The sequence below is a fragment of the Antechinus flavipes genome, chromosome 1 (genome assembly GCF_016432865.1).
Source record: "Antechinus flavipes isolate AdamAnt ecotype Samford, QLD, Australia chromosome 1, AdamAnt_v2, whole genome shotgun sequence".
Taxonomy (NCBI): Eukaryota; Metazoa; Chordata; class Mammalia; order Dasyuromorphia; family Dasyuridae; genus Antechinus; species Antechinus flavipes.
In genome coordinates this window covers 706,900,884-707,044,611 of record NC_067398.1, presented here as the reverse complement: position 1 = coordinate 707,044,611, position 143,728 = coordinate 706,900,884, and the positions used below count along the sequence as shown (strand labels likewise).

Here is a 143,728-nt window from a genome sequence, read left to right as displayed (position 1 = left end):
GGTGACTCATATTCCAAACAATGAAAAATCTACACCTATAAAATATCCTGGGGAGCTTGGAGCTTTAGGGAGTCTTGGATAAAGTGAGAAACCCTTTTACAAAAATGAATTACCCATGCCCTTCACCTCAGACTTGTCTGTTGGCTAGATATGAATTATGAGGGGAAGATTTCTTTCCTCTGACTTCTAATTTTGTCTGTACTTGTCAGCTAATAATTAATAATCCATTGACTCGTGACATCCTTTCTATTTCAGTCTTTTGGTTCCAATTTCTTTTCTAACTTTTACAATTCTCTCTTGACACCCCTCCCCCTTTCTCCTACCCTAGGTTCTGAGAGCAGGAACTTATAATTAATTATAATTATGCATTGTATAATGTATAATATTTCATTCTGATATTACTCTATGTATTTATTATACATTATAATTATTATAGTATTATTTTCAGGGCTGCTCATCCACCATTTGGTATCCACCTTCTTCCAATTCTCCCCTGTGGCCCCAAAAAGCTGTAATATGCACAGTTTGCCACACCCCGGCAAACATCTCAGCAGATGGGTTAAACCAGATTGAGAGTCATTGATAAGTGAATTAGGGAGGTGTCCCCAAGCACATGAAGACTTCTTCCAGCAATGGGAATGGATGCAGGAAAACAATTTAGTCCAATGGCCATGAAGATGGTGGAAGCTGTTATGGAGTGCTTAAAGTTTGGTCATATATCAAAGACGATATATTAGGTGATTCTGGGCAATAACCTTGTTCTGGTCACCGGATTTCAATGACTAGAAGAGAGAGAGAGGCTGATTTTGCATAACCTCACTGAAATCTTGGTTATCTGTGATATTATTGGTCCTCTTTGAAAATGGGTGAGCACCACTCCCATGATGCATTATAATTTCATGTATCCCTTATTGCATTTTACATATAACTGTTCAAAAGAAATCTCATTTAATTTAATTTATTTTCATTTAACTATGGTTATTATTGTTGTTGGTGTTTAGAATTGATAGTTCATCTACATAGAGAACTCCCAATGTGAAAGTGCCCCCTGTACCCATGAAGACTAAACATCCAGGCATCCAGACCCTTAACAGAGTCCACAGGGAGCTGAAAGCGGACATTGTCTAAATCAGTTAAACCAAAATGAAAGAGGGCTGACATCAATATTCCTAGAGACCTTCAAAGCCCAGCTCCTTCTATTTTTTGGCTCATAGGGACTCACCAGATTGGGAACACTTCCACAAAGGTAAAATGTTGGAATTTCCCCAGGGCTGGCTATCCTCTTGTTTGTGATTAGGGATGGGGCTGCTGGGAAGGTGGCAAACACAAAGTTATAGACTTGGAGTTATAAAAACCTGAGTTCCTGTCTTATTGGGTAAGTCACCTAATCTCTGTGTGCCTCGGTTTCCTCATCTGCAAAGTGGAAAAAATAATGGCACCCACTTCCAAAGTTATGATGAAAAGTTCTATAAGATAACATTGTATAACAAAGTACTTTACATACTTTAAAACAGTAATATAAATGCTCATTATTATTATAGTTAGCATTTATATAACTCTTACTACGTACCAGACACTGTGCTAAGCATCTCATTTGCTCCTCATAACAAATTCAGGAGGGAGATGCTATAATTATACCCCTTTCACAAATGAGGAAATTAAGGCAGGCATAGGTCAAGTGACCCACCTGGTATCACATCGCAAGTCTGAGGCTGGATTTGAAATCAGACTTTTTTTTTTTACTCTAAGCCAGACCCAGCATCCACAATGGATCTTAACTGCCTGCGGCCTAAAGCTATTTTATTTTTTATTTTATTTTATATTATTATTATTATATTAATAATATTATTATTATATTTATTTTATATTATTATTATTTTATTATTGTGAAGTCCCTAATGTAACTTGGGAGGCTTGACTCTAGTCACCAAATAAGGTAGTACATCAGAGAAATAGCCATAACTAGGAATTTGTTTTTTACTTTTTCAAATACATTTTTATTGATGTCTTCTGTTTTGTATATCACTATAGTAACTCATATGTCCCTCCCTCTCTCCTCCCTTATATGACAAATAATACTTTTTTTTAGAGAGGAAATAAAGTCAGCACAATTAATCAACACATTGAAAAACTCTGAAAACATATGCACTTTGTCACCAGCTCTATGAAGGGCTAGGCTTTAGGCATTTTCTCATATTTCTTCAATCAGTTCCCTCTTGATAATATTCTGTATTCATTCATTCATACATACATTCAGAAAATTAAATGTAATAGAAAATTATTACATTCATGTACTACAATTTATTTAACCATCCCCAATTGAGGGGGCACATGGTTCTCAATTCTTCCCTATCACCAAAAAAAGTGTTTCTATAAATATTTTGATGTATATAGGGATTGTATTCTTATTGATGGCTTCCTAAATATAAACTCATATATATATATACACTATATACTATCTATATAAACCTAGTAATGGGATCTCTAGTTCAAAGAATATAGACACTTTAGTCATTTTATTTGCAATTTCGAATTCCTTTTCAAAATGGTTACATCATTTTCTACCAACAATGTATTAGTCTGTCTATCTTTCCACAATCTCTCCAACATTGACAATTACCATTTTTGTCATTTCTGTCCATTTTCAAAAGGACAAGATTTTGAGATGACCTCAGGGTTATTTTGACTTGCATTTTCTTTGTTATTAGTGATTTGGAGCATCTTTTTCCATGTGTGATTTTGTATTTTTTTCTTTTGAGAAATGTGGGTTTATATCCTTTGGTCACATATCTGTTGGGAAATAGTTATTAGTCTTGTTTATTAATTATTTACATATCTTGAATACCAATTTTTATCAAAGAAATTTGATACAAACATTTTTTTCCCATTCCATCATTTCCCTTCTTATGTTAGGTGAATTAATTTTGTCTATGCAGACTCTTTTCAGTTTCAAGTAATCAAAGTTTTTTTTTTTTTTTTTTGTGATTACCTCTACCTCTTATTTGATTAAGAATACATTTCTAGCTAAAATTGTGAGAGGGATATGATTTATTTCTCCTTTAATACTTTTAGTGTGACCTTTAATATTAAAGTCATTTATATAACTAAGGATTTTTTTTCACTTGGGTCAAGTGGCATAAAATAGGCCCTGTACTCACCATGAGATGGCTGCTATCTGGCTTGGGGAAGGACCAGTCTAGGCTGATGGACCACTGTATATGAAAAGGAAGACTGTATTTGTTTGAAGGGATTGAGGATGTTTAGCCTGGAAAAGTGAAAACTCAGCTGACTTGAAATACCTGAAATCATAGGTGTCATATGCCTTCTGTTCTGATTGATCCCAGTGGAAAGAACCAGGACTGCTCCTGAAAGAACCTCTGCTGGTTGGCTGCAAAATTAGCAAAGCAGAAGCAAAAAAGGCAATTTAGGTTTATGTAAGGAAAATAAGGGTTTCCCCTTAAGTATTTAGGTGGTACAGTGGATAAATCGTTCATCCTAGAGTCAAGAAGACCAGAGTTCAAATCCAATCTTAGATACTTACTAACTATGTGATCCTGGGCAAATTATTTCATTTGGCTTGCCTCAATTTGCTCATCTGTAAAATGAGCTGGAGAAAAAAATGGCAAACCACTCCAGTATCTCTGCCAAGAAACCCCAAATAGGGTCACAAAGAGACTGAGGGGACTGAACAAAGAAAAAAAAATACTTCTAACAATGAGATCAGTCTCCAAGTAGAATGAGCTTCCTATCCACTTTGGTAGGCTCACCATCATCGCAGGTCTTGAAACAGAGAGTAGATGATCATTTGCCAGGTAAATCATAGTGGAAATTCTTTCTGGAATTGAGGACCCTTCCAACTGTCCAATTAATTAAAGTAGACTTTTATTTTAATTAAGTGTTCTTGCTAATGAGGAGCTAAGTCAGTAGTTTCTACATTGCTGAAGGATTATGGCTCTTTAGTTAGAGGGGTCTTAGGAACCATTTAGTCCAGCTACCATGTTTTGCAGATGAAGAAACTGAGACCTAGAAATACATAAGATGTAAACACCAGAGGGGAATATTTGAATCCAGAACCCCCTGGGCTCTTTCCACTATACCTCCAAGGATTTTCAAGGACTAGACATTGGATCAACACTCTCTAAATTTCTATATCCTGGGATAAAGCCCCAATTGCCCCATCCTGGTTACATCTTTGCAGAGTTGTTTTCATCCATGCTTTCTATCACTGCTCACTCTTGGGTGAGGAGGTAGAGTTCAGTCAGGGAGCAGTATGTGACAGCTGAAAAAGAGAAGAGCAAGCTGATCAGTTAATTCCTTTGTGGAGGCAGGAATACAGATACAAACATGAGCTCCCTTGCTTTCCCTGATAAGGTTCTCTGCTGGAGGAAAAAAAGAAACCATCACCTGATGGAAACAACCCTTTGTCCTCAGAAAAAATATTTCCAGGTGATGTCTATCAGACCCGAAATGAAGCTTTAACAGGTTCTCTTTTTTCCTCCCTGACATGAGAGATTGGCATTGATTTTTTTTTCCCTTTCCCCGTTCTGTTCATAGTCTCTTTTCTGTGAGTCTGACAGTGGAAGGAATATCTCTCTAAAGAGCAGCAAAAAGCAAAAAGCTAGTCCGGGGACTATTTCTTAGCCCTTTGTTCAGATCCCCAAGTGGGAAAAATGACTCATTGATGGACAGGCCAGAAATCACAGGATGGTAGATCTAGAAAGAGCAGCAACCTCAGAGGCCCATCGCTTAGCCTTCTTATTTTATAGAAGAGCAAAGGGGTTTCTGGGGAGATTAAGTGTCCAAGATCACCCAGACGGCAAATAGCAGAAGTAAGATTTGAATTCAGGACCACAAACCCAACCAATCAACCAATCAATCAGTTAATGAGCATTTTTTCAAGCACCTATTCTGTATCAAACAGGACATGTTTTTTTTAATAACGTTTTATTGACAGAACCCATGCCAGGATAATTTTTTACAGCATTATCCCTTGCACTCACTTCTGTTCCGATTTTTCCCCTCCCTTCCTCCACCCCCTCCCCCAGATGGCAAGCAATCCTATACATGTTAAATAGGTTACAGTATATCCTAGATACAATATATGTGTGCAGAAACGAACAGTTCTCTTATCAAACAGGACATATAAAGACAAATGAAGCAGCCCCTTCTCTCAAGGATTAGATGTGTAGGATTCAGAGGAAGTGGGGAGACAAGGATGTCACCAAGATTGTGAACTCGGAAGACTAGAAAAATGGCTAAATTTTTTCCATTAAAATAAGAAAGTCTGGAATAAGATGGGTTTTAGGAAAATAATCAGTTCTATTTGACCATGCTCAGTTTGAAAGGCTCCCTGTCTGAAATGTCTTATAAACAGTTGGTGATTTGGGACAGAGGCTTAAGGAAGACATTAAATCTGGATCTCTGAGTCTCAAAGTCATCTTCATAGAGATGATAATTAGGTGATAATCTGGAGATTATCGCCTCTGGACTTCCTTTGCTTCCTTCAAATCCCAACAGCAATCCCATCTTTTACAGAAGCCTTTCCCAATCTCCTTTAATTCTAATGCCTTCCCTCTGTTGTTGGGGTTTTTTTTTCAATTTCTCCTGTCTTTCTCTATCTTGTTTGTACATAGTTGTTTGCATGTCTCACTATATTGAAATTATTCAAGGACAAAGACTATCTTTTACCATGTTTTATATCTCCAGCACTTAGCCCAGTGCTTAGCAAATAGCAGGTGCTTAATAAATGCTTATTACCTGCCTTAGTGATTACCAGTGATATCATTGGTTCTCTTCAAGAAAAAAGGACAACCAACAACAATCAAATACATTAGCAAACAACATCATAGGTCATCACTTATTTGGTAGGCAATTTTTAGATGGGTTTTTTTTTTCAATTTTAATTTTCTCTCTCTTCCCCCACGGGGAAAAAAATTGAAATCTTTTAAACAAACTTCTTAGTAGCTCTAAAGGGCTCATCCCACCCAAATTTCTGAAATGTAATCTCTTGGGCTCTGAAGTTAGGAGGGACTTCAAAGATCATCTACTATATGGAGCCATATTCCAAAAGGGAAAACTGAGACCCAGGGAGAGCTCTTAGAGTTCAGTGGGAAAAGTTACTGGTACAAAGTCCTATATCTTGTCCAACCTGCACAGCTTACAGAAGAAAGAACTGAGACCCAAAAGGGGATCTCAGAATCCAGAACTAGCTGAGACTTTAGACTTCATCTAATCCATCCTTGTCATTTTTCAAATGAAGAACCTGAAGCTCAGAAAAGGGTCTTAGACTCCTCTGGTTCTGGGCCCCTGTGGACCCACAACTTCTCTAGTTGAGAATTTGACCTGTCTATGCTTAATAAAGAAATAAGCTTCACATCAGATCATTCAAGTTTTAACCCCAGAAGGCAAATCTGAGGAATCACCATCTAGATGCAAGTTCCCAGCTATCTATGCAGGATGCAGAATTGGTTAGAGGGAGCAAGGTGACATGGCTCCTTAGAATCAACCCCTCTGGTCAGTTAGCATGGACCCTGTTTCTATGGTAAGAAACCACTAGTAAGGAAGGCAGAGAGGATAATTGTGCAAGTGGGCCCGAGCTGGCTCCCAGCTCTGTCCCCTGGGTCAGAGGGTCCAAAGGGGAAATGGAATGTGCAAGAAAAGTAGAAAGGGAGGGGCAATGGTGGAGCTTCTGATTCAGAGATAGGAAATTAAAAAAAAAAAAAAAACAGAGAAATGGAAAGGAGATCAGGAGAAGGGTACTATTCCTCACTCTCTATGAGAAGCCTCATCATCATTATCAGGAGACGCCTTCTCAGAAGAAAGGTACTAGTGTTCTTTTTCCAGTTTTATCTCCACACTAACAACAGCCTTCTTATTCTTAAAATGCCTCTACTCTGTGATTGCTGAGTCCCTGGCCTTCACTGTGTTTTCATAAGGAAGCCCAATCATACTCAATTTTCTCCTCTCTCCATTTTTCAGTCTCTGGTGTTTGTATCCCCTCTACTTAGCACAGTACATGACACATAAAAAGTACTTCATAAATGCTCTATTTATCCATCTACCTTTCCAGCTATCCATCTATCATCTATCCATCCATCTAAATATCCCTCTACCCAATGATATTATCTAGCTATCCATTACTATCTAGCTATCTAGATCTAGCATCTATCCATTCAGCCAGCCAGCTAGCCATCTCTCCCTATATCTCCACCTATCTAGCTATCTAACTATCCATCCATTCAAATTTATCCATTCAACCATCCAGTAATCCATCTAACCATTCATCAATTCATCTAACCATTCAGCCATCCAGCCATATTCCTCTAAGTATCTGTCAATAATAGAAAAGAGAAAAAGTTGGAGCAGAAGGGCAAGGGGTGATAGCTATTATCACGTTTTTAAAGGACTAAAGAGGAATTGGACTTATTCTGCTTAGCCTAGACAACAGATCTAAGACATTAGATGAGTCAAGCAGTCAATAAAACATTTATTAAATGCATACTGTGCTTCAATCACTGTGCTAAATGCTGACTATACAAAGAAAGGCAGAAGACAGTTCTTACCTTTGAAGAGTTCACAGTCTAATGGGGAAGACAATTGTCAAATAATTATGAACAAATAAGTTACATGCAAGAAATCTGGAAATGAGCAATAGGGGGAAAAAACACTAACATTAAGGATTTATCTCTCTAACCATCCATCTATTCATCAATCTTTTTATCTACTCATTCATTCATCTACCCATCTATCCATCTATCTCTTTATCCATCCATCCATTCATCCCTATAGAGGAAACTTTCTACAGCAAACTTCCTTTTAAAGGTGAAATAGTCTTGAAGGAAGCCAGGAAGCAAAAATGGGCAGGGTAAGCATTCCAAGAATGGTTGACAGTCACAGAAAACACACAGGGCTTTAATCAGATTTAAGCTTAATTTCAGGAAAACACCCAGAGCTTAAAGCAGATTTTAGTTTTATTTCAGAAAAAAACTCCCTGATGACTGGAACTGTCTAAAAGAAGAATGGACTACCTCAGGTTCTTCAAGCCTTAGATAACCATCTGTTGACTATTTTCTCAAAGAGATTCTTGTTCAGGTATGGATCAGAAATTGCCTCTGAGGTAACTACCCTTTCTGCCATTTGAGATTCTGCAGTTCTGTTATCCAATAAATCAGTGATTCTGGGGTTCAGATTTTTCTCAACTGGATAGATAACAGACACTATTCACTGATATTCATAAAAACAAATATGAAAGGGTAAGTAGGGAGGGAGAACGGCCTAACAGAGAGAACGCTAGACAACTGGTACCGGATCTGGTTTAGAATTCTGGCTTAATCAGTACTGAGTTGTGTGACATTTGGATTTCTCCATCACTTCTCCAGCCTGAGCCTCATGTACTCTTTGGCAAAGCAAAGGGATTGGACTAAGTAATCTGGAACACCACTCCAGTTCTAACACTTAGTCTTTCTATGAAATGTGAGAAGGGAGCGTGGAGATCATAGAAGGGCCTCATTGTCCTTCTAGGATTCAACAAAGACTCCAATGGGAAGAGGAATCAGTCAGCAAGTACCTCACCTGGAATAACAACTCCAACATCAACCCAAAATTCTCCAGATGGCTTTTATCAGGACTCCAACTCTCAAGTTAGACAATACACTAATGGGATTCCCAGGTGGGAAAATCCTCCCTACACCCTTCCCACACTTCACTCCCATCTACTTCCTCAAGCTGAAGTTCTTTGAACAAGATACAAAGCAATTGGAATTAGAGACAAAGGGGATTGATTGTATTCAACTAACATGGAAATGACAGCCCTAAAAGCAAATTTCTGAAAAAAGGAAGGAGAAAGAACAAGATCAGTGAGCTCTTCCCAGAGAGGAGGAGGGAGAAATCTGGGAAGGACAAAGGAAAAAGTGGAGATAGATTTATTGATTTCAAGATAGTTAGTCACTTATTATTTGTCACTTTGAACAGGTAACGTTCTCTCCAGGTTATTCCCTAGTCTAAGGGTTTTATGTGATCTCTAAGGGCCCTCCCGGATCTGACATCCCTTGTTCTATTGGAATAAGAGTCTGTTTGCTCAGTTGCTTAGAGTGTGATGCTAATAAGGCTAATGTCATAGATTGGATCTCCAGAAGGGTCACAATTCTGTCGGGCAGCTAGGTGGTATGATGCATCATGCACTGGGCTTGGAATCAGGAAAGTCCATCTTCATAAGTTTAAGTCCATCTCAGACATGTGTCTGACCCTGGACAAGTGACTTCACCTTTTCTGCCCTCAGCTCCTCATCTCTAAAAAACAAGGTGGAGAAGGAAATGGCAAACCAGTCAGTACCTCTGCCAAGAAAACTACAAACAGAGCCAGAAAGAGTCAGATGCAAATGGAACAACTGAATGTGAACACTGGAACAGCCCTTCCCAGCTCTGACATTCTGCACTCTAAGCATCTCTTCCACTCTCAGGCCTATGAATTTTACCTAGTGCACAAAAGCCCAGAATTCCCCTGTTCCTGCTGCACATCTGGTCCCCAACATCCAGTTGTTTGCAACAAGAGCCAATATTTCGTCAGTCCTCTGCTACCATCTTCTGGGCATTGTGGTATATTTCCATCCTCCTTCCCTTCCCACTTGTCTTTTAAGTGAGCTGAGAATTTCCCAAGTTTCCAGCCTGTCCGAACCCTCCATCTCATCCCAAGATGAGTTAGTCTCCTAAAGATTCTGTCAGTGAAATAATGCTGTAAAAATTCAGGCTAATGAGACTGGGGTGGAGGGAAGGTGAATCTAGAGGTGGGGCCCCTAGATAAAACTTGGGAGAGAGGCATCGTAAAAATATTCTGTAGTACCCTTTTAGGGAAGTCCCCTTGGACACCAAATACCAACTAAAATGTTACCTCTTCCAAAAGCCTTCTATAATCCTGATCAATACCTGCCTTCTTCCTCAGATCCCACTTAGGTCTCTATTGCACTTAAAAATATATACATTAAGGACAGTTAGGTGGTGCAATGGATAGAGCACCAGGAGTTAGGAGGACCTGAGTTCAAATCTCAAAACTTAATACTTCCTTGCTGTGTGACCCTAGGCAAGTCACTTACTCCCAATTGCCTCAGCAAAAAAAAAAATTACATATATATATTATATATTAGATATTATAGTTATCCATCCCCTCCTTCTGCTGAACTAAAATGCCTTACTTGACTAAAATTGTCAAATTGTCAATACAAAGTTCTGTCCAGAGTAGGCTCTTGACAATTTTTTGCTGAAATTGAGTAGACTTAAAGGGAAGCCAAGGAAAGATATGCTTGTCCTGAAATTCCAAGCCCAGGATGATTCCAGCATCGAGTTCTAGAAGGACTCTGAGGGAAATGTCCTAGAAGGAGCAATGAAGTCTGAAGTGGCTGGAACTGTCCCTTAGGGAGTAGCTGCAGACTCAGTGGAGAAGACACGGAGATCCTACTCTTGTTTAAGATTCCTCAAAGAAGAGGGACATGAGAAAGTGTGGGGTTTGATCCTACTCATGCTCATTAAAGCAGGATAGGAGAAAGGAAAGGGAAAGGGAGAAAGGAAGGAAGGGAAGAAGGGGAGGGAAGGAAAGAGAAAGTAAAGGGAAGAAAAAGGGAAAGGAAGGAGGTAGAGAGAAGAAGTAAAAGAGAGAAGGAGGTATGAGAGGAGCAGACACACCCAGGGTAGTGAAGCTTGATTCTGCAGATGCACAGTAAGACAGGGAAGAAGAAGGGAAAGAGAAAGGTAGAGGGGAGAGAAAGAGAAAGAAGAATGGAAAGGTAAGGGAGAGGGGAAAAGAAGGGGAAGGAGAAAAGAGGAAAGGGAAAGAAGAATGGAAAAGTAAGAAAGAGGGAAAAGGAGTAGGAGAGAGGGAGGAGATGGAAAGGAAAAAAGAAAGGAATGAAAATGAATGGGATAGGAAAGGGAAAGGGGAAAGAAAATTGGAAGAGGAGGGGAAGAGAAAAGAAATTAGAAAGGAAAAGAGGAGGGGAGAGGAGAGAGAAAAGGAAGAGGGAAAAGTGAAAGGGTAAGGAAATGAGAAAGAGAAGAAGGGAAGAAAATGGGAAAGAAAAGGGAAGAAGAGGAAAGGAAGAAGGAAGGGGGAAAAGAGCTGGAGAAAGAAAAGGGAAAGGGGAAGAAAAGAGAAAGAAAAAGAGAGGGGGAGAAGATGGGAAGAAGCAAGTGAGAGAACACTTGGGGCAGGTTCTAAAAGCAGAACTTCAGAATTGGAAGAGCCCTTGGCAACCACCTTATCCATTTTATGCCCTGACCCCCAAAGAATCCCCATTGTAACACAAGTGCCAAGTGATTTCGGGCTTTTCTTGAAGCCCTAAAATGAATAACTTCCTTGGGAAACCACTGCCTCCAGAAATGGATCATTCTACTATGGGGCAGCTTTAATTTTTATGAGGTTTTGCTTTGGTTTGGTTTGGGTTTTTTGCCTAGTCTCCATATTGCACCTAATTCTGACCTGTGGAACCAAATAGAATCAGTCGGAGCCTTCTTTCCCACGATGGGCCTTTTGATTCTTGAAGTCGTCTTTCATCTTCCAAGCCTTCTCTTCTGTAGGCTAAACACCCCAATTCTTTCAGCCTATCTTCATGTGACATAGTCCCACAGCCATCGGCTTCCTTCTCAGAATGTTTTCCAAATTAGCAGCGTTCTACTTAAACCATGGGGTCCAGAACCGAACACAGGATCTCCAGCTATAGTTTGACTAGAACAGAACACCGTTAAGATTCTCACTTCCTTATTTCTGAAATTTATGTCACTCAATGAAACCAAAGATTAACCTCTTTGGGGGGTGGGGTGGGGGGAAGGTGGGGCTGTCAACGTCATCCATTGACTCACATGAGCTTGTGATCCACTAAACTCCCCAGATCTTTTTCTTATTTTTTATTTTAATTTTTAAATTTTCATTTTTCAGTTTGTTTTTTTTTTTACATATTTCCCTATGAGTCATGTCGAGAGAGAAAAATCAGAACAAAAGGGGAAAATCCCTTCCTTTTTTCTTTCCTTTCACCCTCTACGTCTCCACTTGGGACCACATTTTTTTTTTTGAGGGGGGGGAGGGAAGCAAAAAACAAAACAAAATAAAACACCACTTTCCATGAATTTCAAAGAGAAAGTTCAGGACTCTGGAGTCCCCATGGGGATAGTGATTGGTCAAACAGTGACCCCTAGTGTTCCACAATATAGGAAGAATGAGGAAAGTTTCCGTTTCTTCAAAAGGAAGAGAAATGAAACTTACTGAGATGAGAATACAAGAAGAGCTTAGCATTAGTTTCATTTCTTTTTTCTAATCAGATTGTTAAGGTGGCTCAGAAATAGAGAGGTTCTCTGTGGTCCCCTGGAATCCCTGGGACTCCCCTTGACTCAGAACAGGAAAGTGACAGCTAGGTAAAGCTAGCTGGACTTCCCCATCCTCCTACCTCTTGTGTCCTGACCGTGTCCCCCTCACTGGATGAAGATGGGCTCCCTTAAGGAGGCGGGCTGGCCACTGGGCAGGATCCCGCCCCATTCCTGGAGTAGTTCTAAAACTTCTCACCAAATCAATACTTTGGTGATGGTTATTTTCTCAATTCTTCCCTAGCCCTGAGTCACTGAATGGGTGTTGCCGCAAACAAACGGAGTCTTGACGAAACTTCAGTGATTCTGGAAGAGATATTAAGGCTGATGACATCACCCTTGTGATGTGTAGCCACTGGTCCGGATGGCGTCCTATTCTGATTTGTACCGGACCCCAGCCAAAAGGCTCGATGCCTTTGTGGCTCAGAAGCTCCAGCCAGATGTGGAGTGGAAGAAGGAGATCAAGGATGTCTTTAAGAGGGTGCAGCAGTTCCTGAGGGAACAGTGCTTCCACACACCGATTTTCCTGGATCGGGAGGTCGAGGTGAAGAAGGTGTTCAAGGTGAGAAAAACAGGGAAGTTCTGGGGAATGGGCATGCACCTGGTCTCCACCCCGGGTGGTGGAAGTCAGGGAATGGATAGCCAGCTGGACTGCCTGAGGACCCCGGGAAGCAGTAATGCCCGGGAGATATGGGCAGCTCACAGGCTGCCCTTGGTGGGAGGGGAGGGCGCCCTGGAGCAGAAGCTATTCTAAGTCAAGGGATAAAGATTCCAATACTGTGTCTCTCCGGGGCTGACTCTGGGTAAGAGATCTCACCTCCCTGTCCTCACCTCTCCCATTGTAACAGATCTCACCCCACCCCTATTCTCACTTTCTCCCATTGTAACAGATCTCACTTCTCTGATCTCACTTTCTCCCATTGTACCAGATCTCATCTCCCTATTCTCACCTCCCCTATTGTAAAAGATCTCACTTCCCTGTCTTCTTCTCCCATTGTTACAGATCTCACTTCTCTGATCTCACTTTCTCCCATTGTACCAGATCTCACCTCCCTGTTCTCACCTCCCCCATTGTAAAAGATCTCACTTCCCTGTCTTCTTCTCCCACTGTAACAGATCTCACTTTCCTGTCCTCACTTTCTCCCATTGTAAGAAATCTCACTTCTCTGATCTTACTTTCTCCCATTGTAATAGATCTCACCTCCCTGTTCTCACTTCCCCTATTATAAAAGATCTCACTTCCCTGTCTTCTTCTCCCACTGTAACAGATCTCACTTTCCTGTCCTCACTTTCTCCCATTGTAAGAAATCTCACTTTCTCCCATTGTACCAGATCTCATCTCCCTGTTCTCACCTCCCCTATTGTAAAAGATCTCACTCCCCTGTCTTCTTCTCCCATTGTTACAGATCTCACTTTCCTGTCCTCACTTTCTCCCATTGTAAGAAATCTCACTTTTCTGATCTCACTTTCTCCCATTATAACAGATCTCTCCTCCTTGTCCTCACCTCTCCTTTGTAAGAGATCTCACCTTCCTATTCTCACTTTCTTCCCATTGTGAGAAATCTCACCACCACCCCATTCTTATTTTCTCCCATTGAAAGAAATCTCACCTCCGGATTGGACTGTTTGGTGGATGAGGTCCTTTGCAGCTCAAAATCTAATATCATATAAAAAGAGAAAATGGTCTAGGGTTCCCAGATCTCCAAATGAAATATCTGTAAACTGCCTGGCACATAGTGGATACTTAATAAATGCTAGTTCTCTCCCTTCTTCCATTTTCTCTAATGGGATATATCCAAGTCACTAGTTTTCACTGATGTCCCTATGACTATCCTGAGCCCCTCCCTGACTTGGAGTCTTTCATTCCTGGGGGGAGGGGGGGGGACAATAGAAGGGAGGAGTTGTACAAGTTTCCTCTGGAAGCAGTTATAGGCAAAATACAGAAAGCTAAAGAGAAGCCAGGTGGCCCAGTGGATAAAGTACTGAGCCTGGCACCAGAAAACCTGAGTTCAAATCCAGCCTTTGACAATGTTACCACCTGTGTGATGCTGGGCAGGTCTACCTGTCTGTTTCCTTAACTTTAAATTGGGGATAACCACAGCATCTACTTCCCAAAGTTTTTGTGAGGATGACAGGAGGTCAGATTTGTCAGGTGCTTAGCACAGTGACGTAGTTTGTGCTCAAGGATGGAGTCTTGACTTGGGAGTGAGCTGGATTGAAGTAAGGGAGGACTGTGCAAAGTCCTCAGTCTCCCTCTCCTACGGAGCCATCAAAGTTCAATGGCAAGACATATCAAGATGACCTGTGATGGCCCTGATGCAGTGGATGACCATGGCCTTTCTAAATTAAGGTCTTCCTCAGGCCCTCAGTTTATCTCAGGGCTAGATAAAAATGAAGACCAAAAATGGCCAAATTTGTCCTCAATTTACCTGGTATATAGAAGCAAGAAAAAATGCAGCTGGGAGGGCTGGCTAGGTGACAATATAAGGAGAGCCCCAGGCTGCCCTGGCCAAAGCTGGGGTCAGCAGTGTGAGAAGACCCTCAAGTATTGTGGTCAGAGTTAGGAGATGGCACTTTGAGGAGAGCTCTGTAGTGCTGGGCCGGGTCAATTCCCAGGCTCACCCTGGAAGTGAAAGTAGGGCTTAATGCGAGGGTAGCCTGAAATCAGGAAGTAATTTGAAGAACTCCAGTGAGGGAGAATTTCCTCCCAGTCAGGGATAACCCATTCCACTTTGGAATCATAGGACTTATGAGCAGAGTTAGAAATGACCTCTGATTCTATAGCTAATAAATTGGGGTTCAGAAAGCCATACAGCTTGAAAGTTTTAAATATTAAGAAGTTTAGGAGTGATTTGAAGTCAAAGGCTCCCAAATTGGGGGTAGGAGCTTTGGATTTCTCTTAATTGGGAGCACTTGCTCAGCATGAGGATTACCTTTACCTAGCCCCCCAACTTCTCTTAGTAAGACAAGGTATTCAAAAAGCATCTTGCATAGTTCATTCATTCAACAAACACTTATTAAGCACCAACTGCGATGAGGTGCGAAAATTGAGAGCAAGAGATGCCCTAACATTAATGGGATCCCCTTGGCCGGTTGTGCAGGTTTTGTGAAAGAATTCACAAACCCCCATAAATACGGGCCCAGGTTTGTGGCAAAGAAAGGATTTATTTATGCTAAGAAAGCAGTACCCTAAGAAGATAGCTTTCTTAGTGGGCAAGGTCCTGTTAGGACTATTGCAAAGAAGGGTTGACACTGAGAAGAAAATCTTCATTAGTGGGCAGGCAGAAGGGCACGCAAGGTCCTGTTAGGATTATTACAAAGAAGGGTTGACACTGAGAAGAAAATCTCTTCACTAGTGGGCAGGCAGAAGGGCAGGCAAGGTCCTGTTAGGACTATTACAAAGAAGGGTTGACATTGAGAAGAAAATCTCTTCCTCGGTGGGCTAAGTCCAGAAGGACAGGCCTTCCTGACTAGGAATTAGCAAAAATGGGTTAACAAACCCTTGATTACATCCCATTTAGTCTTGACCTGGGGATGGAGAGCAGTTTGAGCCAGTCCATAGAGGACATGGCCCAGTCCGAGATTTCCAATTGAATGAGATTACTTATCTGGGAGCTGTCTAGGAAAAGTGTGCCCCCCCCCAGGGTTTGAGAGTCAGATGCACCCTTCTCCCCAAAGGGAACACAGTTTACATCAGGCCTCCCCCCAAAGGTTAAAGGGACACAATTTACATCAATTGTATATCAGGCATTGTGCTAGGTATTAAGGATACAAAAAAAAAAAAAAAAAAGAAGCAATCTCTGCCCTCAAGTTTTAATTCTATTGAAGGGAAACCAAAATTTTAAACATAAGTAAACCAAAAACTAACTGTATGTATGTATAAACTAGATGGTAGAGTCTCAAGGAGTGTGTCCGCAAACGCTCCACCTCTGGTCTCTCAGGGATTTTACTCATGGATCAAAGGCAGCTTAAGATCAATGCTGCTTCGGTGGATAATAAAGCTGGTCTGTCCTTGGCAGGGAGGCTCCGTTGGGAAGGGAACAATCCTAAACCATGGCTCTGATGTGGACCTGGTCATTTTCCTGAGCTGCTTCTCCAGCTTCCAAGAGCAGAAGAAGCTCCGAGGTCACATCATCACCCACATAGAGGAGAGGCTCACCAGGTGTCGGAAGAGCCTGGCCTTTGACGTTCAGGCCATCACTACGGCACAGACATGGCGTTGGGGCGCGGGTCCTCGATCTCTGTCCTTCTACATCCAGGCGAGGAAGAGTAGTAAGCGTATTAAAGTGAATGTGCTTCCAGCCTTTGATGCCATAGGTAAGAGAAGAGGAGGGTCTCCCCCTGGGCACAAGTGCCAGGCTAGAGAGAAGTCTAGAGGGTAGGGTCCAAAAGCCTCTTATGCAAAGTCAAAAAATAAGCCCTTTATCAGCCAGGCAGTGGGTAAGTATTGGAGGCACAAAGGAAGTTCCTGCCTTCAAGGAACTCACAGTCTAATGAAAGAGTCAATATATAAAGTCATCAGATTCAGCCTCAGACATGAACTGTGTGACTCTGTGCAAGTCACTTCACCCTGTCTGTCTCAGTTTCCTCATCTGTAAAATTATCTGGAGAAGGAAATGGTGAGCCACTCCAGCAGGTCTACCAAGAAAACCCCAAAATAGGATCACAAAAAACTGGACCCAACTGAACAACTGAAAAAATGATTGGGAAAATGGCACTGTCCTGGATGGAATAATAATAATAACAACAACAATACATAGTCCTTACATATCACTTCAAATATACATGTGTTATTTCATTTGGACACATATAAGGAAATTAGGGAGACAGATGAGTTTGGAGAATGGAAGAGTAGATGATGAGTTGTTTTACAAAAGGTGAATGACCAGGTGGACGTCTTGTAGAGAGACAGCTTGTTCAGGTATGGGTGGAACTCAAGGGTAAACTAGAGCCAGCTAGAATCCACTCTGGAGAATCAATTGTTAAATTTTCAGCATGAGGGTTTATGCCTTGGAAATCACTAGCTCCAAAATCAAAGTTTGATTTGTAGTTTTGTATCTATCTTGTTTGAGATTTAAGAATATGATGGAAAAAATGTTAATGGTAACATTTTTATGTTATTAAAATGAAATTATTTACATGGATCAGCATGATAATAACATAATAACAATACATTATAAGGAAAATGTTGAAAGCAAGCCAGGAATTTTTTTTTTCAGAGAACCAGTTGTTAAACATTTAGCAGCTCACGCCCAGTAGAGCTAGGCAACTTTTGGAGTCACTTCCACCTCTAAGATTGTGATTCTGGGGGATTGGGTATCAATGAGTCCAAACCCCCCAGATAATGTCAGCCCCACATCCCAAGAGAAGGAATCCTCCAATCTTTGTCCTGAGAGAGCTTCATATCCCCAAATTTCCTCTCCCTATAGGAAATCTTGCCCGCAATGAGAAGCCATCCCCAGAGGTCTATGAAAATCTAATAAAGAGCCAAAGCAAGCCTGGCGAGTTCTCTTCCTCCCTCTCTGAATTACAGAGGAATTTTTTTAAGCCTTTACCAGTCAAGCTGAAGAACCTACTTCGGCTGGTGAAACACTGGTACCTTAAGGTAAGCACCATGGTGGAAGGAGGGTGGGCAAAGGGGCTATCGCTGGCAGGGGTCAGGAAGGTTGAGTAAAAAACAGTCTAAAAAAAGCAAGGGACACTTCTACAGTATTCCTTTGGAAACACTGGAGTCAGAGGACCTAATCTTGTCCCTGCTACTAACTACCTGTGTGATCTTGGACAAGTACATTTTTGCACCTCAGTTTCCTTTAGTTCTCTACAAAATATGGAGGTAAGACGAGATCATCTCTAAGGTCCCTTCCAGATCTAAATATCAGCTTCTATGAAGTGTACATGCAGTTAAGCAGAATTCTGCATGGGGCTGTTACATCACCACTGCTTGTAAGAGGTTTCTGGGAGGGCAACCCCTATCTCCCACAAGAGGTCTGGATAGCTGTTCTTGACCTGTATGTCAGGACCCTCTTTGGTCTCAGCAGGGTCCCCTGCTTGACCCCTGCTAGATTGTCTGATGACCTAAGAGATTATTCTACGCTCTTAGAGCACAACCCATGATAAGGCAGGGGCCTCCCAATGGGAGGGCAACCAGGAAGAGCAGAATAGATACCGTCACTAGGGCTACTTACTCTAGTTTGTAGAGTAACTACTAACTCTAGTTAGTAACAAAAGTTAGTAGTTATTAGATTAGTAACCTGAAACTCCCAGAGACTAAGTGACAAAAAAGAACCTTAACTGGTCTTCCTGATTCAGAGGCCCGAGCTCCACCCACCAGACCATGCTGACTTTGGGACTCAAATCCATATGCCTAAGAAAAATGCAATGTAAGTATATGATAAGTCACCATCTCTCAGCCACATTTTTAGAAAGTCAACAAGGGAAACTTTAGCGCCTGCTTTTCTTGGCTTGAGAAAGATTCACATTTAATTCTAATCCTTATGAGCTGTGTGACCCTGGAGAAATCCTCATAAGAGTGACAAAAACAGAGTTTGTGTTAATGTTTCATAATATCAGTTGTTTGTTTTGTTAGCGAGAGAAGGGACCTTAGACGTCATCTAGTCCAGCACTAGCACCTCCCTCATTTTAGAGGTGAAGGAAATATCCAGAGGAAAAGGGATTGATCCAGAGGGATCCCCATTAAATAAGGACCAAGAAAGCAAAATGTCCTGAACAGAGAGATGATGACAGACAGCCAGGTGGACAGATTGACAGAAACAGACACACAGAATAGATAGATAGATGGATAGATGGATGGATCAATGGATAGATAGATGATAGATGGATAGGTGATAAATAGATGGGTGGATGAATGGATTGATAGATAGATGATGGATAGACACTGTAGATAGATATATAGACAAACAGGATACATAGAGTTTAGATACATAGGATGGATGGAAGGATAGAAAAACAGATTAGGTAGATAGACAGACTAGATAGGTAGACAGAATAGATGTATAGATAGATCAATAGATAGATAGATAGACATGATATATAGATGGATAGATAGATATAAGTAGATGATGGATGGATAGATACTATAAATATATAAGCAGTCAGGATATGTAATTAGTATAGAAGGATAGATGTATGGAAAAATGGATAAACAGATAGATTATATAGATAGGCAGACAGACAGAATAGATGGATGAATAGATAGAAAGATAGACATGATATGTAGATGGATAAATAGATGGGTGGATGGATAGATAGATAGATAGATAGATAGATGGATGGATGGATGGATAGATGGATAGATGGATGGATGGATGGATGGATGGATAGATAAATACTATCGATACACAGACAGAGGCCTGATTCAGGCCTCTGAATCAGGAAGACCAGTTAAGGTTCTTTTTTGTCACTTAGTCTGCCAAACAGACAAACAGATGATAAACAAATATAATTATCTGTATATGTATGTATGGATTATACATATCTCCACTTTTTAATAGGTGTGTGGTACATGGGATAGAGGACAGGGCCTGGAGTCAGGAAGACCTGTATTCAAATCCAGCCTCAGACACTTTCCAACTATATGTTCTAAGACAAACTGCTTTACCTCTCTCAGCCTCCATTTCCTCATTGGCAAAAAAGGAACAAAAATAGTACCTACCTTTCAGAGTTGTTATAAGGATCAGAGATGATAGTAGCAATGTGTCTAGCATACACTAGGTGCTTCATTAATATCTGTTCCCTTCCCTCTATTTATATATTTAAAAAGAGACAGATAAAAATATTTGTTAAATGCCTAAAATGTGCTGGATACTATGCTAAGCAGAACAAGGGATGATGATGGGCTAATTCCCGATAAGTCTTCATCTCTGACATCTCCTTGGATTTGGCTTCCAGAGCCAAATGGATGATCCATGGATTTGACACACTCAGGTCTTGAGATTCTTTCTTGACATAGGAATCTACAAGAAGAACCTTTACCATCTAAGAGTGCTATCTAGACCTTAGAAAGGTTAATGGGGATCACAAAAGAACAAATCAGACTTAATCAGGACCAGATCATTCTAGACTCATCACACTTATTTTTTGGACAGTTATTGTACTGATAAATCAAAGGAATAATAATAGCTAGCTAGCACTTTACAAATATTATGACAACAAGTCTGGGTTGTAGGTATTATAATTATTCCCACTTTACAATTGTGAAAAGATGCTAAATATTTTAACCCTCAAACTGAAGCTGTTAAAGATCAGACAGTCAATAAAACTTTATTAAGCACCTTCTATGTGCCAGGCACTATATACTAAGCCCTGTAGACATAAAGACAGATATAAAGAAAGGTTAGACAGTCCATGTTTTTAAGGAGCTCCATTTAGTGGAGAATGCACTATATAAACAATTATGTACAAAGAAGCTATGTATAGGATAAATTAGAAATAATCAACAGAGAGACTGCAACAGGGAAAGACTTCCTCAAGAAGTGGAATTTTAGCTGGGATTCAAAGGAAGCCAGAAGGCAGAGATGAGGAAGAAGAGCATTCTAAGCATGGGGGACAGCCAGAGAAAATGACCAAAGTCTGGAGATGAAGGGTCCTGTTTGAGGAACAGCTGGAAGGTCAGTGTCACAGAATCTTAGAGGATCTTGGTAATAGATAGGAGTAGGGAGGCAGAGGAGGAAAGAAATTGAAAAAGGGAAGACAGATAAAGTGAAAAGAGAAATAAAAAGATGGGAGGAGCAAATTAAGAAGGGCTTTGAATGACAAGTAAAGGACTTTATATTTGCTCCTACAGGTCCTGGTTGGGGATTAAAATTCCCAACCTACAATAACTCTGAGCCAATGGCCCTTTATCAAAGGATCCATGGGTTTTTCTTCTTCCTCTTCTCCTCAGATCTTCCAAGATGCCCCTGACCTACAGGACCTTGTTTTTATAGGGTTTGATACCCAATTTTGCAGAAGAAACATGGCAGAATACAGAATCTAATTGTTTGATAGACTTTGCTCTTGAAAGTCAAAAAGGACATATGGGGGAGAGGGGAAGCGGGGAGGGTCACAGATTGGCTGAAACATGAGGCTCCACTGACTAAGTGGTCATAAGATGGTCCCATGCTCGTGTTGGACAAGAGATCAAGGTCCAGAGGTACAAAAAGAAGTTGGAGGATTTTCCATGTAATTCGGTCACAGCGAATTTACAATCTCAGGTCCAAGGTTTAATATACAGAACTTAGAATGAAATCAAACTGATTAATACTGATTGGAATGGAGTAAGGGTCCAACTTCTGCCATGGGCATCCCTGGTCCAGTCACAATTGGAGCACAATACCAAACATGACATTGTTGGAAAGTCAAGTTATAGTTTGCCCAAAAGAGATTTCCCAAGACTGTGAGAAGACCAGATTCCATGCTACATGGGCCCTGGTTGAAAGAAGGAAGGATGGTTAGCCTAAAGAGGGAAGAAGTTTCAGTGAGAAACTTCCCAGAGCTATGTTCAAGTACCTGAAAGACTACTCTGTAGAAGAGCCTTCTTCAGAACCAAGAGCAATACAAGGGGGGAAGGTATAAAAATGCCATCTTGATATCAGGGGAAGCTTCTTATCAATGAGAATTATCCCAAAATGGAATACACTGCCTGAGCAGGGGGCAAGCCCCTCAAGGGAGATCTTCAAGCAGAGACTGGGTGACCTTTGTTAAGGATACCAGGGAAGATATCTTGACCAGATATAGATTGAATTCAGTCGATGGCCCCTGGATTCCTCCTAACTCTTAGTTCTTGGGTGCTGGCTCTATAGAACAATCCCCGTGAGTAGAATACCTCAATTAGTGACTAACTAGACCCAAAATTTTCTTTTTTAATGGAAATTTTTACACACCCACCCAGAATGAAGGTGGTTTTCCCTAAGCCCAGTCTCACTTCCTGCTGGCCAAATCTTTGGGCCTGTACTAAACAATTAATTGCACTATCCATTACGGAGAGCAGATGTTAGAATGCCGGACCTGGAATCAGGAAGACTTGACTTCAAATGCTGCCTCAAACACACACCAGCCAAAGTTACCAATGATCTCTTAATTGCCAAATCCAACAGCCTTTTCTCAGTCCTTATTCTCTCCTTGATCTCTCCACAGCCTTTAACAGTATATTGATCATTCTATTCTCTCTTCCTCAATATTCTCTTCTTTCTAGATTGTCAAGAATATTCCTTTCTCCTGGTTCTCCTTCTGTCTGCTTTGCTAGATCTTTCTCTAGATCACAGCTTTATATATGTCCCTCTTCTCTTCTCCCAAGTCAACTCAACCCTTATCAGTCTCAGTTTTCCCAGTGATGAAATGAGAGTGAAAAACAATATTATTTCATAAGGTTAATCATTTTTTTCAGGGATACAAGAGTCTCCAAAAAGATAATATTTATCAAGTGTCTAATAAAAACTTTAAAAGTACTTGCATTCTGGCCAGTGAATGAAATCCAAAAATAAATAAACAAACAAGAACATTGAAGGTGGTCTTGTAAACTCTAGGAACAGAGAAGCATTTAAAATCTTGCTAGGAGTTCTTTCTGGGTTTTTGTCAAGAGCATCCCTTCCTCCTAATGGCCCAGGCTCATAGCCAGCATCATCTTCAGTCATTTACTTTCTCTCATCCCACACATATCAATTGCCTAGTCTTGTGGCTTCTAAATCTATAATTTCTCTTATTATTATATTCCCTTTTGTCTGCTCACATGGGCACCCCACAACGTTAGATCTTTATCACCTCTCCCCTGGACTATTCCAGTGACTCTCGATTGATCCCTCATCTCTAAGTTTTCCCCTCTCAGGTCCATCTCCACATAACTGTCAAAGCGATATTCATAAGTATAGACAAAAACCATGACAATCCTGGGCTCGATGATATCCAGTGGCAAGCCTTTCATAATTTAGCTCCAGTCTATCTTTCCAACCATATTGGACATAATTCATTTTCCACATTCTAAACTCCAGTCAAATGGGCCTTCTTGCCTTTCTACATATGACATTTCTTTTCCAATCTCCCTGTTTTTGTATAGACTGCACCCCATGTCTGGCCATGTTCATCTCTGCCTGTGGAAATTTCCTTAAAACTCAGTTCATGGACAGCTATTTGGTGTAGTGGATAGGGAACTAGCCCTGAAGTCAGGAGGACTTGAGTTCAGATCTAGCCTCAAACATTTAATACTTCCTGACTGTGTGACTAGGGGCAAGTCATTTAACCCCAATGTCTCAGCAAAAAAAAAAAAAAAAAAGAAAGAAAGAAAGAAAGAAACAACTCCACTCATTTCATGGGGCAGCTAGGTGTCGAAATAAATAGAGCATCAGACCTGAAGTCAAGAGGACCTGAGTTCAAATCTGTTCTCAGCCACTTAACACTCCCTAGCTGTGTGACCCTGGGCAAGTCACTTAATCCCAATTGCCTCAGAAAAAAAAAAAAAACACTCAATTCAAACACTATTACCCAGCTGCTCTCTCTAAAATTTACTTGTATTTACTAGGAATCCAAAATCTACGTAAATATTGTCCCCTTCCAGTAGAATGTAATCTCCTTAGTGTCAGAGATGGCTTTCACTTTTGCCTTGTTGTCCTTGGGACCTAGCACAGTGTCTGACATCAAGAAAGCATTAGTGCTTGATGAGCTTTCATTCATTAAAAAATGTGTGTTGACTGAATGACTGATTGACTATAACTCTTGAAGGATGGTCTTGCTTTTTCTCATAGAAAGTGAAAGCTAAGTGCCACCGAGTCTTTCTACCCCCCAAATATGCCCTGGAGCTACTGACCGTCTATGCTTGGGAGATGGGGACTCAAAGATCCGAGTACTTCAGAACTGAGGAAGGCTTTGTAACTGTGATGAAGCTGCTCCAGGATTATGAGAACATATGCATCTATTGGACCACAAATTATAATTTTGAAAATGCCATCGTTCGAGACTTTGTGAAAAACAAACTGAAGAAAAATAGGTGCTAACACCCTTCTCCCTGCCTCTACTCTCTGTGGGGGAGGGGACATGAGAAGGTCGGAAGTGAGGGTTTGGGGGCTTCTTTTCACATAGGGAGTGTGATTGGGGGACCACCTAGGAGATGAGTAGATGAAGGCTTTTGTAAAATGAAAGGGGAAAATGAGGCTGACATGGGTAGGATTGAATTACCTCTATCAAGTTACCTCAATCGTATTCTCCAACCAGATCATTGTCTTTGGAACAAAGACCCTGCTGGTCCTTCTTGGTCTCACAGGAGCAGAACTGGCAACCATGAGGCAAACTTGCAAAACAACAGGTTTAAATTCAATGCAAAAGAAGCGAAAGGGCTGGGGGCAGAACGCCATTCTGAACCTACTTCTCTGTTCCAGACCCATTATTTTGGATCCAGCTGACCCTACTAATAATGTGGGAGAGGGCAGGAGATGGGATGTGTTGGCCCAGGAGGCTGCCCACTGCCTGAAACGGGACTGCTGCTATGATGAAAATGATGAAGAAATCCAAAGCTGGGATGTCCAGGTAGAGTCACTCCCCAGGTCTGGACCTCATCATTCCCTCTACCTCCTGTCTGCATCCCATCCCTTCTAATTTCCCCAGGTGCTCTGGAGCCCTCCCAAAGAAGAATCTGAACAGGTTCCATTATTTTACCACCTCCATAACCCTAAATGTATTACCTGGAGAGGGCTAAGTGGAACAAAGAATCTGGCAGAGAGATCAGGGTCAGAATTTGAACATGGCTCCTCTGAACTCAGAGCCAGTTCCTTTCCACTGCATTGTGCTGGATCTCCAATGATGATATATAAATCAAACATCTGTACCTCTTAGCTTCATACGCTTTTAAAGATGAGGAAACACGCTCAAACAGAGCTAAGGGCTTACCCACGACAAGGGAAAGATTCAAAATCCACTCCTCTAGATCTTCTAAGTCCAGTGCCAGAGAGCTTCTTATTCCTACTGCTAGGGATAAAAACACATTAAACATTGTGAAAAATACAAGAAATTGTTATATGGCAGCTCAGTAACACAATGAATAAAAACCCCAAGTCAAATCCAATCTCAGAAACTTTCTAGTTGTGTGATCCTAGACAAAGTCAATTAACAATCTGTCTGCCTCAGTTTCCTCAACTGTAAAATGAATTTAATAATAGCACCTATTTCACAGGGTGATTGTGAAGATCAGATGAGATATTTATAAAAGGCTTAGCAGTACATTTAGCACATGGTAAGTGCTATATAAATGCTAAGTATTGTCAGCTCTATAAGAAGTTGCTGTTACTATAAAGTTGTCACTATGAATAGTGTATGTGGTTTGGTGAATCACCAAACACTCTTGTTCCCATCTCTAAGAGCAGAGGGTAGTGACGTTTTCTGAGGCTGTGTCCCCCACAAAGAATCATTGATTGATGTTCTTTTATCCCCCTCCTTTCCAGGGAGCCAGAAATGTTAAGGTGATCCTGAGACAGTCTGATTGGAAAAATTGGACACTCTGGGTGAATCCCTATGACCTGATTAGTAGGATGAAAATAAAAATCAGACAGGAGCTAAAGCTCACAGGTCAGCTGCGTCTCTCCTTCCAAGATCCCAGTGGTGAAAGGCAACTCCTCAGAGGGAGAGATACATTAGCCCAATATGGGATCTTCTATCAAATTGTTGTCTATCTACTGGAAACCTTCTGGCCTGAGATCCAGATCTTTGTTAAAGGGCCCAACAACCACTGCAAGATTTATGCTGTTGACCCTGATGATTGCATCCAGGATCTGAAGGAGAAGATTGAAGAGGCAGAGGGGTTTCCAGTAGAGTCCCAACTCCTAGAATTCCAAGGCCAAAGACTTTACGATTATAAGACTCTCAGAAACTATGGGATCCAGGACAGTGACACCATCATCATGAGTAACTGCTGACCTCTGAAGAGCTGAGAAAAGTAATTGTTTCTCTCATATTAATAATTCATTGTTGAAATCAGGACCAGGATTTTTTACCTTCTCATTTAGAAACTAGAAACTTGTTGGTTTTTCTGTTGCTGAAGGATATTGTTAATGGATGAGCTTGCCCACACCCCCATCATACATGCTTTTTGGTCTTGGATAGGAGATTTCATCCCACTAGAAAACCTTACAAAGTATTTACTCTAAGGTGAATTTTAGCCCCTTTTGTTCCACTCAGGAAAGAGCTGGTGGGGGGTACATCTTTTGTCTAGATTATCTGAGATTGGGAATGATCTGGGAGCAAGAGTGATCAAAGTCACATCTGGCAGCCCCTCATTAGAATAAGTACATCTCTCATTAATTGTTAACCAATCAAAATTTATTGTTGCCAGTTGGAAACACCACTCTTCCAAAGGCATATGCATAATGAAAGACCTGCGTGAATGGTCTTTTGGTATTCAAGAGTGCTACTGACTGCTTTTATTAATTATCCTCAAACAATAATTAATAAAGTAACTGATTACCCAGAAACTCTGTCTCAAATTTTTTACACATCACAAAACATTGACTTCTGTGGGATATACTTCAGGAGAAGACCTATTCATATAAGCATAATGTTGTTTATTTCTCTTGACTTCACATAAAAAGATGTACCTGGGCAAGCCCAAAGAATCCCAGGGATAGCTATAGAGAAGGAAACAAGTCATCTTCTCACTATTATTCTAATAATAACTATTATTATATTATTTCATATTATTAATAAGAGTTAATAATATTCTAATAATATCAGGCAAGAACTTCATGCAGTTGTGGAAACTTGAAGAAAACTTTATCGTATAGTATGAACCCAACCCTATATGACTGGGAAGTTAGACTAGTTCTATATGTTGATTAGGGAGCCTTAAATAAGGACTTAGATTATGCTGATCAAAAACCTGGTCAAATCCAAAGACTGATGGAAGAAGATTTTCATAATTATACATCTCAAGCAACCCATGTGCCTTATCTTAAATTTGGTCCTGCTCTGGTTAATCAATTATTGTTTCCATGTTCTTTTGATTGAATATATATATATATTTGGGGGGAATGGGGGACCTCTTTTTCTGATTTCAGGAAATTGTACCTGTTTGCACTTTCCCTCCCAACTTGGAAAATCCTTAATCTTTCCTCCAATTAAAAATCAGATTAACTAATTTCCCGTTAATTGTTTTCTTTTAATCAATTTGTATTATTTGATTGTTTTTAATGCATAAATATCTGTCTCCTCTATATTTGGGGTCCAGTGCCAAAACTGAGGAGGCTTGATCCCAATTTGTTATGCAATTAGAAAGCATTGCTTAATAAAGTCATCTGCTTGGAAGTTTAAACTTTTGTTTCCTCAATTATTGAAGAAACTTCCATTTCAATGCTAGAGAGATAGATATAGATGAATAGCTAGATGATAGATATAAAATATATATATATATGTATATATATGCAGTTAAGGTAGACAAGACAGACAAATGGATATATCAATAGATAGAGGTGATCAATATATAGATAAATAGATAGAGCATTTATTAAACATTTATTACAGTCCAGGCATTGCTCTAAGCACTGAGAATACAAATAGAAGCCAAAAAAAAAAAAAAAAAAAAAAAAAAGACAGGCCCTGCTCTCAAAAGAGCTTACAATCTAATGAGTGAAAACAACACATAAAAGCGGAAAGGGTAGAGAAAGAAAGGTACCCACAAAGAGGCCACAGCCAACAGATCAGCAAAAGACTAAGCATGGCTAATCTGGCACTTCCTCAAAATGGAGATTCTCAGAGCAATTCACCAATTAATGAAGTGAGCCCAAGAGTGGAGCTATCCCAGGGTAGAAGGCTGAAAAGTGATCATAGTTTTAAAAATGGTAGGAACCTTTGAGATCATCAAGGCCAGCTGCCTACTTAGAGATAAGAAAATTGAGAAAATAAGAAAAATAATTACAGGCAATTGATGGGTGCTACAGGTAATTAATGTTTGCTGCAAGCTTTGAACCTATGTACTCTTGATTCCCTTTCAGTGCTCTATCCAAGACACAAAATAATACGTGGGGGGAAATCATCATAAATTAATATCACCGGAAGAAAAAAAAAGATGAGGTAGAGAAGGGGAGGGAAAAAGGATTATGTACCACATGCTGAATTGACCAGGAGAAGGGTTGAACAAACAAAAGAGAAAAAGAGAACAATAAAAATAACCTCATGAAATCTGGGATTGAACAACATCACCTGAGAGAAAAGAAGTTAGAGGAAGAAGGGAAGAGGGGAAAGGAAAGGGGGAGGCTAATAGAAGAGATAACAGAAGTAGAAAAGGAAAGGTATAAGAAAGGGAGAGGGGCTGTAAAGCAGAATGATACAATTCAGAGTAAGGGTAAAAGGCTGGAGCAGAATCTATTATGCTTGAGCTAAAGTAAAAAAGCAGGGGTAGCCATCCTGATCTCAAATTAAGCAAAAGCAAAAATAGATCTAAAAAATCATTTTGTTTTCTTTCTCATTCTTTTCCTTTTTGATCTGATTTTTCTTGTGCATCATGATAATTGTATAAATATGCATACATATATTGGTTTTAACATATTTTTAACATGTTTAATATATATCAGGTTACTTGCCATTTAGGGGAAAGGGTGAGGAAAGTTGAGGGAAATTTGGAACATAATATTTTCCAAGATTTAATGTTGAAAAATTATCCATGCTTATATTTTGTTGTTGTTGTTAAGATTTACTTGTTTTTATTATAGCTTTTTATTGATAAAACATATGCATAGGTAATTTTTCAATATTGACCCTTGCAAAAACTTCTGTTCCAACTTTTCCCTTCCTTCCCTCCACCCTCTTCCCTAGATGGCAGGAGGTCCCATACATGTTAAATATGTTAAAGTATATGTTAAATACAATATATGTATACATATTTATACAATTGTCTTGCTACACAAGAAAAATCAGATTTAGAAAGAAGGTAAAAATAACCTGAGAAGAAAAACAAAAATGCAAGCAAACAATAACAGAAAGAGTGTGAATGCTATGTTGTGGTTTGCACACGTTTCCCAGTGTTCTTTCGCTAGGTGTAACTGGTTCTGTTCATTACTGATCAATTGGAACTGATTTGGATCCTCTCATTGTTGAAGACAGCCATTTCCATCAGAATTGATCCTCATATAGTATTGTTGTTGAAATGTGTAACGATCTTCTGGTTCTGCTCATTTCACTTAGCATCAGTTCATGTAAGTTTCTCCAAGCCTCTCTGTATTCATCCTGCTGGTCATTTCTTATAGAACAATAATATTCCATAACATTCATATACCACAATTTACTCAGTCATTCCCCAATTGATAGGCATCCATTCAATTTCCCATTTGTAGGCACTACAAAAAAGGCTGCCACAAACATTTTTGCACATACAGATCTTTTTCCCTTCTTTAATATTTCTTTGGAATATTAGCCCAGTAGTAACACTGCTGGATCAAAGGGTGTGTATAGTTTGACAACTTTTTGAGTATAGTTCCAAATTGCTTTCCAGAATGGTTGGATCTGTTCACACCTCTACCAACAATGCCTCAGTGCCCCAGTTTCCCCATATCCTCTCCAACATTCCACCATTATCTTTTCCTATCATCTTAGTTAATCTGAGAGATTTATAGTGGTATCTCACAGTTGTCTTAATTTGCACTTCTCTGATCAATAATGATTTGGAATACCTTTTCATATGAGTAGAAATAGTTTCAATTTTGTCATCTGAAAATTGTCTGTTCATATCCTTTGACCACTTATCAATTGGAAAATGGCTTGATTTCTTATAAATTTGAATCAATTCTCTACATATTTTGGAAATGAGGCCTTTATCAGAACCTTTAACTGTAAAAATGTTTTCCCACTTTATTGCTTCTCTTCTAATCTTGTCTGCATTAGTTTTGTTTGTACAAAAGCTTTTTAACTTGATATAATCAAAATTTTCTATTTTGTGATCAATAATGATCTCTAGCTCTTCTTTGGTCACAAATTCCTTCCTTCTCCACATGTCTAAGAGGTAAACTATTCTATGTTCTTCTAATTTATTTATAATCTCATTCTTTATGCCTTGATCATGAACCCATTTTGACCTTATCTTGGTATATGGTGTTGTGTGGATCAATGCCTAGTTTCTACCATACTAATTTCCAGTTTTCCCAGCAAATTTTGTCAAATAAATTCTTATCCCCAAAGCTGGGGTCTTTCAAACACTAGATTGCTATAGTCATGGACTATTTTGTCCTGTGATCCTAACCTATTCCACTGATCAACTAGTTTATTTCATACATGCATATGTTTTGAAAATCAAAAGCTTTAATAATAAAAATCATAATAAAATATATGTATAGGGCAGTGAGGTGGCACAGTCAAGAAAATCTGAGTTCAAACTCATACTCCAAGACTCAATATTGAGAAATTCACATATATCTAAGCAACAAAAACAATTTGTTAAAGTGAATCTTTATTTAGTCCCTGGGATAACATCCAGGGACCATGATCCTAAAACCATAGAAGCAATATTGGGAAAGCAAACTTAGAATATCCAAACATTTTTAGAACTAGATGGGATGCCAGAGTCCACTAATCCAACCCTCTCATTTTATGGATAAGGTAACTATGACCTAAGGAGATGTCTGAGGTAACACAGGAAGTATGTGGCAGAATTGGATTTAAACCCAGGACCTCTGTAAACATAAACATAAACAGAAATGAAACCTAAAGGAGAAGCAAAACTAATCTGCTAAAAAGTTCAAATGAAGAAATGTCTTCAAAACTTTCATTATCTTTCAAATGCTGCATAACATTGGTTTTGTTACAGTTTTTACTATTATGACTCAGTGCCATGACTCATGGGTTAATGGGTCCAGAGGCCATGGGCCCCAAGCCAGAAAGCTGATAGAATTTACCTCTCATGTGATTTCAGTTTCCAAACATCAGCTAACAAGCACCTATTAGGAGTTTTTTATATTCCAAACACTGTCCCAAATGCTGAGAACACAAAGTCTCCTCCTCCAATGTAGAGATAACAGAGAAATAATTGTGTACATAGGTAGGGTTGGGTGACAGAATACCTTGAGTTGAGCAAGCATGCTGTGTTATTAAATTGTGTTTTTTTAATAACTTTTTATTGATAGAACCCATGCCAGGATAATTTTTTACAGCATTATCCCTTGCATTCACTTCTGTTCCGATTTTTCCCCTCCCTCCCTCCACCCCCTCCCCCAGATGGCAAGCAGTTCTTTACATGTTGAATAGTATTAAATTGTTTTTTAGTCATGTCTGACTTCCCACAACCTTACTGAGGGTTTTCTTGGAAAAGATCCAGAAGTGATTTGTCATTTCTTTCTCTAGCTCTGCAAAATGCAGATGAGGAAATTGAGGCAACAGGCCTAACTGACTTATCCAAAGTCCCACAGCTAGGAAGAATCTAAGGCTGGATTCCAGGCCAGGCAGGTACTCTATCCACTGAACTACCTAGTGACTACTCACTTTAAAAAACTGTATCTTACTACTTTTGTCAGTTGAAAATAATCAGAGTTTTGAACTGTTAATAAAGCCTAAATATACTTATTGGATCATTAATCATGGACTTTAGACTATGTCCAAAATGTATTTCATCAATTTTTAAAATCCTTGGCCAGCATTTATGATAAAAGGACACAGGAAGTATATTGGTATTGACTGAGGAACTTTGAATTGTCCTAGTTCCAAACTGGCTTGCTATCTTATAAATGACTCCTATCCCAGAAGTGTCTAAACAATGATTAGAGTCCAATTTGCCCATTTATACCCCATTCCTAAGTGAACTTGCTGGAACACTGTGTAGCAACAAATCTAAGTTTGAGCCCATTCTCCCCAAAGTTTGAAGTGGTTCTGGGAAGAATGTGCCTTTTGGCACTGAGATGTTTTAGAGAAAAGATGTTTTATATATCTGCTTTCTACTCTATCTTCTCAGTAAATATACCTTTTGCCAAATTTAATTGATGTAATCGGTTAAATGATGTTGGTACGCTCATCAGTGTTGTCAGTGATACTGAGACTGGTTAGAAGACACTGAAGACATATGGCAGTTGATACAGGAGGAGACACACCAGAAATATGTTTTGAACTGATAGCTCCAACTCCATTTCATGTTTACTATTCCTGCTTTGTATTATATCTCTTTATTTGGTCTGTAACCTTTTCTCCTAAATAAACCTACCTTTTGCCAAAGAGGAAACAAAAGAAGCAATGACTTGTGACTACCCAGTGGTCTTCTGAAGATTTTTGAGGTCCATGTATAACCTTACTCTAAGAATCAGAATAAGTACCCCTAGAACTCAAATATATTATTGTTGAATGGAGAAGTGGTTCCATAACTCAAACAGTAGATGTTCATGGAAATGTAAACTCTATGGAAAGTAGAAATTGCTTCTTTCTTTGAACGTATATCCCCAGTCACACAGTATCTGACATATAGAATATGCATAATAAAATGTTATAGATTGGTCAATTGATTCAAAATCAACTTAAAAGTAAGTCTCCAATGGTTTCATATAATTTAGTTTTTCTGTTTTTAATGTCAGATAAAGGTTTAAATGACATACAGGTCATATTTGTGAATGATAAAAAGCTAAAGGAAATAACTATCCCATCATATAACAAAAGTAATAATTTTTTTGAATCCTTGACAAGTTAGACTATTGATCTGAATCTGAGATGAAATTGAATAGGAACAAATTCAAAGCCTTAACATTTGGGTTAAAAAAAAAACACTTCAAGCTCACAATCACAAGATCAGCAAAGCATGGCTAAATAAAAATTTCTCTGAAAAAAATTTGAAGGTTTCAGGAAACCTCAAAATCAATATGAATCACCAGTATGATGTAGCAGATTGATAACAAATACAGCTGTTGAGGTAACCTTACGCTGAATTACAAGGGAGAAAAAGCATGAAGAAGTAAAAAGAAATGTTATTCCTTTGTACTCTGCTCTTCCCCTCTCAGACCCTCCCTAGAATACTGAATTCAGTTCTGAGAGTGCCACGAAGTCAGATAGATTTCTGATGATGTATCTTAAACCTTGGACTCAGTGGATGTCTAATCCTTTTTATGACATGCTCTTCCAATAGAACTGGCTCCAAGGTGACCTCATTACATTTAGGGATCATAGTATTATTGTCCCCTGACTCACAAAGTTCTGGCTAGTACTATGTTATATCTTGGGAGAAAATTAACAACTAAGGGTAAAGGATGTAGAGACTTCCTTCACCAAAAGGGAAGAATAGTTTGGAGAAAGAGGACCCTACTGATGGTATTGGGGTAGCAATTCTGAATTTGAAATAAACGTGACAAATTCACAATGGCCATTCTCTTTGGCAAAAAGCAGGTTTATTTAGAGGAAGGAGTTGCAGGCAAAAATAAGTGGTAAAACAGACACCAGAAATGGTAAATATCAAACAGATTTGGGAGAATGTATAGTTAGACTAACCAGAGTTAGAGGAGAAAGACACTATTAGAAGGAAGGCACTATGAATAGAGAGAAAGAGTAACTTCATTAGTTACTTAACAGGCTTAGTCCTGAAAAAAAAAACATAGCAAAAGTCTTCATCATAACCAGATTTTTTAAAGGGGAAAGGCAGTCTTGGGGTTTTCTCAGGAAAACAAGAGAAGTAAATACAGAAACTGAGAAGGAGGATCAAGGAGCCAAAAGGAATACACCTGGCAGACTCCGGTCCCACATCTGTCTAAAAGTTTGTTTCAAGATGCACAGAAGTTTGAGGGATAGACAAAAGATAGAATCTTCATAATCACACTGTGTCAACAGGATAGTCTGGGAATTGGTTATATCTTGGGGGCTTCTTCCTGACAGGGGAAGATAGTTCACATCAGTACTGGTGAAGGCTATAATAACAATCAATGACTATAGTAATCTAGTATTTGATAAACCCTCAAACTCTAGCTTCTGGAATAAGAACTCACTATTTCACAAAAATTGTTGACAAAACTGGAAAATAATATGTCAGAAACTCAGCACAGACCTACATCTCACACCCCATACCAAAAAATAAGGTCAAAATGGGTACATGATTTGGGAATAAAAAGTGATACCATAAGTAAATTAGGAAAGTGAGGAATAATTTACCTATCAGATCTTTGGAGAAGGGAGGAAATTATGACCAAAGAAGAACTGGAAAATGTTATGAAATGCAAAATGAATAACTTTAGTTACATTAAAATAAAAAGAGTTTGCACAGACAAAACCAACACAAACAAGATTAAAAGGGAAGTACAAAGCTGGGGAAATATTTTTACAGCTAGTGTTTATGATAAAGGTCTCATTTTTAAAATATATAAAGAACTGTGTCAAATTTATAAGAATAAAAGTCATTCCCCAATTAAATGACCATTTACCAATTTACAAATTGGTGTCAAAGGATATGAACAGACAATTTTCAGATGAAATTAAACTCATTTATAGTCATATAAAAAATGCTCTAAATCACTGTTGATTAGAGAGATACAAATTAAAACAACTCTGTGATACCATCTCACACTTTTCAGATTGGCTAAGATGACAGGAAAACATAATGACAAATGTTGGAGGGGATGCGGAAAAACAGGGACACTAATGCATTGTTGGTGGAGATGTGAAATGATCCACCCATTCTAGAGATCAATTTAGAACTATGCCCAAAGGCTATCAAATTGCATATAGTCTTTGATTCAGCAGTGCCACTATTGGGTCTGCATCCCAAGGAAAACATAAAGGAGAGAAAAGGACCCACAAACAATGTTTGTAGCGCTCTTTTTGTGGTAGCAAAGAATTGAAAAATGAGTAGATGCCTGTCATGTGTGGAATGGCTGAATAAGTTGTGGTAAATGAAGACAATAGAATATTATTGTTCTATAAAAAAATGATGAATAAGCTGATTTTTGAAAGTCCTGCACAGATTTACATGAACTGATGCTGAGCAAAACAAGTAGAACCAGAAATATATTGTACACAGTAACAGCAAGATTGTGTGATGACCATTTATGAAAGATTTGTTTCTTCTCAGTGGTTCAGTGAACCAAGGCAATCTCAAAAAACTTCAGACAGAAAATGTCATTTGAATCCAAAAAGAGAACTATGGAGATTGAATGTAAGTCAACACATGCTATGTTCACTTCCTTTTTTGTTGTTTTTTTCTCTCCAGTAGTTTTTTCCCTTTTGTTTTGATTTTTCTCTCTCAACATGATTCATAAAGAAACATATCTTTTAAAAGCTAATATGCATGTATAACAAAAAAATAAAGAACTATGGAAAAACTAAAATTAAAAAATGCATAAGCACATCCATGAGTGAGGATTTCCTTCTCTATGTCCACCATCCCCATTTGTCTGATCCCAGACCGTCCGGATCCCATGAATCTGTGTTGTGCTACCGGGAGCTGGTGGAATACACCAGAGCCACCTGACAGTAGCTGCTGGAGGTCCAATCCAGAATGGATCTCCTCTTGTGAGAGGATGATCCAAGGAGACTGAGAGGCAGTTGCTGTTCTCTAACTTCTCTGACTGAGAGGTCATTGCATTTTCTGACCTCTCTCCTCTTCCCTCTGCTTTCAATTCATCTCATTCCCAGTCCACAAGCAACACCTGTGTCAGCAAAGGCTGCTTTGCAATTCCTCCTGACGCTATGATCCACAGCTGTGGAGGCTCTAGGAGAACTGACCTATCCTTTAACAAGTCTGTTAGCAAAGGGGCCCCTTCCCTCAAACCTTTCTGCCAATGATTCTCCTTCAGTCCTTATAGATAGACACTAAACATTCCATGCCCACCCTCAAAAAAAAAAAAAGAAATCAGAATTCCCACTTCTTTATCACCCTCAGTTCTCCTCCCTATTTCTGCATACGGGTGGGATAGACCCAGCAAGGCTTTTTAACTTGCCTAGGTGACTTGGAAATCACCAAGTCCATTCCTTCTGGTAAGTTGGAAAACCACCCAAACTTAGCAAATATGCTGCCATTTTGTCCTGAGATCCTCTGGGCTTTACCATCTGCCCTGCACTGTGCTCTGCAGATCCTGAGCACTAACTGATCTGCCAATGCAAAATAAATTCCTGGGTCTATTCACCCTGCAGCTAAACTCGACTTTATAGAGTAGGATGAGATCCCAGAGGGCAAGGGAAGTCATGATTTTTTTTCTTTTCTTATACTAAGTCATTACATGGGAAAAGTTTTTTCATTCACTTTAGTTATTCATTCAAGTGTTAGAAGACTTTGCCATGGTCAAGTCCCAAAGCCATGGCCATTCTGGTCCAGTTGAGGAGAAGGAGTTAAGTCCTTTCACGCAGACTGTGTTCTGGGAGGGGAACGTCTGATATATTGAAACAGGGCCACCTTGAGAAAGGCAGAAGAGTTTCATTTTCTCAACAGACTCAAAATTGAGAAACTGAAACTTTTCATTCTGATTGTTAATCTGCTGAGAAGGGGGTGGAGTCAGGCAAAGTCTGGAGCCTCCTTTAAAAGGTGAGCTTGCAGGGAGACATCTCTAGCAGTACTTTGCTGCAGTTTCTCATCCAACATGGCAGAGATGGAAAACTTGTATAATACTCCTGCTGAGAAGCTAGATGCCTTTGTGGATCACATGCTCCAGCCAGATAAAGAGTGGAAGGAAGAAGTCAAAGATGTCTTTAAGAGGATTGCTGCCTTCTTTCGAGATCACTGCTTCCAGGACTATATTATAAGAAACAAAGAGGTCAAGGTGATAAAGGTGGTGAAGGTAAGAACAAGTTCAATTTTTCAGAATAGGGGAACCCAATCCCACTAAGGAATAGGACAGGTGATATAGTATGATTGAAAGGATATTGTCTGGCCAGGCCGTCGAATAGGAAAAAGAAAAGTGTCCAAGGTTTCCCTTGATTGGGAGGAAAGAGACACGAGGACCTGGGATCACCTTACTCCGAATCCTTTCTCCAATAGGACAATGTCCACCATGGCCAACTCTGTCCTTATTCCCTCTCTCTATCCCCTGTTGCTAGCTCTAGGTAAAAAAGTGAACTCTCTCCAAGAACTACTCTGAGTCCATTTCCTGATTCTTCTGAATCAAGTGGTTCTTGATCAAGAGGCTTGATAAATGAAGGACAGACCCATTGATCCAGTCTGTTCCCCCACCCAACAAGCCAGTTTCCTCTTTGAGAAAACAACACCCTCTGAAAAGTTTGAGCAGACTACCTGAATAGTTACAAAACAAACTAAGATTTACCATTCTCTCCTCAGGTGCTCATTTCTCTGTCTCTCTGATAAAACCTTTCCTCTGCCTCTCCTATTCTCTGTTATCAGCTCCCACTGGATTCTCTTTCACATAGTTCTCTTAGGTCTGTGCTATATTTTGTACTTCTTTTCTGTTGCCTTTCTGTTGCTTTCATCTCTTGCTCATGGCTTTTAAAATTTTAAGTGAGTTTCCTTTGCATTTACAATATATAGTCTTTTTAGACAACTTACCTTTTGTCTTTATCAGAATTCATTTTGAGTGAAGAAAAATCCAAACATCAATATCTTAGATAAACTTCCAATCCCTTCTCACTTCCATATTCCTCCCTCCTCAAGTGCCAACAGTCAAAGCCTCCCAAATTGGAAAATTGGGGAATTTCTGACTTTACCTAATTATAGGAGCTCAAAGGGCAGGCAGACTTTAGGATCTGACTATCTCTAGTTTTTTAACTCTGGACTAGGTAATACAGTAGATAGGGCACTGGGCCTGCAGTCAGGAAGAGCTGAGTTCAAATACAATCTCATACATTTATTAAATGTGTGGTTCTGGGCAAATCACTTAATCTCTATCTGCCTCAGTTTCCTAAACTGTAAAATGGAGAATGATAGTATCTATTTCCTGAGATTGTTGTAAAAAACAAATGAGGTGGTGTTTGTAAAGTTATCAGCACAGTGTCTGGCACACAGTAGACTTTAATAAATGCTTATTTTTTTCTCTCTTCCCCTTTGGAACCATGAGGACAGAGGTGGTCCAAAAGATATTTTCCATAATGGAGACTAAGGGTCTTTCTGAGTCTATGATATAAAAAAGAAGCCCTTGAATCCTGATGCTACCATTTACTATGTGTCTTCATTTGAAAATGATGTGCCAGACTCAATGACTTGCAATGTCCCTTCAAGCTCTGAATATAAGATGCTGCTTAAAGAGTTTCGATTTGGGAACAAAGGTATCTCTATGACAATCCCATACTGATTGATAATGAACCTGGTCTGTCTTTGACAGGGAGGCTCCTTTTCCAAGGGGACGGGCATAAAAAACGTTTCTGATGTGGATGTGCTCCTTTTCCTGAGTTGCTTCTCCAGCTTTGAAGACCAGTACAAACTCCGGCATGAAATCATTGAATTCATGAGGAACAAGCTCGAAAAGTGCCAAGAAAGTATAGCCTATGACATTGTCACTGTCCGAAAACAAGGGACCTTATTTTGGCCCCCACGATCCTTGAACTTTGATGTCCAATCAAAGAAGAGGACAAAACTGATCCATGTGGATGTGCTACCGGTCTTCGATGCTCTAGGTAAGAATAGACTAATGCCTTCATGAGAAGGCAGGCTTTCTAGGACAAGGGGTTCTTGATCTGAGATCCACAAAGAAGTCGAATAGTTTTCACAGCATTTGGGGAGGAGTGAAGAGAATTCCACCAATATATGTGTGTATGTGAGTGTGTGTGTGTTTATTTTAATGTTAGATATATCAAGTCAACAAAGATTTTTAAGATTGTGTCCTGTGGGTACAGAAAAATGCAAAGCCCAGTCCCTTCTCTCAAGGAGTTCACAATCTATTGGGGAAAACAATATACAAACAAATATGTACAGATAAGATATAGATGGGACACCTTTTCACTAATATCAGAAGGAAGGCATTCGCTTTAAAGCAGACTGGGAATGACTTCTTTCAAAAAATAAGATTTCAGCTCATAATTTTTTGCTGAAGCAATTGGGGTTCAGTGACCACAGTCACACAGGTAGGACCTCTTAAATGCCTGGGACCGGATTTAAACTCAAGTCTTCCTGACTTCAGGGCCGGTACTCTATCCACTGTGACATTTAGCTGCCCCATTTCAGCTCATAGTTAGAGGAAATCAGGGAAGTCAAGAAAAGGCAACAAGAAGGAAAAAGATTCCAGACAAGGGAACATAGAGTGAAAATGACCAGAGTTGGGCGATGGAGTGTCCTCTATGAGGAATAACTAGGAGGCCAGTATCATTGGATCAAAGGGTTCACAAAGGGAACTAAGGTACAAGACTGGAAAGATAGTAGGGGCCCAGGTTCTGAAAGGATTTTAAAGTCAGAGGATTTTAAATTTTTTTTGGAGGTAATAGGAAACTAGTGGGATTTATTGAATTGAGGGCTCAACACAGTAATCCTATATATTTTATTCTATTCATTTAAAAACTGTATTTTGAGAAGGGATCCATATGCTTCCCAAGACTGCCAACGAGACATGCAAAAAAAAGTTTAAGGAACTCCTGTGTTAAAGGAAGCATATGGGGAAGCATATGGAAGATGATTTGGTTAACAAAAGTGGACAGTTACCCATTGAAACTTATTTTAAAAGTTGATCCATAAGGGCTCAGATTTTTCAAAGAGAAGGAGCCTGAGGTATATCTGGTGGGCTGAACCATGATGAATTAATTGTTTGTGAGTTCCAAGAACCAAGCTAATCCAATAAAGAAGTATTACATAACTACCATAGGCTTGGTGCTAAGGATAACCACAAACAAAATGAAATTAAAATACCCTCAATGAACTTACATTTTGCTTTGGAGGATGCAATATCTAAATAGATAAGCATACATGGACAATTGAGGAGGAGGAAAAGAGTAGAAACAACTTGTGCTCATCACAAGCACCTACCACCTGATAGACGCTCAACAAATGTCTTTTGACTGACTGACTGATTGACCATTTAGGGGGAGCAGGAAAAGCTTTCTATAGAAGCTAGCAAATGAGTTGAGCTTTTAAAATGATATCTAAGAGGCAGAGGTGAGAAGAGACGGGGGAACAGCTTAATGCAAAAGTAGACACAGGAGATGGAGTGTTGAGTGTGAGAAACAAGAATAAGACCAATTGGCTACAACTTATCTTGTATTATAGTGAATAACATGTGTGAAAAGACACTTTGATGGAAGTGGGAGACCCAGGTGTTACACATCACCCATTTCACACATTTTTGGACTTTCTAAATGTATCAATCAATTATGCTGGGGGGGGGTTTCCCTCTTTAAAAAATTGTCATATGGGAAGGTTCTCAAGGAAGGGTAAGATACAGGGGACACTATGGTGATATAAGAAACAGAAAAACATCAATAAAAATTACTTTAAAATAAGTAATAATAAGATAATAAATGGATAAAAATAAGACAAATAAGGCTGAAAAGATAGATTGGAGCCAGGTTGTGAGAGGCTATCAATATCAATTGAGGCATTTTATCCTAGAGATAATAGGGAGCTACCAAGCATTCTTGAACAGTGCAGTGATATGGTCAGATTTTGCTTTAAGATGATTATTAGATCTAGACTTTGTCTCTCCCACCTATCAGGGGAAGAAAAGCCACGCTCAGTCTGTCAGACTTTGAGGCAAGAAAATGGCCCATATGTGGATCAAAGACCACACGCTACGGTCTATAAAAACCTAATAAACAACAGAAGATGTCCTGGAGAGTTTGCTCCATCCTTCAGTGAACTGCAAAGAAATTTTGTGAAACATCGTCCAACCAAGCTGAAGAGCTTTCTTCGGCTAGTGAAGTACTGGTATCGAGAGGTAAGATGATCATGGCATCCAGAGGATTCACCATGACTCCAAGTAGTCAGGGGAGAGAGAATCTAGAAAGATGAGTGTGACCAAGGGAAAGGATAATGTGTTTGTGATAAAGAGGATTGTGATTACAAAATGCCTTTGGAAGCCTCACATTAACATTCCTCTGTCAAGAGCATTGGGTATTTTCCCTTGTGTTTAAATTCTGGCTCTACTATTTATGGAATATTTCTCCAGATAGCTGGTTCCTCATTTCTAAAATGACAGGGTGGGACTAGATCATCTCAAAGGTGCCTTCCAACCACACATCTTATGGTCTTATAGGATGTCCACACAGGTATCAAGACTGTTGGGTCTTTTTGCTAAATCAATCAACAAAAACTTGGTAGGTGCTGTCCTGGGTGCTGGAAAGACAATGATTTTAAAAATGAAATTGTGATCTCAAGAAGCTGGCATCCTATAATAATAGATAATATATACATATTCAAATATATGCCCAAAATTACAAGATATGTTTGCTGCTAAGTCAAAACAAAATTAACAAAAGGCAGGAGTTTTTAATCTATGAGTCTGTGGACAGATTCTTGGTGGTTTGTGAGCTTGGATAGGAAAAATAATTTTACAATTGTATTTCAATACAACTAGTTTCCTTTATAATTTCAGGTATTTTGTTTTATGCATTGAAAAATTCAATAGGCTTCCTTGTGCTCCCAAAGGGGTCCAGGACACAAAAATAAAGATGAATCCCTGATATAAGACCTATATTAAACGATCAGTAATCATGCATTAAGTGCCTGACATATACCAAGAATTGTGTTCACACTGAAGATACAAAGTGAAAGAGTCCCTGACCTCCAGAAGGCAGCTGGGGACATAATAGATAAAGTACTAGACTTGACGTCAAGCAGATTTGAGTTCAAATATTACCTCCAACATTTCCTAGCTTGGTGTACCTGGGTAAATTATTTAATTTCTCTTAGGCCTAGTTTCCTCATCAGTAAAATGGGGATAATTTTAGCACCTGGCAATATTCTGTGGTGAGGATCAGATCTGTGTAAAAGGTTTTATAAATCTGAAAGGCCAATTTTGAGATGACATGCACATAGAAAGATAGGTCTATACAAGATACATACAGGGCTTTAGAAGAGAAGGCTCAGGGGAGAGAAGGAAAAATCTCTTGCCAGTGATCCTAAAAGACAGAGGTAAAGAGTAAGCATATAGTAGACATGGGAGACAGTCAGTGGGGAGACAAGAAATAGAGCATTGTATTGGAGGCATTGTGTTAAGTGTCACATTGTCTGGACATGAGAGTCAAGTTATGAAGGGGTAGTTCTATTAACACCACGTAAAGGAGTTTGTATTTCATCCTAGAAGCAATAAGGAGTCCCTGAAGTTTACTAAGAGAATAACATGGCCAGTACTGTTGTATGAGGGAGAATCCACCTTGGCAGTTGAGTGTAGGATGGATTACAATGGAAAAGATTTGAATCAGGAAGACCAGCTAAAAGGCTTTTTCAGTAATCAAGATGTGAGATAATGAGGTGCTGGTTTAGGGTAGAAAGGACGGGATCTAGATGAGACATGTTAAGAATAGAAACCGCGAGATGTGATTAGGTAGAGAGTGAACAGTCGAGGAGGATAATGCCAAAGTTGTAAACTTAGGTAACTAAAAAGATGGTGATATCCTTGAATTAAATAAAAGGAGCAGGGAGAAATGGAAAAGCTTCATGTAAAAGGTGGGTTTTTATGCTGAGCTTATGAAGAAAACTAGGAGTTCTAACAAATATGAGTGAGATGAGAGAGCATTACAGACATGGGAAACATTCTGTACAAAAGCAGATGGGAGTTAGAGCAATGTGTAAGAAATCCCAAGATAGTTTGGCTGGACCCCCAAGCACACAGAAGGAACTCATCAATGTAGGAGAAAGGGAAATTAGAAACAAGTTGTAACTAAAATACATTTATTGCTTAGAAGAGGTTGTCTTCACAGTATCCACTAAATCCTAGAAAAGGTGTGAATCGTTTCCCTTGGCCATGTCTACAGGACTGTCTTTGATTTTCTCAGCCTTCTTCCAGTCTAAATTCTGCCTCTCTTTGATGACCAAAGAGAAATATGAATCCCTTACCATATGATACTTTTATCATCTAATGAATCTTTACGCACTAAAACCATTGTTTCTTTACCTTGACCTCAGAGTAATGTTATTATCAAATGAGATATTTATAAAATGCTTAGCATACTGTCTGACTTCCAAAGGTCTTGTGATGTAGAGAGCCATCTGCACCCAGAGAGAAGATTGTGGATCACAATACAGTATTTTCACTTTTTTGTTGTTGTTTGCTTGTTTTATTTTTCATTTTTCTTCCTTTTTAATCTGATTTTTCTGGTGCAGCATGATAATTGTGGAAATATATATAGAAGAATTGCCCATGTTTAACATATATTGGATTGTTTGCCATCTAGGGGATGGTAAATGAGGGAGAAAAAATGGAACACAAGGTTTTGCAAGGGTGAATGTTGAAAATAAAAATCTTTATAAACAATAAAAATTAAAAAGTAGAAAAACATATTGTCTGGCACATAGATGCCTACTAAATACTTGTTCTCTTCCCACCTTCTTTTCAGTATAAGGTAAATTAAAGAATAGCTAAAAGCAGGAAATGGTGAAAATGAGATTCAGAAATGTTTTTATCAATACCCAAAAATCTTGGAAGAGGTTGAAAGTGAAATTTTTGGGACCCTTGAAATTCTGTGGACTAGCTAAGCCTCTAAAATGTGCTTAAGATCATGAATATTTAGGAAATTCAAGAGGTAAAAAAAATGGAAAAAGAAGGATAGAAAAGACCTGAGAGTTTACTCAGCAATATTCCCAATCTGTTCCCTAAAACTCCTCCATCTAAAAAATGTTTTTATCTCTTTTAATAGTACATGAAAAAGAAATACCCAGGAGAGCATATTCCCCCCAAATATGCCCTGGAACTGCTGACTATTTATGTCTGGGAGACGGGACAGCCAAATACAGATGACTTCTCTCTGGCTGAAGGATTTGTGACACTGATGAATTTGGTGAAAGATTATAGAAATATCTGTATCTACTGGACCGTTTATTATGATTTCAAAAATCAAGCAGTTGGACACTTTTTGAAAAGGCAGCTGAGATACGTACCACAAACCAAAGAGGAAAAAAGGTAAGTAACTCCACTCCTTGCCTCTGCACTATCTGGGTGACAGTCAAGGGAGACTAAAGATGGTCTGTAAAATAGCAATAGCTGGCAATTATGTAGCCCTTTAAGATTTAAAAAGTATTTTACATGCTAGGTAATGGAATAAATAGAACTCTAGGCCTGGAGTCAAGAAGACCTGAGTTCAAATCTAGCCTCATTTACCTACTAGCTATGTTTCTTCAGCCAAGTCACTCAACTTTTGTCTGCCTCAGTTTCCAAAACTGTTAAATGGGGATAATGATAGCACCTGCCTCCTCGGATTGTTGTGAGATCAAATTAGATAGCATTTATAAAATGTTTACAGCATTGTGCCTGATACACAGTAGGTGTCATATAAAATGTTAGCTATTTGAGACACACAACTCTGTAAAGTGTGTTATGATTATTTATTGCATTTTTACAGATGAGGAAATTGAGGTACTGAGAAGTTAATTTTCCAGCTAACTCCAGGGTTTTGTGTATTTGAGACAAAATCAAAATATAGAAAATGCCTTGGATAAGAGAATCCAAGTATATTGTAATATTTGTATCTGAATTTGGAAGGGAAATCAGGAAAAGATAGAACTCAAAGAATTGTTTTCGATGATCAAAGATGTGATAACAATTAAAAGATCCTTAGTTCTTTGTTCCAAGATGCCTACAAGGGTCTAATGGCCTGTCTCAGTCTCTCCCCCTTTTTTTTTTTTTGCCAGAGCTCAACTCTCCTTCTAGTTACTCTTTTCACCTGTTGGGACTATGTTGTCCATTCTTTCCAGGTCAGTGTGTTAAGTGCCAGAGAGGACTTGCCATCTCCCCTGGCTGCTGTGTTCAGATCTTGGGCTCGCCACTCCTTCCGGTCTACTCTTTCACAATTTGTATGAATCTCTTTAAGAAATCTGGGTGTGGCCCAAGTATATCTTGTGGCTAATATATTATGACAACCCAATATTACTCAAAAGGTTAGGAAAGAATGCTTGTTCATCTGAACTACAAGCCCAAGGATAATCAATCTATTCTCAAACCACTAAATATATAAGGAAACAGTTCCCTGAACTGGTTTCAGGGAAATGAGATGACCTTCTTCTCCTGACCTCAGAACTATCTTGATGGGAGTAACAGCCTCTGCCATCAAATGAGAATACCACAAAATTGCTTCATATTTCTTATAAGTGACCCTACCATCACCCCTTAAATCTACTAAGAGGGATACATAATACCCTATAAACAATGACCCACTTAATAGTCATCAAATTTTAAGCTAGTTTCTCTTTAATAGGCAAGTGAAAAGTAGCATTTCTTCCATCCACAACTATTCAGCCATTTTACCAGTATAATGCGTCATTTCTTGATGAAAGACTCATTTTGTCATTTCTTAGCCTCTATCTCAAGAATTCACAAGGTCCTAGAGGAAGGGAAAAAGGATAAGGAGAGCAGTAGTCATCCAGAAGCTGGTATATACAAGCCACAATAGGGACAGTAAACTTCTGCCTTGTTTTTCTCCCTCTCTCTTTCCCTCTCCCTCCCTTTCCTTCTCTCCCTCCCTTTCCTTCTCTCCCTCCCTTTCCTTCTCTCTCTCCCTTTCTCTCTCTCCCTCTCTCTCCCTCCCGTTTCTCTTCCTCCTCTCTCTCTCTCTCTCTCTCTCTCTCTCCCCCCCTTCTTCTTCTTCTCTCTCAGAATTCTCCAAAGCAATGTCCCAGAGAGCCAAATCCAAAAGCGCTCATTTTCCTGGATAATGTCTACTAGTCTCTCATTTCCATAACAGCACTCACAGCACATGTAGTGTCATAGCAATGTAAGGTAAAAGGTTAAGCTGGGACATCTAAAATTCTTTCTACATCAAAATCTGTGACTCTGTTAACTAATCTAGAAGGAACCTTAGAGGCCACCAAGTTTTACAGATGAGGAAATTGAGATTAATGAACCATGCCCCCCCCCAAAAAAAAACAATGCAATAAAAATAAAGTAAAAAAAAATGTGCTTCAAATTGCATTCAGAGTTCATCAGTTCTCTCTCTTGAGGTAGAAAGAAGTTTTCATCATGGATTCTTTGGAATTTCTTAGATCACTGTATTGCTGAGGTTCACAGTAGGTTATTGTTACTTTGATATTGCTTTTACCATGTACAATATCCTCCTCCTTCTGCTAACTTCATTTTGCATCAGTTTATTTAAGTCTTCCCAGTCCTATACCACAGTAGTACTCCATCGCAATCATAGACCACAACTTGTTCAGCCATTTCCCACTTCATAGGCATCCCCTCAATTTTCTGGAATGCTTTTTGATGGAAATAGTAACTAAGCAAGTCATTTCTCTCTCTCTGAACCTTGTGGGGAGGAAAATGAAAATCACAACTATTTTTTCAACATCTCAATGAACTAACAATGTATAAATCCCCCCAACACCTGATCGCCTAATATTAGAGCGTCGCTACTTCTTATACAAATACATGATAAACTAGATGATCTCACCTACTGTTGGAACAATTATTTGCTGTCCTTAGATAAGAGACTGCAGTTTTTTATAAAAAGGATTTCTTTCACAATTGTAAAAATATTTGGTCATTTCCCCTTGTCTCTTGCCCTTGAACCTGTAATATTTTCTTATTGTAAAATATATCCTTTCACTTGCATTCCAGATACTTTCCTTTTCTTCTTTGACTAATTCCCCTCTCTCTCGACTCTCCCTGGGCTGAGAAATAATTTACTTTTCTGCCTTAAATTGCTACAGAATGCTGCTGATTGCCAATGTACTCTAGGTAAGCCTGAAAGATTATAAAAAAAAAGTTTTTCTCTCCCCCAGAAATCTGAATTTGCTATTGTCAAGAGCAGATTTCTTAGCATGCTAATAAAGCTCTTTACTTTCAATTTGGCCTCCTGTGTTTGGCCCATATGAGAACCAGATCCCCATACTCAAGAGGCGGAGAGGATTGCCTTCATTTTCTTATCTATAAAATGAAGAAGTTGAGCGTGATGATGATGATGGTGATATTAGTAATAATAGTTAACACTTAATATGTACCAGGCACTGTGCTAAGCACCTTACAATAACTGCCTCATTTGATCTTCACAACAAGCCTAGAAGGTAGGTTCTATCAATATCCCAATTTTACAGTTGAGGAAATTCAAGCAAACATATACGAAGTGACTTTCCTAGCAGCACACAGCTAGTAAGTGTCTGAGTCTGGGGCCTCCTTGACTCCAGGTCTGTCATTCCATCTCCTGTGCTTTCTAGCTTTTTAGATGACCCCTAAGGTCTCTTCCTGCATGAAATCTATGAGCCTATGATCTTATAATTATTTTCCAATTTTAAATTCTATCATTCTAGGATGATAGGGCTAGGAGGGGAAGAATTCTTTATTGTTTCAATAAATCTGGGCAAGAAAAACCCTGAATAAAAGTGATAATTTCTTTGGTATTATAGGCCAATCATCCTGGACCCAGCAGACCCCACCAACAAAGTAGGGAATGGATACAAGTGGGATCTGATAGCTAAGGAGGCTTCCTATTGCCTTAGCCAGGCCTGTTCTCAACTGAAAGACGGAAGTCCCGTCTCAAGCTGGAATGTAAAGGTAATGACTCTTCCTTTGGGGCTGCAAAGATATCTATATATTCCCTATCTCCCTCCCCCCCCCCATGACTGTGGGATCCTGGCAGTCCAACAAAACCTCCCTGTGAATGAGTTCTGGACTAGATGAGCCAAATTCTATCCCTAGGATTGGCTCTTCCTGAGATCAGAGTCATTTTTCCTCAAATTACAGGTCTCTGTAGTCAAAGGCACAAAAATGGGTGACAAAGAATACTCAAGTGCACTTCTTAGGAGGGGTGATCCATGGACAACCAAAGATACTCACCAGCTCTCTTTTTCTCTCCTTCTCCATTTCTTCCCCAGGGAGCAAGAAATATAAGTGTGACTGTGATATGTCCTGGTTTAGGGAAGTGGGAATACTGTGTGAATCCCTATGACTCCATTCAAAAGATAAAAAAGGAAATTGAAAAGGTTAAAAAGATCCCCATAGATGATCAGAGGCTCTCCTTCAAGGAACCCAAGAGAAAGCCCCAGGTATTGATGGAACACAGCAACCTGGCAGAATATGACATCTTCTACAAAATAAAAATTGAAGTGCTTGTAATCAGTTCTGCCAGACACCATATCCATGTGAAATTTCCTGATAACACCTGCCAAACCTACCCCCTTGAAGACAGAGATACTGTCCTAATGGTGAAACAGCAGATTGAAGAGCAGAAAAAGTATCCTGTGAAAAATCAGATTCTGACATTCCAAGGTAAATTCCTTCGGCAGAGAAACACCCTCAGATACTTTGATATTCAAGATGGCGACACTCTGGAGTTGAAACTGATGTCCTGCAAATAAAAGGGGGAAATTGAAGACCAGAAAAGAGAAGGTGGTGTTGGCAAGAGCTTAGCAATTATGGGAACATCCTCACGCTCCCATCAGTGAAGCAAGCTCTACTCTAACTCCTATGCTTCCTGTTCCACCCTCCCCTCCATCTTCCATATTGAGTGTTAGACTAAGATGATTCTTTAACGGGACAGAAAAACTGTATACAAAAGTATAAAAAGATCCAGCTAAGTGAGAACTAAGTGAGAACAGCTATACTTGGGTTCTCAGTACCCTCCAGGAAGTACCTGCCTAGCTACTGTGATGATTCTGGAGGAGAGGAAAGAAGAAGTATTTAATTTTGATTTGGAATCTTTCTTAATTGATTCTTTTCCTCTCTTCTTAAATTAAGTTTTTAACTGCATTTTGCACTTCATAAATACTTTTGATTGCATTTTAATCTTGACATATGAAATTGTTTAAATGGTCTAACTTGGGTCTATCCCAAAATAGAGGGAAAGGAACCAGGAATGGTAGACCTGGCCCTTCCTTTTTAAACTACTCCTCTAAAAAGTCCTTCAATCCTTCTTTTCTTGTTCTTTGTCTTTCTTTTCTATGCTGAACTTAACAGGAGGAAAGGATACCTCTAGGGAGGGCCCATTTCATGGTCTTCTGGGTCAATCCAGCCCTTTGTTTATTGTACGGATCAATAAAATTTGTTTTATTTAGGACTTATCTTCTTGTTGATGTTTCTGGCTCCTTGTGTACAGGTCTCCTTGTGAACCCCAAGTCTAGCACAAAATAGACATTAATAAATGCTTGTTAGTTGATTAATTAACTAATTGGGATTCACCTCCAAGGGAATAAGAAACCGATATAAGGCTCCTATTATTCCTGTGGAGTCCAGGCATTGAAGAGCCAACAGTTAAAATTTTCTATATTTTCTCCTCCCACCAGCCCAATGCAAAACTAGTGTGATCTTTAAAATGAATTAAGAGAGATATAGTATCCATGATTAGGGAGGTGAGAGTCCTATTGTCCCCTATACCTGTCCCCTACCCTGTATAGAGTGTTCAGGAAAGGCTAATACGTCTAGTGTGAAGGCTCACTGAGCACTTCTCAGGGCTGCTCATCAACTTTGGGTGTCCATTCATCAACTAACTCTCCCCTGTGGCTCCACAAAGCTGTAGCATGTGCAGCCTCACACAAAGTAAAATTGTCTCAAGAGATGAGCTAAACCAGGCAACAGGCCTCAAATTTTCAGTGAGTTAAGAGGATGAATACCCCAAATATGTGAAGATTTTCTTTATTGGAATGGGCAGATGAGAACAATTTGTTTTCATTAAGTGCTTTGAGCTTGGTCAGACATTCAAAGACACCAAGGGTCATCCACTGAATCCTAGCCATCTTGATTTTTGTCTTGATAGTCTGGAGGAAAAGAGAAGACTGAAGACTTTGTGCAGTTTTGCCTCACTTAAATCCAATTCTTGTGCAACTCAACGTGTCATTTCTTTTTTTTTTTTAATTTTAATTTTATTTTATTTAATAATAACTTTGTATTGACAGAATCCATGCCAGGGTAATTTTTTACAACATTATCCCTTGCACTCGCTTATGTTTCGATTTTTCCCCTCCCTCCCTCCACCCCCCCCAAGATGGCAAGCAGTCCTATATATGTTAAATATGTTGCAGTATATCCTAGATACAATACATATTTGCAGAACCGAACAGTTCTCCTTCAACGTGTCATTTCAAGATGTCACTGATCCTTTTTAGAAAATAAAGGAGGAACAGAGGCTACATTTAGGGTATTGTGGAAATTCCTGGATGTCCCATTCTAGAAAGGCCACTAATCAACTGGAAAGCTTCTAACAGATAATTGAAATGGAAAGGGAGAAAACTCAATGGGATATGTACCAACCTGGATAATATAGAGAAAAATGATACTGTGGGACAAATAGTTATTGAGACACCCAGAAACAGCGAGGCAAGAAATATCACAGAAAGAAACCAACAGGAAAAATCCCTGGCCTCCAACATTTAAGCACAAATGCATAGTTTAGACAATAGCAATATAGACCAGAAATCCTCACAAGAAATTTGAACTCAGAGGTATTATCTTTGACTTGGTAGAATGAGAACAGGACTATTCCAGACATAAAAATTCTGCCAGGATATACCTCATTCAAAAGAATGAGAGAAAGAGACACAGACACAGACATAGACACAGATACAGATACAGAGAGATAGAAAGAGAGAGAGAGAAACTGAAACAGAGACAACAAAATACACATAGAGAGATAAATTATATTAAGAAGGCTTACTCATGTAAAGAATTCTGAGAACCAAGCAGAGATTGGGAGGGGAAATGAAGAATGGTGCGAATTTGGATAAAGATGAAAAGAGAAATATGATTTTTTTAAATTAAAACTATACCATAAACCACTGAAGAGTTGAGGAAACCCATATCAAAAGTCTGCTACAGTAGTGATGGGGGATTTTAGTTATCCAAACATCTGCTAGAGTCCTTTCTCAGTTTGGTCCCAGTGGGTAAAACTTGGAACAGTGAATGGACATTGGTAACAAGGCAGATTGAGTCTGGATGGAAGAAAAAATTTCCTAAAGATTGTTCAGCAGTGGAAATGGTTGCCTCAGTAGGAAAGGCATTCCTCTGCATTGGAAGGATTCAGGCAAAAGTTTGATGACTGCTTGTTGGGGAGCTTGCAAAGAGAATTCTTGGAGGCAGAGTCAAGATGGCAGAGAGTGAACAGGGCATTGCCTGGGCTTTCCCTAAGTTCCCTCAGAAACAAGACTAGATCATCAAGTCTCTGAATGGATTTTGGAGTGACAGAACCCACAAACATTTGGAGTATAATAATTTTCCAGCTTAAGATATCTCAGAAGGGGGGTAGCTAGATGGTGCAGTGGATAGAGCACCAGCCCTGAAGTCAGGAGGACCTGAGTTCAAATCCTGCCTCAGATACTTACCACTTCCTAGTTGTGTGATCCTGGCCAAGTCATTTAACCTCAATTGCCTCAACGGTGGGGGGAGAGATATCTCAGAAGGACTTCAGGAAAATCTGTCTCAATTGGGCATGGGAGAATGTAACCCAGCAGGAAGGCTCTTAGCCAAAATACAGCAGCATTGGCTACTCTGTCATGGTTCAGAAGGCCAGTGGATCAGCAGATCACCTGGGAGATTTCTACTGCAACCACAGAAGGCAAATTGTGAGCCTCCTAATACCAACATAACAGGCAAGAATTGGCCAGGCCACTCAGTGCAAGTGGGGAAGCCTGCAGTACCACTGGCCCCAGCCCAGTTCTCTTGGAAGAATTTCCCAAAAAAAAAAAAATCTTTAAAAAGAGATAGAAGAAAAATGGGGGAAAGAAATGAGAGCTATTCAGGAGAGTTATGAAAGTTTAGAGAGAAAGACAACACCTTGAAAAGAAAAGCACAGAAACTGACTGAAAAAAACAACTCTTTAAAAAATAAATTTGGTGAAAAGGAAATATATGTATATACTTAAGAAAACAACCCCTTAAAAATAAATTTAGTGAAATGGAAAAAATACTGGGAATTCTTGTTTGAATTCTAACTGGATGAGATGGTTGCTAAGGACCTTTTCAACTTTGTGATTCTGGAAGAGTCAAGTCACACTTGCTATCTAAATTGAGGACGAGCCATCTTCTCTTGATTCCTTCAGACCTCTTCCAAATAAAAATGGTGTACAAACAGTAAAAGTAATTGCAGCTGTCTCCATCACAAAATAACAACAAAAGGACCATTGAGAGATTTTTCTCTAAGAGAGCACAAGGAAAGGGAGAAAAAGGAAAGATGAATCTTAATTTGAAAAGAAAAAATTAAAAGGCTTAGAAAATTAAATTAAAATCTAACAAAACAAGTTGAAGAGGAAGAGTAGAAAGGGTTTTATCTGACTAAGAAGGAAAGGGTGTGGAGAAACTAGATAACTAGATTAAAGGACTAAAAAAGGAAATTGATAAATTAAACAAAATTTCAAAACTAGGGAAAAGGATAATTCACTGGGAAGAAAAGTCACTTGAGGATGAGGGCAAGAGAACCTGCGAGGACAAGATTGATTTCAAGAAGATTAAGCAAAAAATAACTAAAGAGAAAGGAATCTTCACAGAGTCAAAGGGGTTTTTAAAAATCCCTAATTCAGGGGGTGAAATATCATTAGATACAAATGGAGAAAAATATGAGCCAATTCTCATAACTTTGATTGTAAATTTATTAATCCAATAAAATGAAAAACAGTTGATAAAGACTACAAAATTTTACAATATGTTGTTTAGCAACACATCTAAAAAGCAAAAATATACATAGAATAAAAATGAGGGACTTAGAACAAAATTTACTTTGTATCAAGTGAATCTAAAAGATGAGTACTTGCAGCTGTACTCTCAAACAAAGCATACATAAAATTTGCAACATAAAAAGAGATTGAGTAAGAAAATGAGACAATTTCAATATTAAATTGATATGCTCCAAATTACTTTAGCCTTTACATTCATAAAGGAACAGTGAGCTGAATTTCAAGAAGACATAGATTGATACAATAATAAGAGGAGACTTTGATGTTTTCAAAGGGTTGAGCAAATCTAATGGAAAGATAAACAAAAGAGAATATAAAATTGAGCAAATAGCTGGAGAGACTAGTACTAAAACTAGAATAAGAAATGGAATGCATTTCTCAGAATCAGATGGAACCTTTACAAAAATTAAATTAAATACATAATAGAGCACAGAGATATTTCATATAAATAGGCAGAAATAGTAAGTTCATTTTTCAATAAAGTTATTTATTTACTTATTAGCAATAAAAATGTTAAACTCTTTGGAGAATACTAACAAAAGATATAGACCCAGATAAAAATTTGACAATAAAATCTTCAAAAATCAATAAATTAAATAAATTAAATCACAGAGAAAATGAATGCTTATGTGAAAGAAAAATTAAAATGATGAAATAACATACAAATATTTCTAAGATGCAGTTAAAGAAGTAGTTGAGGGGAAAGTATAGCACTAAAAAATGCAGTAGCAAAATAGAAAAAGAGAGGATTAATGAATTGAGTGTGCATTTTTAAAATTAGGAGACCAACAAATAAATCTAAAGATAACATTAAAGAGATGATTTTTAAAAACTAGAGTAATAATAAATAGGAAAAGCAGGGGAAAGCTATAGAAATGATATATAAGACTAAAAACTGAGTTCTTTGAAAAAACTAACAAAAGTGATAAACCTTTATCCAGTCTTACTAAAAAAAAAAAAAAAAAAAAAGAGGACAGAAAATAAAATCAATAAACTAACAAATTAGCAATGTGAAACCATAACAAAACCAGAAAAAAAATAAAATTGCCAGATTTAACCTTAAGGTTCTGTCCTAGAAAGGGTCAATGTGATTTGAGGTTTCTAAATAGGAAAACCAAGAAATGAAACGCAAAGAGCTATAAACATGAAAAGAGATCACAATTTAAGGTGTCATAGAAAAAGAGGGTTCATTGAAACTTCATATGGGCATCCCTAGATTTGCATTGGGCCCCAAGAAAAGGAGAATTGAACCTTGCCTCAAAAAGTCTCCTTTCTTCTTCTCCAACTCCTAAGTCTCAGGAGATCAGTCTTGGGAATTAGAGCATTTAAAAGCTTCCAGTTATAAGACTGGTGAGTACTAGACTGGAGAGTCAGCTTAAAGAGAAAGGTCAGTAAAACAATGTGAAACTACGCCCAAAGGGCTTTCAAAATGTGTATACTCTTTGACCCAGCAATAATACTACTAGGTAGCCCAACAAGATTTTTTTTAAAGGAAAGGACCTATGTGTGCAAAAAGTATTTAGAGCAGTTATTTTCATGATTGCCAAGAAATGGACATTGAAGGGACACCACCAGTTGGGGAATGACTGAACAAGTGATGGAACACTGTTGTGCTATAAAAAATGACAAGGGGAGAGGATTCTAGGAAGATGGTGGAGTAAGTTAGAAAATGTCTTCAGATTTCCCCCAAAAGAACAAATTTGCACCTCAAAGTGTACATAGACTGGTGAAAAAACAAAGACTATGGACAGAATAAGGCTCTGAAGAAAGATCCCAGGACAGGATTTAACCAGTGTGAAATGCAAATATCCCTAGGCTAGTTCCACAGAAACAGCCAGTGGCAGCCATCAGGTGTTTGGCAGGAACCTCAGCCAGAACCACAGAAACTTTCATCTCCCAGGCAGCATGCAGCATCAAGGGTCTAAGTCCAGGCAGAATGAGGGAACCTCCTCTGATGAGGAATGCTAGGTCCAGCTGTGCTGCATAGATATGACCCTGGGGGAGGAGGAAGCAGCACAACTGGTAAGTGCAGAAGCAGTGGGGCAGGAATATTGGTGGCTTCAGGCACTTGCATGAGGGGGGAACTTTTGATTTGGGGTTCCAGGTCAGAGGGAAGACCTGAAGTGAAGCTAGAGACATACCCCAATCCCAGGATTAGAGGTGCTTATACTAATAGTTCTTATTTTTTAAAAATAATGAACAAAAAAAAAAAGAAGAAAGAACCCCACCATGAAACTTACTATGGGAATAAGGAAGACTAGGGTTCATGTCCAAAGGAAGATGCTGAAGTAAAAAATAAAAAAAAAGCCTCTTCTACCCCAAAGAGTAACATTAAATGACTACCTGTCCAGAAAGAATATATAGAAGAATTCAGAAAAGAATTCAAAAATCCAGTGAGAGAGACTGAGGAAATTTTTTTTAAATAAAATAAAAACCATCCAAGAAAAACAACTAGAAAAGTAGATATAGAGTCTTTTTTATTTTTAATAGCCTTTTTATTTACAAGTTATATGCATAGGTAATTTTACAGCATTGATAATTGCCAAACTTTTTGTTCCAATTTTTCCCCTTCTTCCCCCCACCCCCTCCCCTAGATGGTAGGATGACCAAGACGTGTTAAATATATTAAAGTATAAATTAAATACAAAATAAGTATACATGACCAAACTGTTATTTTGCTCTACAAAAAGAATCGGATTCTGAAATATTGTGCAATTAGCCTCTGAAGGAAATCAAAAGGGCAGGCAGGCAAAAATATAGGAATTGGGAATTCTATGTAATGGTTCTTAGTCATCTCCCAGAGTTCTTTCGCTGGGTGTAACTGGTTCAGTTCATTACTGCTCCATTGGAAGTGATTTGGTTCATCTCATTGCTGAAGATGGCCAGGTCCATCAGAATTGATCATCATATAGTATTGTTGTTGAAGTGTATAATGATCTCCTGGCCTTACTCATTTCCCTCAGCATCAGTTCCTGTAAGTCTCTCCAGGCCTTTCTGAAATCATCCTGTTGGTCACTTCTTACCGAACAATAATATTCCATAATATTCATATACCACAGTTTATTTGGCCATTCTCCAATTGATGGGCATCCGCTCAGTTTCCAATTTCTAGCCACTACAAAGAGGGCTGCCACAAACATTCTTGCACATACAGGTTCCTTTCCCTTCTTTAGTATCTCTTTGGGGTATAAGCCCAGTAGTAACACTGCTGGATCAAAGGGTATGCACAGTTTGATAACTTTTTGAGCATAGTTCCAAATCACTCTCCAGAATGGCTGGATGTGTTCACAATTCCACCAACAATGTATCAGTGTCCCTGTTTTCCCGCATCCCCTCCAACATTCCACATTATTTTTCCCTGTCATTCTAGCCAATCTGACAGGTATTTAGTAGTATCTTAGAGGCATCTTAATTTGCATCTCTCTGATTAATAATGACTTGGAGCATCTTTTCATATGGCTAGAAATAGTTTCAATTTCTTCATCTGAGAATTGTCTGTTCATATCCTTTGACCATTTATCAATTGGAGAATGGCTTGATTTCTTATAGAGTCAATTCTCTATATATTTTGGAAATGAGGCCTTTATCAGAACCTTTGATTGTTAAAATGTTTTCCTAGTTTGATATAGAGTCTTAAAGAAGAAAATAATTCTTTGAAAATCAGAATTAGGCAAGTGGAAGCCAGTAAAGCTTTAAGAGATCAAGAAATTACAAAACAAAATATAAAGAATGAAAAAAAAGAACAGAATATGAAACATCTCATAAGAAAAACACAGACCCAGAAAACCAAGAGAAAAAAATACAAGAATAATTGGATGACCCGAAAGTTGTGACCAAAAAAAGAACATTGACACAGTAATGCAAGAAATAATCAATGAAAATTGTGCTGAAGTGTACTGAAGAACAGAAAGAGAAAGTAGAAATAGAAAAAAAAATCCAACAATCACACCTCAAAAAAAAAAAAACCATGGTAATATTATTGCCAAATTTTGAAAACCCCAGATAAGAGATAAAATTTTGCAAGAAAAAAACAACAAAAAATCAAATATCCTAGAGTTACAAGTAGATTGTACAGGATTTATCAACAGCCACAATAAAAGACCACAGGGTCTAGAATAATATATGCCAGCAATCGAAAGAACTAGGCCTGTGGCTGAAAGTATCATATCTAGCAAAATTATCCCTAATACTGAATCACAAAATCAACATTCAACAAACTTGCAGATTTTCAGAATTTTATCTCAATCAAATCTATACTTAATAGGAAATTTAACATATAAGAGCCAATATCAAAGATTAATTTCAACATGAACAAATCATTTATGTGTTGTGAATAGAAGGGTATACCTTATATTTAAGATTTATACCAGTTATTAGGTAGCTCAAAAGAAAGATTGGGGCAGAACAGAATATGATCTGATTCTAAAAAAAGATAAAAAATAGTAATTATGTTATACAAATGAGATGCAGAGAAAGAACTAGTACAGAGGTATTAGAGAGAGGAAGAGGACTCATAATTCTGAAAATCTACTCACATCAGGAATGGGTTAAATAGGGAACGATATAGAGAGAGAAAGAGAGACAGAGAGAGAAACAGAGAGAGACAGAGAGAGAGAGAGACAGAGACAGAGAGACAGAGACAGACAGAGAGAGAGAGAGAAACAGAGAGAGAGAGAGAGAAAGAGAGAGAGAGAGAGAGAGAGAGATATGAATGATAGTGGACAAGGTATAGAGATTAGTGAGAAATGGATAAAGGGGGAAAGGATAGCATAGGAGGAGGTGGGGTATATAAGGGTATTTAGATTAATTAAAGTGGAATAAGGTGTGTAGATTAATGGGAATGAGATAAAAAGGGAAGTAAAGGTTGGTGGAAGAAGATAAGGGAGGGATCCATAGGTAGAAGAGGTTAAGTAAATAGCAAGGCAAGTTAAGGAGCAGAATTAAATTTGAAGAGTTAGCAGGAATAGAAAATAAGAGATGCGCAGAAACATTACAACAAAGATCAGGAGCAGAATTTATTAGAAAAAAAAGTAGGTCTAGTAATCACTAATCTTAGACAAAGTCAAAATTAAAGATTCAATTGAGAGAGAAATCTACATTATGTATGTAAGTCATATTAATATTATTTTAGATGTATGTTTACATATAGGTGAATGTGTGTACATATGTATATATATATGCATGTAGGTCTATGTATAGTTTAGATATAGATATATGTCTGGGTCTGTAGACTGATGTGAATATATATAACATGTATTTAAAAATATGTTTGTGCTTAACTGCAGCCTGCTTGGGAGAGGTAGGGGGGATTAAAGAGGGAAAAAAAGAATAAATTTTAAAATGCAGAGCAAGGGCCAAAACATAACCTACAAGGAAGCAAAGAAAAGATGAATACTCATGAATATAATTTCTTCTATTACTATAAAAGCTTTCTTGAAATGGAAATTTACCATTATATATTTTGAATCTTCCCTGATGTTCTGCTGGGTACATAACAATGTTTTGTTTTGTTTTGTTTTTATTTTCCTTTTCTATCTTTCTTTTTTCTATTCTGTTTTTTCTTATTTTGTATTTAGTTCAATAAATAAAAAATATATTTTTTTAAAAGAAAGAAATTATAAGCAGGATGATTTTAGAAAAACCCGGGCAGATTTATATAAACTGATGAAAAATGAAGTGAACTAAACCAGGAGATCATTATACAAAGTAATAGCCAGTAATAGTAAGGATGATTAATTGTGAAAGACTGTTTAGTTACTGTCTTTAGTAGAGTAAAAGCTACTCTAATCAGTACAATAAGCCCCAAAAATTCCAAAGGACTAATGATGATAAATACTATCCACCTCCAAAGAAAGAATTGATGGTAAAAGAACTGAATTCTGCAATTGAAGGATACTTTTTTAAAATTTTCGTTTATTTTTCTTGCTTTTTTCCCCCAAGATGGCTAATATGGAAATGTTTTACATGACTTTACATGTATAATTGACGTCGTACCACTTCCCTTCTCACTGTGGGTGAAGGAGCTAGAGATAGAGGATTCCGAATTTGAAATATTTAAAACAATGTTAAAATAAAATATAACTATTTAAAGGAAAAGATGGAGGCAGTTCTAGGAAACAATCTAGGAATAGGAATTTTTGCAGGGCCTTTTGGAAATATGATCCCTAAGACTGGATGATTTTCTTTGAGGCTCAGATACTCTAGCCAACCAAGCTGTGGAAAAAGGTGAGGACCAAGGAAGTTCTGTGAGAGTCATGTTTCCAGAAATATATATAGAGAGAGATATATAGATATGTAGATATAGATATAGATACACACATACACACACACACACATATTAAAAAAACACACATAACACATAAGGGATTCAGATAATGAAGCTAATAAAGATGAGAAGATGGGCATCCTAGGGAATGAGGTCACCTGATCTTTGGCAGTAGGTTACCTGAACTTGCCAATATCCCAGACAATGTAAAAACCCAGGGAACCAAACCAGAAGAAGAGGTAGGTTTATGATTCCCCATAAGACAGAAGAAAGCAAGGGGAAGACCCAGAATTCCCAGATACTAACTGCCTGGCTCACTTTTATCCCAGCCTTCTAGAAAACATATAGAATTGAACATATAGCTATATTCTCTATAGAGAGAGAAACTTGAGCTAAAAAACTTATGAAGTATTTTGATGGGACTGCTAAAGAATATATGCATTTCTCAATCATATGTAAAACTTTAAAAATCGACCATGTCTTAAAGCACAAAGATATTTTTCTATTGTCCCTAGTGGAACATGTCCACAAGACCATCTCTATTTACTTTCACATGATTCTTCTTGCTGAGTCTAAGTAAATCAGATAATGTCCAGTTCTCCCCAAAACATCCATGAGCCACTTCGATCACTGTTTAATTACCAGGTCAAGTGATTGACAACTTTTTACCAAATAAAAGAGAAAACTCTTGGGAAACTTATTCACTTCCCTAAGCTCAAGTTTCTTGGGGTATATTTAATCACCAAGGGGCATCTCTATCCATTCAACTGATCTTGCTCTGCAAAAGAATATGGAAAAAAAACAAGCTCTTCTCTTGTCTTTTTCTCAAAATTGAGATTTCCTGGTGCTAGAAGAACTAGCTTTCACTGAATTAGAAAGGATAAGAACACAGAAATATCTCAGGTTTGTGGATGGACAATCATTTCCATTTCATTTCCCGGGAGGGTTCTGGGGAATCTCATACTTAGCTTCACAGTTTGCATATATTTCACCAGGCAGAACTGCTGAGTAAATGCTATGTTCTCTATAATTCTGAAAGAATCTGTGTTCCTCCATCCCTCAGGTCCATTTTTCGCTCTGTGGGACAGCACTGACTTATCATGCAGTGTTTGCATTTGTGAATTTAGTCAATTGGAACTTAGGTCTAGGCCCCACATCTGGACAAATCACAATTCCTTCTTTTTTTATTTTTAAAATTTAAAGCTACATACAAAGATAGTTTCTGCTTCCTTGATTAGGTCTCTCCTTGCTCCCTTTTAACTTTTCCCAAAATATTTCTCACTGCTCGATGTTGCCATTGTTGTTATCTATCCTTAGTTTCTGAAAAGAACTAATGACATTATATTGTTGGGGTCAGCCTTCAGTGTGTTCAGCTGTAGCTGACCCATTGAATATGAGTTTGTAAAGCTCTGCTGCAGCTTGGACAAAAGTAATCCATTACAACATTTGGGATGAAGCTGTCTCTGGATTTGTGCAGCTCATATTTCTTTTGTGACTCATGGAGTACAATGACATCTTTGTTGTGGACACTGCCACGCTGGACAATCCTGTGCCAGAGTCTCCCATGTCTCACAATTGAAACTAAAGTACTTCAAAGAGACCTTGACAATGGGCGCCCCAAGGCAAGATTGTCAGGAAATTCAATGTCAAAAGATTAGATACTTCTCCATAAGGGAATATTTCATTGCTGATCTTAGGGAAAGCTGAATCAGCACACAATTAACAATAGTGGAGCAGAAAAGGATCAGGAAGCTTTCAGAGATCTGGTGTACAGCACCACATTTGCTTGTCTGGGTCAGAACACTCACGAACATCAGAAGTGGCTTGATGAAAATGGTGGAGAAATTCAGAAGCTGATAAACAAGAAATGAGAATTCCACAAGGTTTACCATCATCGTGCACAGTAACAATAATGTTGTGATGATGATCAAAGATGAAAGACCTGAGCAATACAATGATCCAAGACAACTCCAAAGGCCTCATGATGAAAAAAATGCTATCTATCTTCAGAATGAGAACTGATGAACTCTGGGAGCAAATTGAGAGTGAAATAATTTTCTAACTTTCTTTTGTTTTTTTAGTTATTCTATGGTAAATATGAAAATGTTTTGCATAACTTCCCATATATAATTAATATTAACTTTCTTTGCCTTCTCAGTGAATGTGGTAGAAAGGGAAGGAGGAAGAAAATTTAGTATTCATAATTAAAAAATAAAAGAGTATCTAAAATAAATAAATTGCTTTGATGAATGTATATAAAATGACATACTAAATAAATAAATTCCCTCTCCTGCGTTGCTTCTGTGGTGGCAACAACTTGATTCTTCCCTCCTTGCAATTTGGTTTTTTTTCTTAAAAGGTATTTAAGGATCACAGCATAGTATTTTCACCTTTTTGTAGTTGTTGTTTGTTTGCTTGTTTTTTTTTTCTTTCTCATTTTTTCCCCTTTTGATTTGATTTTTCTTGTTCAGCATGACAAATGTGAAATATGTTTAGAAGAATTACATATGTTTAAGCTATATTGAATTACATACTGTCTAGGGAAGAGTGGCGAGGAGAGGGAAGGAGAAAAATATGGAATACAAAAATATGGGATAACAAAGTGAATGTTAAAAAAAACTATCTTTGCATGTATTTTTAAAAAATAAAAAGCCATTATGATTTTAAAAGGTATTCATATATTCCTTAAGACTTAGGTGAATTTCCACTCTTTCTGTTAAGGTTTGCTTGCATTTTTGTTTTTTCTTCTCAGGTTATTTTTACCTTCTTTCTAAATCCGATCTTTCTTGTGCAACAAGATAACTGTATAAATATGTATACATATAGTGTATTTAACATATACTTTAACATATTTAATATGTATGGGATTACCTGCCATCTAGGGGAGGGGGATTGATGAGATAACGGTTCTCTAGTTCACATATAATTAGTACTTAGTGTGATATGTTGATGTAATGGTTCTACAGTTGGCACATGCTCAGTGTGCTATAGTGATGTAATTATATTAAGATCTTTAAGGGCTGAGACCATTGGAGATGACAGAGTGTACTCGAGCTCAATCTCAGACTCCAGACTCCAGACTCTATCCCTGACCATCCTTGTGGTGACTCTCCTGCTAAGACCAAGGCCCATCCAGAAATCCTCAAGAAAGCCAGTCTGGACATTACACAAGACCAAGAAGAATTTGCAGATGTCATATTAGGTTCTAAGGCCAATATGCCAAGTTATCAATCAATCAAGGAATAGAATTATAGCTATTCCCACTCAATGCAAGGTAAACACCATCTGTCTTGAGGTGGGGCTGTTGTCTGAAAGTGAAAGGGGAGATGAGTACAGAACAGTTGTTCTAAGATGTGATAGGGTTGATCTTTATAAGTCAGGGTAGGCAAAATCACAGGAGAAAGAAAGAAAAAAGGAAAGAAAGAAAGAGAGAGAGAGAAAGAAGAAAGAGAGAGAAAGAAAGAAAGAAAGAAAGAAAAAGAAAGAAAGAAGAAAGAAAGAAAGAAAGAAAGAAAGAAAGAAAGAAAGAAAGAAAGAAGAAAGAAAGAAAGGAAGGAAGGAAGGAAGGAAGGAAGGAAGGAAGGAAGGAAGGAAGGAAGGAAGGAAGGAAGGAAGGAAGGAAGGAAGGAAGGAAGGAGGGAGGGAAGGAGGGAGAGAGAGAGAGAGGGAGGGAGGAAGGAAGAGAAGAAGGGAGGAAGGAAGGAAGGAAGGAAGTGAGGGAGGAAGGAAGGAAGGAAGGGAGGGAGGAAGGATGGGAGGAAGGAAGAAAAAGAAAGAGAGAAAGAAAGAAAGAAAGAAAGAAAGAAAGAAAGAAAGAAAGAAAGAAAGAAGGAAAGAAAGAAAGAAAGAAAGAAAGATATACTGAGAGCTAGGTGCCATAGTGATTAGAGTACTGACCCTGAAGTCAGGAGAATTTGAGTTCAAATTTAATCTCATATACTTACTATCTGGGTGACCCTGGGCAAGTCACTTAATCCCATTGCATTATCCCAAGCCTCCTCCTGCCCAAAAGGTGGGAGAGGGGGAATATGTTACAGAAACCTGTCATTTCCAGGTTTCTACTTCTACAATCTATAAAATGGAATATAATTAGAAGCCAAATTGTGAAGGTTCCCAGGCTCATACAGCTAGTAAGTGATTGAGGCCAGATTTGAACTCATGAAGTCTCCCTAATTCCCCATTTCATCTCCCCATTTCCTTGGCATGGGAAATCATTCCATCCATATTCTGGAAAAGTGTTAGCAGTTAGCATTGCCATGGAATCAGTTGTGCAAGGTCACACAGCTAGTAAATGACAATGGTCAAATCTGAGCTCAGATCTTCCTCATCTCCATGAGGCCATAGAGGAAAAACTACTTTTAACCTGACAAGACACCCAACCTGAGTTCAGATCCTGACTTCCTCAGTTTACCTCTCTAATCCTGAGCTGTCCATATGCTCCTTATGACCAACACACTAATCCCCATACTAGAACTTAAATAATAAACTAAATTGTGTTTTCATTTTTAAGAGGGGCTTCTTGCAGAACCAAGAACCTGGACCTGCCCTGTGTTCCACCCTGATTACCCATTACTCCCCTTCTCACTCTCTGTGACCCAATCAAACCGGCCTTTAATACTCCCTTCTTCCTTGGCTTCCCTGCCCATCCCCAAAGCTGAGACTACCTTCCTTCCCTCTGTCTCTTTATTCAGGGATGTCAAACTCAAATAAAAGGGCAGGCACTAAGGATCCTTCCACAAAGATCCCCATGGTTTCATATTGACTTAGAAAACCATAAATTAATACTATGGGGAGGGGTTGGATTTTAATTTATTTTCTTAAATATTCCCCAATGACATTTTCATCTAGTCCAGGCCACACTGAGGGTTAAAATATTTGCCATTTCTATCTCAGAATATCTGATTTCCTTTAACACTCAGTTCAGGTGTCGCCTTCTACCTGAAGTCCTTTCTAATCTCAGAGCTACCAGAGAGAGAGTCAGGTGGTCAGTGGATAGAGTACTGGTCCTGAAGCAGACACACAATGTGATCTTAGGGAAATTGTTGATTTCAAATCTGGGCCCAGACACTTACTCACTGTGTGGCCCTGTGTAAGTGTCTTATGCTCGGTCTGCCTCAGTTTTTTCAACTGTAGAATGAATAGGTGTTATTATAATCACCTATCTCCTGGGATAATTGGAAGAATCAAATGAAATAGTATTTGTAAGGTACTTAACACAGTGCTGGACACTTAATAAATGCCTACTTCCGAAAGGGACCTGTATGTGCCAAAATGTTTGTGGCAGCCCTGTTTGTAGTGGCTAGAAGCTGGAAAATAAAAGGATGCCCATCATTTGGAGAATGGTTGAATAAATTATGATATATGAATGTTATGGAATATTATTGTTCTGTAAGGAATGACCAGCGGGATGAACACAGAGAGGACTGGCGAGGCTTACATGAACTGATGCTAAGTGACATGAGCAGAACTAGGAGATCATTAATATACCTCAACAATGATACTGTTTGAGGATGTATTCTGATGGAAGTGGATCTCTTCTATAAAGAGATCTAACTCATTTTCAATTGATCAAGGATGGACAGAAGCAGTTACACCCAAAGAAAGAACACTGGGAACTGAATGTAAACTGCTTGCATTTTGGTTTTTCTTCCCGGGTTATTTCTACCTTCTGAATCCAATTCTCCCTGTACAACAAGAGAACTGTTCGGTTCTGCACACATATATTGTACCTAGGATACAATTCAACCTGTTCACCCTATTCAACATGTAAAGGACTGCTTGCCATCTGGGGGAGGGGGTGGAGGGAGGGAGGGGAAAAATCGGAACAGAAGTGAATGCAAGGGATAATGCTGTAAAAAATTACCCTGGCATGGGTTCTATCAATAAAAAGTTATAAATAATAATAATAATAATAATAATAATAATAATAAAATGCCTACTTCCTTCCAGTTCTTCGTGATCCCATTTGAGTGGTTTATGTTTTGGTTTTTTTGACAAATGGCATGCCATTTCCTTCTCCAGCTCATTTTACAGATGAGGAAACTGAGGCAAACCAGGTCACACAACTAGGCTGGATTTGAACTCAGGAAAATGAGCTTTCCCTGATTCCAAGCCCAGTACTCACTAGTTCAACCCCTACCAAAGGTTAGTCCAGCTACAAGGACTGCCCCTTGCTTTGAGCAGGGGGAGAGGAAACTGGGTAGAGTTGGGGCAAGACTAGGAGGGGCTGTGGAAGGAGAGAGAGGTTGGATAAGCCCAGAGATATGTGACCCCTGGGAAAGTCATTTAACTTCAGTCTATGTTTCCTCAGTGGAAAAAATGAGGACCATAAGAGCTGGGCATGTGTGCTTCAACCCAGAGAAGGTGCTTAAAGAAACTTAAACATCAAGGACATTTGCAAAGATAAAGTGCTGAGTAACAGTCAAGGTAGGGAGAAAAGGGTGAGATTTCAAATACTAGTTTCCAAACGTCATAGAAAGGAAACTCAAAGAGAGCAGAGAATTGAAACTAATGCAAAGGCCAGCCTACTAAGGTGGTCCAGAAGCCATCCAGCCAGGGATCCTTGACTTGGAAGCCGCCCTTTGCTCTAGCTGTTGACTCTGAGAAGAGAAGCCCCGGCTGAGATCTGATCCCACAAAAGTTCCCTTCTTTCTTGACCCCTTTGCCATCAGGACAGAGAGAGTAAAGGCAGAGCCACCTTAAAAAGGAAGTCAGGGAGTGGGCTGGACAGCTATTTATCTGTTGCCCTATTCAGCCCTAAGCACAGATGGAGCCACCTGGGAACCTGTTTGCTACTCCGGCAGAGAGTCTAGATGCCTTCATAGCTCATGAACTCCAACCTACCAAGGAGACCAAAAGGGAAGTCCATGATGCCTTCCAGATGATCCAGAGATTTCTTCATGGTTGGGGTTTCAAGAAGCAAAAGGATGGCGCGTGGAAGGTGATGAAGGTGATGAAGGTGAGAGCCTGCCCCGGGGTGGGGTGGACTATACCTCTCAATGCTTCTCCTTCCTTCTCCCCTGCCAGAGAGCCACCCATACAGCCCAGGAGTCAAGTCAACAAGCATTTATTAAGTGCCTACTATGTGCTGGGTATTGTGCTAAGAGCTGGAGATACACAGAAAGACAACAACAACAAAAAAAAAAAAGTCCTATAATTACTTGTAAAAACAATTTTTGTTATTTATAGATTTTAAACCATTAAGCTCCAAATTCTCTTCCTCCCTCCCCTAACTCTTCTTTGAGACAATAAGTAGTTTGATTATACAATCTAGTAGGAGAGACAAAATGCTAACACTTACAAACAAGATATGTACAGAACGGAGACATCACAGAGGGAAAGGGATTTGGAGAGGCTTATTTCAGAAGGGGTCTTAGCTGAGATCTGAAGGAAGGAAACCCGGGAGTCCAGGGGGCAGAAATGAGGAGGGACTGAGAGTGCATCTGGATGAGCATCTTGCAAGAAAAGTCTCTTTTATCCCAATCTTCCTCTTCCCTGCTTCTCTCCATCTTCCTGCCTCTCTGAGCTCTTCCTGCCTTCCAGGACTCGGGCAGATTTTTTACATCCTCCTATAGCCAAGCCTTGATCCATTCACCACACCAACTGCCTCTATTTACCTCCCCATCCCAACTCCTGCTTTTCTTGGCGATAGGGCTCTTTGCTCCCAAGCAATTCTTCACCTAACTTGCTGAGCTAATTGGCGCCAATTTATTAAGCTATTATGTGCTCAACATGTCAAACTATTATGCACCCAATTTGTTCACAGCAAACAAGCTTAACTTACTAAGGTACTCCCAACTAGCTAAGTACAGAATACCAATTCGCTTAACTATGTGCCAGTTTGTTTAAATAATGTGCACAGTTACGCAGTTTATATGCTTCTGGCTTGGTAGACTAATGGATTGCTAATCTGCTAAGTTACCTCACGCCTACCTTGCTAACTTAGTAAATAAATTAAACTAGTATATTCCCAACTTGATAAACTAATGATTACCCAGTTGCTAAATTAATGGGTACCAACTTGCTAAAACAGCACATACCTAATGTTTATTTCAGTAGTATTTTATTTTTCCCAATTACTTGTAAAAATAATATTTGTCATTTACATTTTTAAATGTTAAGCTCCAAATTCTCTTCCTCCCTCCCCTAATTCTTCCCTGAAATAATAAGTAGTTTGATATAGATTACACACGTGTAACCACAGAAAAAAAATTTCCAGATTAGTCATATTGTGAAAGAAGATACACAATCCAAAAACACTGAAAGGAAGGAAGGGGATAGAAAGAAAGAAGGAAAGAAGGAAAGAAGGAAAGAAAGAAAGAAAGAAAGAAAGAAAGAAAGAAAGAAAGAAAGAAAGAAAGAAAGAAAGAAAGAAAGAAAGAGAGAGAGAGAGAGAGAGAGAGAGAGAGAGAAAGAAAGAAAGAAAGAAAGAAAGAAAAGAAAGAAAGAAAGAAAGAAAGAAAGAAAGAAAGGGAGGGAGGGAGGGAGGGAGGAAGGAAAGAAGGAAGGAGAGAAGGAGGGAGAAATATGTGCTATTTTTATTCCCATTTTACAATCAAGGAATCAGTTCACAAAAGGAAATAAATGACTTTCCCATGGTCATACAGTTAGTAAGTGACTGAGACCAGATTTTCATATGTTTCAATTTCTATTTAGACTCTACCAGTTCATTCTCTGGAGGTGGATAGTATTCTTTTATCATGACTCCTTGGTTATTTTCTAACTCAGAAGAGCTAAATTAATCATGGTTGATCATCACACAACATTGTTGTTATTATATACAATGTTCTCCTGGTTCTGCTCACTTCACTTTGCATTAGTTCATAGAAATCTTTCCAAGTTTTTCTGAAATCATTCTACTCGTCATTTCTTATAACATAATCATATTCCATTAAAATCTTATAGCCCAAGCATGATAAATGTATAGAAGAACATGTTTAACATCTATTGAATTACTTGCTATCTAGGAGAAGGGGGAAGGGAAAAAGAAAATATGGAACACAAGATTTTGCAAAGGTAAATGATGAAAACAATTTTTGCATGTATTTTGAAAATAAAAAGCTATTTTTTTTAAATCTTATAGCATAACTTTTCATTACCCAATTGATGGCCAGTCCCTCAATTTCCAATTTTCTGCCACCACAAAAAGAGCTGCTGTCAATATTTTTGTACAGATTGGTCCTTTTTCTCCTCTTTTAATCTCTTTGGGATACAGACCTCATAGTGATATATGCTTAATATTTTAAGCAAATAGACACCAATCCACTAAACTAAAATGCTCCCCACTTGCTAAATCAATGTGTCACTAACCCAGTGGTTAGCAGCTTTCTAAGCTAAGGCATTTCCAACATCCTAACCTAATGGACACAACTCCATAAATGAAGTCTCCGTTTGCTGAGCTGCTGTGTGTCTGCCTTGTTAACCTTAAAGACACTAATGTGCAAACCCAACATGTCTCCTTCTCACTAAACCACTATATGCTCCGACAGCCAAGTGGTCCTACATCTGTCCCTTAAGTCCTACCCCTCCTCCCACTTTCTATTTCCTGTTTGCTTCATCTATCCCTCACACACCCTGCTTCCCCTGAAACACTTGAGAAGGGGGCAAGTCCCCAGAGGGTGTGAGGAGTGTGATCTGAGGGAGGAAATAGCACCTCTTGGTTTCTAGAAGCCTTGTACCAACTGGCTGCACAACAGCCTGTGGAGCAGAACTCCCCGGATGTGGTACTGGGTGCCATCATAGGCTAGAGAGAACATGCTCAGGACCAGACATATCTCAGGTTGGAGGATCAGTACCCACATCAGTATTTGTAATTGATCAGCATTTCACCAAATCAATTTATTTAATTAATGAGAATAATTGAGTATGTTCAGCCCCGGATTAGTATAGGGGGAAAAACACAGAGTGCGAACTTGGTCAAGCCCTTATCTTCCACATGCATCGGTTCCCTTCTCCACAATGAAAGGATCCAAAGCCTTTCTATTCCAAATCTTTGGTTCTACAAGAGATAGAAAACCTACTCTCTGCCCTCAAGGAGTGAATTCTCTGCTATGTCTTCCAATAGACATTGATTGAATTTACTTGGGCCAGACACTAGTCTAACTTGAGACAAGGTCTGCAAAGATAAAAATAAACAATTCCCACCTTCAGAAGGTTTCATGGAGAAACAACACAAACACATATAAATAAATACAAAATATGTAACCAAAAAAAAAAGAAGAAGAAAGAAAGAAAGAAAGAAAAACACCCATCCCACAGAATTATTTTGACTTAGGAGTTAGGAAAACTGCAATCCCAGCTCAGGTGCTGGACAATGGCAGGATCTTGGATAAGTCATTGGTCTTAGTCACTTGCAGAGAGAATCCTAGGTTCATAAACTTAGAGATGAAAGTCACCTTTAAAGTCATCTAGTTCAATGTACTCATTTTACACTAAAGATCAGAGACATGAAGTGCACTGTCTAGAGGTAATTAGCTAGTATGGGTCAGAGGTCTTACTGGAACTCAAGTCCTGATTCCTTCTCTGAAAACTCAGAAAGACCACACTGCCTCTTATCCCATGTTACAGATGAGGAAATTGGGGTTCAGAAGGGGATGGAAAGAGAAAGGAAGAAGCATTTGGGGGAGGAGGAAACAAGCATAATTTTTGTTCTGCCATTTTGATTCTATTTTTTCCAATTGTATCCAAAGATAATTTTAACAAAATTTTGAGCTGCAAATCTTTCTCCCTCCCTCTCTCCCCTACCTTCTTCCTAAAATGATAAACAATTTGATATAGGTTATATATGTGCAACCATGCCTCAGTTTCCAATTTTTTGTTGCCACAAAAACTGCTGCTTTAAATATTTTTTTTGTGCATGTGGGTTCCTCTCCCTTTTTTATGATCCCTTTAGGAAACAGTCCTGTTTGTACTATTACTGAATCAAAACATATATACAATTTGATTGCTCTTAGGACACAGTTCCAAATTTTTCTTCAAAATGGTTGGATTAGTTCGCAACTCCACCAACAATGCATTAATATGCCAATTTTCCCACATCCTCTCTAACATTCATCGGTTTCCTTGTCTATCATATTAACAAATCTGATATATGTGAGATAGTATCTCAAAGTTGTCTTCATTTGCAATTCTCTAATCTAAAATTATTTAAAGCATTTTTCCATGTGGCTATAGATAAATTTGATTTCTTCATCTGAAAGTTACTTGTTCATATCCTTTGGCCATGTATCAATTGAGGAATGACTTGTAGAAATAAGCATTTTTTTGAGTTCTAAGCAGTGTAAACATATATATACACACATACATACATATACATATATGTACACACATGTGCATGTGTTATTTATAATTTCCTCCATTAGACTATGAACAACGTGTCTTATACATATCATTTCATTTGCTTCACAGCAATCCTGTGAAGTTTAGATTGTAAACTCCTTAAAGGCAGGAGTATTTTTTGTATTTCTTTGTATCCCCAGTGTTTTAGCAGATGCCCAACACATAGCAGGTGCTCAATAAATGCTTATTGATGATGATGATGATGATGATGACAACTTATTGGTCTTGACTCTAGAAGGCAGAAGTAGGAGCAATAATCAAAGTCATATCAAGAGCCACTTAGATTTAATCAACAACCAAACAATGAGCATTTATTGAGTACCTACTACATACCAGGCACTAGAAATATAAATGGAATCAATGAAACTAACATTTAGAGTTGCTCGGGAAGAGTTGCCCAGGGACTTACCAGAAAGGTAAACAGTGGGCTGAGTACCTACTATATACCAGGCATTGGAGATATAAATGGAATCAATGAAACTAATCATTAGAGTTGCTCAGGAAGAGTTGCCCAGGGACTTACCAGGAAGGTAGAAAGCGGGCTTCTCATCACTGAAGGTTTTCAAGTGGAATGTCCCTGTAGGGGATATTGAGGTGGGATTTTGCACACGTAATGCTTAGATCAGATGGTCTCTGAAGGTCAGTCCCAGAAATGTGACTCTTCTGTTCTCTTCTTGGCAGGCAGGCTCTGTGATGAATGGGACAATGCTTAAGTACAAAGGGGAAGTGCACGTGGTCGTATTCCTCGACTGCTACAAGTACAGTACAGATGACAAGCTAAAGTTCATAAAGAAGAAACTATCCCACAGCTGGAAGAACCTGGCCAACATCAGTGAAATATGTATGAACCCTGAAGTTCCTAGCTCCCTCTTCTTTACAATTCAACTCACGATGACATCACAGCCCATCGATGTGGTTATCCTGGCCGCCCACAATATTCTGGGTAAAGTAGATGCTAATTCTCATCTAGTCCCCTTAGTCTTCTGAGCCCAAGGGTGGCCCTGAGGCTAGAGTCAGGAAGACCTGAATTCAAATTCAACCTCCAACACTTACTGGTTGTGGGACTCTGAGCAAAACACTTACCTTTGCCTGCCTCAGTTTCCTCAAATGTAAAATTGGAATCATAATCACGCCATCCTCTTTAATATGAAGTGCTTTGCAAGTGCTAAGGACTGTCTCTACAAATGCCAGTTAGCTGGGTGAGGGGATTGTCTACCCCAGGACCTACTTGACCATGGCCCCCTCTTTTCCAGAGTCCCTTCAGTCACTGGAGAGCTTGAACAGTAGAGAATTTTTAGGAAATTTATCCTGAGGTAATACTTTGGATAAATTCATGGATGAGGTACAGTTACGGCCATACTGTCCATGGGGTTTTCTTGGCAAAGATATAGGAGTGACTTGCCATTTTCTTCTCCAGTGAATTAAGGCTAGCAGAGATTAAGTAACTTGCCGAATGTCATACAGCTATTAAGTGTCTGAGGCTGTATTTGAACTGAGGTCTCCCTGATTCTAGTTCTTCCTGATGCCCTGACATGGATGACAGCTTCGTAATGTTTATTAAGGAAAAGTAGTAATAGCTGAGGCCTTTCCCTAACATATCAAGTATTACCTCAGGAAGGACAACCAGTTCACAGTGGTCCTGCTGATTCTGGACTAGAGGGCAGAGCCGTAAGTAAGATGGACAAAGATCTGTGCCCCAAGGCTCTTGAACATACTGAGTCCTAAGCATGGCAGAAACAACAGAGCTTAGGACCAATTTAACAAGAATCATCAATTAAAAGAGGCGATCATGAGGCACCAGTGCTACTATCCCAAGACCCCTCTCCTCACTTTATTCCATCTAGGAATAGTGTCTAGCCCAGCACTATCAAGTGAGGGGCTTGTCCCCAGCATAAAAAAAGTCCAGTTTTGACTTTTAAAAAACATGAGGCTGATTGGCAATATTTCCAAAGCACTATGTTCATGAAGTTGGTTTGATCAAGGAGAGAAATCAAAAAACCTTTAAGCTCAGTGGAGAAAAGGCTTAAGGTGTATCTGGGCATAATTCCTGACACATAGCAGGCACTTCATAAATAATAACAGCATCAGATGGCAGCAGGAGATCCTACTGGGAAGAACACACCCAAGAAAAGAGGCCTTGTCTGTAAATTTCCTTGTTTTCTCTCATCGGATCAAAGATCAGGAACCATCAAGTCCAATCTCTTCATTTTGAACAACTGAGGTTCTGTACTGAAAGGTCACTTCACTACAGTTTGAAGTTTTTAATTGTATACAGTTTTTAAAAAGTTTTTAATTTTATACAGTCTAAATTATCTAGTTTACCTTTTATGAGCATCCCTATTCTTTGGTTTAGAATTCTCCTCCTAACCATAATTGTGAAAGGTATCTCCTTCTATTCTCCCGATTTTTTTCATGATGTTACTTTTACATTTAGATCCCGTATTCATTTGGAACTTATTGAGAAAATGAGTATTTGCTGGTCAACAAAAGATTTTTCTACTAAACAGACTGCCAGTTTTCTAGTAGGTTGTTTTTTGTCAGATACAAAGGGCCATGATTTTAACAGTCAAAATTGAACAAACAACAATTATCAACTTTAAAAGTTAATAAAAAGAGAGGTGTTAAGAGATTCAAACAGTGGAACTGAAACAATTCAGTACACAAGTGAAAAAAGGAATAACTGACACTAAAAAAAATGTTTGACATAGTAATAGATAGATATTAGAAATTGGACAGACTGAGAATTAGTTTTGATGGGAGAGAGGTTCATTCTGGTATGTATGTATATAGAACATAGAGAATATATAAAATATATAATATATTATTATACATTATATAAAATTTATTATGAATGTATTATCCATAATAATGTTAAAATACATACAATATATTGTATATTACAACATAGATTAGGTTAGATTATTGTTCTTTATTCTCAAAGAGGGCCAAATTGACATCATAATGTCTAGGTGTGGCTGATCAGACCAATCCGGGCTCAGAGTGCTCTCATAGGTCAGATACAAATAGTCCCTATAAACATTTGGGATGGACTCTAACTTTGCACATCTCGAGTTTCTTCTGAATTGATTCAATTCTACTTTGCTCATAGAGCACAGCACCTTCTCTGATGAGAGCTCGCCATGCTGGGTGGTTCTGGGCCAGTATCTCCCATATCATACAATCAATTCTAAAGTTCTTAAGAGAGACCTTGAGAGTGTCTTTGTATTGCTTTTTCTAACCACCTTGTAAGTGCTTGCCATGTGTGAGTTCTCCATAAAAAAAACATTTTGACAGGTGCACATTTGGCATTCGAACAACATGGCCAGCCCAACAGAGCTGTGCTCTCTTTAGTAGAGTTAAAATGTCTGGCACTGTTATATTAATTGCAATGGTATATAACTATATATATATATATATATATATATATATATATATATAAAACAAATGATATAGTATATGTGTTATATGACATATTTTATATATTTTGACATGTCTATTATAATTTTTAAAGTTGATATTAGTCATTCATTCAATAGTTACTGCTAAAACCATGATCCTTATTTGGAAAATTCATACTCTGACAAAAAAATCTATATTTTTATGTGCATATATGTAATGTTTGGGCTAACTTTCTGAAGGTCCTTTAGATGGGCCTTGGTCTCAGCAGGATAGACACCTTGAGAATGGTCAGGAATAGAGTCTAGAGTCTTTATTTTGGCCCAGTCTTGATCTTAGTGGAGAAGGCAGGAGGCAGGAGATGGAGTGTCTCATCTCCAGTCCTCTCAGCCTTTAAATATTACAATTACATCATACTGATTATGTGTGAATTAGAGAGCCATTCCGTCACCATGCTAAGTACTAAATATATGGGAACTAGAGAACCATCATCTCATCAATTCCACTGAGTTAACACCTTGTTGTAAGTATCCTTGCTTCAAGTAGACTCCTCCAGAGTTCCAGCCCTCTACATGTATACATATGTATCTTGTGTGTATATTGCACAACATAAACATATGTGCATTTATAAATATATAATTTCATTTAGATATGTCTGTATCATAACACATATGTACTTATATGTGCATATTTTCTGTATTATATAGCTATATAGAATGCATATGTATCACATAATTGTACATATTATGTCATATTTTGTATATCATACGATTTGTATACCACGTGATTAATATGGTATATATTATATGTAATTTTATATGTGTATATAATCACATATATATGTAATTTCCACTTCCACAATGGTAATTTTCTAGGTCCCAAATTCTCTGGGCGGTTGACGTTAACTTTTCCATTGCCGCCTGTACTTTGGTCAAGTTTTCCAAGGCATCATGCTGCTCCTTGCCCCATATCTTGAACTCCTCATCATATTCTGGATGTGCCTTTTGAAAAAGGAAGCTAGGGGCAATGTTCTTACATGTACTGGTTTTGATGTTTCCTGGATTGTTTGCATTGTTGTTGCGGAGTCATGTCTGACTCTCTGATGCCCCATTTGGAGTTTTCTTGGCAAAGATACTGCAGTGGCCTGCCATTCCCTTCTCCAGCTCATTTTAGAGATGAGGAAATGGGGTGATCCTGTTGCCCAGGATCCCATAGCTAGCAGGAGTCTGAGGCTGGATTTGAACTCAGACTCTCCTGATTTCTCTATCCACTGCGCCACCTAGCTGCCTTTTGTTTACAACAGAAAATGCCATATTATTGAGAATGTCCCATTTTAATGGTAGATTGTCCCAGTATGCAGTTTCGGCCTTAATTTTTCTCATACTAACACATAAAACAGGGTTTTTTGGGAGGTATAACCATGCCATAATTCTTGATGTGCATAATGTGAACACCCAGGACTGGCCCACTGAGGCCACAGATAGGAAGTATCAGGTAGGATCTGAATCCAGATCTCCTAACTCCCACACCCCTGCTCTTCCTCCTGGACCACTTTGCCTCCCTCTCCCAAGCGCCACCTTGAGAATCTCTCCCTTGATTTCTCTCTCCCCAGGATCCTCTCCTCTCACTGAGACTTACGTGAAACTGATTAAAGCTAACGGCCTTCCCGGCCAATTCTCACCATCCTTCATACAACTTCAGACGAGTTTTATAAGAAGTCATCCCACTAAGCTGAAAAGCCTCCTGAGGCTGGTAAAGCATTGGTATCTGCAGGTAAGAGGCAGTGGAGTTCCTGATGGCTAGAGATGGGACAGAGGTGACTGAATTTTTGGGAACACAGCCAAGAGAAAAATGGAGAGTCATGGAGAGAGATACAGAGTGACAATAAAAATGAAAGTCAGGTCGGAAGGGCTACATTGACGGACAGACAGATGGATAGATAGAAGGGCAAATAGGGAAAGACATAGACAAGCAGGCAGAAAGAGTTATAGAGGCAAGCAGAGACAGACAGAGCTAAACAGAAAGGCAGACAAGGAGAAAGATACAGGCAGAAAGACAAACAGGAAGAAAGAGAAACAGAGAGAGATGGGAAAGTCCAGCCATCTCACCACATGTTTATTTATCTTTTACTTTGTGAAAGGAATTGTGATAGGTATTGAGGATACAAAAAAGAACATAAGAGTTCTTGTACTCAAGGAACTTCCAGTCTACTAGGGGAATACAATACAATTTATAGATAGATGATAGATAGGTAGGTAGGTAGGTAGAAATAGATAGATAGATAGATAGATAGATAGATAGATAGATAGATAGATAGATGATAGATAGATGAATTGATACAAAGTAACAGGAGCAGAGAGTGTGCTGATAACCCAGGGGTCCAGAGGCAATCCAGAGACATCATGGAGACAGGAACAGGCTAAAGCATCAAACTAGATATGAGGAGTGAGGGAGAATGGCTCTGAATTTATGAATCTTAGTGACTAGGAAAATGATGGTGCCCTCAACAGAAAAAGGGAAATCTGAAGGAAGGGTGGTCTTAGGAGAGAAATGATGAGTTAAGCTTTTGACATGTTGAGTTTAAAATGTCAATAGAACCCTAAGCAAGAATGATAACCAATCCAATTCAACATTTATTAAGCACTTACTGGATACTGGGCATTGTGTCCCTTCTCTCAAGGAGCTGATATTCTTTGAGACCACATGGGACCAGGATTATACAGAAGAAAAATTAAAATTAAAAACGTAGGTTTGTTATCATTTTCATGAAAAAGAAGCTGAACATGGAGAGTTATTTTGGATCTCTAAGAGATAATGTACAGGGAAAAGTCAAGAGGGTCCATGTTAGACCTTTGCAGAAAGAGATAATCCAGCCAAAGAAACTAAGAACAGTCATTCAAAGAGAGAGAAGAGAGGGTTGACACAAAATCCAGGATAGCGTCAGAGAACAAAGAAGCAGAGCTGGAAAAAACCTTGGAAGCTGTTAAATACAACTCTAGATGAGGTGCAGATGGTATCTAATGGTACAGATGAGGAATTGTGAGACCCAAAGAGGCTAAGTAACTTAGCCAGGCTCACGGTGCTAATCAGTATCTTAGGCAAGATTTGAGTCTAGATTTTCTTGTCTTCAAGTCCAAAGAGCATATCCTCTTGACAAGGTCAAAAGTTGCTGAGACATCTAGGAAGATAAGCATTAGAAGAAAACCAATAGATTTACCAATTAATGCATCAATAGTAACCTCTTAGAGATTACTTTCAATAGAATGATGGGATCAAAAACCAGACGAAAGATGGAAATGGAGATAACAAAATAGAAGCAGTCACTCTGCTAGAGCAACACAAGTAATCACCAACAAATTAACGTAGAGCAATTTGGGGCGGGGAAAGGGAGAAAAAGAGAAGTGGCAAGGAAGGAGAGAGACAGAAAGACAGGAAGAGAACACAAAGAGAAAGAGACAGAGACAGAGAGATAGAGAGAATTGGGAATCTCTGGTAGATGATGCTTTCTAGGAGTCTAAAAGTTAAAAAAAAAAAAAAAAAGAAAAGAAAAGGACATATGTAGGCTAAGAATTTGGGGGCCAGCAAAGTCAAGAGAAAGTTCTTGAGCTTGGGGAAGCTTGTCTGGAGGTTATGGAGAAATAAATAGTAAATGGGGAGAGATTGAAGATGAGGGAGAAGGGTTCAGTATTCCATAAGAAAGTAATGAGATCAATGGCACAAGTTGAAGTTGCCAGTTATGCTTTTTAAGCCTCCTTAGAGGCTGGAATAAAAGAATAGTAAAAGGCATGGGGTCACCAAGAGATTTTGAGCTGGGAATATAGGAATCTCACAACAAATGACCTGGGTTTCCTTAGTAAAGGAGGACTTGAAGGACAAGAAGATAACAGCAATCTTGTGAGCTTGAAAAGAGAGAGAAGGTTTGGAATAGTCAGTGATGTGTAGTATGATAGAGAATCGATCAGGGAAAATAAAAGAATTGCAACAATTGAGTCCTCGTTGAGATTAGATAACATGCCTAGTGAGCCCAGTTGACTTTTACTGTGTGACTTCCTCCAATAGCTCAAGAGTAGAAATAGGAAAGTACAGAATAAAAAGAATGGGAAGAGAGAGAAGGAAAGAGGGAGAGGGGGAGAGATAGAGAGACAAAGAGACAGAGATAGATGAAGACAGAAGAGAGAGACAAAGACAGAGAGATAGAGAAGCAAGGAGGGAGGGAAGGAGAGAAAAGAGAGATAGACCAACAGACACAGAGACATGTAGAGAGAGGAGAAAGAGGCAGAGACAGAGAAGAGAGAGAGAAAGGAGAGAGACAGACAAACACAAAGACACATAGAAAGAGGAGAAAAAGGCAGAGAAAGAGAAATGATACAGACAGAGGAGAGAGAGAGGGAGGGAGAGAAGGAGAAAGGGAAGGAGGGAGAGATGGAGGGAAGGATGAAAAGAGAGGAAGGAAGAGGAGAGACCAACAGACAGATACAGAGACACACAGAGAGAGGAGAAAGAGGCAGAGAAAGAGAGACAGAGATAAAGATAGGGATGGCTGAGGTGGGGAGGGAGAGAGAGAGAGAAACATTCTAATATATGCTACTGATCTCTTTCAGGGACAAAGAAGCTAGACTATATAGACTCCAACTGATCCAAGAATCATAACTAATTATAATAACTTACTCACCTTTTTGTACTTGTATCTCCAATATCTAGCCCAATAGCTGACACATGATAAATACTTCATAAATGCTTTTTTCATTCACTCATATAATGTTTTAAAGGTAACCAAATACCTTCCTCTCAACAATCTTCTTAGATAGACATTATTATTGAGGGCAGGAAGAATGCTAAGAGTCTGAATCTGAGATTTTTCTTCCTCTTAGGCAATCATGCCATTATTATTATGAATGAATGATGAAGCATTTATGGAGCATTTCCAATACAATAGTGCTGAAGGGAAGAAGTTTCCTGGAAGCATGATGATGGTGGAGTCCAAGTCCAAGATGCCCAGGAGGTAGAAAAGACAAACAAACAAGAAAGTCTGTGAGTGGCCACAGCACTTCCAGTCAGAAGGAGATAGATATAGTCTGAGAAAGAAAGAAAGAAAGAAAGAAAGAAAGAAAGAAAGAAAGAAAGAAAGAAAGAAAGAAAGAAAGAAAGAAAGAAAGAAAGAAAGAAAGAAAGAAAGAAAGAAAGAAAGAAAGAAAGAAAGAAAGGAAGGAAGGAAGAAAAAGAAAGAAAGAAAGAAAAAGAAAGAAAGAAAGAAAAAAGAAGGAAGGCGAGAGAGAGAAAGAAAGAAAGAGAGAAAAAGAGAAAAGAAAAGAAATAGAAGAGGAAAAAAAGGGACAAATTAAAAAGGGAGAAGAAATGAAGGGAATCAGTCAGTCAATAAACATTTCTGATGCATCTACTAGGGTCCAAACCCAGTGCTTGGATTCCCCAGCAATCCCACTGCTGATTGGCAGCAAAGTTTTGGTGAGATCTGCTTTTCACCTCTTCATAGGCATCCTGGCCTGGGATTAAAAATTCTAAAAAAACAAAAAAAAAAAAAAAAAAAAAAAAAAAAAAAGCTAGTCCCTGTCCTCAGGGAGCTTACTCTGTAATGGGGGAAGCTGAAAAGCAGAGTGGAGGAGGGAGGAAGAAGAAGGTATCTGACTAGTCATGGTGGAGGCTAATCCAACGATTTCAGCTGGTGGGAAATGAACAGTTTGCTGCTCTGTGAGCCCTGTCTAAATAGCAGCTTTGGAAGTTTTTTGTTCCATCCTCCCACCAGAGAGAGGGTACCCAGGTCATGTGAGTATCAAAGTTGATGCAAGGTCACAAAAAGATGAGATTACTGGTGAAGAGATTCCCTGAAAGTGTGATAATGATGGAATCCATTTTTAAGGAGTCCTGTTAAGTAAGAAAGGAAGGAGAAAAGAGGGGAGGAAAAGAAGATCTCAGTGACCCAAAGACAGAGTCCAAGGGTCTGCTGAGAGGAGGTTGGAAAGGGAAGAAAGGGCCCGAGAGCAGACAACCAGGTGTGGAAATGGCCAAAAAGTGGTGTATGAGCCACTCCACATTAAATGGCTTACCCAGAGTCCCATAGTTTGTATGTGTCCATGACAAGTTTTGAATTCACGTCTTCCTGACTCCAAGATTACCTCTCCTACCCTACCGCTCTCATCCCATTCTACAGATGAGGAAACAGATTTATAGAGATGAAGAAGGCTGGTAAACCTCACATAGCTAATAAGTGTCAGAGCTGGAATAGGAAGTCCCAGTCCTCTGGGGCTTGAGAAATACACTCCCCACAATCCAGTAAGATAATTGACAGAGAAGTAGGTGGGGTTCTAGTGAAGAAAGAAAGATACCCAATGTCTCTCACTTCACTAGCCATGTTCCCACTATCCCACTCATCCTCTCCCTCCCTCTCGTTCTCCCCATAGCACCTCAAATTCAGCTGCCCCAAAGCCTCTCTACCCCCAATATACGCCCTGGAGTTGCTGACCATCTATGCTTGGGAGACGGGAACCCGTCAAAGAAATAAGTTCAACATGGCTAAAGGCTTTGTGAGCGTTATGGAGCTTCTCCAGGACAACAAAGACATCTGCATCTACTGGACCAAGTACTACAGTCTCCAGGACCAGGTTATCAAGGACTCTCTGACACAGCAGCTGAAGAAGGAAAGGTAGCAGTGCTCTTCCTATATCACCGAGGCACAGGAAGGCAATGGGAGGAAAGATAAGGAGGGAGGTCTGCTCATGGCAACAGTTCCCGTTTCTCGGGAAGCCAAGCACAGTGATGTGCATCTCCAGTCCTTGCTTCTGAAGCTGGTGGATTGCATGAGCTCAGAAGCTCTGAGCTGCATTTGGACTAAGCCAATCTGGCGTCCGCACTAAGTCTGGCGCCGATATAGCGCACCCCGCCAGGATGCCTACAAAGAGGTGAAAAGCAGATCCCACCAAAACTTTGCTGCCAATCAGCGGTGGGATTGCCGGGGCATGGCCACTACCTGCTTGGAGGCTTAACACTGCCTGGCTGTGTGACCCTGGGCAAGTCACTTGATCCCAATTGTCTCAGCCAAAAAGAAAAAAAAAAGGCGGGGTGGGGGAATAGAGTGGAAGAAAGATGAAAGGGAGCCAAGGAAGGGGAAAGGGAAAAGAAAAAATATTAGAGAGAGGAAGGGAAGAGAGATAAGAGAAGGGGAAAGGAGAGGAAAGTAGAAACAGAGAAGGGAAGGAGGAAAGGGAAGAAGGGGAAAAAAGAGAGAAAAAGAAAGAGGAAAGAGAAAGGTTAGGAGGGAGAAAGAAGATTAAGTGAAAGGTAAAATTGTAGGCAGGGAAGAGGAAAGGACAAGAAGGAAGAAGAAAGGGGTTAAAGAAAAGGGAGAGAGATGGGAAGGGGGATGGAGAATCATGAGGAAATGGGAGTTGAAAGAGAGATAAAGAAGGGGAGGAGAGGAGAGAAGAAAGAGGAAAGGGGAGAAAACTGTAAGAGAAAGGCTGGAACTAGGATTCCAAGCTTAGTCTTTAGACTTCATCAAGAACTCCTTTCCCTGCTATGGTTTCTCACCTACAGAGCAGAGGGTGGTTTAGTTTGGTCTGATTTGGTTTGCATTGAGGACCCAGAGAACACGCTCTCTCTTTTCCTACAGACCCGTCATCTTAGACCCGGTGGATCCCACCCACAATGTAGGAGAGGGAAAGCGATGGGACCTGGTGGCCCAGAGAGCTGCCCAGTGCCTGAAAAAGATATGTTGTCTTGACAAGTATAACTACCGGATGCGAGCCTGGAACGTGAAGGTACTGATCCCTCCCCTCACCCCTCTCCTTGGTCTTGAAATCCAGCCGTCCATTAAGTCAGCACTCCTGAGGACATGGGGTTTTCATGCTATTATTCCCTCCTCACTTCCATTCAGATCTTCCAGTCCATGTCTTCCCCTAAGGACTTGTTCTCTTGAGAGAATGAATCTCTAGATTTCTTGACACTGGGAAGATAACATCATCCTCCTTATATGATCCACCCATCTCCTACATCAATAAATTTTAAAGGATCCAGAAAATTTGGATGAGGAAAAAATTTTTATCTTTACTTACATCTAACTGATGTTTGGCGTTCCTTTAATCATTAATAAAGGCCCCCAAAAAAATCTTATTTTGAAAAATGGATTCATAATTTTTAAAAAACTGCCAGAGGGGGCAGCTAGATGGCGCAGTGGATAGAGCACCAGCCCTGAAGTCGGGAGGACCTGAGCTCAAATCTGGTCTCAGACACGTAACACTTCCTAGCTGCGTGACCCTGGGCGAGTCACTTAATCCCGATTGCCTCAGAAAAAACAAACAAACAAACTAAAAAAAAAAAAAAAATGCCAGAGAAATCTGTGTCACACAACTCCTTCTCCTAGCTAGATCACATCTGGATAAAATGTCTAAGAAAAAATAAAGGACACTGGCTCTGAAATACATTTTTATCCCTTTCTGAGTTGACCTTGAGACGAAGTAACCCTTCCATTGTCTTCCCCCCAATCTTTTTCTCCCCCCTTTTCTCTTCTGTCCATTCCCTTTCCTTCTTCCCTCCCCTCCTCTCTCCTTCTCTATCTCCTTACCTTCCCCCTTCTCTTTCCTTCTTCCTTTCCCTTCTCCCTTCCCCTCCTCTCTCCTTTCCCCTCTTCCTCCTCTCCTCCCTTCTCCTTCCTTTCCCCCCTCTCTCTTCAAGCACTGGTTGGCCAACTCCTCCAAGCCAAGCGAGTCTATCCCTCACTACCTCTGCCAGCTGGAACAATCATAAATCACGGTGAACAGGCAAAGTAGAAGCAGATGCTGTACGGGGGGGACTAAAGGGCCAACTAAAGAAATGTGGACTTAATCTCCCTTCTCCTCCCTCTCCCAGAGAGTCAGACCTATCCAAGTGACGGTGAAAAGACAGCAAGGGAAGGACCTGACCATGTGGGTGGATCCCTTTGACCCCATCCAGCAGATGAAGAAGCATCGAAATCTGGCCCAGCTCTTCTACCACCAGCAGTATCTGTTCTACCAGGAGCCTGGCAGCTCGCAGCATAGCCTCAGGTGCCATCTGTCCTTAGCAGATTACGGGATCTTCTGGGGCATCAGCATCTACCTGGTGGAAAGATTTGACTCTAAGATGCAGCTCTGTGTGAAGATGCCCAGAAGCAAGAGTCCCGATGAGTATTTCATGGGGTCCGATGACCTCATAGGGAAACTGATGCATCTGATCGAAGAGAGACAAGGGCTGTGCCCTGGACAGCATATTCTCATGTTCCAGGGACAGCGCCTGCAGGCGGATTTTCCCCTTGGCTATTATGACATCCAGGAGGGTGACGTCCTTGTTCTCTCTGAGAGAAAGCCCTAGCCCCTAACTTCTGGGAAAAGAATTCATTATTTGATAAAAAAAAAACTGCTGGGATAATTGGAAATTAGTATGGCAAAAATTAGGCATGGACCCACACTTAACACCATATACCAAGATAAGATCAAAATGGGTCTATGACCTAGGCATAAAGAACGAGATTATAAATAAATTAGAGGAACATAGAATAGTTTATCTCTCAGACTTGTGGAGGAGAAAGAAATTTGTGACCAAAGATGAACTAGAGACCATTACTGATCACAAAATAGAAAATTTTGATTACATCAAATTAAAAAGCCTTTGTACAAATAAAACTAATGCAAACAAGATTAGAAGGGAAGCAACAAACTGGGAAAACATCTTCACAGTTAAAGGTTCTGATAAAGGCCTCATTTCCAAAATATATAGAGAACTGACTCAAATTTATAAGAAATCAAGCCATTCTCCAATTGATAAATGGTCAAAGGATATGAACAGACAATTTTCAGAGGATGAAATTGAAACTATTACCACTCATATGAAAGAGTGTTCCAAATCATTATTAATCAGAGAAATGCAAATTAAGGTAAGTGAGATACCACTACACACCTGTCAGATTGGCTAAGATGACAGGAAAAAATAATGATGAATGTTGGAGGGGATGCGGGAAAACGGGGACACTGATGCATTGTTGGTGGAGTTGTGAACGAATCCAACCATTCTGGAGAGCAATCTGGAATTATGCCCAAAAAATTATCAAATTGTGCATACCCTTTGATCCAGCAGTGTTTCTATTGGGCTTATATCCCAAAGAAATACTAAAGAAGGGAAAGGGACCTGTATGTGCCAAAATGTTTGTAGCAGCCCTGTTTGTAGTGGCTAGAAACTGGAAAATGAATGGATGCCCATCAATTGGAGAATGGCTGGGTAAATTGTGGTATATGAATGTTATGGAATATTATTGTTCTGTAAGAAATGACCAGCAGGATGAATACAGAGAGGACTGGCGAGACTTACATGAACTGATGCTAAGTGAAATGAGCAGAACCAGGAGATCATTATACACTTCGACAACGATATTGTATGAGGACATATTTTGATGGAAGTGGATTTCTTTGACAAAGAGACCTGAGTTTCAATTGATAAATGACGGACAAAAGCAGCTACACCCAAAGAAAGAACACTGGGAAACGAATGTGAACTATCTGCATTTTAGTTTTTCTTCCCGGGTTATTTATACCTTCTGAATCCAATTCTCCCTATGCAACAAGAGAACTGTTCGGTTCTGCACACATATATTGTATCTAGGATATACTGCAACATATCCAACATATAAAGGACTGCTTGCCATCTAGGGGAGGGGGTGGAGGGAGGGAGGGAAAAAAATCGGAACAGAAACAAGTGTCAATATAAAGTAATTATTAAATAAAAATTTAAAAAATAAATAAATAAATAAATAAACTGTTTTAAAAAAAAAAAAAAAGAGAGAGAGAGAGAGAAAGCCCTATTTACTCTTCCCCAGGAAAAAAGTTTGGAAAACATCCGGGATTTTTCTTTTAAACTTTCCCAGTCATGGGGGAGGGGAGAGAGGGCTGGTGGGAGAGAATTTGAAATTCAAAACTTTAGAAACAAAACAGACAATAAATGCCCTAAAATTGTTTTTACATATAATTGGAGGAGAAATAAAAATACTATTTGAAAAAATATTTTCCTAGTATACTCCAGCTATTTTAAATATTTGTCTTCAATTTTCTGTTGTTCAGTACAGTTTATCACAGTTCTCTGATGGGAAAGATGGCCCAACTCTCTCTGTGTGTCTATCTTTCTCCCTGTGTCTCTGTCTCTGTCTCTTTGTGTGAGTGTGTGTCTCTCTGTATCTCTCTATCTCTCTGTCTCTGTGTCTGTCTCTTCATCTCTCTCTTTTTCTTTGTCTCTATCTCTCTTTCTCTTTGTCTCTGTCTCTCTCCCTCTCTTGATCTCTTCCTCTCTGTCTCTATGTCTGTGTCTTTTCTTTCTTTCTTTCTTTCTCTGTGAGTGTGGATAACTCTGTGTGGTGTCTCTGTGTGTCTCACTGTGTATGTCTTTCTCTTTCTCTGTCTCTCTCTGTATCTCTCTTTGTGTCTCTGTGTGTGTCTCTTTCTTTCTCTTTATCTCTGTGTGTGTGTGTCTCTCTGTTTCTATCTCTGTCTCTCTTTGTCTCTCTCTGTCTCTGTGTCTGCTGTGTGTTTTCTCTCTCTTTTTCTCTCTCTTTGTCTCTCTGTGTGTGCCTTTGTGTGTGTCTCTCTGGGTATGTCTCTGTATGTGTCTTAATCTCTCTGTCTCTTTCTCTTTGTTTCTCTGCTTCTGTTTCTTTGTCTCTGTCCCTATATATGTCTCTTTTTTCTTTATGTGTGGCTCTCTGTCTCTCTCTGTCTCTCTCTCTCTCTCTTTTTCTCTCTCTCTCTCTCTGTTTCTCTCTCTGTCTCTCTGTCTCTCTTTTTCTCTTTCCCCAGGAATAATGACCTAAATCACAGCAACTAGTATGGCTCTTCCCAGTTGTCTATTATGAGCAAAACTATGAAAAGTCCATATAGTTATCGCTCCCTCATCACAACTTTCTCCATTGCTGTTTTGATATATCTCAGATTAACATAAGAAATTAAATGGGAATTTAGAAGGAGTTTGAGGAACAAGAAGGCCAGAAGAAAACTCAGGAAAAGTTTTTTGTCTAATAAAAAAGTATTTTTATTTAACGGTAATCTACATATTGCCTATAACCAAATAATTAGTCTAAATTTTACAATAAGGTACTATAAACACTCCACGAAGGAAAAAGAAAAAGAAAAAATTCACACTTCGCCAGTATGAAGGGAGGGCCGAAAATTGTATACATATTTTCCAGATCAAAGGGGAAGGAGGGGCCAATGCTCCTGACCCTGGCACTGTGGAAAGAGTAACTATAAAGTATGTCTCTGATGTCTTTGCCTCCCTCTCAGAAACTTGAGCTCTCCTCAAGTCATCAGACATCAATCAGATAACCAACAAACATGTGTTCGGCACTTAACATCCTTAAAATTCTGAAGAATTGCATGACATAGGAGACACTGGCCCAGGACCTTACAGCATGGCGCACCCTCATGGGTAAAGGTACTGTGCTCTATAAGCAAAGCAGAACTGAATTAGCCCAGAAGAGACGTGAGATACGCAGAGTTAGAGAAGCACCCAAATGTTCCTAGGGACTATTCCTTCCAACCTGTGCAGAGCACTGAGTTCATATCAGCCTGAGCAGCCAGCCAGATGCATTAACGAAGTGATAACATTTGGGTCTTCTTTGAGAATGAAGGACAACAACCAACAGCCAACCACTAGGCTCTTGATAGTACCAAGCCCTGTGCTAGATACTGAAAATACAACAATTCCTATCTTCAAGTAGTCCATATGGGATTAGGAGTTGGAGGGAGAAGCCAGGGAAAGAGCGTATGTATATGTATACAGAGTACGTGCTTATACATACATGCAGTGTACCGTGCTGTCTGCAGGAGACCGTCTCGATGTTGTTCAAAGGAAAACATGGAGAGATTGTCTCCAGAATCTCCTCTACCCTTCTCTGAAAAAGACTAATTCCTGGAAGGGAGCAGGAGCTTAGGGTGCCAAGGCCCTCCTCAGAGAGAAGATGCAGACCAAAATTCAATCTAAAAAAACCCTCCTTTCTTGAGCTGAGGCAGGACATCCTCATATTCCCACATTGGCAGCTTGTGTGGAGAATGAATTGGAGGAAAGAAATCAATCAGGAGGATGTTGGATTCCTGATCCATGGATCAGAATAGAAGGGGTGAAGGATCATACCATAGAGGGCAGAGGAAGGGGGTCTTCCAAATTACTTCACTTTTGTTTCTGTGATCGTGTGTCCTATAGGTATCTCATACTCATCGTTTCCAAAACAGAGCTCATTATCAAGCCCAGCTTCCTCTGGTACTCTCTGTCCCTTACCTGAGCAGGAAGCAGGGAACACCTGTCACTCTTCTCACGAAAGCAGACTACAGCTGGCAAATTGGGGCAATCCCACGGACTCTTGCATTTGGATAAAAGCCAGTTTACTCGCAATGGTGGCCAAAGAGGTAGGGATTCATGGGCACAATTGGTGAAACGATATAGAGAGGAGTAGAAAAAGAGGGAGACTGCCTCCTCAATTTGGTATTAAAAAAAAGAAACTCAAATCCCTACAATCTGGGTGTTGTCTCCCCTATCAAAATAGAAGCTCCTTAAAGGCAGAGTCTCTCCTTATATGGCCTGGACTTAATTCAGCACTTGATACTGTTGAAAGTTATGCCACTTCAGCAACCTATTGCTCTCAGAAATGATTATGTGGGAGGCTTTGGAAAGGAAAGATACACTCTATTCACAGCCTTTTATTCACTTACTCTGTCACTTACTGGTAAATATAGGTAGGATCTCTCTAGGGAATTTGGATCTCTCTTTTCTCCAAAGAGGGAAGATACACAAAAAGCCAGTTTTCAGGATCCAAATCCCTCTTTTCCCTAATGGGAAGAAAACCAGAGGAAGACTATACCTGTGAAATTAAAGAAGATTTTTATTAAGCAGGGAAGTAAAATTTGTACAGAACAGCTCAACTAAGTAGTAAGTGTGAACGGTATGTATACTTTTCAAACAAAGGAAGGCAGAGAACTGAGGAGAGAGGGTGCAATGGGGCTGGTCCCAGAAAGGAATGAGGCAGGTAGCATTATTCTGAAGGGGAGAAGGAGATCCGGCAAAAAGGGAGAGTGAGAAATTCCAGGTATCAGAGCCATGGCCTTTTGATACAAAAATTAGAAGACATTCTTGATAATGAACGAGTCTGGCAGTTCAAGACTTGAGCACAAAAAAATAAGTTATGGGGGTGTCTCCAAAACGCCATGAAACATGATGTGCCCAAGAGTCCCATAATCAAAAGTCAGGGGAGTCTCTGAAGATACAAATATGTCCTGAAGATCCATAAACCATCAAATGGCTCAGGGTCTATGAACCTATTTGCTTCAGATTTGCTCATCTTCTGCATGTCCAACTGTGTTTCCTGTAGGTCACCTCAAAGGATTGTTGGTATGTCAAGAAACTACAGTTAGTCCCTACAGCTCTTTCTGGTTATCTAGATAATAGGGAAGCTCAAACAAGTCGAGATAATTGTTATACCCATTTACAAATTCACTTGCACATACTCTCTACCTACAAATTATCACATTCTTGCTACCTTGGGGAGGAATTGAGATTCAAGAGCCCAACCTCTTTTGCTGAGATGGGCCTATCTGGATTGTCTTAAAGTTACCTATAAAAGCTGTCCCCATCCTGAAACCATAACTACTCTTCAGCGAACAGCCACTCGGCATGTTGCTACCGTAACATACATATAATAAAAATCCTTTTAATTCTCTTTCTCCTGAATTTTGCCTTGTTTTTTGTTGTTGTTGTTGTTGGTTTTTTTTGTTTTATTTTTTTATTTTTTTGCTGAGGCAATTGTGGTTAAGTGACTCATCCAGCGTCACACAGCCAGGAAGTGTTAAGTATCTGAAACCATATTTGAACTCAGGTCCTCCTGACTTCAGGGCTGGTGCTCTATCCACTGTGCCATCTAGCTGTCCCCTGAGTTTTGCCTTGTTAATCAGGGTGAAAGCCCAAATGAAGGACTTTTCTTTCAACAGTATATAGTAAGCAATTAATAAGTGTTTTTCATCTGATTGACAGATTCACACTTAGTTTTCAAAACCACAAAGGCAAAGACCCTCCCCTATTTCTATCAGGCAGGTGATTCAGGATAGTGGGTCTGGATCTAAGGGCCTGTCGATTACTAATTGTATGATCATGAGTCTCTTCCCTTCTCTGAGCCCAGTATCTGTTTACCTACCTTGCAAGAATCACATGGCATATTATATTGAAAAGTATTTGTCAGTGGTGATAAGCCCTTCAAAGAGGAAGATAAAGTGTCCCACTTGGGGGTGGGAGAGAATTTGCACAAGCTTCTCAGATAAAGGCCTCATTTCTCAAATATATAAGAAATTAAACCAAATTTACAAAAAATAAAATAAAATAAAAGCCATTTCCCAATTGACAAATGGTCAAAGGAGATGAATGGGGAGTTTTCAGAAGAAGAAATCGAAGCTAGTTAAGGTCATATTAAAAAATGTTCTAAATCATTATTGATTAGAGAAATGCAAATTAAAACAACTCTGAGATACTACCTCACACCTATCAGGTTGGCTAACATGACAGAAAAGGAAAATGACAAATGCTAGGAAAAAATATAGACAATCAGGCACACTTATGCATTGTTGATGGAGTTTGAATTTCTCTAACCTTTCTGGAAAACGCTTTGCAACACTCAAAGGGCTATAAATTGGCACATACTATTTGATGCAGCAATAGCAATTTTTTTTAATTATAACTTTTTATTTACAAGTTATATGCATGGGTAATTTTACAGCATTGACAATTGCCAAACCTTTTGTTCCAACTTTTCCCCTCCTTCTCCCCACTCCCTCCCTTAGATAGCAGGATGACCAGTAGATGTTAAATATATTAAAGTATAAATTAAATACGAAATAAGTATACATGTCTACACAGTTATTTTGCTGTACAAAAAGAATCCGACTCTGAAATATTATACAATTAGCCTGTGAAGGAAATGTTTTAAAATATAGGTAGGCAAAAATATAGGGATTGGGAATTCAACGTAATGGTTCTTAGTCATCTCCCAGAGTTCTTTCACTGGGCATAGCTGGTTCAGTTCATTACTGCTCCCTTGGAAGTGATTTGGTTCATCTCATTGTTGAAGAGGGCCACCTCCATCAGAATTGATCATCATATAGTCTTCTTGTTGCCGTGTACAATGATTTCCTGGTCCTGCTCATTTCACTCAGCATGAGTTTGTATAAGTCTCTCCAGGCCTTTCTGAAATCATCCTGCTGGTCATTTCTTACCGAACAATAATATATCATAATATTCATATACCATAATTTATTCAGCCATTCTCCAGTGGATGGGCATCCACTCAGTTTCCAGTTTCTGGCCACTACAAACAGGGCTGCCACAAACATTTTGGCATGTACAGGTCCCTTTCCCTTCTTTAGTATTTCTTTGGGATATAAGCTCAGTAGTAACACTGCTGGATCAAAGGGGATGCACAGTTTGATAACTTTTTGAGCATAGTTCCAAATCAGCAATAGCAATATTAAAGATTGTATCCCAAAGAGATCAAGGAAACGAGAAAAGAACCTTTTTGTACAAAAAAAAATTTATAATGGTTCTTTTTGTGGTGACAAAGAATTGGAAATTGAGGGAAGTCCATCCATTGGAAAATGAGCAAGTTGTGGTATATGATTATATGGACTATTATTACGATATATGAAATGATGGACAAGATGATTTCAGAAAAGCCTGGGGAAACTTATTTGAACTGATACTAAATGACTGATACTTTACTAAGTGAGCAAAACTAGGAAAACATTGTATACAGTAAAAAGCAATAATGTAACAATGACAGCTCTTCTGGGAAATACAATGAATTCTCTTGGATCATTGTATTTCCAAGAAGAGCTGTCATTCTTGTTGACAGGAATCGATAAGAAATGCCGTCTACCTCCAGAGACAGAAGTGATGGAGTCTAAATGCAGATCACACTTTTCCCCCTTCATGCTTCTTGCTTTTTTTTTCCCCCAACATGACTGATATGAAATGGAGCCACTAAGTGGCGCTATGGTACAAAGAGGGTTAAGTCAAGAAGATACGTTTTCCTGAGTTTAAATCCAGTCTAGGATACTCACTAGCTGGGTGATCCTGGGCAAGGCACTTAGAACCCTGTCTGCCTCAGTTTCTTCATCTGCAAAATGAGCCAGAGAAGGAAATGGCAAACCACTCCAGCATGTTTGATAAGAAACCGCTAAATGTAGGGGCAGCTAGGTGGTGCCGTGGATAGAGCATCACCCCTGAAGTCAGGGGTACCTGAGTTCAAATCTGATCTCAGACATTTACCATTTCCTGGCTATGTGACCCTGGGCGAGTCACTTAACCCCAACTGCTTTAGAGAAAAGAAAACCCCAAAGGGAGTCACAAAAAGAAGGAAAATCTTTAACAGGAACAACTTTTCTCAATTTGACCTGAAATCTGGCTTTGCAAATTTCCCTCTTCTGCCATCTAGGATCTAGCAGAACGAGGCTTTTCTCTAGAACAGCCTTCAGTTACTTGAAGGCTTATGTCCCAATCCCTTTGAGTCTTTTCTTCTCCAGGTTAAACTTCAACTGCACCCCATATACCTTGCTTGGGCTGATATTCTGGGACTTCTTTTTCTTTAAAACTGCCTTCAGTATTCACCACCAACTGAACTGGATAAATAAATGCCTATTGATTCCAGGATCAAATACAAAAGTTCTTCATTCCTGCTGCCCCCTCCCCCCTTTCCCAGTGCTTATTCCCCTTATTCCCACCTTATTCCCCTATGCTTATTTTTCCATCTAGTGAACCAGCTCTAGAGTCTGCAGCATCTGAGTTCAAATCCAGCTTCAGATACTTACTAGCTGTGTGATTGACCCCCCTCCTCCCCAAAAAGAAATCATTATGTTTTCAACTTATTTCTGCAAGCTCTTCAGAGGCACAGAGCCATGTCTTCCTCTTCTTTGCACCCTCCTCAAGGACCTACTCAAGGACACTGAAAATGAATGAATGAATCTTGCTTGTCTTTATAGTCTGCAGGAAATTGGACCCAAAGGGAAAGAGCAAGATTGGGGAAGGGTAAATTTTGACTTGATTTCAGGGGGGAAACGTCCTATCCTCGTCCAAGAAACTGGTAATATTGAGCCTAGGAAATAGAAGCTTTAGTGGGGACAGGATAACTGCTTTAAGTAGTTAGAGGTGGAGAAGAATAAACTGATTCTGCTTGGCCCCGGAGAACGGAACGAGGAGCTGGGGGTGCAAGAGACAGGAGATGCTAATGGAGACGAATCAGCCAACACTTGTGCTTGTTGGGAGCTCCCAAAGTGAGACGGGCTAACACCTGAGGAGGGGGCGGTCTCTCCCTCACTGAAGGTCTTTGAAAAGAGGCTGGACGAGCCCAAACCGGGGATGCTATGAAGGGGTCTCTGGTGCAAATCTTAGTTGGGCTCTGTGATGCTCCGCGGGTTCCGAGCCGGAGAACTACAATTCCCAAAATGCCCTGCGCGGTTCCCCGCTCACGTGTGGCTGCGGGAGAATATGAGGAAAAGGAAAAGTGACCCACAATGCATTGCAGCGGACCAAAATGGCTGCGCCCAGGGGTAGTGTGAGCGACAGCGAGAGCAGCGAGGACAGCGACGCCGAGGAGCTGCAGCGGTGCCGGGAGGCGGCCCTGCCGGCCTGGGGCTTGGGGCCGCGCCCGGAGCGGGGACAGGGTAGGGATCCCCGAGGACGGGCGGGAAGAGGAGAGAAGGAACCTGATGCGCCTGCGCAGGCCGATTGAGCCGCTGGGCGGGCGGGGGAGTGGGACCCTCCCCCCGGGGAAAGTGAAGCGGGCGCCACAAAGTGCGTGGGAGGGAGAGTCTGCTTTCCTTTTTTGACGGATAGAGAAACTGAGGCAGGGCCGTAGGACACGCCCTGCCCGCTAGGGAGGCCGGCCTTCTCTTTTGATAGATGGGGAAACTGAGGCAGGGGCCGTAAGATACACGAGAGCAGGGAAGCCTGGGATAAGGGCCCTGAGAAAGAAAGTGTCGAGGTTCGAGCTCGCGACTGCTCTGCTTGCAAGCTTAGAGCTGGATTTAGCGCCCATCTGCTCCCGCTCTTCCGCATAGTTAAGCGGCGTTTGTCCTCGCACCCGGGGCAGCTCTGTGTGCATCTGCCTGGCTCCAGTGCCCTTCGCTCCGGGAGGAGCCGGGCACAACCTCGCCCCCCCCCCCCTCCCGTGCACGCTCTCTGGGGCTGCAGAGTCGCATCTAGAACCCTGCCGGGGGTCCGCGCCCCGTCACCGAACCTAGCAGCGGGGCTTAAAGGGGCGCCCCGCACGTTTATCCTTTATGGGATTTCTGGCTGTTTAGGGGAGGATGTGGGGAAGGGAAGGAGAAAATCACTGAGGTTTTGCAGGGGGGAGTGTTGGAAACTGTCTCTGCACGTAGTCTGAAAATAAAAGGGGGGGGAGGGGGGCGCTGCGGGTCTGTCGGAGTTCAGGTGAAGTATTCTGGACCGTCAGCGCTTAGAACCTAGAATGTCGGGGCTGGAGGAGGGCGGGGGACTCGGGGCACAGTCTGGTCCTCTCGCCTCCTCCCAGCCGCCTCACTTCCCCTTCTTCCCGCAGAGCTCCCAGCTCCCGACCCTTTGCCTGCAGCCCGCCCGAGCCTCAGGTACTCCGGGTCTCTGGTGTGCGGAGGGTAGAACTAGTGGGGAGGGGAGGTCGGTGTGGGAGGGTCTCCCGAGCTCCTGGGTGAGGAGGCTCCTTTATGAACCTTGCAGACAGAAGGCGGACGAGCACGAGCAGGATGGGAACGAGCTGCAGACCACTCCAGAGTTCCGGCTTCACGTGGCGAAAAAGCTGGGAGCCTTTTTGGACAGGTAACGAGGTCGGGCAGAGCCCCGAGGGACGCTGGTCCCTGTCCCCCCAACCCTTGTCCCCGACATCCAGAAGCTGTCAGCAGATGTTTCCCAATGGAGGGTCGGGAGGCGGCCTCCCCTTCTGGGAGTGTATCCCTGGCCAACCTGGGTCCCAGCCTCCGGAGTGGTCTGGGCCAGGACTTGCTTGGGGGTGGACTCGCAGCTGCTTTGCCTCTGTTTGTAAGAGAGGAAATAGAGCGGTCCTGGTGCTGTTGCCATTTTCCCTTTTGGACCCACCATTAGTCGATAGGGCCCCTTGGCGGCAGATACTTGCCTGACTCCCAGCCTTAGAAAGCTCCCGGCCCCTGAGAAGGGCCTGGCCAAGGTCAGCGGCTCAGAGGAAGGACTGGCAGCCGCTTGTCCCGGCTCTGGGGCCAGCTGCAAGACCACCCCTGTCTCCTTATGCCCCCTGCGACCTCCTTGGGGCTGGCCCTGACCCAGCACTCAGCACACCCGCCCCTTGCTCTGTCTGATCCCCCTGAAGGCAGGCGCAGAGGGAGGGCCCCTGCTGACCACAAGCTCTGGGGCTGGCCTCTGACAGCCAGGCCTGGGCGGAAGGTTTCCAGCTCAGCCAGTGCCCTTCTCTCCCCTTTAGCTGCATCACCATTTCGGAATCCAGCCCCAGGCCCGTGCAGGCTCCCGTGCAGACGGACGCCGGGGAGGACGATGGTGAGTGCTCCATCCCCTTTCCCGAGCTCGGACCCTCTGGCCCGCCCCAGCCCTCCTCGAGCTTCACTCTGGTACGTTGCTCTTTGCAGGCTTCCGCCTCTTCTTCACATCTGTCCCGGGCAGCCCAAAGAAGGAGGCCGGTCCTCCCGCCGTGCGCAGAAAGCGGCCTCCGTCCAGTTCCAGGTGAGTGCCATCGCCCATGTGCCCCCCCTCAGAACCGGCAGCCCCCATTGCTGGGACGCTTGGGGCTTGGTGAAGTGCTTTCCCTGTAGGCCTCACGTGAGACCTGAGCAGGATGAGGGGGTCCTGGGTAAAGGCCCCCAGGCCGGGTGACCAGCCCAGACGAAGGGCCCGGCTTGGCCCCAGGGTGGGGGCCGGGGTCCAGGAGGGCCGACCTCTTCTCCAAGAATCCTGACTCCGACCCTCTGATAGCAGCGAGTCGGACAGCGGCGACGAGTGGAGGCGATGCCGGGAAGCGGCCGTGTCTGCTGGGGACATTCTGCGACAGGGAGCTCAGCCCACGCTGGCGTCCGCGGCAAAGGAACAAGGGCCAAAGCAGCCACGGGCCAGGCCGGACAAAGAAGCGGGTCCCAGAGTGACCGCAGAGGAGCATCCAGGCAGTGCGGTCCGGCACAACGGGGATCATGCAACGCTCCCCACAAAGAAAAAGAAAAAAAAGAAGAAAAACCGGAAGGAGAGCGAGCCCTGCCCCAGGCAGAAGGGCCACGTCCCCAGAGCGGCCACCGAGTGACTCTTGTCGAGCTGCCCCTGCTGCTCCTGCCCTGGGAGAGAAGGATGGGCCCTCCGAGGGACTTGGGAGCCGGGGACTCCTGGGAGGCCTGCCCTGCCTGCCCTCTGGCCTCCGGCCATCCTTCCCTTTCTGCCAGTGCCGCAGGCGTAGCCAAGCACCAGGAGGACGCCCCGGGCCGCCATCTGACCCTTGGGACTCCTCACAGCCTCAGCCACACGAGGTTGGCCTGGGACACTGGCACACCGACCCCAAAGCAGCCGCTTCTCTGGCCATTCTGGAGTGGGGGAGAAGTGGCTGGAGAGGCCTGGGACAGGAACCTCTGACATCACTAGGGAGGTTCCCCCTCCTCCCCACACTTCCCAGCCCTACAAGCCCCCGGGGACTTTTTATTTGTTTTCTGAAAAAAATATAGGAGTTTTCTAGAAGTGTTTAATTCTATAATTCTCTGTCAACCATAACTATGCAAGCAAAGAATCGGGGCACTTGGATCTTGGATCATCCAGCCCCAGCCCTCATGGCTTCTTGGCTCGCTCTGCTGAGTGATTCTCACTGGGCCCACTGACCCCTCAGGGGCTGTGTGTCTGCTCAGGTTTCCCCTGTATCCGTTTGTTCTCTCATCGCCCTCCATCTCCCCCATTCTTAAAAAAAAAAAAAGTATAAAGGGTCATTCCCATGATTTGGAACTTGTGGAACTACTGCACCCCTAGGGTGACACAAGAAATGCTCATAAAGCCTTAAACTGCCTTGAGAGAGGCATCAAGTGCAGACCTAGGGAGAGGCCGGCCCCCCGTCCTGTGTCCCGATCAGACAGCATCAAGGGCACCTCGTGGTGCATTGTAAGCCCCCAGAGACATTCGGAAGCCAGCAGTAAGGGCTGGGAGAGACAACATACCACAGGGACTGCTGGGCCAGAGAAAGAAAGGTCTGAGTTCAAATCCAGTCTCTGATACTTGCCAACTGTGCAACCCTGTGCCTGCCTCAGTTTCCTCAATTGTAAAACTAGAAAATAATAATACAAGTCTTGGGCTTCTGGAGCCCATGAAGCTATGATCCTGTAAGACTTGAGGGTCGGGATAACTGACTCGGAAGGATTATTGTGTGAAACAGGGCTCTCTGGGACCCTGTTTGCTGGGATTGGTCCATGACCTCATGGAGTCACCATCTTCCCCTGAGGCGGCTGGGGAGCACCCTGGTGCCTCAGACCCGTCCTAGCTGGGTGACGCTAGCCAAGTCACCTCACCTCCGCCTCCCAGATCATAATGTATGAGAAATAACTGTAGGAAAATATCTGTAAGGCGTCTGGCATAGTGCCATGGGAGCTTATAAAGGCTTGTGTCCTTCCCAGGTACCTGGGGTGCCAGAAATCAGGCTGTTTTCATTACTGAGAACTTCCCTGGGCTCCCTCTCAGCATGGCTCCCGCCCCAGAATCCCCTCCCAGCCTTGCCTCCTGTCCCACCCCAGAATCCCCTGCTTTCTGCCGCCCCCCCCCAGAATCCCCTCCCAGCCTTGCCTCCTGCCCCACCCCAGAATCCCCTGCCTTCTGCCGCCCCCCCCCAGAATCCCCTCCCAGCCTGCCTCCTGCTGCCGCCCCCCCCCCCCAGAATCCCCTCCCAGCCCTGCCTCCTGCCCCCACCTCCCAAGGCAGGCGGAAGGAACACAGCACTCCAGCTGAAAGTTAAATACATAGATTTATAGGCTCCTCTCCTCCCCTGCTTGGGAGCAAGCAGCAAGAGATTTGTGTCCTATTCGTTCCCTTCCTATCCCTGTTCGGGAGCCGTGGGTCCCCACAGGCACAGGCTGTATGTACTGTGAATGTGACCAGAGCCCAAGCAGCCTCGCCCCAAAGGCAGGCCTTGGTCCGCAGTGTGTCCCGAGGATGGACGGCCACTTCCCACTCGGGAGCAATGCTGGCTTCTGGGAGCAGAGGTTCAGCTTGGGGACTCCCTCCTCTTGCCTCGCAGCCCGGCTGGAACTGTCTCCCCACGTGGTCCGGTCTCCACCCCTGTCCCACGTCTCCCTCGATCACAATGTTGCCAGGGCCTGGGGCTCCTGGCAGGGGAGCCCAGGGGGAGTGGAGGGGGAAGCAGGGCTTGGAGCTGAGGTTAACACAGAAGTGCCTGATGGGCCTGGGCAGAGGAGCAAAAAGCCGTGGCTGGACGGAGATGGCAGAACTAAGGCTGCAAGGGAGCCATCCAGAAAGCGAGTGGCCAGACGTGGCTGGACGGCTGGGGAGCGTGGCTGGGCAGGGGCCTGCCCCCCGTGCCACCCTGTCTGCCTGCCGCTGGGGAGCCCAGGCCAAGCTCGCAGGCCCATGTGCGGCACGAGGCTAGTGGTGGCACCTGGATCCGGGACGGCCGCGTCCTGCCCTGCCCCTGGTCTGGCTCTGACACTGGCCAGGGGGACTGAGCTTGGGGAAACAGGTGGCCCAGAGACCCGCTGATGGGGATCCCAGGGTGGTGGGACCCAGGGGAAAGATCGGAGGCCCCGGTGGGTCCCAGCCACGTGGCCCAAGGAACAACCATCTTCAGCCCCTCCATGAAATGGAGTGGGACCAGATCCCCGAGGCTGCCTCCAGCTCTCACACCCTATGACCCTTCAAAGCTGGCAGGAAAGAGCTGGCGTCAAGGTCAGCAGGATCCCTTCTACCATTGGGCTTAAAGTTTTCCCAAAGGTCCTTGTCCCACGGGGCAGTGGGGGTCGGGAGAGTCCAAGGGGCTCCAACTTCTCTCAGCCCCTTCGCAAGCAACGCCCATCCCCAACAGAGCCCAGGCCTTGGGGGGTGGTCGCCATGGTTACTGAGAGGAAGACGCCATGTGTGTGGAGATGAAGGTCTCGATGACGCCGTGATTGGAGGACAGGAGCTGGCTGTGGCTGTTGGTGGGGTCCGAGCCCTGGTACAGCACCAAGCTGCTGGAGGACACTGCGGAGGCAAGCGCGGCCGGTGAGCTGCGGCTTCCCTGCGCCCCTGCCCGCTCCCCAGCCTGGACCTCCTGCCACCCACTATACAGAGGAAGAAACTGAGGCACAATGACACATCCTCCCCATAGCCTTAGGCTAAATATCTGAGACTGGATAACTCAGCTCTTCCTGATTCCAGCTCCGGCTCTATTTGAATCCGGGTCCTCTCAGAGCCATCCTTTGCCCAGTGGCCTATGAAGTAACTTCCGATATTTTGGAAGAGATAGCTGAAGTAGGCAGCCCAGTGGTGCAGTGGTTAGAGCACTGAAGTGGGAAACAGGAGGCCCTCAGTTCACCTAATACTTCTCAGCCTCAGTTTCTTCATCTGTAACATGGGATAATAACAGCACCTATTTCTCAAGGTTATTGCAAGGATTAAATAATAGCCAGAAGCTGCTTTGCAAGTCTTAAACCGCTTTGTAAATGATACCTGTTCTAGGAAATACTAGGACAATCTCCCAGGGCCTCAGTTTCCAGCTCTACATTATCAATGGGTTGAATGGGACGAGCTCTGGGGTCCCTTCCAGTTTTCAATCTGTGAGCCTCTGACCTGTCTTTGGAAGCTTCCTAATGGCCTGGCCTGGCCTCCAGGACTGCATCCTCCCCACACTCCGTATCTAGAGAAGATTGTTCTCTCCCCTGCTCCCCTACCCCTACCCAGCTGAGGTGGCTCATAGATAGAGGGCTAGACTTGGGGTCGGGAAGGCCTGAGTGTGAATCTCGCCTGAGACGCCGGCTGTAGTGACCCTACACAAATCCTGTGACTTCCCCCAGCCTCAGTTTCCTCATCTGTAAAAACAAGCCATTTGGACTCTGGCCTCCAAGGTCCTCCAGCGTCCTCCGGCTGGTAAGGAAGTCCGAGTCAGAATCTGAATCCACGTCCTCTGACTTTCTGCAGCCCCTCGCCGCCTCTTCCCTCCCAGCAAACGTCTGGCCCTTGGGCGGTCCCGCCAGAGGGGCCGGGGCGGGGAGATGGGCCTCCCTCACCAGCCGGGCTGGTGCTGAGGCGATGTCCCCGCTGCAGGCGCTAGATACCTGGGTCCTGGCTGGGGATGTGGATGGCGGAAGCCTGAGACACGGGCGTGTGTAGGCCGGACTCGCTGGGGGCCTCCGAGTCTGAGCTGAACACCTAAGGGAGAAGAGGCCGTTGAGGCGGGAGCCAGGGGCATCAGAACGTGGGCAGCGACCGGGGCGAGAGCTGTGGGCCGGCGTCCCCTCAGCCTTACCTGCTTGGTGGGCGTCAGGCTGGCAAGCGCGCTGAGGTTGGCGGTGTCCGTGATGAGCATGGTCTGGGGGAGGAGGCCCGTGTGTGTGTACTGAGTGACGTCGGGCTTGTGACTGTAGAGGGCTGTGGAGGAACGAGAGTTACAGAAAATACGGGGACCAGAGGCCCTGCTTTGCCTGAGGACGCCATATTTTTTCTGAGTGGATCCAAGCAATGGCCCAATGAGGTTTCTGCTTGCGGAGAGCTGGAGATGAAGCACCTCGACCTGGTCCTTTGTAATACTTCTAATTTTGTCCAACACTGAGACCAGAGTCCCACTCTTGAGCACAGGACTGACTCAAGTGGGAAAGGGCACCCTCTATCACTGAGACTCCCGGGGGTCGGTCAGGCGGGGACTTCACAGCCCTTCCCCACAGCCATCCCCGGAAGGGGAAGAGGAAAGGAGTCGGGGCCTGGGCCCTTACCATGAGGGCTCTGCAGCTGGGCCATGGTGGCCATGAAGGGGCTCTGGGCCATGTGACCCTGCACCTGCTGCATGAGCGGCTGTTGATAGGAGGGATGCAGTGACTGGGAGAACTGGACAGGCTGCAGGGTTGTCAAGCTGCTCCCCATGCTGTTGATGACGGGCACGCTCTGGGCTTGGCTGGAGGCTAAGCCTAGAACACGAGAGGGAGGAGAGAGAAGTAGAACCCACTTCTGTTCCCCTTCTGACTCCATATCTGGCAGAGTCAGATACATCCAAACACTCTAGAGTCCAGAACCCAAAGGGGCCCTGCAGGGTTTAGGGACCAGGGCTCATTTGTGATGATTTAGATAACAATCTAATAGCATCTGTAAAATTTGAATAACATAATTACTCCATTTTCTCCCCTTTCCAAATCATCCTTCATACAGCTGCCAAAATGTGTAAAGGGCTGAAACTCTTGAGTTGATACACTGGAGTCTGACAACTGAGCACTTGAGGCTAATTATCGATTGGCCAATACTCTATTAGCATTTGCTTGGAAAATGGCCCTTCCCACCATTCTGTGCTGGCTTGAGCTTTTGGTGTAGACAGAGAATTGTGGGAAGGGGGTGGAGTAAGACAAGCCAGAGTCACTTTTGGGCAGGAGAGAAAGAGAAAGGAGGTGTGGGGATTGCTGTGTCCGTTCCCTTCACTTCTACCCCTAAAGACCAAGAATAAAGACCAAGGACTTTTGCTTATCCTGACTCCGGCTGATTCTAAGGCATCCAGGGGACTAATGCGGTCTTCACAAAAATTGTCTTCATAAGCAACTGGGTCGTTCTGATGCTTAATGACCTTCAGGGGCTCCTGATTTCTCCTAAATAAACCATGTCCTAGCTTTCCCCAGAATGCTTTGCAAAGACTGAACACCTTGAAGGCAACCTCTCTTAGTCTCTGTCTGTTGAAATCCTAGAGTACTTGGAGAACATCTCAAAAACTAGCTGGCCCAACATGCACCTAAAGAAGAACATCATCTACATTATACCCAACAACTCCAGCCTTTCCTCAACGATGACATGGTGGCTTTTCAAATCCTGGAAGACAGTTCTCATATCTCCACCCCCTACTCAAGCCCTCTCTTCTAGAAGATTAAACTCTCCCAGATTCTCTAATTGGCTCTCATGTGATATGAAAAATCAAGGTCTTTTGACTCCTCATTTTTCCCCTAAACCATAGAGCCCACAACCAAGTCCTCCAAAGTAGCACCCAGAAGGAGGGGGACAAGGACATTTTGAATGCAGTTCAAGGTCTCATCGGTTTGGCTGGCCACCATATCACGTGTGGCAATCCTCTTCTTCCAAGTTCAACATTAAAAGCTCTCCCTTGAAGCCTGCTGGAAGTGGTCTCTCTTCCTGAAGCCCTTTATCTGGAGTTCTCATGGATAATCGCAGAATTTGTGTCAGAAGAGCCCCTGAAAGTCACTGAGTCCAACCCAGACCTGAGCAAGAATTCCCTTCTCAGTTTCTCCAACAAATCACCATCCAGCCTTTGCTCAGAGCTCTCCAAGAACTCCCTCATTTTACAGATGGGGAAATTGAGGCCCAGGGAGATCAAATGGCTGAGTCGGGATGCAACTCAGGTCCTCTGACCTCAAAATAAGTTCTGTCCCCTGGTCCACAGTAGTCCACCAAACCTGTTTTTTTGGGCTTTTACATTAGAACCTGTGTCCAGGAAAAGCCTTTTTTCAACTTTCCTTCCTCCCAAGTGTGAGAAACAAAAAGAGTTTGTATGATATAAAGGAAAAACACTGGCCTAAGAGTGGGAGTCCCAACCCTTCTATTAGCTTCCAGTGTGATCTGAGAAAAGTCACTTCTACTGTTTGGGCTTCCATTTCTTTATCTTTAAGATAAAAAGATAATCTCTAAGGCCCCTCCCAGCTCTGACATCCCCTGTTCTAAGGCCCCTCCCAGCTCTGACATCCCCTGTTCTAAGATCCCTCTCAGTTCCACATTTCCTGTTCTAAGGCCCCTCCCAGCTCTGACATCCCCTGTTCTAAGATCCCTCTCAGTTTGACATTTCCTGTTCTAAGTCCCCTTTCACTCCTGATATTCCCTGTTCTAAGACCCCTCCCAACTCTGACATCCCACATTTTAAAGGCCCCTCAAAGCTCTGATAGTCTACATATTAGTTAGTTGGACCTTTGGGGCTATGTCTTCACCCCTCCATTTCCCTCATTCTGACCCCAACTCACCAATGACCAAGGTAGAAGCTCCCGTGTTGGTGAAGGTGGGGCCCAAGGAAGAAGGCTCTCCTGCCCCAATGGCCATGACCCCAGGGAGGGAGGCCATGATCAAATTCTGGGGCTGCTGGTTGATCCCTGGGGGCGTTGGCTCTAAATTATGCAGAGCCGTCAGGGTGCTGACAGGGGGAAGGGTCCCCCCAGATGCTGAGACCTGCACAGGAGGAGAAAGAGCACCACAATCAATATGGAGAACCACCAAGATGGCGGTTGCAAGGAGGGTGCAACTCATAAAACCCAAGAAAGGCACACCCACCATCGTCTCCCCAGCACCTCTCTTTCCCTCACTTTACACCTCTTTCCTTTGGAACACTTCATGTGCCTACAATGGGGGTCTTCGCCCAGTCCAACCAACTCCAAGCCAGTTTCTAACCCTGCCCTGGGGCAACACCACCCTTTAAGAGAGTTTCCCTTGCAGGAAAGAAGGGTCCACTAGATTTGGAATCATGAGACTTCGCTTCAAACTCCAGGTCAATGAACTACCTATATGACCCTGGACAAACCTCTATTTCTGGACCTTAGTTTCCGCATGGGTAAAGAGTTAGATTTATGTGTTCTTTATTGTTCAGTCATGTCTGAATCATTGGTCCCATTTGGGATTTTCTTGGCAGAGATATTGAAGTGTTTTGCCATTTCCTTCTCCAGCTCATTTACAGATGAGGAAACTGAGGCAAAAAGGGTGAAATGACTTAGCCAGAGTCACATGGTTACTAAGTGTCCAAGGTCGGATTTGAACTCAAGATGAGTCTTATTGACTTTGTAGTATGGTTGTCCCCTAGTGGTGACCTAAGTTCTTTAGGATCCCTTCTCTCTCACAACCCTGTGAAACCTGACAAGATCCTGTTGCTGATACTCACTATTTTTATGATTGTGGCTAAGTTACTTCTGTTCTCTGTATTTCAATGTTCTTTTCTCTAAGACAGGAATAATCATCCTTTTTACTTCATCTCTCACAAGGTTATTGAGAAAAAGGTACTTTTAAAATTGGAAAGGACATTATTGGGAGACACAATAGACCTCACAGTTTGGGTTCAAGTGCCATGTCTGACATGTATTAGTTCTTTAAGAGCATGTGTTGTAGCCTAGATGCTGAATTTATGTTACCAGAGGGAAGCCCTCATCAGAATCTCCCTTTACTGATGCATTCACCAGTCTGTTAATCTGCTTTTCTAAAAGCTATTTTTATTATGCAAAAAAACTATATTTCTTTTTTATTTTTTCTTTTACTTTCTTCTTTTATTTTTCCTCAAAGCTATTTTTATTCCATAAAATTTTATTCTTCATTTTTTCTTTTATTTCATTCTTTTATTTTTTTAAAGTTATTTTTATTATACAAAAAATTTTATTTTTCTCATATAGTTTTTCTTACATAATTATTAATGCTTTGGTGACTGCCCCAGTGTAGAGCAGCTAAGGGGACAGCCCTCAGCCTCTCTGCTTCCTTCAGAGAGAAGGAACAGATTGCCAGACTTAGAAATAGCCCCAAGAACTGGAGTAGGTACATTCTGCAGTGTACAGATTTGAGTAAGCTCGTTGTGGGCTAACACCGCTTCATTTGTTATCTTTTTCCCTCTAGCACAGCTATGGTACAACCTAACAAATGCTTATTGATTCATTGAACGACTAAGTGAATGAATGATTATTGTTGTCTTTTAATAACTATCTACTGGGTCCGTAGGCCTTTAAGGCACTGCCTTGCACACATAGTGACTTGTACATAGTAGGCTCTTAAATGCTTGTTGAATTGAGGTGAACTAATGGTCTGCCAAGGAGGCTCCCCTGGATGGTCCCGGGCATTCCTATTAGAGTAGGAAAAGGTGTCTATGGGTGGCGCTTCCTCCATAAGAAGCATGATATAAAAGAAAGAATGAGATCCTGGCAGTCAGTACAGAGCTCAGTCTGACCTCTTCCTCCAGCTCCCCTCTCTGAGCCTCAGTTTCCTCATCTGTAAAAAGTTGATACCTACCTCAAAGTGGTGTCAGGTGCACCAAGCGGCCTTATTATTCCCGGAGCAGAGGAAGGGGGAGGGAGTGATCCTGGCTCCAGGGAAGCCAGAAGGAAGGCTCTGGGTGAGCTGGCACTCACCAGCTTGGCATCCGTGCTGAGCAGGCTGTGACTGGGCTCCAGTCCTGGGGGGGATATCTGGTGCAGGACGGTGGGGGTTGTTACCATGCTGCCCCCTCCGTGGCCGCTGCCCCCCGACGATTCTGCCTCGCTTGTCGGCTGTTGGCCATACCGTACACCTGTAGCTGAGTGGGAGGGGTGAAGATGACGCTCAGCCTAAGTCTTATCCATCCTTCCCAGACCCATGTCTACCTCCTCCACACAAATGTCCCTCCTCCACGTTACCATCAGCTAGCACTTACCATGGACTTTGCTGGGAGAGATGGAAGGGGGAGGGAGGCCCGGGGAGCCATGTGCTGAGAGTGAAGGGCCAGGGCCAGGCTGAGGCCCGCTAAACGTGTCCATGGCTAGCTTATGTCGGAAGGCCTCTTCTTTCCGCCGGTTGGCAAACCAGTTGTAGACACGCACCTCGGTGACCAGGTTAGAGCCCAAACCCTGGGCCTGTGATGGGGACACCCCTCTCTGGATACACTCGGCCCTGTGGGAGCATCACCCAGGCCCAGTGAGCTCCACAGTGGGAATTGTGGAGGGATGGAGGGGGGAGGAGAGGGACAACTCCCCATCAACCTGTCTTTAGCTTACCTAGACACCTCACAGCTGGACCCCCTTCCTATTCCTTTCTCACTCCTTTCACTTGAGGTTCTCAGATCCTCAGCTTGGGAAAGAACTAGAGGCTCCCTAGTCTAACCCTAATCTGATCAGGAAGCCTTGGGAAATGGGGAAGGAAAGCCTATTATTTCCAAAGGAAGACCGGGATCGCTCTTGTGGTTAGGAAGTTTTCCTCTCATAGTAAGAGGAAAATTACATTTTAATAAGTTCCTTCCAATCCTTCTGGTTCTGGTTCTGGGGCCAAACAGAGCACCTTCATCATCAGGACAGCTACGGTCTAGGATTATATGCCAGCAAACTCGTATGCAGGGACCTGAAAAGTGTTAGATAACTAATTGCAGAGGGGGAAGAGGAGACCCCATTCCTTCTCTAGAAGAGAAATGGGTGGGATGACAAATTGGCAATTCTCCCTGTTGGGAATTTGGGGATGGGATCGGGGAAGGAGGCAGGAAGAGATGGGAACAAAACCAAAGGGATCCCAAGATAAAAATTAATTTCCTCCAAAGCAATCCCAATAGACTTTGGACAGAAAATACCATCTACCCAGAAATAAGGAGACTAAATGTAAATCAACACATGTTATGTTCACTTTTTGTCCCACTTTTTCATCTCTCCCATGGTTTCCCCTTTTGCTCTGATTTTTATCTCATGTTATTAAATGTGTGTGTTTATTGTGTATTACATTCAATTAAATGTGTATTTAAAATGAATAAATTTACTAGAAAATAAAAAAGAAATTAGCTTCCCCTGGATTTGTACCTGGCATGTTTTTCTAGAAAGTGTGGGTAAGTCAAGAGGACCTGAGTTAAAATCTGGCCCCAGACACTTAATACTTCCTAGCTGTATGACTCTGGACAAGTCACTTGATCCCAATTGCTTCAATGAAGAAGAAGAAAAAGAAGGAGGAGGAGGAGGAGGAGGAGGAGAAAGAGGAAGAGAAAGAGGAGAAGGAAGAAGAGGAGGAGGAAAGAAGAAGAAGAAGAAAGAAAGAAAGAAAGAAAGAAAGAAAGAAAGAAAGAAAGAAAGAAAGAAAGAAAAGAAAAGAAAAAGAAAGAAAGAAAGAAGGAAGGAAGGAAGGAAGGAAGGAAGGAAGGAAGGAAGGAAGGAAGGAAGGAAGGAAGGAAGGAAGGAAGGAAGAAAAGGAAAGAAAAAAGAAAGAAGGAAGGAAGAAAAGGAAAGAAAGAAAGAAAGAAGGAAGAAAAGAAGGAAGAAAAAAGAAAGAAGAAAAGAAAAAGAAAGAGGAAGAAAGAAAGAGAAAGAAAGAAAGAAAGAAAAAAGAAAGAAAGAAAGAAAGAAGAAGAAGAAAGAAAAAAGAAGGAAAGAAGAAAAGAAAAAAGAAAGAAGAAAAGAAAAAAGAAAGAAGGAAGAAGGAAAGAAAAAAGAAAGAAAGAAGGAAAGAAGAAAGAAAGAAAAAAGAAAGAAGAAAAGAAAAAAGAAAGAGGAAAGAAAGAAAGAAAGAAAGAAAGAAAGAAAGAAAGAAAGAAAAAAAGAAAGAAAGAAAGAAAGAAAAAAGAAGGAAAGAAGAAAGAAAGAAAGAAAGAAAAAAAAGAAAGAAAGAAAGAAAGAAAGAAAGAAAGAAAGAAGAAAGAAAGAAAAAAGAAAGAAAGAAGGAAGGAAGGAAGGAAGGAAGGAAGGAAGGAAGGAAGGAAGGAAGGAAGGAAGGAAGGAAGGAAAGAAAGAAGGAAAGAAAGAAAGAAAAAGCAAATTCCTCATTCTTCCTAGAACTCAGACAATAACTGGATCAGCACCAAGGACAGTGACAAGAAGGAAGACCAGATCCTTGAACCCTGCAAGCCTTTACCTGTTACACTCCTCCACTAAAGCTTCCCTCTCCTCCTTGCTGGGATTCTTCTGCCTTTCATAAGCCTGGAATAGGATCTGCTGAGAGGCCGGACCCCACTTGAAACGATTTCTCCTCCCTTTCTTGGTGGGCAGTTCATCTCCCATGGGCTCCTCAGCCAGAACGCCCTGTCCCGCGTGCGTGAATTCTGTGAACATGAGGAGTTGTGAGCAGACCCTAGACCCTGGACTCTGGGTCCCTGTTTGCCCTCCACTACTTTTGGTCCTTTAAAAAAGGTCCTTTAAATACTTTTCCTGAAGGCCCAGAAAGAAATCAGACAGATCCTCTCTAGAGGAAGACCTAGCTCTTCTGCTCCTACCTAAAGAGGGATGAGCAACCACAAGTTAGGAATTCTGGAAATACTTTCTAGACAGTAGGTTCAGGCTGTAGGGATATAGGGTATGCCCTGACCTCTGCCTAATCTTAGCCCCATCTCCATAGCTGCCTGAGTAAGAGAAATAGGCAATACTCATGGAGGGACAACAAAGAGCTCTCAGGGGTTGGAGGGAGGGAGGGAAAAGTTGGAACAGAAGTGAGTGCAAGTGATAATGTTGTAAAAAAAAATTACCCAGGCATGGATTCTGTCAATAAAAAGTTAACAATTATTTTTTTAATAAAAGAACTGCAAAAAATAAATAAATAAAGTCACTCCCAGCCTCCAAATACTCCTCCACCTAACCTATTCTCTGCATGAAATTCCACTTTTATGTCATTTGCTGCCCTCCTCCCACCAAGTCCCTCACATTTATTTTGTACTATGTGCCAGGCAAGTAGGAGGCATAGTAGACTGGGCATGGAGTCAGGAACATCTGAGTTCAAATCCTGCCTCAGATACTTGGCTACATGACTCCAGGCATGTCATTTAATATCTCTCAGGCTCAATATCCTCCTCTGTAAAATGAGGATAATAACAATACTTACCTCATAGGATGGTTGTGGAGTTCAAATTAGGTAACATTAAAGCATTCTGAATCTTAAAGCTCTATTATAAATGCTACCTAATTGCATTATTATTACATACAAGTATCCCTTCCACATCACCACTTTCCTCATCATGGTTTGATATATCACAGGTCGGGATAAGAAATTAAATGGGAATTTAGGGGGAGTTTTGCAGAAGTGGCAGATGTCTTGTGAACTCCAGCAGATGACATCTAAAAAGTTTAAAAACTCAAAAATATATAAAGTATATGTATAGGGGAAGCTAGATGGCACAGTGAATATTGCACCAACCCTCAAGTCGGGAGGTCTCAGACACCTAACACTTCCTGGTTGTGTGACCCTGGGCAAATCACTTAACCCCAATTGCCTAGCAAAAAAATAAAAATAAAGTATATATATATATATATATATATATATATATATATATATATATATATATATATATATAGTATCATATAATATCAATCCAAATTTTATAAGATATTGTAAGCACCCAATAAAAGAAAAAAATCAGACCTCTTCTCTAATGGCTCCCTAATGAAGAGCCAAAAAATTGTACATGGATTTTCCAGATTATGGGAGTGCCATACTCCTAACCACAATGTAGAAGAGATAACTATACTTATTTGTATTCCTTCTGTCTTCCCCCTACCCTCCCCATGGAATATAATCTCCTTGAAGGTAAGGACTGATTCCTTTTTGTCTTCATATTCTCAGCACCCAAAACAATGCCTGGAACATAGTAGGTACTTAATAAGTGTTCACTGATTTGGTTGATGTTGAATATTGCCTCTCTACTCTTTCTCTTCTGCCTCCCCACTCACACACATACACACAAAAGAAGCAAACAATTCAGGGCACCATATGATGATACCAATGGTTGTTACTTACGCTGGGCCACCTCCCGCTGCTTGCGGACATACCAGGTATACAGGGCTGCCCGTTTCTGGGTCTTCATGGGGGTGCCTTTGTTGAGGTGCTGGGACAGGTGGGACTGGTTGAGGCCAGTGGTGTCTACCACTTCCCTCTGGGGAATGTTGTGCTGTTGAAGGTAGGATTTGACCATCTTTGCCACACGCCATGGATCCTCCCTGGGAAGAGTAGAAAATTAATTTCAAAAGCTTGGAGGAGATTGAGTCCAGTAAGGTTCTTCCCAGCAACTCCCAAGACTGCACTGGGGTCTCTTGGGGCCAGCCCGGTCCTGAGAAGTGAGGCAATTAAAGGGATTAGGACAACAAGGGGGTAAGGGTGAGATTTTAGTGAACCACACTGACTCCATCTTGTGACTTAATTTTGGATCTAGCTCATTTCTCTTTCTACTCAATTATGGATCCAGCCTAATTTCTATCTTGCAATATTATTCAATTATGGGAATTTGGGAGGAAAATTATAATATTGTTTAAGCCTGTATGTCTGGGAAGCTGGACCACCTCTACCTGCTATTTAGAGACCCTTAACTAAGGACCTTAATTAGGCTGGCCAGAAAGCCAGTCAGACCCAAAGACTGACACAAGGAGTTTTCTCACAATTATACATCTCAAACTAGCCCCATATTGGTCATTCGATTATTGTTTCCATGTTGCCTTGATTTAGACACTTGGGGAAATTGGGAAATCTCTTTTTCCAATTTTAGGAAATTGTACCTCTTCATTCTCTCCCTCCCACCTTAGAAAGCTCCTTATCGTTCCTCTAATTAGAAGTCAAATAGACTAATGTTCATCCTGGTTAATTGTTTCCTTTTAATTAATTGGCCTTATTTGATTAATTGTTTTTAACATGTAAAGAGCAGTCTCCCCCTGCTCTTTACATAGGAAAGCATAGGAAACTCAATTTGTTAGGCAATTGACATACAAGGCTTAATAAATTGAAATGTTCAGAAATTCAAATCTTCATTTTTCCCATTCATTTTCTCTTTCACCCACTACAGAAGAATATGCTCCTGTTCAATAGACAAGGATATATTCAGTCACCCAGTCAATAGAAATTTATAAGATGAACTAAAATAAGAGAGAAATATCTTGGGGTTACTCTAAATTTAGTTCTTTAAAAAAATTTAATGATTTTTTTAACATACATGCAAAGTTAGTTTTCAATAATCACCCTTATAAAACCTTATGTTCCAAATTTTTTCCCTCCTTTCCCTGCACCCTCTCCCCTGGACAGCAAGTTATCCAATATGTGTTAAACATATGCATGTATCATGCTGCACAAGAAAAATCAAATCAGGCAGCTAGGTGGAGCAATGGATAAGGCGCCAGCCCTGAAGTCAGGAGGATCTGAGTTCAAATCTGTAACACTTCCTAGCTGTGTGACTCTGGGGCAAATCACTTAACTCCAATTGCCTCAGCAAAAAAAGAGAAAAGAAAAGAAAAAAGAGAAGAGAAGAGAGAAAAAAGAAAAAAGAAAAATCAAATCAAAAGGAAAAAAAATTAAAAAGCAAGCAAACAACAATAAAAAAGGTGAAAATACTATGTTGTGATCCACATTCAGTCAATTTTCAATCTTCTTTCTGGATGTAGATGGTTCTCTCTAACACAAAACTTAGTTTTTTCCCCCAGTTCAATCTCTTACACCTCCTAGATCTCCATTGTCTGTCCTGGAGGCCAAGAATTAAGGTGCATTAATATTCAAGACTTCAAGATACTCATTGGATTGGACTATAGTTAAGATATTTTTGACTTTCAACAGAGTTAAAACAAAATATGTATATATACTAAACCCATGGAATCAGAAAGTCTGAGTTTCAAAAGGGGACTCAGCAGCCACCCATTTTAGTCCACACCTGACCAAGAATTCCCTCTATAATTTCTTCAAGAGCTCACCTAGCCTCTGCTTGAAGAAGCTATTATCTCCCATGACAGCCTAGTCCAATTTGGGACAGCTAATAATTGGGAAGTTTTCCTTTGCATTCACCCTGCTTACCTTGGCATTTTCCTCCCTCTTTCCCACTTCTCTCCTCTGGAGCCAAATGGAACAAGCTAACTCCCTCTTCTAAATGACAATCCTTCAAATACTCTTAAGAAAATTACATAGCATGCCTCTTGCCTTTTGGTGAAGGGTTGTTAATGAACAATAGGTATAAAATGAAGCATATATTTTTATTCTTGGACAATATGTTGATTTATTTTTGCTCATTAGCCACAAAGGAAGGTTCAGATGAGGGTTGAGTAGGGGAGTTATTGGTCAATGACAGTGATATAACAAAATAATACAGCATAAATAAAATAGTTTTAAATAGAAATTTTAAAAAGCTATATGTTTCCTTCCCAAAGGCTTCTCTTCTCCAGATTAAAACTTTCCTAGTTGAATCAACTATTTCTTACACAGAATAGTCCCAAAGGTAATTATGATAATAATCACTAGCATTTTTACAAATTTTATCTCATTTTATCTTTATAATAATCCTGGAAGATAAGTGTTATTCTCATGCTCATTTTACAGTTGACGAAATCAATGCAGGTAGAAATTAAATGACTTAAGCAGTGTCATCAACTAGTAAATATTTGAGAAAGGATTTGACCTTTGGTTTTCTCCAGATTCAGCTCTTTATTCACTTTTATCCCACTTAGCTGCCTTTTCTTTGGAGAGTTTGCTCATCTGGAATTTTCTTGCATCAATGAATCCCAGCTGTCCAGTCCCTATCTTATCATACTAATGACTTCAATTGAGTTTACATTTCAGGTTCATTAAAACCTCCATTTTTTTTCACATGAAGTACTGTCCAGCCATGTATCTCCTGTCCTGTATTTTTCTAGTGAATTTCTTGAACCTAATGCAAGAATTAACATGCTTATTACATTTCATTTTATTGGATTTAATCTGCTGTTCTAATTGTCAAGATTTTTTCCATCCCAGCATTTAGATTATTTAATTAATTGAGGTTTGATTTTTACAGATAAATATGTTTAAATATTTCAAAGATAAATGTGGGTAAATATGTAAATATGTGTTAGGTGTTATACATATATACACACATATACAAACCTATATATTTTTTATATACTTAGGTACATATATAGTCAACATCTTCCAAGTTAAATATATTAAATTTAATTTAGAATATGTTGACTCATCTAGAAATATGTTAAAAATTGATTGTAACTATATGATGATCAATTCTGATGGACCTGGCAATCTTCAGCAATGAGATGAACCAAATCAGTTCCAAGGGAGCAGTAATGAACTGAACCAGCTACACCCAGCGAAAGAACTCTGGGAGATGACTAAGAACCATTACGTTGAATTCCCAATCCCTATATTTTTGCCTTCCTGCAATTTTTATTTCCTTCACAGGCTAATTGTACACTATTTCAGAGTCCGATTCTTTTTGTACAGCAAAATAAGGGTTTGGTCATGTATACTTATTTTGTATTTAATTTATACTTTAATATAATTAACATGTATTGGTCATCCTGCCATCTAGGGGAGGGGAATGGGGGAAAGGAGGAGAAAAATTGGAACAAAAGGTCTGGCAATTGTCAATGCTGTAAATTACCCATGCATATGATTTGTAAATAAAAAGCTATTAAAAATTAAAAAAAATTAAAAGTTGATTGTACACATATAACCTATATCAGATTAGGGAGGGAAGAGCTAAGAGATGAAGGAGAAAAAAATTGGAACTTGAAATCTTACAAAAATAAATGTTGAAAACCATCTTTACTTATAGTTGAAAAATAATATACCTTTAAAATAAAATAACATACATAAGAACTCAATAGCTATCCAAAAAAAATAGAATATGTTGTCACATGATGGAACACTAGGTGGCACAGTGGGTAAAGTGCCAGGTTTGAAATCCAGATTCATCTTTCTGAGTTCAAATCTTACTAGCTATGTAAACCTGGGCAAGTAACTTTATCCTATTTGCCTCAGTTTCCTCATCTGCAAAATAGGTTGGAGAAGGAAATGGGAAAGCACATCAGGATCTCTGCCAAGTAAACTCTAAATGAGGTCAGGAAGAGTAGGATAGAACTGAAAACAACTGAATAACGTGTCGTCACATGATCTTTGAACATCTTTCTCCTTTCATTTCTTTTCTCTTTATGTTTTTTCTCTCTTCTCTTCCCCCTGAGTAGAAGCAATACTTTAAGGATTTTGAGATCTTGTTCCCCTTTGGCAATTCCTTTTAGAGATTCAGAGTAAAGTAAAAAAATTATAATAATAAGTAAAATAAGAAATTTTTAAAAATTATGTTTGAATCTTTCTTTGCCTTATTTGTTTCATTTCTTGGCTAAGTATCTAGTATCCAAAAATATCAAGCTAGCTAACAGAAATATATAACATCAATTGCCTTTTCCAAAAGAAAAATGGTCAAAAGATAACAACAAACAATTTTCAAAATTCAAGGCAGCTAAGTGGCCCGGGAAATAGAGTTCTTGATTTAGAGTCAGAAATACCTGAATTTGTATCTAGCCTCAAACATTAGTTGTGTGACTCAAGTTTGTCTCAATTTTCTCATCTATAACATGGGGATAATAGTAGCACTTGCTTCCTAGAATTCTTGTGAACATCAAATAAGATAATATTTGTAAAGTACTTAGCATAGTACCTGGCACATAGTAGGCATTTAATAAATGCTTGTACTTCTGCACAGAAAAAAAAACTGAAAATTATTAAGAATCACATAAAAGAATGTTCCAAATCACTAATAATAAGAGAAAGGTAAATCAAATATGAGGTTTGCTCTCAGATCCAGCAAATTGGCACACATAGAAATTATTCAAAATGGGAATAATCAGTGTGGGAAGAAATGTGCCAATTCAGTAGCACTAATACTGCTAGATGGTGCAGTGGTTAGAGTGCTAAACCTGAAGTCAGGAATGCCTCAGTTCAAATCCAGCCTCAGACACTTAATAGTCTCAGTTACTTAATTCTATTTGCCTCAGTTTCCTCATCTGTAAAATGAACCAGAAAATAAAATGGCAAACCATTCCAGCATCTTTGCCAAGAAAACTCCAAATAGGGTCACAAAGTCAGACACAACTAAAAAATGATTGGACAACAAAACTAATACATTGTTGGTGGAATGTAATTTGGGATTCTACAAATATAATTGACGTATGATGCATCTACAGATCCCATCAGCTTTACTCAGCCAATGCAGCCTCTCAGCATGAGTGCCTGGAAAGTCAGGATGATATGTGGGAAAAGTGCCTTGGAGAAACCAAGAAACATGTGTGGACTTTCTGTAAATGGTTCTAGTCTGTTCTTTGTCTATGGAGGCATTCTAAAGGGCCTTTCAACTTTGACCCCTTCCTCTTATTTCTTACTCAACCTTAAAAGAGCTTCATAACTCCCCTATCTATGGTATCCAGTGAGAGACCATATAGTAAGAATATAGGCCTGCAGACTTTTCCCCTTCCCATTTGGCCCTAAGAAACCCAAAGACCTAAATCATTTGTCTTTTTGTTTCCACTCTAGGTGAAAGGAGTGGAGTTTTACATTCTAATGACCTCAAAAGGTTTTCATGAGGGTCTCTAGCATTTTCCAGTCAGACTCCAGGCTGGTTGCTGCAGCAAACTCAACATTAATAACCCAAGGAGCAAAGTATGACCTTGTGAGCCCCGATTGGTCAAATCTAAAATGAGGATTCATCCATCAGCAATCCTGTCTTTGGAATTGAGCTTGATAAAACCAATGCTATATAAAAATTGATCTAAGTTTTAGGCCTATTTCCCCAGAGACTGAGTTGGTATAGGGAAAGAGTATGCCCTGGAGGCAATGGAAGAAATGATTGTAGCAATATATAAATCGATTCAATGAAATTTGGGTACTAGTTGCCAGTCCCAAAATTGGAACAATGAATGATGGGAGCTCAAGCAGATAATAGGAAAGAGAAGAGAATTCCCAATCCTTCAGAATACCTTGGAATACTAAGAGGAAGATGTAGCCTTCCTAGTTTTAGGAGAGGGAGCCAGAGCGTTCGTGCTATACAAATAAAGTGGATAAAATATCCATACCTTTGATACATGGATCTACTGATAGGTATATATCCCAAGGAAATTATTGATTAAAAAATAAGTCCCCATCTACACCAAAATATTTATGGCACCATCTTTTCCAATAACAAAGAATTAGAAATAAAATAGAGGCCCTTTGATTGGAGAGTGTACTAAAGTAATTGTGGTACATGAATGTAATGTAATAATACTGGCTATAAAAATGGATAAATATAATGAATAAAGAGAACCATGGAAAATGTGAATTGTACAAAATGAAGTAAACAGAGCCAAGAAAACAACATAAATAATGATCATAATGATGTAAAATGGAAAGACCCTGGAAAAACCAAAAATGAATGTTGCTGAATTTCCGAGAACAAGCCTGGCCCAAAGAAGACATGTGAGAAAAATACCTCCCTCCCTCCACTTCTTTGTAGATGGAATGGAGGGTAGAATCCATAGTATAGAACTCTACATTTATTGTCAGGTATTTTTTTCCAATGGTCTGCGGATGTGCCATATCGATTATATTTATAGAATCCCAAATGGCTTTCCAGGATGTTAATGTTACTGCCCTTAGACAATCCTACAAAACTATCTCCAATCTTGAGTCATTTTTTGCCAATTTGTTAGATCAGACATCAGGATTTTTATTTGCAGCTTATCACTGATATATTGGTTTGTTTTACTTTTTTCTCTTTTTTGTTTTTCTTTTCTTTTTAATTTTTTGTTATAAGGGTTAGAAGCCTGGGAGGAGGAAGAAGTGAGATCTAGAGGAAAATAGAGGTAAAACAAAAAATATCAATAACATTTTTTTAAGTTCATAAAATGCTATCCTCACTGTAACCCTGTGATGTCAGTATTATTTCCCTCTATTTTACAGATTAAGAAGGTAAAGTTCATGTTATGGGCCAGAACTCTGTACAAATCAAGGATTCTTACAAGGTGCTAATTCAGTGGAATTGATGAGACAATGGTTATCTAGTTTAGCATGGTGATTAATAGTTGTCTAAGTTCGGTGTGATTGATTTAATCTTACAACAAATAATGGTTTTCTAGTGATGTAATGATTGGTTTATACTCAGTGTAAAGCATATAAAGCTGCGACAAACTCATCCAGAGTCAGAGCCAGAGACAAGCTCAGAAGGACCAGACACAGACTCAGAAGGGACCCAGAGACACATTCATTCCATCACCCCCACTTTGTGTTTGGTCCAAGCTGACTCTCATAGGGATTTATTTATCTGTTGTACAGATGGGCTTATGATTTTTATGGTTCAGAAGATTACACTTGTTTATAGCGGGGGGAATGGAGGAGGGTATGGGAGGAGAGCTCTGCCATCATGGTGGTGTGAGATGGGATGAATGAACCCGGCTCTGAGTTCCCAGGCTCATGCTTCAGCTCCAACCATCACCAAGGTGGATGATGAAAATAAGAAAGAAAGAGAGAGAGAGAGGAAGGAAGGAAGGAAGGAAGGAAGGAAGGAGGAAGGAAGGAAGGAAGGAAGGAAGGAAGGAAGGAAGGAGGGAAGGAAGGAAGGAAGGAAGGAAGGAAGGAAGGAAAGAACGGAAGGAAGGAAGGAAGGAAGGAAGGAAGGAAGAAAGGGAAAGAAGGAAGGAAGGAAGGAAAGAAGGAAGGAAGGAAGGAAGGAAGGAAGGAAGGAAGGAAGGAAGGAAGGAAGGAAGGAAGGAAGGAAGAAAGAAAGAAGAAAGAAAGGAAGAAAGAAAGAAAGAAGAAAGAAAGAAAGAAAGAAGAAAGAAAGAAAGAAGAAGGAAGGAAGGAAGAATGAAAAGAAGGAAGGAAGGAAGGAGAGAGGAAGGAAGGAAGGAGGGAAGGAAGGAAGGAGGGAAGGAAGGAAGGAGGGAAGGAAGGAAAGAAGGAAGGAAGGAAGGAAGGAAGGAAAGGTTCAAAAAAATTAAATTCCTTTCCCAAGATTGCACAGAAGTAGCTCTTGCTCTGAAATGTTAATTTTCTCTTTATTTTATTTTGTCTTCATTGTTTTTTGGTCCAAATCTGTAATTGCATAGATACAAATAAATAAATAATCTCCTCTTACTAAGGCAGAAAGGCAACTCATCTGTAGTTTATATTAATAATAATTTATGTAGTGATTTAAGATTTTCAGTGTTTTGCATATTTGCCCCCCAAAACAACTCAATGAGATAGATATTAGTGTCTCCATTTTATAGATGAGATAACTGAAGCTGAAAGCGGCCCACAGCCGTACAGCTTTTATATGTAAGAGATGAAAGTCTAAGGCCAGTTATCTATCTACCATGCTACCTTGAGAGATGACAAAAAAATGAAGAAACAAAGAAATAAAAGGAAGACTCATTTGAAGAAAGGAGAAGAATCAAAATCAAAATCAAGATGCTGACTTTTTATCTTCTCTTTAAAAATCATAATAACAGCAACAAAAATAGGGAAAATACATGGAATAAAAGGATTGGAAAAGGACACAGAAGCAAAAAGAACATATTTATTCAAGTTTTGATTTTTATCAAAATTAACATGCACTTTAAAATCAATGAATTTAGAACTTAATGTATCATCTCCATTTTTGGATATTTGAGTGTTTGTCAAAGGTTAATAAATTTCTAATTTTAAAAATGACTCCCTCCCCACACCAAAAAAAAAATCCCTCAAAAAAAGTCTGTTCTGAGGTGCTTGGGCCCCTAGGTTTCACCTCTCTGGGTCTCTCTAAATCCTCCCTCTAATTCTCCTCTATTTCTGTCCTCTGAGGTCACTCATGACTCCCCTCCTTCCCATATTGGCTGTATTGACTCTGCGGTTGCCAGGTAAGGCTCTTAGATGATAGGAAAAGGACAAAGTCCATTTCTGTGCTCCAGGTCAGGCAAACACCTTTATCTCATCTCCACCCCAAAGCCAGCTGTCCTCAGTCCCAGTCCCTGCCTGGGACCAAGAAACCTTTTGTATAATATAGTCCCTCCTCTCCTCCTACTTTGGCCTTTCCCATGGATACGAAAGAAGAATTCAGTCTTTTAGCTTGTAGACTATGGATCCTTTCCTCTTTGGACCTACCATGCTAAGGTCTCAGGTCAAAGAGCTAGCTTTTTTCCCTATCCCACAATCCTCCCTGGCTCAGAATGAAAAGGGCTTTGTTCAGGACACTGAGAGCTGGGAGAAAGGGAGGTGTCACCCTTCCTTCCTTCAATGACTGCTACAGCTTTACCTTGAGATTCCCTCTTACAATGGACTCTTTGTGAGATGGACTACACCCTCTTTATACACAATATACCCTTGTTTTGATTATCCCCTAAACCAGAGGTGTCAACTCATAACCCCCAGGTGCAAGCTGCCTACAAAACTCCAGAGGGAAACCTGTACCAGATTAAAAGGTAATTGAGAAATTAAAATTATTTAAAAGGCAATACAACATTAAAAATATTGATTTGTGGTTTTTTAATCAACATGGGACCAAAGAGATCATTTTTATGAGTGTGACATCCATCTGCTCCTCCCAAAAAATGTTCTTTTCCTAAGTTAAAAAAAGCTCACTAATGGCTATCCTCTATCCATCTGACTTTCTCTTTTTCTCTATCATAGCACTAAGGTTAAAGTCCCTTAACTAGTTGTGTAACCTTAGAACAAATCACTTAACCACTCAGTCTCAATTTCCTCATCTATAAAATATGATAGGAACAATAATAGCACCTACTCCACAGACTTATTATGAGGATCAAAAGTGATTGTATATATAAAGCACTTTGAAAATATACAACTTAACTGTTGTTATTATTAATCACTAATTATGAATTACTAATCAAATGAGGATCAAATGCAATTGTATATATAAAGCACTTTGAAAACATAGCAGTTAACTATAACTGTTGTTTTTACCTAGTCAAACACCTTTATTGTACAGGTGGACATCTCATATTCACTACCTTCTCCCCTCTGACACTGCCCATCATGCCTTGATTACTGCTATTACCTGCTGATGGGACTGCCTCAAAGAAATCTCTCACTATCCAGGGCCCACCTCTAGTCATCATGATCTATATCTGGCCACTGGATCTAGATGGCTCTGAAAGGGAAAGTGAGGCAGGTGACTTTGCCCAGCCCTCCCAACATTGAAATCTAACTCACTTACAGGTCATGGTATCACCTCCCTGATGTCAAGGTTCTCTTCGAGAACAAAGGACAAATAACAACCACCATTTCCCCCCATTCACTTGCCAAATTAATCTTCCTAAGAGCAGGTCTAACTATATCACTTTCCCACTCAACAAACTCCATTGGCTCCCTGATAAAACACAAAGTCCTTTGTTTGGTTTTTAAAGCTCTTCACCACCTGGCTCCTTCCTACCTAACTTTCTGGTCTTGTTATATCCTACATTACCTCCACATATCTAATAACACTAACCTTCTAATTGTTTTTTGCATATGACTCTCTCTCTTCCAATTACAAGCTTTTCACTGTCTGCCATATTTGGAATTCTTCTGCTTTCACTATGCTTTCTGCCTTCCCTGGCTTCATTTAGTTAAGGTCCCATCTTCTACAAAAAGTCTTTCCCAGAGTCTTCCTGCCAAGACAAAGTCAGGAACTATATGAACACAATTACAAAACATTTTCCACACAAATAAAGTCAGATCTAAACAACTGGAAGACTACTGAGTGCTCATGGAGAGGCTGAGCTAAATTAATAAAAATGACAATTCTACCTAAATTAATCTACCTATTCAGTGTCACACTAATCAAACTGCCAAGAAATTACTTTACAAAGCTGGGGAAAATTAATAACAAAGTTCATCTAGAAGAACAAAAGATCGAGAATTTTAAGGGAATTGTTGAAAAACTGCAAATGAAGGTGGCCTAGTTGTACCAGACCTTAAATTATATTAAAAAGCAGTAGTCATCAAAACCATTTGGATCAATGGATCCAAATGGAATAGTGGATCAATGGAATAGGTTAGGTTCACAAGACACAAATCAATGACTATGGTAATCTAGTATTTGATAAACTCAAAAACTTCAGCTTCTAGGATAAGAACTCACTATCTGACAAAAATTGCTGGAGAAATAGGAAAATAGTTTGGCAGCAACTAGGCATTGATCAACATTTATTGTCCTATGCCAAAATGAAATTGAAATGTGTTCATGATTTAAACATAAATGGTGATACTAGAAGCAAATTAGGAAACCAAGAGAGCGTCTACCTCTCAGATCTGTGGAGAAGAAAGAGATTTATGGCCAAGTAAGAACTAGAGAACATTATAAAATATAAAATGGTTAATTTTTAATATATTAAATTAAAAAGGGATTATGCAAACAAGAGGTCAAATATCAATACACAATGCTTGTCACAGCCTTCTTGTCCAAACTATAAACAATAATAGTAGCCATTAGCTCATTGATGATTGAGTGCATTGAGACCAGAGGATTCCAAAATCTTTGGTGGCCTATCATTCAGAATAATATTCTAGAACATTTGAAAGCCATAGCTTTTTCAGCCCCAACAAATAGGCATTCACTCAGTTTCCAGTTCCTTGCCACCACCACAAGAGCTGCTAAAAATATTTTTGCACTTGTGGGTCCCTTTTCCTTTTTAATGATCTCTTTAGAATATAGGCCCAGTAGAACCATTGCTAGATCAAAGGGTTTGAACAGCTGACCTTGGAGGTAGCTTCTCCATCATTAAAGATGGCATCTGAATCAAGTCCATAGGTGAGGGCACATATTTGGCTAAGCAGGACTTTGACAACTACAAGGGAAACCATGTCATTTCTAAGTACAAGTGAAAGCATAACGCATCAGTGAGAACAGGAGAGCTGTCCACTACTTCCAGACATGAACCTTCTCTTCCAGTATCCAGATCAGTATTAAGATTGACTCCTTTTGTTATGGTATTGACTTCTATAATTCTATCGCTCAACCCCTCTTTAAAGAAATGAATGATAAACAATTCCATGGCACAATGAATACCATAGAAAAGTCACTATGGGATGTTAAGTCACATATCTAGGTGCATCCCACTCACATCTCCAAAACTGAAACTCCTAAAGACTTCTTCAAGGATAAAGCCTCATGAGGCTCTTATCTATGGTGCATGTTTTCTGGCTGCCATCTTATTTGGAAATAAGGCAGAGAAGTTCAGGATTTGCTCTGTTGGTATCATCCCTTTTCCCCTGGGTACTGAAACTCTTGGCAGAATTATGACCATTCTCATTCAATGCAATACTATCATTTCCCTCCCCACTCCCTGTGAAGACACAGACATTCACCACTTATTCAGATCTGCAGCAATGGAGTGCTTAGTTAGGTTTCTGAAGATGAAAAAGCTATGACAGAGACTAAGAAGCTCCTTGTTAATTCAGCTCATAGGAAATTCCCCTCCATAAGGTGCTCCTTGAATTGAAATGACTTTGACATGGAGGCAAATGGCATCCTCAATGTATCTGCTAGAGATAAGAGCACAGGCAGGAAAGTAAGATCCCCATCCCCAAGCACAAAGGATCCTCCAACAAAAAATACAGGGAGCTCTCTGAGGTCAAAGATTAGGGTTTTTGCCTTCTTTGGGTCCTGAGTGATTACCCCAGTACCTATTATAAAGAACTCTTGTCTAACATTGAACATACAGTCCAAGAAGTTGGCACGTCCCAAGCTGAAGATTGAGTAGCAGAGAGACACAATGTTTTCCAAGAACTCACTAATACCAAAAGAATTCAACTGAAGATTATGGTGGAAGATGAGAAACTCCAAGGCAAAACTGGTGATGAAGACCACAAGGATGTTGACAAAGGCTGGCTATGAATCAGACGGCTGAGGAGGAAGAATCTGAACATCATCAGAAAGAATCAAAGAAAAGCTGCCACCCCATCATTATCAAACTGCAATGATAATTTAAAAATTATGTCTAGAGATGAACCAAGTCAGTTCCATTTGTTCAATAATGGAGAGGACCAGTTACACCCGGCAAAAGAACTCTGTGAATCACAACATAGCCTTTCCACTCCCTCTATTTTTGTTCGCTTACATTTTTTATTTCCTTCTCAGGTTAATTTTACCTTATTTCTTGTGCAGCAAAATAACTGTATGGATATCTATACATATGTTGTATTTAACATATATTTTAACATATTTAACATGTATTGGTCAACCTGACATCTAGGGGAGGGGAAGGGGGGAAGGAGGGGAAAAGGTGGAACAAAAGGTTTTGCAAGGGTCAATGCTGAAAAATTACCCATGCATATATTTTGTAAATAAAAAGCTATAATAAAAAAACACTTAACTTTCTGTTAAAATAAACACACCAAAAACACAAAATAAGTGCTTAATAAAGTATATAAATAAAATATAAAAAATAAAAAATAATTATGTCTAAAATGTGCTGTAAATTAATGGTCTTTGGAGTGTGCATAGGAGAAAGGTGAACAACATGGCATTTTTCCAAGACTGTAACAAAGGGAGAATTTGTCTTGTCTTTGAGAATAAAAATCTTTTAAAAATTGGCATCAAAAGAAAAACAGATTATTGCTAAGTGCTCTATTCAGTCCTAACAAACTTTGTTTTAAAGTCTCTCCCAGCTCCATCATTCCCTTTTCTAAGACCCCTCTCAGATCCAACATTCCCTGTAGTAGCATCCCTCTCAATTCTGATATTCTCTGTTCTGAGACCCTCTCCCAAGTCTGACATTTCCGGTTATCAGGATTCTCTCAGCTCAGACATTCTATGAGTCAACAAAATCTATGAAATGGAGTCATAATGAATATTGAGAACTCCTCAAGAATTGGGAAAAAAAGGAAGTTCCCATGGATTGTGGAATAATCACTAAACAAGTTGTGGTACATGAAGTTTCATATCTAGCCATATATCAGGCTATCTTCTGGGGACATATTTGACGCTCTTCTCTCCCATTATGACTTCCTAAAACAAAATTCCCTTCCTTGACCACTCTTCCTCAGATATGCTCTCTTCCTACATTAGAATATAAACAACATAAAGACAAATATTGTCTCTTTTTTAATCTTTGTACGCCCAAAGCTTAACATAGTACCTAGTACAGAGGAAACTCTCACTACATCTTTTTCATTTATTCATCCATGTAATATTACTGTACTATAAAAAATGACAAATAGGAACAATTCAGAAGAGTGTGTAAAGGCTTTTATGAATTAATGCAAATTTAAGTAGGAAGAGCTAAGAAAACAAAATAAGCAATGAATAAAACAGAATAAATAAAAAGAAATTCTCTCCTCCTCCCCCCAAAAAACCCATGCATACAACAACCCTCAATACTATATAATGATGACACTGACAAAGTTTGACCCTACAGAAGAGTTCTGAAAATGTGCCTTTCTCACATCCTTGCAGAAGGGGAGAGACAATCAGTGTGGAATTTGTCACATAATGTTAGATTCAATCAAGAGGATGCTGGTAAATGTTTAACATTCTGCTGAAGATATGCTTTTAAATTTAATCTGAAATATTAATACTTTCTTCATCACTTTATTAAAGATAGATGATCAAGCAAACCACAAATCAAACCCTGATTTGTGGGATTTTTGCTGGTTTCCAAAATCTCAGTGTTCATACTGAAAATTTAATAGTTAACTCTCCAAAATAGTTCAAGCTAACCTCAAAATATACTTGGATACAGGTAGTATATCGTTTGGTTTTACTGACTCCTTTTAATATTTCTTTTTACAAAGATTAACTTGTTGGGTGGGGAAAGATAAATAAATAAAAGTTATACAAAAACAATATATAGTATCCAGACAAATTTCAAAAGTGAATGTTGAGTTGCCAGGAAGGAGATTAATGTTACACGAAAAAAAGATGATGGCTAACCTGAGATGCATAGAAAAGGAATGATGGGAGTTCACTGCCTAACACCGACATCAGCCTGTTACCACCTACTGATTACAAATCACAGACCATAACTGAGAATGAACTAGAAGGCTGCCACCTTTTCCCCTCTGATCCAACCATAGCATGGGCCCCATAAACACCCACTGCCCAACACAGAGAGTACATCCTATTGTCTAATGAAAGGAAGGGAGAGACCAGGCCAGGGTAGCCCTCCATGGCCCAGAAGGCTAAAGAGCCTAACTTTGGGCAGTAGGGTGTGATAGCAAGTATTGGCTCCTCAATCTAAGGAGCTGGGTCCAAATCCCACATCCTGTGTTTATCAGCTGTGTGAGTTGGGGCAAGTCATTTAACTTCCCTGGGATGTGGTTTCCACATTTGGGAAAGAAGCGCTTGAACTAGATGGCCTCTGACTTCTATGTCTATGCTTGTATTTCCACTGGCTAACCCCCATACTTGAAAAGCACTCCCACTGCCTTGGGGGAGCCCTTACTTCTTTTAAGGGCTTTCCTATGTGTGGCGCTTTCTCATCTGTCAACACTTTCCCTGTGCACTCCCTTACCCCTAGAATCACCTTGTAGCTACTTGGTCTATACCCATATGTGTACACATTGTATCCCGATAAAGCATAACCTCCCCCCAGAACTACCTTGTAGCTACTTGTGTATACCCATATATGTACATATTGTATCCCCATAAGGCATAACCTCCCCCACCCTCTTAACTACTTTGTGGCTATTTGGTCTATATCCATATGTGTACACATTGTATCCCCATAAGGCATAACCTCCCCCTGAACTACCTTGTAGCTATTTGGTCTATACCCATATGTGTACAGATTGTATCCCCATAAGGCATAATCTCCCTCCAACACTACCTAGTAACTATTTGTGTATACCCATATATGTACACATTGTATCCCCATAAGGCATAACCTCCCCCACTCTCTCAACTACTTTGTAGCTATTTGGTCTATATCTATATGTGTACACATTGTATCCCCATAAGGCATAACCTCCCCCTGAACTATCTTGTAGCTATTTGGCCTGTACCCATATTTGTACACATTGTATCCCCAATAAGGCAGAAACTCCTTCTCCCCTGAACTACCTTGTAACTATTTGGTCTACACCCATATGTGTATACATTGTCTCCCAATTGGGCAGGGATGATTTCACTTTTATGTCTATTGCCCTAGTATTTAACACAGTGCTTAGCCCATAGTAGGTGCCGAAAATAATCTACATAAAGTGCCTTGCAAACTTTGAAACACTATGTAAATGTTAATGATTATTATCACTAAAAAATAATTAATAATTGACTGATTCCAGCTCTAGACCTCCTATTCTATGATTCTTGCTAAGGAAGAAAGGATCTTAAGAGAAGCTTGGGGAGAGTTTCAGGGAATAACTAACTCCCTAGAACAAGAGATTTTAGATCAGGTCTCAATTTAGCTGCTCTGGAGTCCACCTGCTGACCCTCTCTCCACCTTCGTCTGTCCGGCCATTCGAGATCTTGCTTCTTGGTGAACACAGGTACGTGCTAGGTTTGGAGCTGCTTCGAAGAGGGGGAAGGGCACAAGAAATGCTAGCAAGCTTGGCTTCTCATTGGGACACCTCCTAAACCAGTTTTGTCTACTCTAATCCCACCAGGGCAGCAAGGTGGATAGAGTTTGGCAAAACAAAATTCAAATCCTGCCTTAGAAACTTCCTAGCCATGTAATCCTGTGCAAGTCACTTGATTTCTTTCTGTCTCAGTTTCCTCATTTGTAAAGTGAGGAAAACAATAATACCTTCAGTTCTTGTGAGAACCAAATGAGATAGGGGGAAGGAGAGAATAAGCACTTGCTATATGTCACTCACTGTGCTAAGCTCTTTTTACAAATATTATCTCATTTGATCTTCAGAACAACCCTATGAGGTAGATACTATTGCTATCCTTATTTTACAACTGGGGAAACTGAGGCAAACAGAGTTCTTTAGGGTTTTATTGTATGGGTTTTTTTTTTTGCACTCTCTCCACCAAGCCATCAGCTGGCTCAATATTTGTAAGTCACTTTATGTTTTTAAAAAGAAATATATAACTGCTAGCTATACATAAAACCTACAATGTTAGGCCTGGGGGGAGCCAAGGAACCCAGTCCCCTCCTTTTACAGATAAGGAAAATGAAATCCAATTAAGGTCACTTGTTTAAAGTCAGACTATGAATTAACATTAGCAGTGAGACAAGAGTCCAGTTCCGATGCTATCTAAAGATCTTGTATACCACATCACATTGTCTAGCACACCACATGGTACGCAGTAGGAGCTTAATAAATAACATGAATGATTTGAGCAGAAGATGGATGACCTTTTGTCAGGAATGATTCTTATATTCAGGTAGGGTTCAAACAAACCAAGTTGATGTGATTCCATTCGATCCAATAAGCATTTATTAAACACCTACTAACATGTGCCATAATGATGAAATCCCACATATAAACCATATGCCAGGTAGTGGAGATATGAAAATATCACAATCTCTACCCTCAAGGAGCTTACTTACACTCCAAGAGAACCACTACTATCATGTCTTCAGAAGACTGATAATGGCCCAGACTACCCACCTCCAGTGGAATCAATATGCATTTTTTAATGAGGCAAGTATAAAGGGGAAATTTATTTTATTTGACTGTGAAGATTTGTTACAAAAGCTTGGTTTTTTTTCTATTGAGGGGAAGAGGGGAAAATAAATGCTTATTAATTTAAAAAGAAAAGATAATCCACCACTATCATGCTGAAGTCTAGGTTTTTGATATGAAAAAAAAAAATGAATCCTCCTTTTCAAAAGAGTTGGGGCTCCCTGAATTAAGTGAGTTCTTGTGAGTCGGAGAATCTCTCGTTCCAGGCAAGGACTCCTAAGGAGAGAAAGCCTGGCTCCCCACTTAAGCAGCCAGTCTCAGGCCTGGACTGTGCCCTGAACGCCATATCCCCTTGACTCTGGCATCCTCCCTAACAGATTCCAAATGATCTTCCCAATAGAGGGATCCACCATGAACTAATGAGTTGGACCACACTCAAGTCAAGAACAGCGACCTGGCCTCAGGCAGCTCAGACAATCCCTATATATGGGGCCTGCATCGTCTTGGCCTTGGATCCTCCTGGTCCTGGCCCTTGGCCTCTGCCCTCTACCTAAGGCTGCCCTTCCTTCTCCTCCCCCCCACCTCCCCCTTCCCTCAGGATGGAGGCCCCCCCTTTTTTGAAGGGCGTTTTTCACCTCCCTTTTGTTACCTGAACAATAAGTAACCCAGGTAGTTAGTTATAAACTCCAGCAGGAACAAGAGTCTGGTTGATAATTTATAGCAACATCTCAAATTTAAATGGAAAGCAAATAACAACCTGTTAGCATTAAAGAAAGCCCAATCCCCGAGCCTGGCTGCCACACTTGGGCCTCAACGGGGCTCCTCAGCTCCTTCTTCGCCTTTCTCTGGGCCTTACTCCTCACCTCCTCTTGCTATCCTCCTTTTAGCCTTCTTTCCCCTTCCTCTTCTCGTCCCCTTTTTCCTTTCCCTTTACTTCCAGCACCTACATCCGCCCTTCTCCTTTCTTTCCCTCTTTCTTCCTCTCAAGTCTCAGGTCCCCTTGCTCCATTCCAGGATGGCCCAGTAGTTGGACTTCAACTTGTGATATTCTCAGATGACTCCCCTCCCCATGGGGCGCTTCACTGAAACCCCCCAGCAGGCTGCTGACTGGCGGAGGCCCCACCCAGGTAAGAATGGCCCCTGGTGAGGGAGGGAGGGATGGTCCCTTCCTTGGGGCCTCGATACCCATCCCAGGCTCCCCAGCAGGGTTGGCCTAGCCTTAACCAGGAGCTCCACTCCCCACTCTTCCCCCCTCCCTTTCCACCCTCTCTCTAGACCTGGACGTTGTGCCTTTCTGCCCCTCCCCCCTGCTCGGTAGAATCTACCCTTTGCCCCATAGCTTCCCTGCCAAGTCAGGGGGCCCCTTTCAGGCATGGAGAGTCAGAACTGGGAGGCCACCGAGAGATCACCTAGTCCAACCCTTGGATTTTATGGGGTTGAGGGAAAAACAATAACCGATGCCCTGAGCAGAGCAGAAATTTGCCTAAAGCCCCATAGAAAGCGAGTGGTAGCGCCAAAACTAGAAGTCTGGTTTGGTCCGCAGGTGCCTCCTCCCATGCTCTTCCCTCCACACCAAATTATCTTCAGGTTCCCCATCCCAAGCCCCCTCAGAGGCCCAGAAATCCTTCTCTTAGATTCCTAAAGTTGGTCCTTTGGGCACATGGGTAAAAGGTCTTCCCCCTGGAGATGTGTGTGTGTGTGTGTGTGTGTGTGTGTGTGTGTGTGTGTGTACAGAGAGAAAGACTCCACACACAGAACAAATATTTCTCTGACCCTGACCCAGATGGTCAGAGTCAATTCCCTACCTAGCCACCTTTCATCCAAGAACAGTCTTAAATGGAGGGTCGTTGTACAGAACCCGGTCTCCAACTATAAGTCTCTCCCCCATCTCCACCCATTTCCCCCCTACCCCCAGATTCAGGACCTTGGACAGAAGGGAGGGTCTTTGCTCAGGTCAATATTTCAGCCCCAATTCCCATTGGAACCAATTTAGGGAGAATATCTAAAAGTTTTGGTTGGGAGAAGGCTGATTCCCCAAGTTCCTGGACCCCATGCTCTTCAAATAGGAAAAGCTAGAACGCTAGCAGAAGGCTTCTGGAGCCCCCAGTGCCCCCTCTATTACCACCCCCTCTTTCCTTCCCTCTGGGAAATCTGCCCAAGGCCTTTGGAGCCAGATGTCTGGCCATGTCTTCCCCAGGACACAATTATCAGAAGTTAATGATCACATGGCTTATCAGGAACTTTTCAGTTTATAAATTTATAAAAAAAAAAAAAAGAGAGAGAGAGAGAGAGAGAAAGAGAGGGAGAGAGAGAGGGAGAGAAATAATAAAGCCCCTTAGATAATTAGTAACCAGGCAAACCTGGCTGGGGAGGGGGGAGCAGCCCAGCCCCAGGTCCCACACACTTCCAGGGATGGGGAGCCAGAGAGATGGGATGTAGCAGATGAAGGAAGCTGATCAGGTAGGGATGGCAAGGAAGAAGAGGAAAAGTCGCCATTGCTTGGGGGGAGGGGATACTATAAGGGCAGAGGAAGCGGGAGGAGGCATCAGCTTTGACCCTAGGAATCCATCTGCCCTGAGGTAAGAATGAACTCCTCAGATCTTTCCTTGACTGATGGGGTACTTGACCTCCTTTCCAAGTCTGCCTATTCCTAAACTCAGAAGAGTTTCCCAGTTCCCCATCACTACCACTACCCCCCCTTCTGCACCCAGGCTTCCCTCACTATACTCAGATGTTCACTCAACTGGGGAGCACGGGGATTCAAGGTGGGGGGTGTCCCCAAGGAATTTTTTTTTTTTGGATTTCAGGATAAAATGGTTCCAGTTCTTAGAAATACCCACTTCACACACACACACACACACACTTTCCAAGTTCTCTCGGGGAAGACTCCGAGTGAGATTTCCCAGTTCCATTTGCCTCTTCTCCCTCTAAGTTTCAAGCCAAGCTTGGGTTCTAAGCCCGGACCCTCCGGCTCCTCCAAAGTCCCCCCACCAAGCTGATGAAGACCATATACAGCAATTGTAAGTCAGAGCAGATCCCATCCCACTGCTGGGGAGAGAACAGGGACAACGCTAAGGCAGGGCAAGCAGGGTGGAGGAAGTGGACCCTAGGACCATGCCAGAGGGGGGAAAGGTGCCTTACTGTAAGAGCGTCTCCACCACAGCCTTCTGGTGGGCTGCCTCCTCTGGGCTGAGGTTCTCCAGCTCCTTCAGGATAGGGGGTGTGAAATCCTCCCCCTCATCGTCCGTGTCATCCTCAGACCCCCGTGGTTCTCCCAGCCCATTGGGGAGCTCAGCCAGCTCACTGCCACAGGGCTCCCTCTTGTCCACAGAGGTCTCTCCCGTCAGGTCATAGGGTCCTGTCTCACTCAAGGCCCGGATCAGGGTTTCCTTGGTCAGTCCTGATTCCAATAGAGCAGCCAAGAGCTCTGTCTGTAACTGGCTTAGCTGGGAGACCATGGCTCCAGAATGGAGGCCAGTGGGCCACGCTACCACCACCTGCCCAGATCCTTAGGCTTCCTCAAAGCATGGCCGGCCAACCTGTCCTCCAAAGAACAGAAACAAGCTGCCCTTCCTCCCTTCCGATTCCCCCCAAAACCTCACTTACCAAGCCCTATGGCCCCCCCACCCACACCCCTGTCCTAGCCCGCCGGTGATTCAGGGCCCCTTGGCTCTCTGTTTACATTGGAGCTAGGGAAATTCTCCAAGGTTCATATTTATCCCTGTGCTTAGCAAGGTACTGAACTTTGGACTTCAGCCCTAAAGCAGCGCGCAAAGTGCACCGGGCTAGGAGAGGGGAACAAGGGATGCGGCAGGATGGGAGTGGGTGGATGAGGTGGGAGGGTGAGGGTGGGAGGACAGAAACTGGGAACTGGGGCGGGAGAAGGGGGGAGGTTGGATTAGGGGCTTTAGAAAATCCAGGGGTGAGAGTGCTCATGGGAAGAGAAGCAACGCAGGGTCTAAAAAAACCCCTGAATTCAAATCCAAAGAAATATCCAATTGTATCTCTGTGTGATTCTGGACAAGCCACTTTATAGCTGTAAGACTCAGTTTCCTCATTTGTGAAATGAGGAAGGGGAAGGTGGGAATTAATCTAGATAGCCTCTAAGATCCCTTCCCTGACCAAACTATGATCCTTCTCTGGGTCTCAGTTTCCTCCTCTGAAAAGTAAGAGATCCCTGAGGTCTCTAAATTCTATGGACTTAGCAGAGAAAAGTGGCTGGATTTGGACCTTGGGATATAAATTCATAGAAGGCAGAGATTGCCTCTTCTGCTCAGCTTGGGGCGGGAAGCAAGTAACCGTACCCTCTTTGAGAAAGACCCCAGAGTGGGCAGCAGAGAGGCTGTACCAGGCTTCCCACCCGAGCATCTCTTCCTACCAAAGAAAGACATTCTCCACCCCAGCAGTCTCCAGAGCTAAACCCTCACTGTCCCCCTTTTCCCACTCTGCCCAGCCGAGAGATTTTCAGCAATGGAGGACAGTTCCAGAAGGTGACTGAGAGGAGCGAGGGAAAGAAATAGGACTGGCCTGAAGCCAGAGGAGAGGGCCCCAATTCAAATGTGGAACCACTTACTACCTGTACTTCCCCATGACCTTGGAAAAGACATCCCTCCTCTCTGGAACTCAGTTTCCTGATCTGTAAAAATGAAGCAGTTGAGATATGTGTTGTTTAAGATATTTCCTAGAACCTACAAATTCTTATTTAATGCCTCAAACCAAGCGAATTTTCTCCTTGTGGTTTTTAAAATTCTCTCTCTTTCTCTCTCTCCCTCTGCCTTTCTCTTTCTTCCCTTCTCTTTTCTTCTCTCTGTCTTTGTCTGTGTCTCCCTTGTCTTTCTGTTTGTCTCTCCATCTCTCTGTTTGTCTGTCTCTCTCTGTTTGTCTCTCTGTCTGTCTCTCTCTCCCTCTGCCTTTCTCTTTCTTCTGTTTCTGTCTCTCTCTTCTGTCTGTCTCTCAGTCTTGTCTGTTTTTCTCTCTCTCTGCCTTTTTCTTTCTTCCCTTCCCTTCCCTTCTCTCTCTCTCTCATCTATCTCTGTCTCTCTCTGCTCTGTCTGTTTCTGTCTGTCATTCTCTCTATTTGTCTTTGTCTCTGATTCTGGCTCTCTATCTGTGTCTCTGCTCTCTGTCTTTGTCTGTCTCTGTCTGTCTCTCTGTGTTTGTTTCTCTGTCTCTGTCTCTTTCTTTCTCTGTTTCTCCATCTCTCTCTGTCTCTCTCTCCTTCCCTCCTTCTCATTCTCTCTCTTTCTCTCTCTCCTTTCCTCCCTCTCTCACACATATGCCCAGGAGCTCATCAGTGTAAGGAACTCCTAGTATGAAATTTTCCTCCTCAGATACGAATCAGCAATTCAAATTAATTTATACTCTTGAGAGAATGATCTAAGAACAAAAAAGAGATTAAGTGACTTGCCAAGGATCTCACAGATCAATGTGTCAGATTGGGCAGGATTTGAACCCAGGTCTTCCTGATTTCAAGGCTAGGTCTTTTATCTGCTCTGCTGTACTCCTAGTCCCAAGAGTCAGAATTTGCAGTCTCTTTAGATACTACGTTGACTCCATTTCCACCACATCAATCTGTGCTAAGCACCATGTTGTTACTGTTCAATCATGTCTGCCTCTTTATGACCCCAATTGGAGTTTTCTTGCCAGAGACACTGGAGAGGCTTGCCATTTTCTTCTCCAGCTCATTTTACAAATGAGGAAACTGAGGCAGACAAGGAGAAAGGACTTGCTCAGGATCACACAGCTAGGAAATGTCTGAGGCTGGATTTAAATTTACAAAGAGGAGTCTTCCTGACTCCAGTCCTCCCCCCATTCTATTCACTTCACCACCTTTCTACCCTACTGTGCCAAGCACTGAGCATACAAAAAGGGACTGTTCCTGCCCTCAGTGAGCATACAATCTAATGAGGGAGAAAGTACTTCACCAATACCCAGTCCTGTTGTCTCCAGCCTATCAGGGCTCCTTGAACCTTGGCTCTTTTCCCCGAAGCTGGAGAACTCTCATTCTGAACATTAAAAAGAGGAAAAAAACCTTAAATTAACTACAGGAGAAACTTGGATTAGGCAAGGAAAACCATGAATGAAAGAGGGAGATGAAGTGAGCAATGAAGTGTAAAGGGAACGAATTTCCCTTCCCTTTAATGGGTGCAATAGAAGATAGCCCTCCATTTGTTTGAATGGTCGAGATAAAGCTTTCTTTAGAGAGAAGGATTAATTTAAATGATCTCAGTCCCAGATTCCACTTTTTTCTATTATAATTTTCAATATCCAAATGGGACCTGGATTAGTCCCCTCATTTTTCAGCTATTGAAACCATTGCCCAGTGAGAGGAAGTGGAAGAAACGTGAATTAATTCAAGAAGTACCAAATCAGGAAGATTTGAATGCACATCCTGCTTCTGAATTATACAAACTGTGTGACCCTAAGCAAATCATTTAAATTTTCTGATCATCGGTTTTCTCATCTATACTATGGGGATGATAGTACCCTGTCCCTTTGGGTTTTGCCTCTTAGGGTTGGGCTAACACTCAATGGAGATAACATATCTAGAGGTTTGTTTGTTTGTTTGTTTTTCACAAACTTTAAAAGATAAAGACAGGGACTAACTAGATCTGTGATTTCATTGATCTCAGTTTCCTCATCCACAAAATGGGAATAACACTAGCGCCTATCTCACATGGTTGTTGTAAGCATCATCTGAGCTAATATAAGTAAAATGTTTTGCAACTTTTTAAGTTGCATTTAATATAAATGTTAGCTGCAGGGATCTCCCAGGTAAGAAAACTCCATCTTCCTAGGCAGGTTCACTCTGTTTTTTCAATTTATAGTCTAACCTAAAGAAGTAATTAAAAGCAAAGCGACTTGGCCAGAGTCACACAGTTAGTATGTGTCTTCCTGGCTTTATGGCCAGCTTCCTATCCACTATGTAACCCTGCCTCTCTAAGTTATAAAATACTGGATAAATGTCAGATGACAGAGAGTCTGCCATCTTGGCTGGAGGATGGACTTTGGAATTAGGAAAACCTGAGTTTTACTTCTGACAGGCTGCCTTTAGGACTCTCAGCAAAATGCTTAACTGCTGAGTACAAACTCTTTAAGGATCTGTTAATTATGAATAGTTCCTTCAAATCAATGGAAACTAAGGACAAATCACTCAACCTTTCAAAGCCCCAAGTATTCATTGTTCTCTAAGTTATAAGAAACCCACTAGGAACCAATCAGCTGGGCAAAATAACATAGAGAAAAACACTAAGAAAACTTCAGAACTTTCAAAAATAAAAGTTTTTAAAAGTAACTTTAATCAGAGATAGCTGGGTAGTACAATGGATAAAAAATAGTGGCCATGGAGCCAGAAAAATCTCAGTTCGGAATCAGCCTCACACAGCTTTGTGATCCTGTGTCAGCCTCAGTTTACTCATCTGTAAATGAAGGAGGGGAAAAAATAATAATAACACTTGCTTCCCGTGGTTATATTAAGAATAAAATGAGATATTATGAAGCAATTTGAAAAACCTAAAAGTACTATATAAATGCTAGCTACAATTACAATTCTTACATCATCATATTATCTTATGTGTCACCCCTACCCTTCCTCTAGCCTACAGGGGTCCTTAAACTACAGCCCAAGGGCCAGATGCAGCAGCTGAGGACGTTTATCCCCCTCATCCAGGGCTATGGAGTTTCTTTCTTTAAAGGCCCACAAAACAAAGTTTTTGTTTTTACTCTAGTCTGGCCCTCCAACAGTCTGAGGGACAGTGAACTGGCCCCCTATTTAAAAAGCTTGAGGACCCCTGCTGAGTCATTCCATATGACAAATAGTATTTGTTCAGGGTGAGGGGGTGGAAGTCCCAAAGTCAGCAAAATTAATCAATACATTGTAAAAGTATTAGGTTGTTACCTGGAAAATGAGGAAGGGAGAAAAATTTGAATACAAAATCTTATTAAAATAAGTGTTGACATTGTCTTTATATGTAATTGGAAAAAGTAAAATGTTATTTACCAAAAAAAAGTCCATAAAGATCTGTAATGTGCTGCACTTATGCACCTCAATAATTATTACTATTAATCAGTGTGATCACTAATCATGACAAGAGCACAGGTGGCCACATGGCATGAAATGGGTCAGAACAAGGGTCAGTGGAGATGCTCCCCCATGGGATGCTAGCAAAACCAGCTGACACTCTAGAAATATTTATTCATAAGAAGAGATCTGATAATGAAACATGCTTTGGTCTCTGAGCAAATGAGGGGTACATTTTCAGCTAGTGAATGGGCTGCTGTGTTTTGCTGACCCTCACTCCTTTATTTACAAGAGAATTTGCAAGAAATTGAGAATGGAAAATAAGAATAGAACCCATCCAAAGAACTTTTTTTTTAATAAGAGAAGTCATTTCAGTCATGTCCCATATTTTATTGACTCTATTTGGGGGTTTCTTGGCAAAGATACTGAAGTGTTTGCCATTTTCTTCTCCAACTCATTTTACAGATGAGGCATCTGAGATAAACAGGGTTAAGTGATTTGCCCAGGGTCACACGAGTACGTGAATGAGACTGCATTTGAACTCAGGAAGATGAGTCTTGCTGACTTCAAGTCTGGTTCTCCGTCCAATGACTATTTGGAAGTGACATGAAATTTTTAAAAGAAGCTCAATAAAACTTGAGAGGGGGAGACTATGTCACAGATGAGTTTAAAATCTATATCCCTTGTACTCCCCTCACTATTAAAGGGAATTTTCATACCAATAATTCCTCCTCACCATTAAAATCCAGAACAACAACAAAAAGAAATATATCATTTTTGTATGCATGCAAGTATGTAACAGAGGTGAGTCCTATATCTTAAAATACAATTCTGTTTCCCATGCCCAATTGTTGGTTTCTGGTACTGGATCATGATCGGCTTGGAGTTGAGGGGGTTGGTAGACGCTTCGGCTCTTTCTGATGCTGGCTTTCGATTACCACAAGATCCCTGCACCAGGTAGCAAAATTCCCTATGGTATATAATAGCATAATAAAACTTCATTCAAGAAAACTCCATGAACAGTAGTGACATGCTAAGGCAGGGAGTTCTTTTGCTTGTCTTTGTATTCCCCAGGGCTTAATACAGTGCTGATGCATAGTAATAACCAATACATTTGTTGACTTGTAATACAGTAGGCATTTAATAAATGCTTATTGAGTGAGTCCATTCTAGGCAACAATAAGTCAAAGATTAAGCAAAAGAAACCTTAGTCTTGGTACTTGGGCTTAATGTCAAAGAAAACTTGCCCAAACAACAAAGGAAAAAATAGAGCCTTGATGAGTGCAGGAACTAATCTTGATTTGAGAAAACAAATGATGAAGCACGCCTTCCTCCCCTTGATAGAAAACTGGTACATTACAGGTATGGATTGAAGCCTACATCTCCAGATCTAGTCAATACATTGGTCAATCTTGTTTAACGAGGCCTTTTTTTTTTTTTACAAGATATAGTTTTGACAATTGGGAAAGGGGTGGGGGATAGGTATTGAGAGGTAACAGTGATGTAAAAAAAATCAATAAAATATTTTAATTAATTGTTTGTTTATTAATTATTTATTAATTCAATTGAAAAAAATTTACCTAAGAATGACATCTTTTGGTATATTTGGTATTTAAAGTCTTTCACAAAGATTTACATGAACTGATGCTGAGTGAAGGAAGTAGAACAGAAAAACACAGCAACAACAAGATTGTGTGATGATCAACTATGATAAACTTAATTCTTTTCAACAATTCAGTGGTCCAATAAATTTTGAATAGAAAAAGCCATTTGCAACCAAAGAGAGATCTATGGAGACAGAAAGTAGCTCACCTTTTTTTCCCCCTTCTCATGGTTTTTCTCTTTTGTTCTGATTTTACTCTTCCATCCTTTCTCATATGGAAATATATATTTAATAAATGAATATACATGTAAAACCTAGAAAAAATAAAATAAAGCATTTCATAGCCTGCTCCTCCCTACCACTTTTAGTTTTCTTTCTCTTTTCTGCTCTCTATAGAGTCTACACTCAAGCCATGCCAGTACATGCCAGTAAGTACTATTATCATTCCATTTACAGATAAGGAAACTGAGGCAGACTAAGTGACTTGATTAGATTCTAACAGACTCAGATAGCTAGTAAGTCTCTGAGGTAAAATTTGAACTCAGTTTTTCCTGATTCCATGTCCCACACTCTATTTTCTGTGCCACTTTTACTGTAAAGGCTAGAATGTTGTAGAAGAGATTTAGATCTAGATTGGACTAAGTGACCACTGAAGTCCCTATCACTTCTATTATTCCACAGTTCTGTGATGTATAGGCTCCGTTAATGATGTAACTCCAGATGAGACAACATAGCATAATAGAGAAGGACCCAGACTTTGAGTCAGAAAGTCAAATCTCACTTCACAGGGTCACTGCGATCCTTAGCAAAGATCCATTGAATCCTAAAATCTTCTGGCTCTAAATCTATGAAACTATAAACTTATGTGACAGTGAGAAAGTCATTTAAATTCTTTGTGTCTCAGTTTCCTCATCTGTAAAATATGAGGTTGAATTTTATGACTTCTAAGGGCCCTTCCAACTCTCAGTTCTATTCCTATCATCCATAATCAATTCCATGAAATTAACATTTATCAAGAATCATCAGGGCCCTGAGCATTGGCCAGATCTTGGAATCGTAGGGTACTTTCCTCACAGAGTTTAGAGTCCAGTAAATGAATACATACACTGGATTGGATTGGGAGCTCATAAGTGTTTGTACCCCCTCCGACCCAGATCATAACCCATCTGTACCTTCTAATCCTTTGAAATACTTGTCTATGTCTACCTGTAAATCTTCCAGTAATCTGGGAGCGTCTTCCAGATCTCCTGATATTGTACAATATTGATGGAACCCCTGGAATGAATATTGTTCAGCTTTTGCTATCACCTTATGATCAGCTCACCTTTCTTTCTGCTCAAAAATCTCTCTTAATGGCATCCTTTATGCCATTTCCCTCCTTCAAATCTTGTTTGTCACATGATACTACCAACTTGTGTCCACTAGGAACCTCTCTTTTGTTTTTTGACAAGGAAGAAATAATAGTATATTATATTGATATATTAATACAGCAATTATCATATCATATGATATTATTTTACTAATGTCAATATTAATACTGACAAGAACATATTAATATAATCATAATATTTTAGTAATTAATAATAGTATTATTTTAATAATTATTTTGTAGGTAGTGTTTAGATAGCAATTTAAGATTTGCAAAGCACTTTATAAATATCATTTCATTTGGTCTTCCTAACAACCCCAGGATTTGGGTGCTATGATTACCCTCATTTTACAAATGTGAAAACTGAGACAAATAGAGGTGAAGTGATTTAACGAGAGTCATGAAACCAGTAAGTGTCAGAGGCCAGATATGAACTCAGGTTTTCCTGACTCCAAATAAGTACCTTATACCTTAGTTGAAAAATATTCAGATGATTAATTTGAGGACCAAATAATAGATAAGTGCAAAACAAATGCTATGTAAGGCCAGGGTAGGAAGCAAGGGATAAATAATCATGGCTTTATATGAGGAAGAAACATACCCCAAAATGTGACATTTGAGTTTTACCTTAAAGAACTTTAAAAAATTAGAGAGGAAGGAAGGAAGGAAGGAAGGAAGGAAGGAAGGAAGGAAGGAAGGAAGGAAGGAAGGAAGGAAGGAAAGAAGGAAGGGGAAGGAACGAAGGAGAAGGAACGAAGGAACGAAGGAAGGAAGGAAACATTTATATAAGTAATTACTATGTGCCAGGGACTTTACAAATATTACCTCATTTGATCCTTACACCAATTCGGAGAGGTAGATGCTATCAATGTCCCCATTTTGCAAATGAGACAACTGAGGCAAATAGATGTTAAGTAACTTGCCCAGGATCAGCCGGTTGTCTGGGACAGATATTGAACTCGGGTGTCCTTGACTCCAGATCCAGTGATCTGTCCACTACACCACCTACTGGGGAATGGAGAAAGCTAGAGAGACAGATAATACTCAAAGCCATGGAATACCACGAGGGAAATTTGTGAAGCAATTAGCTCCAGAATGTATATTGAGAAAGAGTTTTATTATCAAGTCATTTTTCAGTCATGTCTGACTCTCTGTGACCTCTTTTAGGGTTTTCCTGGCATGCTACAGTAGGATTCCATTTCCTTTTCCAGCTCATTTTACAACATGAGAAAACTGAGGCAAACTGGATGGTGACTTTCCACAGCTTATAAGTATCTAAGGTCAGATTTGAACTCAAATCTTCCTGACTCCAGAACTGTTACCCTACCCTTGAGGGGGAACAGGAAAACAATAAATGTCTATTTGCCCGCACCATAAAAAAACTGGAGGGGAGCGATATAATACAAGCCTGAAGAAGAGAGATTGGGAAAGCCTTGAATGTCATTCAAAGGTCATGCCTGAAAACATGTATCTCATTCCACCACTTCCCCATCATTTGTCTTCTGAAGTCAATTAATCATTGAATTGATCAATATGTTTTCTTTCAAAATCACTCTGTAAACAGTGAAGGATTTTGAGCAGAAGAGTCAAAAGACTAAATCTAAGTGATGATAAAAGATAAAATAGACAAGTTCAGTCACTTATGGTTTAGGAGCTATAGCATGAATAAAATCAATGCAGCCATAATAAAAAGAGAAACTATCGAACGAGGGAAAATTTTTGCATTAATTACATTTGATAAAAGTCTGATCTCTAAGGAATAATGGAAATTGGCATATGTATGTGCCAATAGATACATATATGTATGTATGAACCATTTCACAATAGATAAGTCATCCGAGGGTACTATTTTTCAAAGAAATAAAAATGATGAACAACCATGGAAAGAAATTATAAGAGAAGAAAAAGAGAATAATTATATTTTGATTGGTTGTTGTCCTTCATTCTCAAAGAGGACCAAAATGATATTATTATGTCAGAGTCAAGTTACAGTGTGTCTGATCACGGGTGATCAAACCAATAGGAGCTTGGAATGCTTTGCCACAGGTAATCCACAAATAGACCCTATTAAAGTTTGGGATGTGCACATCGTGCACAAATAGTCCATGTGAAAAAATGGCAGAAATAGTATGGATGATGTCTTTTGATTCATGCATAAATTGGATTTCAGTGAAGCAGAATTGCATAAAATTATTGACCTCTCTCTTCCAGAGTCATCAATGACCAGTAGCAGAACAGAATCAAAATGGCTTGAGCTGCAATAAATGACCTTAGGGTCTTCAATATCTAACCAAGCTCTAAGCACTCTACAGCATCTGTTTCAGCTGCTTTTGTGGCTATTGGAGCAAATTGTTCTCATTTGCCCATTCAACCAGGGCAGAATTCTTTATAAACTTGGGGCAGACACTCTCCTAACTCACCAATGTGTTTGAACTCCCTTGATTACCCTCAACCTGGTTTAACCTATCTACAAAAATGGTTTACCAGAGTGTGGCCCCTGCATATTGAACTTCTTGTAGTCAGGTGAGAGTCAAGTGAATCAGGTAGACACCAAAGGTGGAAGTACTTCTGAAAAGGATCAACATCCCTAGTAACCAAAAGTACTAGTTTTCCCTGAACAAAAATGGTTTACCAGAGTGTGGCCCCTGCATATTGAACTTGTAGTCATGTGAGAGTCAGATGAATCAGGTAGACACCAAAGGTGGAAGTACCTCTGAAAAGGGCCAGCAGCCCTAGTACCAGAAGTACTAGTTTTCCCTGAACAAAAACTATATCTCAATAACAATGTTAATATTACCAATGATAATATCTATTATAATCTATAATTAATAAGAGAAATGTTCATTAAAACTGCTCCAAAGCTTGAACTCATTTCAGTCATAATGGCAATAGTTAATATTGGAGAGATTGTAGGAAGATAAGCACACTAATATACTCCTGATAAAGCTATAAATTGGTCCAAAAATAGTGAGGAAAACAACTGAGAATTATGCAAAGAACGTGATCCTGTTACCTGGCGCATGCCACAGGTCACTTAATGGGTTTTTTCCATAAAAAACTTTTTTCATAGCTCTTTGTGGGAGCAAAAAAAAAAAAAAAAACTAGAAAACAAATAGGAATGCCTCCACAGCCAATCAAACAGCCTCCTATTCACCATGTAGTCAGCAGACTGGAATGTCTAAACATAATCCAATATCTCTCCAAAGTATTTCTATTACACGTCCTCTCCAACTCCTGGAGAACAGCTGAATGAATCACAGTATCCAGATGTAATGGAATATCACTGGGCCATAAGAATTGATACATATGAGGAATGAATAGAAATGATAGATTTGTATGAAGTGAAGCATTCTAAAGAATATACCCAAAGGGCTATCAAATTGTGCAGACCCTTTGATCCAGCAGTGTCTCTACTGGGTCTGTATCCCAAAAAGATCATAAAACAGGGAAAAGGACCCACACGTGCAAAAATGTTCATGGCAGAGCTTTTTGTAGTGACAAGGAACTGAAAACTGAGTGGACGCCCATCAGTTGGAGAATGGCTGAATAAAGTTATGGTATATGAATGTCATGAAATATTATTATTCTATAAGAAATGGTCAGCTGGTTGATTTCAGAGACGTTTGGAGAGACTTACAGGAATGGTGTTAAGGGAAGTAAGTAGAATCAGGAGAACATTGTCCACAGCAAGAGCAAAATTATAGGATGATCAATTGTGATGGATGTAGCTCTTTTCAACAATGAAGTGATCCAGGCCAGTTCCAATGGTCTTGTGATGGAGAGAGGCATCTGGATCGAGATAGAAGATTGTGGGGATGGAGTGTGGATCACAACATAGCATTTTCACTTTTTGTTGTTGTTTGCTTGCTTTTTTGGTTTTCTTTCTCATTTTTTTCCCTTTTTGTGCTGATTTTTCTTATGTAGCATGATAAATGTGGAAATATGTATAGAAGAATTGCTCATGTTTAACCTATATTAGATTACTTGCCCTCTAAGGGAGGAGGAAGGGGGAAGGAGAGAAGAAAAAATATTTGGAACACAAAGTTTTGCCAGAGTGGATGCTTAAAATTATGTATATATTTTGAAAATAAAAGCTTTATTTAAAAAAAAAGCAGAGTTCAGAGAACAGGACATATGATGATTAAAATAATATAAATAACATTAAGAAAAAACTAATCAAATTCAATGAATCTTAATAAATGTTGGTCCTAGAAAACTGATAAAATATGTATTCCCCCCTCTCAGTAGAGAAGTGGAGACTAGAGATGTAGAAATGGGGCAAACACTGACATTTGTTGTTTCTATTCATTGGCCTTTGAGTACATATTTTTCTTTGTTACAAGAAAGGATTCAATGCAACAGAAGGGGTATGAAAAATAATAAATTATTTTTAAACAAAAAAATTATTAGCTATAGGATATGAATTAGATATCCTACTGCTCCAAAGCACTGCCAAGATTCCTCTCCATTAAAGGTAAAACATCACATTCCCTCCAGGGAGCCCCATCTGCCCATGGCCCTTCATAGTCATTTCCAGACTTGTGGTATTACTCAGGTTAAGAGGAAATATTTAGGATTTCTAGAACATCCTTCTAACAAGCGTCACCTTTTCCAAAAACTTTTTAAAATCCTCCAAAATTATAGTACTATTTTTCTGAGCTCTCTCCAAAAAGAGAAAGAATTAAGAGGAGCTAGAGTGCCAAACAAGTTCTCACATCATGTTTCACCATCCCCAAAATTTTAACAGTCCTCAAGACTTATATAACTAAATTGGCCAGGATATAACTCATGATTGATGTAGCCATCTTCCTTCTCTGAGACCTCCATTGTCCACCCAGCTCACAAATCAGGGAAGGACCAGGTTTGCTCCCTTATGAAAAACCTCAGAGCCAGTGACACTGGCAAAAATACTAGAATGATTACTCATCGTCTTCTCTGGCTCATTTTACAGATGAGGAAACTGAGGCAAACAGAGCAAATTGATTTACCCAGGCTCATACAGCATACAATAAGTATCTGCAGCTGAATTTGAACTCAGGTCTTCCTGATTCCAGGGGTAGTGCTCTATATACTGCATCACCTAGCTGCCCCATACATACATATATACACATATGCATACATACACATGTATGTTGCATCTGTCCATACACACTTGCATATACAAATGCCCAATTCATAAATCAGTGAAAGACCAGGTTTGCTCCCTTATGAAAAACCTCAGATCTAGCGACACTGGTGTCTTCCCAGCTCTGAGCTGGGGGGAGGCAATCTGGATTAAGTGACTTGCCTAGAGTCACACAGATACCAAGTGTCTGAAGCTATATTTGAACTCAGGTCTTTCTGACTTAAGATCAGTCCTCTCCACTACAACTGCTAGTTGCCCCAACACTGAGCATTTTCACTGGCTGTTTCCCCTCTGCTTAGAACTCTCTCTCTCTTCTTCCTTTTCCTCCTGACTTCATTGGTTTCCTTCAAATCCTCACTAAAAAACCTACCTTCTGTGTTGTTGTAAATCCTTCCTAATCCCTCTTATTTCAAGCACTTTCCTTCTCTATTAATTGGCCCCAGCATATCCTGTCTATATCATGTTTACACAAAGCTGCTTGCAGGTTGTCTCCCCCCTTAGACTGTGAGATCCATAAGACCAGAAACCATCTTTTAACACAGAATCTGGCACCTAGTAAGTGCTTAGCAGCTTCTTGAAGGCTGAATAATCCACTGGCTCCAAACCATAGCTTTAGCCCTTGCTCCAGTTCCCACCTGGTCGAAGAACTCAGTGCTGTCCAGAAGCTCCCGTCCTTTGTCCCAGAAGCTCAGTCTAATGATTCTTTTGCTTGTTCAGGAAGTTCTCCATCTTGCCACCAATTGTCGTCCCAATGCTACCAGCAAGATCAGATTGGAGATGGTCTACAGAATGGATTCAAGGCAGAAAAAAGATGGATGGGAGAAGATCTGAAATATGACTATTATCCTGCTCCAAGCAATGATAGTGAATGTCTGCATTAGGGTAGGGGTGGTGAAAAGAGAAGGAGGAAAATGATAAATATAAGGAACTCACAGAAATATTTTTAAACTTGTATAAAGTGACACAAACTGAAGAAAACAGAAGCAAGAGAACAATAGGTATGATGATTAAAATAATCTAACACTAAACAGCCAACATCTGATGAATTCTAACTGTAGGGAGTTTACTCTGGCTCCTTCTCCTAGTGTGACTGACTACATCTATCCATAAAGGAATCTTTGGGCTATCCTGAAAGATTTAGGAGTATTTCTTTTCTACTGTCATTGGCTCAGATTTCCAGGGGTTGTGTTCCTTCCAGTATTAATCCACCAGTTCCATTTAACTTCTTATCATCTGCTCATTTTTACAAAGGGATATTTTTTCCAAAGATAAAGAAATAAAGAATATGAACATTTCCACCCAGTACCTCAGAGTTATATGCTCTCCTATTCCACCTTGTTCTCTTGAGGTTGAGCACAAATTTAACTCGGTCTCTATATAACATTGGTCCCACCAAGTTCACATCCTGATATAGCATAACTGCCACATGAATCCTTATCTCAGCTAAGGACTATAGTCCTTAGTCCTCAGGAAACCAATGTCAAGCTGACTAGAAAATCCAGATAGTGGGATATTAGGATGCTG

The 143,728-nt window shown here is 40.6% G+C and overlaps 5 protein-coding genes and 1 long non-coding RNA gene across 9 annotated transcripts; 5 read left to right on the top strand and 1 right to left on the bottom strand.

The window, feature by feature from the left end:
* Positions 1-12,560: 12,560 nt before the first annotated feature.
* Positions 12,561-27,630, top strand: LOC127545575 (2'-5'-oligoadenylate synthase-like protein 2). The gene is made up of 6 exons (XM_051972960.1): positions 12,561-12,906; positions 16,364-16,661; positions 17,774-17,949; positions 24,080-24,321; positions 24,710-24,857; positions 25,769-27,630. The coding sequence occupies exons 1-6, from the start codon at positions 12,709-12,711 to the stop codon at positions 26,237-26,239; spliced, it is 1,533 nt and encodes a 510-aa protein (XP_051828920.1). The 5' UTR covers positions 12,561-12,708; the 3' UTR covers positions 26,240-27,630.
* Positions 27,631-36,799: 9,169 nt separating this feature from the next.
* On the top strand, positions 36,800-49,338 carry LOC127545574 (2'-5'-oligoadenylate synthase-like protein 2). Its single transcript, XM_051972959.1, has 6 exons — positions 36,800-37,036; positions 38,531-38,822; positions 40,848-41,068; positions 43,989-44,251; positions 47,686-47,833; positions 48,154-49,338. Exons 1-6 carry the CDS (start codon positions 36,839-36,841, stop codon positions 48,634-48,636), a joined length of 1,605 nt encoding a protein of 534 aa, XP_051828919.1. The 5' UTR covers positions 36,800-36,838; the 3' UTR covers positions 48,637-49,338.
* A 16,630-nt stretch (positions 49,339-65,968) lies between these two features.
* On the top strand, positions 65,969-84,134 carry LOC127545573 (2'-5'-oligoadenylate synthase-like protein 1). The gene is made up of 6 exons (XM_051972958.1): positions 65,969-66,151; positions 71,221-71,482; positions 75,548-75,708; positions 80,352-80,593; positions 81,560-81,707; positions 82,795-84,134. The coding sequence occupies exons 1-6, from the start codon at positions 65,969-65,971 to the stop codon at positions 83,272-83,274; spliced, it is 1,476 nt and encodes a 491-aa protein (XP_051828918.1). The 3' UTR covers positions 83,275-84,134.
* An 8,350-nt stretch (positions 84,135-92,484) lies between these two features.
* Positions 92,485-95,340, top strand: C1H12orf43 (chromosome 1 C12orf43 homolog). Of its 2 annotated transcripts, none has more exons than XM_051972956.1 (6): positions 92,485-92,639; positions 93,536-93,581; positions 93,691-93,789; positions 94,424-94,497; positions 94,587-94,680; positions 94,930-95,340. In XM_051972956.1, exons 1-6 carry the CDS (start codon positions 92,510-92,512, stop codon positions 95,246-95,248), a joined length of 762 nt encoding a protein of 253 aa, XP_051828916.1. In that variant the 5' UTR covers positions 92,485-92,509; the 3' UTR covers positions 95,249-95,340. The 2 variants fall into 2 exon arrangements, with proteins under 2 accessions (XP_051828916.1, XP_051828917.1); XM_051972957.1 differs by having other exon boundaries at positions 92,486-92,639; positions 94,933-95,340.
* Positions 95,341-96,918: 1,578 nt separating this feature from the next.
* HNF1A (HNF1 homeobox A) lies at positions 96,919-129,744 on the bottom strand. The gene is made up of 10 exons (XM_051972955.1): positions 129,229-129,744; positions 108,583-108,782; positions 106,711-106,897; positions 104,543-104,778; positions 104,262-104,425; positions 102,129-102,330; positions 99,897-100,088; positions 99,434-99,555; positions 99,243-99,336; positions 96,919-98,169 (listed from the first exon to the last, which is right to left on the bottom strand). Exons 1-10 carry the CDS (start codon positions 129,543-129,545, stop codon positions 98,042-98,044), a joined length of 1,842 nt encoding a protein of 613 aa, XP_051828915.1. The 5' UTR covers positions 129,546-129,744; the 3' UTR covers positions 96,919-98,041.
* LOC127545572 (uncharacterized) lies at positions 125,017-143,232 on the top strand. 3 transcript variants are annotated; one of them, XR_007949689.1, is made up of 3 exons: positions 125,017-127,214; positions 138,247-139,635; positions 139,781-141,948. It is a non-coding gene; the product is annotated as an uncharacterized LOC127545572 (long non-coding RNA). The 3 variants fall into 3 exon arrangements; XR_007949690.1 differs by lacking the exon at positions 139,781-141,948 and adding an exon at positions 142,922-143,232 and having other exon boundaries at positions 126,757-127,214; positions 138,247-138,359; XR_007949688.1 differs by lacking the exons at positions 138,247-139,635; positions 139,781-141,948 and adding an exon at positions 142,922-143,232.
* The last annotated feature ends 496 nt before the right edge of the window (positions 143,233-143,728 follow it).

Bases quoted from the DNA above. Each gene is read 5' to 3' on its own strand.
- LOC127545575 (XM_051972960.1), top strand. From the start codon at position 12,709: ATGGCGTCCTATTCTGATTTGTACCGGACCCCAGCCAAAAGGCTCGAT. The intron at 16,662-17,773 runs GTAAGAGAAGAG...CTCTCCCTATAG, and splicing joins TCCAGCCTTTGATGCCATAG to GAAATCTTGCCCGCAATGAG. The intron at 24,858-25,768 runs GTAGAGTCACTC...CCTCCTTTCCAG, and splicing joins TCCAAAGCTGGGATGTCCAG to GGAGCCAGAAATGTTAAGGT.
- LOC127545574 (XM_051972959.1), top strand. From the start codon at position 36,839: ATGGCAGAGATGGAAAACTTGTATAATACTCCTGCTGAGAAGCTAGAT. The intron at 41,069-43,988 runs GTAAGATGATCA...CTCTTTTAATAG, and splicing joins TGAAGTACTGGTATCGAGAG to TACATGAAAAAGAAATACCC. The intron at 47,834-48,153 runs GTAATGACTCTT...TTTCTTCCCCAG, and splicing joins TCTCAAGCTGGAATGTAAAG to GGAGCAAGAAATATAAGTGT.
- LOC127545573 (XM_051972958.1), top strand. From the start codon at position 65,969: ATGGAGCCACCTGGGAACCTGTTTGCTACTCCGGCAGAGAGTCTAGAT. The intron at 66,152-71,220 runs GTGATGAAGGTG...TCTTCTTGGCAG, and splicing joins GCGCGTGGAAGGTGATGAAG to GCAGGCTCTGTGATGAATGG. The intron at 80,594-81,559 runs GTAGCAGTGCTC...CTTTTCCTACAG, and splicing joins CAGCAGCTGAAGAAGGAAAG to ACCCGTCATCTTAGACCCGG.
- C1H12orf43 (XM_051972956.1), top strand. From the start codon at position 92,510: ATGGCTGCGCCCAGGGGTAGTGTGAGCGACAGCGAGAGCAGCGAGGAC. The intron at 92,640-93,535 runs GTAGGGATCCCC...TTCTTCCCGCAG, and splicing joins GCGCCCGGAGCGGGGACAGG to AGCTCCCAGCTCCCGACCCT. The intron at 93,582-93,690 runs GTACTCCGGGTC...TGAACCTTGCAG, and splicing joins GCAGCCCGCCCGAGCCTCAG to ACAGAAGGCGGACGAGCACG.
- HNF1A (XM_051972955.1), bottom strand. From the start codon at position 129,545: ATGGTCTCCCAGCTAAGCCAGTTACAGACAGAGCTCTTGGCTGCTCTA. The intron at 102,331-104,261 runs GTGAGTGCCAGC...CCTCCTGTGCAG, and splicing joins TCAGCACGGATGCCAAGCTG to GTCTCAGCATCTGGGGGGAC. The intron at 100,089-102,128 runs GTGAGTTGGGGT...CTCGTGTTCTAG, and splicing joins AGCTTCTACCTTGGTCATTG to GCTTAGCCTCCAGCCAAGCC.